The sequence below is a fragment of the Loxodonta africana genome, chromosome 11, assembly GCF_030014295.1.
Source record: "Loxodonta africana isolate mLoxAfr1 chromosome 11, mLoxAfr1.hap2, whole genome shotgun sequence".
Classification (NCBI taxonomy): domain Eukaryota; kingdom Metazoa; phylum Chordata; class Mammalia; order Proboscidea; family Elephantidae; genus Loxodonta; species Loxodonta africana.
In genome coordinates this window covers 71,612,208-71,756,386 of record NC_087352.1, presented here as the reverse complement: position 1 = coordinate 71,756,386, position 144,179 = coordinate 71,612,208, and the positions used below count along the sequence as shown (strand labels likewise).

The 144,179-nt window shown below is 41.9% G+C and overlaps 1 protein-coding gene across 1 annotated transcript; it reads left to right on the top strand.

The window, feature by feature from the left end:
• Positions 1 to 54,711: 54,711 nt before the first annotated feature.
• On the top strand, positions 54,712 to 138,643 carry LOC135232698 (FH1/FH2 domain-containing protein 3-like). The gene is made up of 7 exons (XM_064293216.1): positions 54,712 to 54,823; positions 74,069 to 74,180; positions 83,818 to 83,912; positions 90,058 to 90,201; positions 95,921 to 96,165; positions 125,376 to 125,489; positions 138,571 to 138,643. The coding sequence occupies exons 1-7, from the start codon at positions 54,743 to 54,745 to the stop codon at positions 138,641 to 138,643; spliced, it is 864 nt and encodes a 287-aa protein (XP_064149286.1). The 5' UTR covers positions 54,712 to 54,742.
• Positions 138,644 to 144,179: the final 5,536 nt, after the last annotated feature.

Genomic DNA, 144,179 nt, shown 5'->3' with positions numbered 1-144,179 from the left:
AGCTAAATGCCACTGGCTCTCCTTGTTAATTAGACTTCTCCAAGTATTAAAGAGAGAATGTGGCTGTTTTGTGGGGTTGCTCCTAGAAGGTTTGGGTGCTGGAAATGACTCCGGTGTACAGCTTCTGCCTTTTGGAAAGCTGGCCAGGTGCACATTACGTCACCTGATTCCACGCCTGCTTCCTTGCCAGCATGCTGTGCTGAATTACTCTTCCCCTCGCTTCTCGAACACTAACTACCCTGATGATGGATCAGTATTAGTTGGACAGAATGCCATGCATCACAGCTAGCCGCTCATGCTCTCGGGAGGGATTTCTGACCCCAAACAGCCACTGGCATCATTTGCTATAAAGAGAGTATCTGGAGGGCAGATGGCAGCTTGCTCCTTTGGCATTTTATAAATAGATATAACTGCCGGTGATATTCATGCTAGTTTTGCGCGCTGCTTCTCTAGATATAGCTAAGCACCAACATGTTTAGCCCTCAGTATCCTATTTGTGGGAAGTTTTGTGGTTCTGCAAATGTGGCAGCATCCAAGGACAGATGGGTTTACATACAAATTCCTTATCAGACTGATGCGATTTTTGTCTGGTGCTTTTTTGTATAGTTGGCTGCTGATATTATAAGTGAAGCCATGGCCTTGTCTTTTTTCAATATCTTCATGATTAAGATTTTGGAGTGGTCTACTTCAATCATTTTATATTTCCAGGAGGAAAGATCCTTTATTAAATAAGTGGATCTTGCTTTCTGATTTTTTTTTTTTCCAATATGAAAATCAGAGAAAGATTTTTTGGAATATTTTCATATCAAAATGCAAAAAGGCTAAGGCGCCCTAAAGCCTGAAAAACCAGTGTAATTTGGAATAGAAGCACACTGTCATACACCGGGAAGTCACTTCCCTAACAAGGTTCCCACGGGGTTCTATGCAGCAGGCTCTAGGAAGATTGCCTGGATTCTAGGAGCTTTGCTCTTGACCTTGAGAATCTCTTCTGGAGATACCAGCCTCCCTGTTTGGGAGGTTTGGGCAAGTTGGGGTGAGGGACAAGGACTGTGACCTGCAGGATCTGTTCCTACCCTCCCTTGCCTCCCCCAGAGGTGCAGATGTCCAGCAGCATCTCCCAGGGCTCAGCTCCTCGCCCTGAGGTGAGCAATAGGTTGTCTGTGCAGGGGTTGGGGGTGGAACGGGGGATGGGAGTGGGGGAAGGGAGGATACATGACTTGAGGTCATGAAAATAGGGATATGTTAAAGTATAATGTAGAAGACTACCAGTACTCTCATTTGTTAATTACTTTCCTAATTGGTCATATTTATAATTAAAAATTATTCTGGACTATTTTTTTTATATCAGATTTTTTGGAGCCCTGGTAGCGTAGTGGTTAAAGAGCTTAGCAGTAACCAAAAGGCTGGAAGTTCAAATCTACCAGCCGCGCCTTGGAAACCCTATAGGGCAGTTCTCTCTCGTATAGGGTCACTATGAGTTGAAATCGAGTTGACGGCAACAGGTTTTTTTTTTTTTAATCAGACTTAGAAAAAAATGTGAATAATAAAAGCTAACTCTGGTGCACCCACTGCTTACTTTAAGAAATGAAACGTCACAGCACATGTTCTTGATTTGGCTTTTCCTGGCCACTGTGGAAAATAGGGCCGTCTCTTTTCAGACAGGCATCAAGCTTCTCTGTAGGGCTTGTCACAGTTGGTCATATGATGTTTGTTATTTGGTGGTGGTTTCTCTTCTCTCTCCTCCCACTAGGGTTGGGGTGGGGGGTTACCCTACTGTCTGGAAGAGCACCTTGGCACAGAGCGGCCTTCAGTGTGTGCCTGTGAAAGAATGAGGAACATAATGACATAAGATTCATCCTTGCTGATAATATGGCCTCGACGATCCATTTTCACTACTGAATGGTGTTCTGTTGTATGAGTGTATAATGATTATTTATCAGCTCTCTGGTTGGTCCACATTTAGGTTGTATCCATTTTTTTGCAATTGCAAACAATGCTGATATACACATTCTCGTTGCGTCTTCTTGTGTGTATGTGTGAGATTCTCTAGGGTGTACAGCTAGAGGTGGAATTGCTGGTCAAAGGGGGCATTCATATTCATCTTTATCATAACATATTGTGTATTCTTCAACCCAAGTCAGAAATGCTACTACTGAGCACAGGACTCCTGCATTTATGGTGTGTTGCTTCTCAGTCATTGGGGCTTTTGCTCTGAGTCTTGTTTTCCCTGAGGCCCTTCTGATGAGTGGCCATGTGACAGAGATGGCTGGTGACCCTGTTACTGGAGTCTTTGGGCTGGGAAGCAACTTTTCCTTGGCCTGTGTCCGCTAGCCACCAGGAGTTTTGCCTCTGTGGCCATGACAGTCATAGACTGGGGTCCCATCCAGTACCTGGGCCAGCTGGACGCAGGGTGTTAGAGGCCTTCTGGCCAGGTCTTCTCATTTTACACATTGGGAAACTAAGATCCAGAGGGCTAAAGTGACTTGCTCATAGTCTCACTGCTGGACAGTGATAGAGCTGTGGATGGAACACAGCCAAGTTGATTTCCACATCATTAATAGAGAAAAACCCAACAAAGAAGAGTGCAAGCAGCCATTGTCTTCCTCTCTGCACCACTTGTACTTCCTGTGTCTGTGGCCCAACAGATGTATGTCTGTGGCCCAGTGCATACAACACAGCCTCTCTCCTTTCCCTTTTTCTTAATGATGTTTTTCTTGCTTTCATCTTTTGTAACCTTGCTTTCCCGCTTGTCCCTTTGTTTAGCACTCAGAATCACTGCGGCCCTGTGACACGCTGCTTGTCAGACCCATTGTCCCTCCTTGGGATCTGAGTTCTCACCAGCTAGGCCCATCCCTCCTTTCCTTCCAGAATCACTGAAAAGCATTTCTTGTATCATCATGAGGGACAGACTGACTCCAGGACTCATTTGTAGCACCTCAGAGTACATGAAGCCATTGGTTTAAAAAGAGCTGTTTGATATTAACAAAGAAATTGTGCCTTCCATGTTTTGCTAATGCAGCAGAGCTTACAGAAGAACCAGAACAAAAAGTCACCAAAATTGAAATCTCTGGGATTGGCTCCTGTCCCACGTTTTCAGTGATCTACAGCCATCACCTCAGTCAGATTCAGAATGCCTGAACCCAAGTTGTTGGCCCATGGGCTGGCCATCCCCTGCCCTACCCACCACCACTGCCTTCCATGATCCTTTCACTGAATCGTGTCATTTTTATGATGAAGAATATCTTGTTTCCATCCCCATGTTGCCTGCCTGCTTCTGTTCTCTGCTCAGCTGCCAGTGGAGAAATCTCCCTACCATGTGGCTTTTATGGCGTCATTGGAGGAAACCTTGAGTTCCTCCCATGCCCAAATCATGCCCCTTAATGTTTACTCTTCATAACTATAATTTGGAACATCAGCGAGGCTCTGTAATTTTAAGACTTACAGTACACTAAAGTATGGAGTGTCTATTTTTCAGTAGGTTTTCAGTATACATATAACGGTGATTGCCACAATTCAGAAAGAGTTGTTAGTCTTTTGTCTGCGTGTTTGAGAAACTCCAGGGCACCCACCTTCCTCTTACCCACAACTACTTTTTTCTAGTCCCTCCTTCCCTGGAAGAGAGAAGAAGGGGGAGATGCCTGCAGTCGCTACTGCAGGCTCCTGATAGAAAGGTGGATAGCTGAGGCATCTTTGGGATGTCACGGCTGGTGGAAGGAGCTGCCACAGTTACTTCTGAAACTCTCCTGCTCTACTTTTGGTGGGAGACTGAAAATCAGAATGTTTCCAAGAACCTTTGTGAGTTTTCTTCAGATCCTCTCTGACCCTCATTTGTATTAGGAGCCGATGACTTCATGTGTTAGTGTGCAAATCCTGAGTTTCTTGGAGATCTCACAGGGCCCCACCCCATGCATTCTAACCACAGAAAATCCACTTTTATCTCTTTTGTATTTTGGGCTTGCACATAAGAGGTCTTTTGAAAAAGGTTCTGTTGATAAAACAAAATATTTAAGGATCAGAAGCTGTTGGTAATGCGATAAAAATGTGATGTTTTGTCCTATCATTCAAGGCCCTGTCCCTGTAGTCCCTATCCCCAGCATAGTGCCCTGGCTTAGTGGTTGGCCCACCAGGGCTTCCCTGAGGAGGTGGCTTCATAAGGAAGCCCCTTGTGTGAGGCCAAGCTGGTTTGTCCCATGCAGTCTTGTGCCTCCTGACCAGGCGACTGTTTTGGATTCTGGAGCAGTCTCCCTGTCCTTGCCCATGTCAGTGGTCTTCACCCTTATTTCTCCAGAAATGCTTTCAGAGAGGTTGGGTCCTGAATCAAGTATAAAGCAGTCCCTGAAGCAGCCTCCCTGTGGATCTCCTGCTCTGCTACCAGCTCACCGTGACTGTCTGGAGCTACCTAGGAGCTGCATGTTTAGACTTTGTGCCCACAGGATCCCAGGGACAGAGGAAGAGGCAGGGATTTGGGAAATGATAAGGTAAAATAGTAAGAGAGAGAAGGAGAGAGAAAACGTGTATTTTAGGGCCAAATACTGGGCCCCATTGCATTGCTGGTCCTAAAGAAAGAAAGATGCTGGTCTATCGTCTGATCTCCTCATTCAGGCTGCCATTGGTGCAAGAGTCTTGCATCATCATCAACCAGACTTGGATGCCAAAAGGGAGGAGGCAGTTCTCTGGAGCAGGCGGTGGATGAAGTTTCCATGGTCAGGTGGGGTGGTGAGGCACAGTCGAAAAACTCTCTGACTTAAAGGCACTATGCAATATGGAAGCTTCTAGGCAAACTACTGTGGGGATGAAATGATTCATTCATTCACAAGCATTTACTGAGAGCCGGCTGAGTGCTGGGCTTAGAGATAAATAGAGATAGCCCCTGCCTGTGCTGTCTAGCTGGGGAAATAGACACATCAAGAGTCCCTGCCATGTCACCATGTGGTCAGTGTTATGACAGCAGAATTCCTACGGGTTGCAGGCCCTCAGCACCAACTAGCAACTAGCCCAGTAGGGGACAAGAAGGGGGAGCCAAGGAAGAGGTGCTAGTTGAATCTGGAGGATGGGTAGAAGGATGAGAGGGAGGCCTGTGTGGCCCTGGTAGACAGAGGGGACAAGGTGTGCAAAGGCACAGAGGTAAGGGACAGATAATACCTACCAGAAACTTCTAGCTGCTGAGGTTTTCAGAGCAGAAAGTGAGGCCAGAAGGGAGGAGCGATGACACTGGAGGTGGAGGAGGGCCCCATGGTAGAGGCATTGGAGGCACCTTGGAGGAACCTGGACTCTGACATAAAGCACAGGGGCAGAGACTTCAAAGGTCTCAGTGGGAGAGTGGTATGGTCAGGATTGGGTTTGGGGTAGATGACCTTAGGGTTGCTAAGTAGGGTGGAGGGAGCAAGAGTGGGGGCAGGTTAGAGATGAGAAGGCCCTGCCCTGAAGCAGCAGAGTGAGGGGAGAGGAAGGAGGCCAAAGCAGAAGTCTCTGCTGGTGCGGGGTTGAGGGAGGGAGAGGCATCAGGTTTCCAGCTTGAGTAACAAGGTACATGGTGACATCACTAACCTAGCTGCAAAGGACGGGGGCAGTGTGGGGGAGCATTTTGAGGGGTGTGTTTGTTGTGTTTGACCCAATCATGGGGCATTTGGGTAGAAATGTTGGCAGACAGTTGGATATATGAATCTAAAAGTCAAGAAGGAGGTTGAAAAGGCCCTCCAGGTTTTTGGGAGGCAGCAGTGTTACCCAGGCAGTAAGGAGGCAGGACAGTGTGAGTCTTGAGGGCTGGCTGGGCTCTAGGCCTTGGTAGGCTGGCTCCTGTGGGTGAGGACAGAGGAGATGAGGGCTGCTGCTGAGTTAGCACAGGGCTGCTGAAGTCATCACTGTGATGGGGTGAGCAGGCACTGTGTGGAGAGTGAGGAGCAGGTGCTAGGACTCCAACATGCAGGAGGCAGGAGGCAGCCAGAGAGGCAGGAGGGAGCCCTGAGAAGTGACCTGTCACAGCAATACAGGAACAGATGCTCAGGGTCCCCAGGACACAGGTTAGAATGGCCCATGCTCTAAACACCAGGGTCAAGGGTATGGTGGATCTTCCGGAGCTTCATCAATGGAAACTGAGAAATTTAATGGACCCTAGAGTACCTGCCTTATAGGATTAAATGAACAAGTGTGTGTGATGCACAAGATTCATCCCCACTCTCAGGGAGGGCTGTGGAAGTGGTCTCTCTACTACTGGCACAATTGGTAGAAGGAACAGGGCTGGGGTGGAGTAGAAGGCTCTGACTAGGTCCTAAAGGCTGGCCTGCTTGCCATGGATATTTCTGCTCTTTGCAGGGCATGCTGCTGAAACAGCCTCTGCCGTTGTCTTCAAAATGGACCATTAGTGTGACTGTGGACTGGATTCAGGGTGCAAGCTGCTATTGCATGTCCAGCAGCTCCTTGAGGGCCTGATGGCTTTTCCAGCAGCCCCTGGGCAGCCTTCTCAAGGACTGAAAATGGTGATAGTTGTGAAGATGAGTGGGACCAAGGGATCGGTGGGCAGCTCCTGGCTGGCTGTGACTGGCTGACGACGGCCTCATGAAGGTCTACTGGGAAGCTAACTTAATGTCTTAATTATTGAGGGAACATGACCCAGCCTGACCTGTTCTCTACGGCTTTCTGACAGATCATAAAAATACCTGACATTAGAGGGTCCCAGAAGGTATGTCTGCATGCTGGTGAAGGGCAGGAGTAGGAAAGGGGAAACTGAACGGTGTGATATGATATCCAAAATGGCTACCTATTGTTGAGAAATATTTTCCCCATCTATGTTTAGGACAAAGAATCCCAGGATTACAGGGCACTGAAAGGGCCATCTGCCCCAGCTTCCCATCCCTGATTTGTTTTTCCCCCAGAGTGGTCCTCCTCCTGCCAGTGATAGGAAACTTACTACTAGAAGAGGTGACTTGTTCCATTTTTGGACACTTTTGGCTAATAAAAGTTCTTCCTTTCTGAAGCCTGCCCTGTCTTAACTTCCTCCTCCTGGCCCTAGATGTAGGACAGTGGTCAAATCTAATCGCCATACCAGTGACAGTCATCTGGGTACCTGAAGACAGTGATCATAGTCTTGCTGCCTCTTCTCTTTGGTTTAGGAGAAGGTGGAAGCACAGCTAAGGCAGTGGCGTGGTATTCTTGCCTGCAGTGTTTAACCCTATGCTGCTGTTTGCAGAGAGTGAGGACAGAGGGCAGGATCTCTTGACCAGCTGTGGCTGGGACAGGGTGGGACCTATAGGATGGGGTGATGTGGAGGAAGGGACATTCCTGCAGCTGGTGCTGGGAGAGGCTGGTCCCCAACCAGGTTGACCATCAGAGGTAGAATTTTTATGAGTATGTTTCATAAGTCCAGTGTCTGCCCATATAATCGGTGTGGATTATTATTGTTGATCCGTATCTGCATAATATATGGGGAACTGAGTCTTGTCCACTTGCTTCACCTTTCCCCTGTTTTTTTCAAAGCCCTCTGGAGCCAAGTGCCTTCAGAAACATGCCCTAGTAAAAGACAGGGTTGCTTACCGATGTTAACTTGAAAACACCAGGTCTAGCTGTTACTTTATAAGTTTGCTGTTCTTAGAAGGCCATTCAAAACACTCAGGAACATCTGTGACAGTTTACCCCACCATGGGGGTGGAGGGAGGCACGGAGACCCTACTGGGCCAATCTGCGCCACTTTGAAGTCTTTATAATGTTTTTCTTCTTCTTGTGTTTGTTTTACTAACTTGTCCCATTTGCTCTTTCAAATACCTCCCATCCCCGCCCCAGGAAACCCACTTTTTAAGGTAAAATACATCAATGTTATAAACAACAACAACAAAAAAACACTACTAAAATAATGCTGCCTGTGACATTGGGTTCTGAGCTAATATGCAGGCTCAGTAGGTTGGTCAGTTGTTCAAGTTAAGTGGACAATTTTTACTTTCTAAGAGCCAATCACATACTCTAAACCAGGGACTTTATCCCAGATTAGAAGATCCAGAATAGGTCCTTACACCAGGTGTTCTCAACTCTGCGGGCCCCTGGGAAGCCTTATTTTGATCACTTCCTCTTCACCCCCTGGGTGAAGGGAAGATCCTCATCCTTGGGTTATGGGAATTGCTGAACACATGACACCCAACTCTGATAAATGAGATTGATGGCATTTGTTAGTCCACATATACTTGCAGCCAGGAGAGGAAGAAACTAGATGCCATGCGGGGCCACAAGGGGGTTGCACTCAGGAAGGAGTAAACAGCCATGGATTGTGGGAGGCAGACTTTGTAGTACCAAGAGAGTGGGGTGCCTCCTAGGTAGAATTTGATTGGCTCCTTTGAATAATTCTGCAGGCTGGCAGGGATAAGCAGGAACTATGCCTAGTCCCTGTAACAAGGATGGTTGTTTGGCTAGGGGACCTAATGAATGGCAGAGCGAGGAGGGGAACTTGTAGGTAGGCCATTCAAGGCCCTCCTGATTTCACCAGATGTCAAGGCAGCACGTAATTCTAGGCCTTCCACCACAAACCTGCAAGCCCATGCTGGCGTCAGACTGACAAACGCCCACTCTTCCTCTCTTTGGTTCATATCCCATGCTTAGCTCCTCTGCCTCCCCTCTGCTGGTCTAACAATCTCTTCCTGGTCGCTTTAGGAAGATGTTAGTTGCTGTTGATTTGGCTCTGACTCACGGCTACCCCATGTACACAAGAATATAATGTTGCCCAGTCCTGAGCCATCTTTGTGGTCACTGGTGTGCCGGAGTCCGTTGTATATGTTCAGTACCTTTCAACCTAAATGTCTCATCTTACAGAATTGTATCAAACAGTATTCGGTTGTGATCCACAGGGTTTTCACTGGCTGATGTTTTGAAATAGATCACCGGGACTTTCTTCGTAGGCTGTTGTAGTCTTGGTTCACCACCCGTCTGTTGGTTTGTCATGCTGTGACGGCTTGTATGTTTCTGTGATGCTGGAAGCTATGCCACCGTTATTTCAAATACCAGCTTTAGGGAGAAGTAAAGGATTAATTTGTGGTCTAAACTCTTGAAGGTCTTCAAATGTAAAAACCTGGGTCAATGAAGGAAACATTTAGTGGAATTCCTTTAATCAGGTCTTCCATTATTTTACTTTCCCTGAAAACAGAACGGCCCTTGGAGCGGGAGAACGATCCAACAGTGGAAAGTCTGACTTAGAGAATAGTTTAAAATAAACGTGTCTGTTACTTTTAAGCTCATAGAGTTGCCACACAGGCAAATTGAGTACTGTTTAATTGTGATTTAATTAACAGGTAATTATTTAGAATTCTCATATATTGTTTGTATAGTGACTTTAACAGTATTTCAAAGACTTGGTTTTTTTTGCCATTTTATTTTGTTATTAATTTATGCTAGAGGTTGGTAAACATCTTCTCCAAAGAGCCAAACAGTAAATATTTTAGGTTTTGTAGTCTAAGAGGCAGAATTGAGGATATTGTATAGATACTAATATATCAAGAGAAAACAAATACACACAATTCTTTTTTTATTAACTCAATTCAAAACAGAATAATGGTAATTAAGTACAGTGTTTTTCTGACTCAGGTCTACTAATAAGAATGGAATTCATTTTTTGGGGGTGGGAGATAACATTCTGCTTAATTCTGGTTCAAAGTTAGTGTTCCCTATCATCAAATTGATTGCAAATGTTTATCTAATATCTAACCATTTAACTAATCATTCTTAGTTTGCAGGCCAGACAAAACCAGGTGGCAAGCCAGATTTGGCCCATGGGCTGTGTTTGATTTATACAAATAATTTGCTTAGAAAATTCATCTCTCCTTTCCAAGTAAATGTCTGTCTGGTCCTGTACAAATACAGCTTTATCTAAACTTTATGGTCTCTTAATATTTATGAACTTTGTGACACTTTGATGATTTTAAACCATTGCTCTGTGTGTTTGTGTAATTTCACAAATAAGTCTTGGTGACTTTCTGTCATTAACAAAAATGGGTTTAAGGAAGTCGGTGCCCCACTGTGCCCATTTAGGCATTTTATAGCTGGCTGTGGACGGGGTCACCACACTGTTTTTCCCACTGTGTGCACAGTTCGCTCCCGTGTGCTTTCTCCATCGAGGCCCTGCATGTGTGCTTGTGCCCTCTGCCCTGCCTCTGTAACTGCAGCCACCTGTTGGAGAAGCTGCACCGTCCTGAGCCCAGAGACTCCCTGCTGGAGGCTGAGTGGGTCTGAGCGGCATCCTGATTACCATCAAAGGAGGAGGGAGCAGGAGGGACGGGCTCATTCCCACACTCCTGTCTGCTTTTGCTGCACAGAAGTTTCCCAAGGGGTGACGGGCAGCTGATGTATCACGCCGGCCAGGCGGGAGACGCTAATTCTGCTAGCAAGCCTGGCCACAATACAAATGCCTGGGAAGTATTCCTTTTTTCCCCTTAATTCAGCTGAAATAGTGTGATTTTTCAAATGGAACCTTTTCTAGAAATAACAATAAAAAAGGAAAGAAAAACAAAGGTAGAGAAAGATAAACTTACAGAATCAGTGTGGAACTTGATTAAACTGTTCTAACCTGGCTAAAATCTGGCCTGGTGTTGGTTTCCCCACGTACAGGCCCCCATGCCTTCCTCATTCTGTCTTGTTTTAAAGCCAAAGCTCCTGTTTGTACTGCCTTCTGCTGAATCCCTTTGAAGGTCTGGCCTTCAGGCTGCAGCTCATTTGCTCATTAGTTAGGACAGGGTGTCTTCACTACAGATAGGACACCAGCTCCTCCCTAACACAAACATACACACACCATGATTTCACTTCAGGGTAAGGGCTCTGGCCTGTGAGGTCCTTGGGGACTCCCCATCATTCACACTTGCTGTTGGCCAAGGATTCCAAGTTCTCCAGCTTTCTTGGCATCCCCATTTGTTGCTATCTTGTCACACTTGTTCTCGGCTCCTTAACTACCATATCCAGCCACCTCCTAACAGTTCTCCATGCTCTTCTCAGTGGGGATATGGGACTTTCATCCTTGCCTGGTGTTAAGAGGCCCTGCCCATCAAAGTTAGTAAAAGCCCCTTGGAGAACCTGGACTTATATCCCAACCGGTGGCAATGAAGTGTACTTCCTCCTCCTCCTCGCTGGGGTGGTGTTGGAGAAGGCCAACAGAGTCAACACTTTCACCACTGCTCAGTTGTAGCAAGGCAAATGGGTTATCTGAGCCTGAGAAAAGATGATGATGAAAAGGTCAGTCTACCAAGAAGATAGCCATCCTAAATGTGTATGCATGAAACAAAAGCTCAGCAAAATATGTGAAGCAAAAACTGACAGAATTGAATGAAGTAATAGACTAAGCCACGATTATATAGTTGGAGACTCTCCACGGTTGATAGAATAGCTAGACAGAAAATGAGCAAGGATATAGAAAAAGTCAACACCACCATCAATCTAATCAACATTTATAGAACACTGCACCGAACAACAGCAAAATATACATTCTTTTCAAGGGTCTGTGGAAAAAAATAACAAGGTGGACTATATACTGGGCCATAAAACAAACCCCAACAAATGTAAAAGCATTGAAATCATACTGACTGTACTCTCCAACTGCAATGGTGTCAAACTGGAAATCCATAACAGAAAAAATAACAGGAAAATCTCCAAACACTTGGAAACTAAACAGCACACTTCTAAACAATTCTTGGCTGAAAGAGGAAGTTTGAAGGGAAATTAAAAAAAAAATTGAGTTGAATGAGAATGAAAATACAACATGTCAAACTTGTGGGACTCAAAAAAAGGAGTGCCAAGAAGGAAATTTAGAGTACTAAATGCTTACATTAGAAAAGAAGAAAATCTCAAATGAATAATCTAAGCTCCCATCTCAAGAAACTGGAAAATAAAAGCAAAATATAACCAAAGAAGGAAATAATAAAGATTAAAATGGAAATCAAAGAAATTGAAAACAGAATAATAGTAGAAAAATTTAACAAAAAGGTTATTTGAAATGATCAATAAAATTGATAAACCTCAAGCATGAATGACAAATAAAAAGAGAATACACAAATTATTAATATCAGGAAATGGGGGATATCACTATAGACCTTGCAGACATCAAAATGATAATAAAAGGATACTACGAACAACTCTACACAAATTTGACAGCTTCAATACAATGAACCAATTCTTCAAAAAATACAAAACTACCACACTCACCCATTATGCAATAATTTTAACAAACCTTTTTTTTATGACTACTATGAAAATTGAATTTGCAATTTAAAACCTCCAGAAAAAGAAATCTCCAGGCCCTAATGGTTTCACTGTCGAATTCACCAAATGTTTAAAGAAGACAAAGCAATTCTACACAATCTCTTCTAAAAAATAGAAGAGAGAATACTTTTCAACTCATTTTATGAGGCCAGCATTACCTTGATATGAAAACCAAAAAGAAATAAGGAAAGTACAGACCAATATTCTTCATAAACATAGATGCAAAAGTCCTAAAAAAAAAAAAATTAGGTTAAACCTAGGAATATATTTAAAAAATAATACACCATGGCCAACAGGAGTTTACTCCAGAAATAGGCTGGTTGAGTATTTGATATTTAATTAATATAATCCACCATATTAACAGACTAAAAAAGAAAAATAACATGATGATACCAGAAAAAGCATTTGACAAAATTCAACACTCATTCATGATTTAAAACAAAACAAAAACTCCCAGCAAGCTAGAAACTGAAGGGAATTTGCTCAGCCTGATAAAGCGCATCTGCAGAAACCTACAGTTAACATCAAAATTAATGATGAAAGGCTAAATACTTTCCCTCTAATATTGGGAGTAAGGCAAGGATGCCCACTTTCATCACTCTATTCAATACCATCTTGACAGTATTAACCAGTGCAATAAAGCAAGAAAAGGAAATAAAAGGATACAGTTCAGATACAGTTCAAATAAAAGGATACAGTACAGCTGTCGGTCTTCTTTCCCCACTTACTGAGTTGTAGATATGACACACTTAAAGGCAGAAATAAAACTGTCCCTGTTTGCAGATGACGCAATTGTCTAATAGAAAATCCCAAGAATTAAAAAAAAAACTCATGGAACTAGCAGATAAGTTACCAAAGTCAGAAGATATGAGATCAACATACAAAAATCAATTGTATGTCTCTATACTAGCAATGTACACTGGAAACCAAAATTAGAACTACCATACTATTTACAATTGCTTGAAAAACGAAATAGTTGTAAATCTAACAAAAAACATGCAGGGCTTGCATACTAAATCTGCAAAATGTTGATGAAAAAAATCAAAGACGATCTAAATAACTGGAGAGACGTACCTTGTTCGTGAATTGGAAGACTAAACATAAACATAGTAAAGGTGTCAGTTCTACCTGAATTGATATTCAGGTTTAGTGTAATTTTTACCAAAATCTTAGCAAGTTTTTTCTTTGCAGATATAGACAAGATTATTCTAAAACACACGGAAAGGTAAAGGAACTAAATAGCCAAAACAATTTCGATGAAGAAGAATAAAGGAAGAAGTCGCTCTCCCCAATATCAAGACTTATTATGTAGATACAATAATCAAGACTGGTTTCAGTGGAGGAACAGACATATAGATCAATGGAACGGAATTGAGAACTCATGAATAGCCTGACACAAATATGGCTGATTTTCAACAAAGATGCAAAAGCAGTTCAATGGAGGAAGTATAACCTCTTCAACAGATGTTGCTAGAGCACTTGGACATCCATCCATAGCCAAAAATACTCACACTTATACAGAAATGAATTCAAAATGGATCATAGATTTAGATGTAAAATGAAACCATAAGAATTTTATAGAGAAAATCTTCAGGACCCAGGGCTTGATAAACAGTTCTTATACATGGTACCAAGAACATGGTCTACAAAGGAAAAATCAATAAATTGGACTTAATCAAAATTAAAACTTTTGCTCTGCAAAACATCCTGTTATGAGGATGAAAAAACAAGCTACAGACTATGAGAAAAATTGCAAACTACATATCATTGACAGAGGACTCACTCGTAGCTAGAATGTTTGAAGAACTCCCAAAACTCAGCATTAAAAAAAAAAATTAGAAAATAGACAAAAGTCATTACTGAAGAGGATACATTCGTGGCAAATAAGCACATGAAAAGATGTTCAATTCACTACCATTAGGGAAATTAAAACAACAAGTTCACTACATATCTACCAGATTTACTGCAAAAAAAAAAAAAAAAAAAAAATTGTGACAATACCAAATACTGAAGAGGATGCAGAAAAACTAGATCTCTCATATGTCAGTGGTGGGCATGTAAACTGGTACAGCCACTCTGGAAAATAGCGTGACAGTTTCTTTAAGAACTAAACACACAATTAACATATAACCGAGCAGTTATACTCCTGGACACTTATTCCAGAGAAAGAAAAACTTATATCCACACAAAAACCTGTGCACAACTGGTCACAGTAACTTTATTTGTCATAGCCCCAAACTGGAAACAACCCAAATGTTCAGTATGTGTGTACGAAACAGCTCAACAAACCATGGTGCATTCATACCGTGGAATTCTACTCAGGATTGTAAAGGGATGAACTACTGGTATACACAACAAATTGGATGGATCTCAAGGGCATTACGCTGACTGTAAAATGCCAATCCCAAAAGGTCACATACTGTATGATTCTATTTATATAACATTCCTGAGAGAACAATACTATAGAGGTGGAAAATGGGTTGTCAGGGGTTAAGGATGATGGGGTGTAGGATGCAATCTCCTGTGTATCTGTATTTCAAGATTAAAAGTTAAAGTCAACGGGCATCATCCATCATTAAGCTACTGTAAGAGTCCCCCAGCTTTCCTCTGCCCACAAAGCCAAGTAGCATGACTACATTAATAAATTTGTTGTGTTCTAGTAAAGGGATATTATGCTTTCTATGCTGATCAGACCCATTTTTGAGTTCATTCTGGGCTTTGTACTCTATGGACCTAGTTGGCTGGAATCCAGGACATAATGAACAGTAGAGGGTGTTGAGGAAAGATTTGCCAGGGAGATTCTGCTACAACTTTAACCAATTGAACTCACAAATCTGAAAGATGACCCAGAGTCATTCTGTGTGTAAGCTCAGAAGTCAAAACCAGAGTCAGTGGATGAAGTGAGATTGGGGCTCAGTATAAGGAAATCTCAGTCGCTATGCAGAGAGGAAAACAGGCCATGCCTCTTCCATGGCTCACACACCCTGGAGTAGTGAGCAGAAACTGAGTGAACATCTGTCAGGTCGTGCCCATGGTGGCAGAAAGTGGGGCCTCAATGGCACCTTTCAATGGCACACCAACAATATTGGCCAAGTTGTGATGAAACAAATCTGACATCAGGTGGGTGGGATCAGGTGAAATACCTCAGAGAGCAAAGCAAAACCTTAAAATGGGTCATTTATCTGTCCTCACTATTTTGAGAGAATTAAAAGCAGGGTTTTCTGGGATTATTTTCAGCCCTATTAGAACACTAGCTGCAGGGCAAGACTGGTAGGATTTGAGGATGATGTGCTCATTAGAACTGCCCAGAATGGAGAGCAGAGAGGAATCAGACCGTTGAATCTTGGGGAGAGGGCTGGTTCTGACGGGTGCTGAGGGTGCAGTTGAGGGAGTGCCCTACATATCCCTGTGAAGCCCCAGACCTGAACAGAGAGAGGCCCTGCAGAATCAAGTGGGTTCTGTACTGCCTCTGGCTTCATGTAGCCTGCATTTAAGTAATAATCCCTTTCATTATGTAGCTCCATCAAGCAAGCTTTCCACAGATCAAAGCAGATTCCTCGATGACACAGAGAACTGCAGGCATGGGGTGGAGTTGGCGGGAAATGTTGGGCAAGTTTGTAGGGCCTTAAAGAAATCAGTCAGCTTCCAATTCTGGGGCTAATACCTACCAAGTGCCAAGGCAAGGAGATCTAATTATTTATATTCAGCAGCATGCAGGGCAGCCGAGCCTAGTTTTCTTCAATTTGTCTGCATTTTGGATTGACCCTCAGGACTGTGATGGCTAGATGTGTAGGTTAGACGATAGAGTGATGCCCCACAAACAAAGGTCATGTGCCACTGTACTGGGCGCCTGCATGACCAGAACTGGGGTTACCCGAGCTATTTCTTTCATAGAGTTTGAAGGTGCACTCAGGGAGAAGGTGCTCATGGTGCCAAATGCAGCTGAGAGACATTGGGGGACTTGCTGATGAATTGAAGTCAAGTCATGTATTTGACAGTGCTGCTCTATCTCGGCCTGTTGTTTCTGGACTGGTTTCGACTTGGTGAGTGGTACCCAATGATTTAATCAGTCACAGGGGAGAGAGTGGGGTGGAGGAAAGTAGAGGGAGAAGGGAAAGTTGTATAAAGTGAGGATACAGAGGGATAGTTGGCTGGAAAGTGGGAGGAGGTAGGAATTCCTAGCTTGGTACCCTCAGCCCCAGCCCCGTAGTTTTTCATCTAACATTCCAGTTTCCAAGCCCCCATGTTAGTGGGGCAGAGTACACCTAACCCCACTCATACTGGCCTTCCCATAACCCTCTTCTCCAGGCTGGCATGTCCTCACCAACATAAAGTATGTTTGGTTCTGTTTTGTTTATATTCCTTTTTAAGGTAGGGAAGATTATTAAATATTTTTGTAAGTTAATTTTTTTTTTTTTTGCTTTCAATTTTAGCAGTCAAAATCTGAAACAACATGTAGATATATGTTTGTTTACTTTTTCCAAATAAAGTAGGGAGTTAATCTGGTAGTCAGTAAAATGTGGAACTGGCCTCCCCAGGAAATTAGGATAATAGGAAAGTTGTTACATGGTTGGGGTTCACAGTCCATAATTTCCTAAAACCTTTTTAAAATTTATCTTCTTGAAAGTTGGCATTTAATCTAACATGGCCATTTATGGGACAGAATTGGAACAGAACCTCAGAATTGAACTGAACTAAATCTCCAGGTTATGCCCCTTGAGTATTCTGAGAAGTGAATGTCCTTTCTTTTAAGTACTTATAGATCTTCAGATAACAATACTCTGTGCTTATAAAGTCCCCTTCACTAGTGTACTGGCTCAAGGGAGAGGTCAAGATACATGCCAGCCTCTAAAGGCACCCTTGCCGGTCCTCACCAGCCTCACATCAAAGCCATTTTACAAATGGGAACTTGGATTCCTGGTTTATAACACTGGAATTAAAAGACAGGCAGACTTTGGATAGAGCTATTTATGAGGATGATTTTAATGGGTTTCCCCACAGCTCTTTGTAGAGTTAGTACCATCCTTGTCGTCTTACAGGTGTCCTGTGCAAATTAGACGGATCAGAGCTAGAGCCCAAACAGGAAGTACAACCCATCATGATTTCCATGGTTAATGTGCTTTTCATCTCATGGATGTCAAGGGTGGGGGTGGGGATGCCTTTGTCTCTCTTATAGACTGAGATTGCTTCAATTTATTTTTGTTTTTAAGGATTTTAAAAATTAGCATTAGTTTTTGGTAAAAGGCTAAGAGAAACAGTAGGCAGCCTTTTAACATGAACATTTTCTAAAAATCAAAACGAGAAGGTAAAGGCAAGGCCGCTCAATCTCAGTTTTATTGAGAATTCTGTATTGGGTTTCTTGGCTTCTGCATTTAGCCTGTTACCTGCTAACTTTTTTTCCCCCCAAGGGGAAAAAAAAGGTATATAATTTCTTAAACTTGTTATTTGTATAACTCCCTTTGTAAAGGGAATGACTTGTGTCAGAGATGGTTTATAAACCTCTGAGTTACTAGAGTCACTTGTATTGCTAAGACATGTTATTATATTAAAAAGAAAAAAAATTCAGTATATGTGGAAAACAAAGCGAAGAAGGGGAAAGAGAGGTTTTTTAGTTCCCGTTCCAGAATGATCCAACAGTAGAGAAATCTGTAATTAAGAAGTTAAACTGCATGGTGTTTTCCTTGATTCTGTGGTTAGACCAGGCTCTGTCACACCTGAGACCTTCCTGCTCAGGTCCAGAGAGGAGAGTGCAGGGCAGTTAGAGGGAACAGCAACTTGTTTAGCCAAGAAGGAAACTTAATCAGGCCGTCTATCTAGGATGAGCAAAAGAGAGCATTCCTGAAGTTCCCAGAGGCTGAAGAAGATTTTGGAGCAGCGCTTCGAACCCCTGCTGAGAATTTGCATTTCCACTCCAGATGTACTGAATCAGAATCTAGAGTTTAACAAGATCCTCAGGTGATTCTTATATAGTAAATTTTGAGAACCACTGCTCTACTAGTGGTTCTCAAAATTGCTCCCTGACCAGCAGCATTAGCACCTCTTGGGAACTTGTTAGAAATGCAAATTCTTGGCAGGGGGTTCGAACCTGAACCAAGCAGTTCCAGGCTCTGCTTTGAAGCTAAGCTAGCCCAAGGTTCCGAAGTCCCAGGAGCCTTGCTGTCGTTGGGGGCTCCAGTGGAGGTAAAGGAACAGGTGTGGTGTGTTGGCATCAGGTGAGGTCCAGCTGAGGTTGTGGAGAAAGGCATCAAAATGAAAGTGTGCTTGTTCTTCCCAAGGCTTGCGGTCTCTACTGTTCAAATTAGTAGTTGGTAATATTGTCAGTGCTTAGTGTTTCAATAACAGCTCTATTTCTTAAAGTGTGTATGGAAAAAGATCCTGGCTCTAATCTCAGTTATCTTTGTGATGGAAACTGGGTGCTCTATGGCTCAAACCTCAGAACTGCAGATTAATTATCTTTGGAGGTTGAATGCTTCAAATATAACACATAAAATGTTTTTAAAGTCCTTTTATAGGCTTCTGGCACATAGTTGATGTTCACTGAATGTGTTATGTGAACAAGGAATTCTCTGTTCCCAGGAGAGGTGGCTTCGAATATTATTTCTATACTGTATCATCCTTGAGTATTGCAGCAGGTAGGGTGTACCTCTTGAAGAAAGGGCTCTGGACCAGACTTTTCTGGAAAGAGAGATGTGGTTTGCAGAGTTAGGCACCAGCAGCTGGCAGGGCTCCTTGCCTTCATCTCCACATACCCTGTATGCAGTGCTACACTTGGCCATTCATGGGTTATTAATGATGAAGACCACATGCAGCTTGCTCACCACGTGTTGACTTTCCTTTTTATTTCCGCTTGTTTGTTTCCCATCTAATTGTGTCTAGTCTGTGCGCAAATGCTACATTAGTTGGGGCTGAAGCCCAGGCATCCTCTGGGCCTGATGACTCAGGTTGTGTCTGGAGTCAGCTCTCGGTGCACCTGAGTCACTTGGCAGTTGGGTGGCTGCAGACGCTGAAGAGTCCTGTCTTGGTAGGCGGTTCACCCAATGCCTTTGGACTTGCAGATGTTTTGGTGAGCTGAAAAGTTGGCTACTGACTGACAAGTGACAAGGAGAAGCAGCCAGGGTTGTGGAGCAGTAAATGTGCTGTAGAGGAAACATAAAAACCAGGTGAGCGCCCATGGGTGAGTCGGGGCTTGACAGGCAAGCGCCGGTCACCCCCTTTCCTGGCTGAACCTCTCAAGTGCATCTGCTTTTCCTTCCTCAGCGTCTTCCCCACGCGTTTCCTCCAACAGCGTTTATGGCTGCTTTTCCCACAGTATGTAAAAGTTTAAACAGAAATTTTGCAGATTATACTAACTTTTTAAAAACTTAAGCAAAAGCAGCTTATCTTCAAAAAGTTGGAATTTCTTAAAGACTTGGGCAATTTAAACTTTCTCAATCTAGTTTTTTCATCTTTAAAACTAGGAGAATAATACTATCTACCAAGGTTGTTGGGAGGATTCAGTGAGGCAATGCTTATAGGTTATCTCATTGTTGTAGATACTATAACAGTGTCGGAATTGGTGGTACAAACTTTTATCTGAAGCTTGACAATGTAAATTTTACCTGTGTTCAGCCCGCCTCTCTCCCTCTCCCACCTCTCTCCACTTTGCCCTTTGGTCAACAAAAATTCATTGTGTGCTCAGTGAGCGGGGACCTGGGTTTACAGTAGCGGACAGGACAGACATCATAGAACTAGGCAAAAACCTAGAAATGGTATCTGTACTACTGACAGGTGGTGATACCTGCTGCGAAGAGAAATAAAGCAGGGGGAGGGGCTAGAATGGGCAGACAGTGTTTTACAAAGGGTGGGCAAGGAAGGTCTCTCTAAGAGGTGAAATTTCAGCAGAGACCCAAAAGAATAGAACAAGTGAGAGGTTAATCTGCATCTAACATTTGTGAAGGGGTCTATTTAGGTGTTTGAGGTAGTTTTCTGAATCCTCAGCAACTAGCAACACCACTGATAACATTAGTTCAGAGAAGTTATCGTGAAATTTTTTTAAGTACCAAAAGCAATTTCAGTGTCTCTGTGTGAGTGTATGTGTGTTTGAAGTGTGTTTTTGTTGGCTGCCATCGAGTCGGTTTTCGACTCATAGGGACCCAACGTGACAGGGCACAGCTGCCCCACAGGTTTTCTAGGCTGTAATGTTTACATGGTGCGGTGGTTAAGTGCTGTGGCTGCTAACCAAAAGGTTGGCAGTTTGAATCCATCCAGTGCTCCTTGGAAACCGTATGGGACAATTCTGCTCTGTCCTATAGGGTCGATATTAGAATCGGTTAGACAACAACAGGTTCTAACCACCAACATTTGATCAGCAGCTGAGCTCTTAACTGTTTCCACCACCAGGACTTCTTTTGATGAGGGAAGGGAAGTGCCTTTTCGTCTGCATAGATTATCTTTCTCCCTGTGAGGATGCTGTTGAAAGAAGAGCTTGGCAAAATCTGGCAGAACACATGCAGAAGGTAAAGGGCTTGGGGGATACTTGTGGTTGAAATGAGTTATTGAATTGCTGTTTCTCTGACGTGCGGCAATGAGTGAAAAACCTTACATATCTTGTAGTCTTTTTTTTTTTTCTTCTAATCTACCTTTATTGTAAAAAAAAAAAAAAGGGTGCTGTTTAAAAATAGTTTTAAGCCTCTACAACTTCAGGTTATAGAGCTAGCTGTTTGTAAGGAAGGAGCGTCTGAGGGTTGCCTTGGAAACCTCTTTTCCGGAGAGAACCCCTCCGCGTGTATGTAGGCCTTGCCTTTTGGGATACAACCCGTGTGAAATCTGTCCCGAGCCTGTACATGTGTTATGTCAGGAGTTTGCACAAAGAGAATGAGTGCTGGAGCTAAATGCTGGCATCCTGGTGGCGCAGTGATTAAGACCTTGGCTGCTAACCAAAAGGTCGGCAGTTCTAATCTGGGTAGTTCTACTCTGTCTTATAGGGTTGCTAAGAGTTGGAAATGACTAGATGGCAGCAGGTTTTTTTTTTTTGAGCTAAGTGTAAGAGAAGCCCTGTTTACTAAATGTACAAGAAGACATCCCTTTCAATTTGTGTTGCCTTGCCTGTCATTGCACTGCCGCTTATATTTACATGTTTCTGGTAATCCTCTGTGTTTTCAGTGTTAATACAAATAGAGATTGCTTATCACTGCTGAGGTATGCTATTACTGACAAGGTACTCAGTGGCATTTTAACCCCTTTCCATTTCACATCTGTTTATGTACTCAGCTTTTGCTCACAGAGGCTTGCTTCTCTGCAAAAGTTCCTGACACTTGTGCTTCAAGATTTTGCTATTTCATTTAAAAACTGACCTGGTAGCTAACAGATATATGAGGAACTATTCACGATCATTAGCTGTTAGCGAAATGCAGATCAAAACTACAATGAGATTCCATCTCATTCCAACAAGGCTGGCATTAATCCACAAAACCAAAATAATAAATGTTGAAGAGGCTATGGAGAGATTGGAACACTTATACACTGCTGGTGGGAATGTAAAATGGTACAACCACTTTGGAAATCGATTTGGCGCTTCCTTAAAAAGCTAGAAATAGAAGTACCATATGATCCAGAAATCTCATTCCTTGGAATATATCCTAGAGAAATAAGAGCCTTTACATGAACAGATATATGCACACCCATGTTTATTGCTGCACCGTTTACAATAGCAAAAAGATGGAAGCAACAAAGGTGCCCATCAATGGATGAATGGATAAATTATGGTATATTCACACAATGGAATACTACGCATCGATAAAGAGCAGTGAGGAATCTGTGAAACATTTTATAACATGGAGGAACCTGGAAGGCATAATGCTGAATGAAATTAGTCAGTTGCAAAAGGACAAATATCGTATAAGACCGCTATTATAAGAACTTGAGAAATAGTTTAAACTGAGAAGAAAACATTCTTTTTTGGTTATGAGAGGGCGGAGGGAGGGTGGGTGGGAGAGGGGCATTCACTAATTAGGTAGTAGATAAGAACTATTTTAGGTGAAGGGAAAGACAGCACACAATACAGGGGAGGTCAGCACAACTGGACTAAACCAAAAGCAAAGCAGTTTCCTAAATAAACTGAATGCTTCGAAGGCCAGCATAGCAGGGGCAGGGGTCTTGGATCATGGTTTCAGGGGACATCTAAGTCAATTGGCATAATAAAATCTATTAAGAAAACATTCTGCATCCCACTTTGAAGAGTGGCATCTGGGGTCTTAAACACTAACAAGTAGCCATCTAAGATGCATCAATTGGTCTCAATCCACCTGGATCAAAGCAGAATGAAGAACACCAAGGACACAAGGTAATTATGAGCCCAAGAAACAGAAAGGGCCACATGAACCAGAGACTACATCATCCTGAGACCAGAAGTACTAGATGGTGCCCAGCTTCAACCGATGACTGCCCTGGTAGGGAACACAACAGAGAATCCCTGAGGGAGCAGGAGAGCAGTGGGATGCAGACCCCAAATTCTCATAAGACCAGACTTAATGGTCTGACTGAGACTGGAAGGACCCCAGTGGTCATGGCCCCCAGACCTTCTGTTGGCCCAGGACAGGAACCATTCCCGAAGCCAACTCTTCAGACATGGATTGGACTGGACAATGGGTTGAGAGGAATGCTGGTGAGGAGTGAGCTACTTGGATCAGGTGGACACTTGAGACTATGTTGGCATCTCCTGCCTGGAGGGGAGATGAGAGGGTGGAGGGGGTCAGAAGCTGGCGAAATGGACACGAAAAGAAAGGGTGGAGGGAGAGAGCGGGCTGTCTTATCAGGGGGAGAGTAATTGGGAGTGTGTAGCAAGGTATATATGGGTTTTTGTGTCAGAGACTGACTTGATTTTAAACTTTCACTTAAAGCACAATAAAAATCATATATATATATATTAAAAAACTGACCTGGGCAAACTTAATGCAACATTAAACATGTTTATGGTGATTGGCTCTTCTAAGCTTTGGTGCAGACAACAGAGAAGGGCTATCTTAGGAGCATATTAGTTTTTCAGATGTTGGTCTGTTGTGTTCATCGCTATCAGTGGCATTAATGAGCAACTCTGGGAAGTTCCCTGTGTTGAGTAACCAGCACCAGGAAGGGAGAGGGGCCAGCCTGGAACAGCCATTAAAAATAGTTGAGGTCCTTTTGTCCCAAGATAAAGAGAGTTATTTCTGACTTGGACTTCAGGATCTCAAAGATGTTTAGATGGATGGGCGTATTTGCTTGTATACCAGTTTTCCCAGGACACACAGTGCATTTTGTTGTAACATTTATTGGGTGCTGTACAGGGACACACAGAAGTACAGCATGAGGAAGTTAGCAGTGACACAGAATACTTGCTCAGAGCTTCTCTTTGAGTCTCAAATGCTGGCTTCCTCAAAACTTCTGTCTTTTGCTCGTTTATGGGGGCCACCAGTATAGAAGCTCAATGCAAGGAATGAGATCTAAGGACTTGAAAGCCAATGCTACCCTTGAAATATGGACTCTAGAATATTGACTTAGAGCACCTCGCAGGGCTGGTCCTGGTGAGGATGAAGTCAGCTCTTCATCCCAGCCCTTTGCATCTACACCTGCAGGGGCAGGTTGCTAGGTGGGCCCTGACCCCTCACAGTGACACTGGAGGGGCATGGTGTCCTTCTGGGGCAGAGGAGACAGGAGAGTACAGTGGGGGAAGGCCCCTCAGCACGGGGCTGCTTCATGGCACAGGTTAAGTCCAAGGTTTGATGCACTGATTTAGGGGATGAAACCTCCCCTGCCCTACTCTCTGTTCAAGGTCATTGTTTCAAAACATAATGGCAGTCAAGACTTATAGGAGAACAACCAAAGGTAGAAAGGGATATTGGGATTTTTTTCTTTTTGTAGGGTAGAGTCATAGCAAGTTAAATGATCTAATTTTAAAACTAAGGGAAAGAGACTTAAACATTTATCACCGCAAAACACAGTAAGACAAAAGGAGAAAAGAACGTGGGAGGAGGTGTAGGGAGGAAAGCCTAGAAAAATTCAGAAAGGGAAGTAATATTTGTAGGAAACTCAGTGGGAGCTGGTCACCTGCTGAAAGCTTTATGTTCTTTACTCCCTAGAGTGACCTTGTCAGCCCCCAGCAGGAGCCCAGTGTGAGGGCTCCTTCCTGAAGGAGATGGTAGCTAGGTCTTGGAGGAAAACAAAGATTTAAGCGGAGGGGCGGAATGTGGGTTCGATGAGTGTTTAAAATGAAACAATTTTGTTCCAGTCACTAAGCAAACATTAATTGTAAGTCAACAATTTGCCAGTTGCTACATTGGAGCTCTGGTGGCACAGTGGTTAAGCATTTGGCTGCTAACCAAAAGGTTAACAGTTCGAATCCACCAGCTGCTCCTTGGAAAACTTAAGGGGCAGTTCTGTTCTGTTCTGTCGTATACGGTCGTTATGAGTAGGAATCAACTTGATAGCAACGGGTTTTTGATTTTATGTTGGGCTCAAGGAGCCCTGGTGGCACAGTGGTTAAGTGCTCAGCTGCTAACCTAAAGGTCAAGGGTTCAAACCCACCACCCACTCCGTAGGGAAAAGATGTGGCAGTCTGCTTCCATAAAGATTACAGCCTTGGAAATCCTATTGGGCAGTTCTACTCTGTCCTATAGGGTTGCTATGAGTTGGAATCAACTCGTTGGCAGTAGGTTTGGTTTTAGTTTTTATGTTGGGCTATGTGAGCACAAAGATTTCTGAGATTGTAAAACACTTCAAATTGATTTGCCGAGGAGAGTGTATTTGTCATGGTTCCTTTTCGTTTTGTAGAATATTTCTTCTTATGTTTTGTTAAGTACATCCTTTGATATTTTTAAACAGCTTTTGAGATATTAGTGACATACGATAATGCATACATACTTCCATTGCAAAATTTGGTAAGTTTTGACCTATGTATACACTGGTGAAACTATCACATCAGGATAGTGAATGTATTCCTCACCCCAAAAAGTTTTATTGTGCTCCTTTGTAAACCTTCTCATCTGCCAGCCTCACCCATCCCTTCCTAGGCAACCACTGGTCTGCTTTCTCTCACCATGGATTAGTTTGCATTTTCTAGAATTTTGTATAAATCAAATCATATAGCATGTTTCTTTTATTTAACATGTACTGTTTTATTGTTTGGCTTCTTTCACTCAGCATAATTATTTTGAAATTCATCTATGTTGCATGTTGTTAACAGTTCATTCCTTTTTATTGCTGAGTTAGGAGCCTATTTTATGGATATACTACAATTTATTTTTCCATTCACATACTGATGAACGTTTGGATATTTCTAATTTTAGGCTATTCCAAACAAAGTGGCGTGGACCTTTGTGTGTGAGCATTTATGGGGACATTTCTCTTTTTTTTTTTTTTCCTTTGTTGTTTATTGTTTTGTTTCTCTTTGGTAAATAATAAAGAGGAAATGGTTGAATTATAAGGTAAATGTGTGTTTAAATTTTTTAAGACCCTGTTAAACTTTTTCATTGAGTATGAGAGTCCAGTCCTTCTACATCCTTTCCAACACTTGGTACAGTTAATCTGTTTAATTTTAACCATTTAAATAGATGAGTAGTGGTACACATTGGAGTTTTAATTTGCCCTTGTCAAATGACTAATGATATTGAGTATCTCCCTATGTGCTTGTTTGTCATCCATCCATCTTCTTTGATGAAGTGTCTGTTCAAATCTTTTGCCAATTTTTAACTTGCATTGTCTTTTTCTTATTAGTGAGCTTTGAGAGTTCTTTGTATGTTCTAGATATAAGTCCTTTATCAGATATGTGATTTGAAAAAACTTTTCCCAGTCTGTGGTTTGTCTTTTCATTCGCTTCACAGTGTCTTTCAAAGAGCAGAAGTTTTTAATTTTGAAGAAATCCAACTTACCAGTGTTTTTTTTTTTTTTTTTTTTCTTTTATGGACTATGAATTTGGTGTCATTCTAAGAACTTGGTACCTAATTCAGGGTCACAAAGATTTACCCCCATGTTTTCTTCCAGATGGTTTAGTTTTAGGTTTTACATTTGTATCTATCATCTGCTTTGAGTTATTCTTTGCCTATGGTCTGGACCAAAGTTCATTTTTTTCATATGTATAAATACTTGTTACAACACCGTTTTGTTTATAAAACTATCCTTTCTCCACTGAATTGTCTCTATACTGTGGTCGAAAATCAATTGCCCATTTATATGTGGGTCTATTTCTGGGCTTTCTATTCTTTTCTATTGATCTATTTGTCTTTCTTGATGCTAATACCACATTGACTTGATTACTGAAATTTTTATAATAAGTCTTGAAGTCAGATAGTATAAGTCCTTCATTTTTTTTTTTTCTTTCCCAAAGGACCTATACATTTCTACGTGAATTTTAGAATCAGTTTGTCAATTTCTAGGAAAAAAAATTCTGCTGAGACTTTAAGAATTCATTAAATCTATAGATAAATTTGAGGAGAATTGACATCCTTAAGATACTGAGCCTTCTAACCCATGAACATGGTTTTTTTCTCTTTATTTAGGTTTTTTTTTTTTTCTCAGTACTATTTTATTTTCTAGTTTTTAGTGTATAGGTGTTGCATAGCTTTTATGTGGTTTATCCTTACGTATTTCATGTTTTCGATGCATTTTTTATTTCAATTTCTAATTGTTCATTGCTATTACATAGAAATACAATTGACTTGTATATCTATCTTGTATCCTGCAACCTTATTAAGCTCACTTAATTAGTTCTAGTACCTTCTGTATAGATTCCATATGATTCGCTATTGAGATGATCATTTTGTCTGTGAATAAAGACAGTTTTACTTTTTCCTTTCCAATGTGGATGTCTTTCTTTTTTTTTTTAATTCCTTGTTGGACTGACTAGGACCTGTAGAATAATGCTGAGAGTTTTTATCAGCAGTATAGCAATATATGTCAGATTTTGTTCTGTGATTTTTCTGAATATATTGAGATGATCTTATGGTTTTCTTTTTTTAGATGTTAATATGGTGATTTACATTGATTCATTGTAAAATATTAGACTTTGCATTCCTGTGATAAACTCCACTTGGTTATGAGGTATTATCCTTTTTATATGTTCTTGGATTTAATATGCTACAATTTTCTTTATTATTGTTGCATATCTGTTCATGAGAGGTATTGGTCCGTAGTTTCCTTTTCTTCGAATGTCTTTATTGGTTTTGTCACCACAGTGATGCTGGTCTCATAGAGTGAGCTAGGAAGTATTTGTTCATCTTCAGTTTTCTGGAAGATTTTGTATAGATTTGATATTATATCGTCCTCAGATGTTTGGCTGAATTCACCAATGTGGCCATCTCTCTTTGTTCCAGTTGCCACACAGTTTACTTTTTTGCATACGTTATGAACCACATCCTACATTGTTATTTTTTGTTTGTTTAAGCAACCAATGATCTTTTGAAGAGATTTAAATGACAAGGAAACAATTGTTCTGTATTTACTCACATAGTTACCTTTACCAGTGCTCTGTAGATTCATATTTCCATCTGGTACAATTGTCTTTCTGCCTGAAAGACTTCCTGGTAGTGCAGGTCTGCTGTTAATGAATTCTTTTTAAAAAATATTTTTCACTGTGTATAAAATTCTAGGTTGACAGCTTTTTGCTTCAGTGTTTTAAATATGCTGTTCGATTGTCCTCTCATTAGCATTGATTTGACGAGGAACGGCTGTCTCTTTGTTCCTCTGTCTTTTGCTTCCTTTAATATTTCTCTTTGTCACTGGTTTTGATCTATTTGATTATTGATGTGTCTTGATGTAGTTTTCTTTATGTTTCTTCTGCTTGTGGTTTGTTGAGCTTCTTATATCTGTGGATGCATACTTTTCATCACATTTGGAAAATATTCAGCTATTATTTATTTAAATGGTTTTTCTGTTACCCCATCCCTCTTCTTTCCTTCAGGATGCCTGAAGGCACCCTAGGGCTCACAGATCCTCTGTTTATTTTTTAAATTACATTTTCTCTGGATACCAATAGCAATGTTTTAGATAGTTTCTATTGCTGTGGTTTCAGCTTCACTTATCTTTTCCTTGCCCAGGTTCAATTTGCTATTAATTCATCAAAGTGTAATTTTCATCTTGGGAACTGTGGTTTTCATCTACAAGTTCAATTTGGGTCTCTTTAATATCTTTCACGACCTTACTTAACTTTTTGAACGTGTGGAATACTGTCATAGCAATTCTTTTAATGTCCCTATCTTCCAGTTCTCAACCTGTACCAGTTCCTATGTGAGTTTTCGATTGATTAATTTTTCTCCAAACTTAGGTTATATTCTCCTGCTTCTTTACATGCCTGGTGATTTTTATTGAATTTTAGGCATTGTATATTTTACCTTTTTGTATGCCAAACACTTTTATATTCTTGTAAATATTCATGAAGTTTCTTTTGGACACGGTTATTTGAAAACAGTATGATCCTTTTGGATCTTTTAAGATTTGTTAGGTGGGACTAGGGAACTGTCTGTTGTTGTTGTTAGGTGCCACGTTGTTGTTAGTGATGTTATGTACAACATAGCAAACACTGCCTGGTCCTGCACCATCCTGACAATCTCTGTTATGCCACAGCCCATTGTTGCAGCCACTGTGTCAGTCTGTCTTATTGAGGGTCTTCCTCTGTTTTGCTCACCCTTTACTTTACCAAGCATGATGTCCTTCTCCAGGGACTGATCCCTCCTGAGAGCATGTCCAAAGTACATGAGATGAAGTCTTGCCATCCTTGCTTCTAAGGAGCATTCTGGCTATACTTCTTCCAAATCAGATTTGTTCATTCTTCTGGCAGTCCATGGTATAGTCAATATTCTTCATCAGCACCATAAGTCAAAGGCATCAGTTCTTCTTCAGTCTTCCTTATTCATTGTCCAGCTTTTGTACACACATGAGGTGACTAAAAACACCATAGCTTGTGTCAGGTATACCTTAGTCCTTAAAGTGACATCTTTGAAGAGGTCTTTTGCAGTAGATTTGCCCAATGCAACGCATCATTTGATTTCTTGACTGTTGCTTCCATGGGCATTGATCGTGGACTCAAGTAAAGTGAAATCCTTGACAACTTCAGTATTTTCTCTGTTTATCATTATGTTCCTTATTGGTCCAGTTGTGAGGATGTATGTTTTCTTTATGTGGAGGTGCAATCCATACTGAAGGCTGTAGTCTTTGATCTTCATCAGTAAGTGCTTCCTCTTCACTTTCAGCAGGCAAGGTTTTATCATCTGCATATCACAGGTTATTAATGAGTCTTCCTCCAATCCTGATGCTGTATTCTTCTTCACATAGTTCAGCTTCTTGGATTGTTTGTTCAGCATACAGCTTGAATAAGTATGGTGAAAGACTATAACCCTGACACACACCTTTCCTGACTTTAAACCACACAGTATCCCCTTGTTTTGTTTGAATGACTGCCTCTTGGTCTATGTACAGGTTTCTCATGAGCACAATTAAGTGTTCTGGAATTCCCATTCTTCACAGTGTTATCCATAATTTGTAATGATCCACACAGTTGAGTGCCTTTGCATAGTCAATAAAATGCAGGTAAACATCTTTTGTGGTATTCTCTGCTTTCAGCCATGATCCATCTGACATTAGCAATGATATTCTGTGTTCCATGTCCTCTTCTGAACCTGGCTTGAATTTCTAGCAGTTCCCTGTTGATATACTGCTACAACTACTTTTCAATGATCTTCAGCAAAGTTTTACTTGTGTGTGATGTTAATGATAGTGTTCGATAATTTCTGCATTCATCTAGTCTATGGCTAATTATTCCCCATGACTGAGACATGATCTACGTAGTGCCCCATGCACTATGAGATTTTCTAGCCTGTCTAGTAGGAAGTAGGAATAGCCCAGTATAAGTGCTGGATACTTTTCCTTCTAATCATTTTGGTGGTTCTTTCCTTGGCCTCGTGTAGTTTCCTCACATGCATGTGCCGATTGGTACTCTGCTGAATATTTGGAGGGAACCCTTTGTATTTTTTCAAATTCTTCTTGCCGTTGTGTTCTATCCTGTGAACTCTATCCACCAAGTCTCTTTACCCTGTCTCCTTAGCTCAGGGGCGTCTGATGAACTTTGCCTGGATTCTCTTCCCTGTGTCATGGCTTGGAATTTTCTCAAGGCAGTAAGCTGGGCCAGTTGTGGGGCTTATCTCCTTTGCTTTCTGCCTCTCTGGAATGCTATCCTTTGTTGCTTGCTGTCCAGTTTTTTTGAAAACAGTTATTAGTCTAATTTTTTGTTTGTTTCAAGCAGGAGGGGAAATTTGATCCCTCTTCTTCTATGTTGGAAACGCTGGTGGCGTAGTAGTTAAGTGCTACAGCTGCTAACTAAAAAGTCAGCAGTTCGAATCCGCGAGGCGCTCCTTGGAAACTCTACGGGGCAGTCCTACTCTGTCCTAAAATGTCGCTATGAGTCGGAATCGACTCGACGGCACTGGGTTTTTTTTTTTTTTTTTTTTTTTTTTGGTTTTCTTCTATCTTGGCCAGAACCAGAAGTCTTAAAATGTATTGACAGCATACAACAATTCACAAAAATGATCAAACCCTTTAATCTAATAATCCTACCTCTTGGAAACTTCAGTAATTCTGAAAAGGAAAAAGAAGATACACACATAAAAATATTCATTATATGTAATGAGGAAATTAGGAGAAACCTATGTTTAAGAAAAGGAGAGATATAGCTGCACAGTAGGATATTAGGGGTTTAAGTGACAATTTGAAAGATTTTCAATATCAAAACATTGAACATTTAATATTAAATTCACTAAACACATATTAAAATATTCCATGGTATGTCATTATTGCAACCACATAAAAGTATACATTCGTATGAATAAAAGCTCAGAATGCACAAAAGGATACAGCATTTTAGGGAAACAGAATGGAGTATTTTTCCTTTAATTTGAAAATAATCTATTCATCATCACATTAGAATCTAACCAATTTTTAATTAATTTGTTAATTATCCTTTTAAATTTATTAGTGAATATTAAAAACATATAAAGTATAAAGAACAATATGATAAATACCTGTGGACATACTACTGGCCTAAGAAATCAAAATGAACAATGTAGTTAAAGCTCCCGTATATAGCACTCTGCAGTTGTATCTTCTCCTTTCAGAAGTACCTACTGTCCTGACTACTACATATATTAATCTCTAACAGCTATGTTTGCAAATTTTTTATGTTTGCAGGCTTTTAATAAGTATATGTCTTTTTCTGTGACTTGCTTGTTCCACTCAGTATTGTATTTGAAGTATTCTTGTGTCTGTTTTTGTACTTCTATGCCATTGGAAACATGCAGTTTTATGATCCATTCTCCTGCTGATGGGCATTGACATTGCCTCAGTTTTTCACTGTTAAAATATTCTTGTGCATGTCTCCTTTTGCATGTGTGTGAGAATTTTTCTAGAATGTATAGGTATGAGAGAAGTTGTGGGCTCATGGGGTTAATAATTATGTTTTATGGAGCTAGGTTTCATAACCTCTTGGGTCTTATCAGTTCTCTGGAAGATGAGTTGCTTTATATAGCTGGGCACAGATTTAAAACCATTTTTATGTGATTCTTAAAAAATAAAGCACCATAAATTGCATTATTCATCAACTAAAGTACAATTTGGACAATCTGGAACCTTTATGGTTTGTCCTTGTAACTGTGCATTAGTTATCTAGCATTCAGGGATTCTCTGAGAATTTCAGTATTTATTTTGGCACCATTCAGAAGTGATTCTTTATGTGTAAAGCTGCTGTGAAGGAAGCTCTAGGAATCTGCCTGATGGACCCACTTTAGGCTGAATTTACTTCAGAGACGTTACTGTTAAGCTTTTATGCACATGGAGAGCTTTCTGCTCACACTCCCAGTCATGTTCAGACTCCTGTGCTCAGCTCTGCTCTCAGTCCTGCCTCCACTGGCAACCTATTCTGTGCCCATCAGTGTCATCATATGACAGAAGGAGTCACCTGGTACAACCACCTCACCTATTGCAGCATACTGCCCTCTCTATCCTGGCCTTTTCCTTGGGACACAGTCAAGAGCACATTCTGTGTTCCTCAGCATTTCCTTGGAGTTGGATTCTTCTGGGGCTCCTTCAGATTTTCAGGCCAGAATGATACCAAAAAGCCTGGAAGTTTTCAAGACCTCCAGCCTTTGATCACTTCTCTAATGAAAGACCACCTACCAGCGGACTCCTCAAGGCCACTGTTTGTCCACTCGGAGTCCCTCCCTCTGTGTTGCTTTTCTTGGCTCAGCAGAAAGACAAACCAGAGAGAGATGAGCAGCAGCGCTGGCTGTGACATCAGCCCCTCCTCCACCAGAGGGAAATGTGTTTCTTACTTTCTGACTAACAGGCTGAAATTTGCATGTGATTATTGTTTACTACTAAATACTACTCAGCTGTAGCCCTGTCCGTACTTCCTTCTCTTCCATATTCCTCTCTGTATAGTATACACTTTAGCACCTTGCTTGTGCAGAACACAAGCACCGAGCATTAAACCCAGCTGCAGAGTGATTTTTTCCTCCTTGTGTAAGGTTTGTGCTCCCTGAGAATGTGTCTATTTGGGTTATCGTCATCCTTCTATCTTGAGCTCCCTGTCTCCAACTAGTTGCTTCCTCTACAAATCGTATCCTCCCTAGCAGTGTTGTTCCCCAGAAAAGTCAAGGAAAACTCTGTGTGGGGTGGCTAGGATGCACAGATATGGTCAATTATCAGTTCTTTTTACATTAACCAGTTCCCATTGAGTCAGTTCTGACTCGTGACAACTCCACGTCTGTCAGAGTCGACCTGTGCACTATAAGATTTTCAGGGGCTGATTTTTCAGAAGACATTGCCAGGCCTTTCTTCCAAGGCACCCCTGGGTGGACTTGAGCCTCCAACCTTTCGGTTAGCTTCTGAGCTCATGAACCATTTGCACCACCCATGGACTCCCTTTATACATTAGTAGGAGCATATCCAGCTTTTGTGTAGCCTGAAGCTTATATGACTTGAGGTAAAAGACTGATTTTTTTTTTAGAATGAGAAAATGAATCACAACAAATTGTGATTGTGAAAGGCTTACAGCATGAACATTATCAAACCCAGCAAAAAAATCTTATTATTTTATTAATACACTAGTACCCTTTCATAATACATTTTTTATACATCGTTTGGCTGCATGTTTTCTGTTCTCTTCATATTAAAGTGATTTTGTAATATTTCCTATAGAGGAAGAAGGAAAATCATTCAGTCTTCTGGTATGATTGATTAAAATGGGTTCTATATTATTGATAGTTCAGAGCAGGGATTGGAAATTTTTTTTCCAAAATGGATTAGATAATATTTTAGGCTTTGTGGGCCCCTTGATTGCTGTAGCAGCTTCTCATCTCTGCCATTATGGACAAAAGGAGCCACAGGCAATGTGTAAATGAATGGGTGTGGCAGTGTTCCAATAAAATTTTATTTATAAAAATAGCTGGTGGGCCAGATTTGGTCAATGGGCTGTAATTTATCAAACCATAATTTTCTGAACCCTGGTTTAGACTATTTCATTCTTTCACAACAGTTCCTTAATGGTTGTTGTTGTTGTTAGCCTCTGTCCAGTTGATTCTGGCTCATGGTGACCCCATGTGACCTCATGTGTACAGAGTAGAACAGTGCTCCATAGGGTGTTCAAAGCTGTGACCTGGAAGCAGATTGCTAGGTCTTCTGAGGTGCCTCTGGTTGGGTTTGAACCACCAACCTTTCAGCTAGTAGTTCAGTACTTAAGTGTTTGTGCCACCAGTAATGCCATGGAAATGTCTGGAATTTTGTCATATGGGAAAAAATCGCTATTAATTTTTTATCATACATGAGCTCTAGGAGGTTTAAGAGCACCACAGACTACCGTAACTTCTTAGCTTTTGTGAATCCTGGCTCTCCTTCTTCCCACGTACTCTGGTGCCTCACGCTTAGGTCATGTTCATGTTGCAATATGACCTGTTCCTGCTCCTTCATGTCTCAAAATCAGGTGAGCTGCCACACTGGACAGCAAGAATTTTCTGGGAGTCATCTCCTTATTGGGAAGACTAGCAAAGCTGTGCACTAAAGAGACCGTAAACCATGTAAATATATCCTCCTAAGCCCCAACTCCTTCCCTAGTTGGATCCTGCAAATGCCTGTGACTATTCTGCCACCTCTCATGGACGGAGCGTGATGGAGGGCAATCCGCACAGATAGAGCTGACGGTCTTAAGTGATCGCTATTGAAATACCTTTCTTTTGCAAACTACAGTCATGCTCTGCATAACGTTCATCTGGGCAAAGTCCGACTGCATGTACGTTCGTGGTCCCAGAAGGTTATAACAGAGTTCAGAAATCCTAATGGGAGAAGAGAATGTAGCAGATGTAACCTGACGTAGTGAAGGCAACAGCTTCCCATGCGCAACACTTGTATCTCAAGTCTCTTATATACAAAGCTATTGTGCTGCTGGCTGTGTAATGGTACAGTACATATATACCTATAATGCGTATGTCTTAATAGTCATAATAGACACTTATGTTACTGGCTTATGTATGTACCATACTGTACTTTCTACTGTTATTTGAATGTGAACTTTCCCTACTTAACAAATAACAAGTTTTACTGTCTAACAGTGTATGCTTCAATTCCTAGGCAGCAGCATGCAATCTCCTGTCTCGCGAGTCTCTTGAGTGTTGTAACATTCTCTCTCTGTTTAATTTTCTTTTGAAAGCATTACTGTGACGTGCATCATGACTCCCAAATGCAACAAAACCAGTGTTAGTGAGAGCAGCAGCAAGAGGCAAAGGAGAAGTATTAATCTGGAAGTGAAACAAGATTATTAAACAATACGAAGGTGGAAAATCAGTGAATGCTATTGCTCGCGATTTAGGCGTGTTCGTACAACATCCAAATCATATGACATCCTATTTCACAGAACGTATCGTGGAGGTTAAGCAGCACATGACCATATACAAAAATATAGGACCGTGAGAACACATCTCTACGTCTCCTCCCATAGTCTTAGAAGAAGCCTGTGGGGTGGTGATGAGCTATGAAACTTAAAGTTTGCTAGCTCCTCTTCTCCCCAAAACAAACCAGACACGAAACCTGTTTCCATGGAGTCAACTCTGACTCACTGATGACCCCATGTATTATAGAGTAGAACTCCATAGGGCTTATTTGGCTGTAATATTTATGGAAGCAGATCACCAGGTCTTTCTTCCACAGTACCACTGGGTGGGCTCCAACTGCCAGCCTTTAGGCTAGTAGTCGAGCATAAACCGTTGTGCCACCCAGCGATCCTAGTGTGAATTATATTAAGCTGCTACCCCTCCCAGGGGGTATACACTTGAACCTTATCTTTCTTTGTGGATCGAAAGCATATACCCACTGACAAAGTTTTAGCAAGCCAGGGCAAGACATGTTTTTCTAAAGCTGCTTCTAGGGCTCTTGAAATCATACCCTGAATGCAGCTGACTTCTTCACCTGCTGTAGTCCGAGTCTGCTGAAAGTGACCTATATCAGCGTATCCTTGAGCACCCAGAGTGACTGTGCCTCGTCTTGGCTAGTTGAATTAACATAAAAAGAGAGGGATACGTGTTGCTTAAATTCTTCACTTAGAAGCCCTGTGTGCTGCTGCTTCTGTCTATCGGAGGGTAATTTAGGCTGTTTTTGCCTCTAACTGGCTAGAGATCATTCTTGTATAAGCTGACCTCAGAACTCACCTCAAGAGATAGTGGCAGGGGCTGAGAGTGAGGAGCGTTGCGGGTGTTAGCACACAGTGTCTACTGAGGAAACGTGAGGAAGGTGTCTCTTCTGACAGGTCACATGTACTTTCCATATTGTCGTATTATTTAAATTAGCAAGAGTATTAGTACAAAATACCACAAGATGGGTATGTTATGAGAAAGAACAGAAACTTATTGTCTCACTGTTCTAGAGGCTAGAAATCTGAATCAGCAAGTTAACAGGGCCATGCTTTCTCTGAAGGCTCTAGGGGAAGATCCTTTCTTGTCTCTCCCAGGTTCCCGTAGCCCCAGGTCTTTCTTGGCTTATAGGTGCATCTTCACATGGCTGCCCTTTGTCCATCTCTGTGTATATTCTCCTCTTTTGTAAGGACACAACTCAGGTCGGACTAGGATGTACTTTACTTTAGTATAATCTCATGTTAACGGATAACATATTCAAAGACCTTATTTCCAAACAAGGTCATATTTGCATGTATCAGGTGTTAAGACTTACAGATAAATTTGAGGGGGCACAATTCTATCCATAACAGAAAGGCATTACCACCACTTGCTTGTGCCTGTGAGATACAAATGTATATTTGCACCTCTCTCTTGATTCTCACTACGGCTTCATAAGAACCATCGTGTGTAGGTTTTTTCAGAGGGGGAAACTGAGGTGCTCTGAGGTCGAATCACCTGCTCAAAGTTGCTTGTTTATATCCATAGCAATGCTATGTGGTGGCAACCCCATGTTTCTGTGGCTTCAGAGCCCATGCTTGCAACCACTTCCTGGCCTGCCTCCTTCTTCTTCCCCTCAAGCCTGTTATGGAGCTGGGATCTCATCATTCGCCATTGTTGACTGCTATAGACCTTGGTCCATTTGGCTGAGGCGTTTCCTGCCAAATGGGACTAGCAGTGTGCGTGGTGCTTCCCAAATGCTCACGACTACTTGCGTGAATGAGCAAATGTGTCAGTCTTAAGAAAAGCTAAGAGAATTTGAGCCAACTAGAGGGTACTACCCCTCACAATATGCTGAGAAGACTGGACGGAGAACCACAGCAGGGCCTGGCCATAGTCTGGAATTAAAACTGCTTTTCATAGTTTTTTTTTTTTTTTTTTTTTTGGTGAAGAGCAGCTTTTTTGTTGTTGTTGTTAAGGAAAATCTTTAATTGTAGGGTCTAAAGCAGGGTTTTTCAACCTTTTTTTCATGATCATGGAGTCAACTCTGACTCACTGAGGAGACTTTTAAGACATTTTCCCTAATTAGCCCCACCTTTTCCCAACCCTCTGAAATTTTAATAGCACAGACATACTGTATATCTGTGTATGTACTGTGTTCCTGTGGAGGACCATAAGCCATTGTAATATCTAGGGTTTTCTTGTTCCCAGGAACCAATTTTCTTTGTTTTTGCCCCTGTTGAAAATGCACTATCTAAGGTATTTATTCAGTTTCAGTAACCGATGACATGTGAAAACTCATAGAGTTACAGAAATGAAATCAAATACTAGTCATTGACTGATAAACCATGGACCGTCAGAAGAATGAACAAATCTGTCTTGGAAGAAGCACAGCCAGAGTACTCCTTAGAAGTAAAGATGGTGAGACTTCTTCTCACGTACTTTGGACATCAGGAAGGATCAGTCCCTGGAGAAGGACATCCTGCTTGGTAAAGTAGAGGAACAGTGAAAAAGAGGAAGACCCTCAATGAGATGGATTGACACAGTGGCTGCAACAAGTGGGCTCAAACATAGCAACAATTGTGAGGTTGGTGCAGGAACAGGCAGTGTTCTGTTATACGTAAGGTCGTTATGAGTCGGAACTGACTCGATGGCACCTAACAACAGCAGTCATTGACAGCCAGTAATGACTATTAGGATGGCAAAACAGCTCAGTTCCCATGAACACGTGATCATTACAGCTGCCAGGAGATATGTAATAGACAAATGTGAGTCTAAGGAGTCCTGGTGGTACAACAGTTAAGTGCTCAGCTGCTAACCGAGAGGTTGGCAGTTCAAACCTACGCAGCGGCTCTGCAGGAGAAATACCTAGTGATCTGCCCCTATAAAGATTACAGCCAAGTAAACCCTCTGGGGCTGTTCTACTCTGTTACATAAGTTCGCTGTGAGTTGAAAGTCTACTCAATGGCACCCAACGACGACAACAAAATGTGAGTCTAATGCAGGATGGGCGGAGGTGAAGCCTGTGGACGCACAGCCATACTGCCGGGGTTGGCTCTGTGAGGGTGGGATACTCCCTTGTCCATCTGGGCAAGAACACAAGGCCAGGTCTGGAGGCCAGACCACCTGACTCCAGAGACATGGTCTTACTTCCTTTTATGATTTTCTTCCCTGGATATGAGGCCATTAATTTTTAGCCAGTTAGTATTTCTGATATAATTTTTAAATGTATCTGTGTATTTGTTTTTTTTGGAAGGCAGATAATAGTAGACTCACAGTCAACAGAGAGATTTGATCATTATTTATTTTTCTAAAAGAAATTTCAGTTTCTTCACTTTCCTTCTTTGAACCTCATTGATTTAGAGCTGACAGAGATGAATGAGTATGGCCACAGTAGGAAAGTTCCTGAATTTTTTTTTTTTTACTATTCTGTATATTTTGGTTTTGTTCCTGGTCATGATATGCACATAAAATAATATCATGAAAATACATTTGGTAAGCTTGTAATGCTTCTAAAGAATTTAGGTTTGACCAAGTGGTAGGCAAGTGACTACTACACTGAATCATCATTTTTAAAAAGCCCTTAAAATCCCCTTGTGGAGGTCCACAGTAAGGTGATAAAGTCCTCTGGCAAGAAACTCAGAGGTGGTCTTACTTGTGAAAAAACATTACTTATTGAGTTACATGATGTAATGGTTTTGAAATAACCTTTAAAATTTAAAAATTCAAAACAGTGTCTGTCAAAACATTAGAGTCCCTGGGTGGTACAAACTGTTAATGAGTTCATCTGCTAACCAAAAGGTTGGAAGTTCTAGTTCACCCACCTTGGCGCCTTGGAAGAAAGACCTGGCGATATACTTCTGAAAAATCAGCCATTGAAAACACTATGGAGCACAGTTCTACTCTGACACACCTGGAGTTACCGTACGTCAGAATGGACTCAGTGGCAACTTACCGGTTAGTTGATCAAAGCATGCAGCAATGGAAAGCTTGGTGAACACTTCATGATCCCAGGGAACCATTTCCAGCAATCCCCCAGCTTGTGAGGGCAGCAGGCGAGGCTGAGGGCAGTAGTGCTTCCTATCTGCTCTCTACCCACAGTCCTGTGTGCCCTTGGAGAGCACAGAAGACAGTCGTCAGGATAGGGGGACTTGGTGTTTTTTGTGTTTGCCTTTGGTTAGAAGCAGATGCTGGTACTGAGCACAGCTGTGGAGAGCCTGACTAGGTCCAGCACAGCTGTTGGGGCACTGGCTAGTTTAGCATCTACCAGTGGTTCACAGCCCTGGCTGCACGGGAGAATCACCTGTGGAGCTTTGAAAAACACGGAAGTCAGGTCCACATCCTCAGCCAGTTAGGTGCTGCAGGTGGGGTTGAGGGGGTGGAGGAATGGTTGTTTAAAACTTCCAATGTAGTGATTCTTCTCCCCTGCCTGAGCTGAGAACCCTGAGGGTGGTCAGTATGTGAGACCACCAGATAATCACATAACATTAAAGGACAAATATGAGTTGTCTGTAAGTCGAATGTTCATAACCTGAGGACTTACTGGATGCCACTCAATATAAATCAGGCCTCTATAAAAATCAGAAGTACACTTCTAGGCACTACTTAAATCAATAAGATATATTGCTATATAAGATATATTTTAATGTACATACAGTCAAACCTGAGAAAGCCAGAACTTGTTTAAGGAAGAAACCTGTCAAAGAAGAAAAACTCAAATATTTTCCATTAATAGAGAGTGAAGGAGCCCTGGTGGCACAGCGGTTAAGTGTTTGGCTGCTAACCAAAAGGTCAGCAGTTTGAATCCATCAGCCGCTCCTTGGAAACCCAATGGGGCAGTTCTACTCTGTTCTGTAGGGTCACTATGGGTTGGAATCGACTCTATGGCAATGGGTTTTTTGGTACTAGAGAGCAATAGAAAAGTGGTAAGCTGCACCCTGTCAAAAGCGGAAAATTTGCGGGACCCAGAAAAACAAGTCAGACCCGTCGAGCTCCAGCTCTCACAGGTTTCACAGTATGTATATTAATAAGTATACTAATTCTGTATTCTCTTCATTTAGGATTTCAACACCTTTAGAATTTTAAGTTACTGAAAACCCCTTCCATCAACTTATATGTATCTGAATCTGCAGACATGTACCTAAGGGTGTGTGCTGCTGGCCCCCAACAGGGTGGTGGCTGTCTCCAGGGTGTCCTACCTGCAACCCCGGAAAAGGAAATTACCTGTGTTCTGTATACGTAAGAATCACCTGGGGATCTTGTTGAAATGTAGATTCTGATTCAGTATATCTAGGGTGGACATGCACATTCTCAGTAGGGGTTTGAACTGGAATGAACCAGCATGAAGCCCTGCTTGCAACAAATTCTTCATCACAACCGCCTTCACTTGCTGCACTCGCAGCTGCTAAATCACTGAAAAGGCTTCCAGCCTTACCTGAATTAGTGTGAGGCTAAGTAAGAACCTTTTTTTAAAGTAAGAACCGTATGCACCTGTCCTGACTTACCTAAAAATTCGACTTAAAGACAGAGTCAGGAACTGATCTCATTCATAACCCAGGAGCTGCCTGTATTAAAAGATAAAGGCAGATTTGGGGAATCACATCTGGGAAACCTTGGATTACATGTGCAAACGATTAGTAGAAGAGCGCCTCCTAGTGCCGGGTGCTTCACATTACATCCCTACGAGGAGCTTTGGAGCAATGAGACTGCAGAGCATTAGAGCTGGGGCCTTGCAGGCCTTCAGTTTCAACTTCTGTATCTCCCAGATGAGAGAGCTGAAATCCCAGAAATCCAGAGAGGTTAATTAACATAACAGCTGAACAGGAACTGTGTGACTCCCAGCCATATGCAGTCTCATCTCATCCTAACAACATGGAATCCAGATTGGACTTGTCTTTCCATTTTACAAGTGGGTACACTGAGGCTCTGGAGGCTGGGTAAATTGCCCAGTTTCAGAGCTAGGAAATGGTGAAGCAACTGCAAATCACCTCCTTCCTGGGCCCAAGGCCTGGGAGTTTTCCTTGATGCTGTACTGCCCTGAAAGCAGAGACTCACGTCTTCTCTTCTTGTGCCCTGGAAGCTCAGCTGTCTTCTCTCAGCTAAGTGGACCACATCCTTCACGAAGCTTCTCTAATTATTCAGCTTCACACCTACCCCACCCTTCTCTGACTTGGGTATTTATGAGCTCCATCCCATTTCATCTCACTCCTCTTGGGCTTAATTGCCCTCTGCAGCCTCACGCTTGATGCCTTTGTCACCTCAGTAACCAGGTTAGGCCATTCCAAGTTTGATGCCACATATGTGTGTCCCCTGAGTGTCCCCTCCCTGGGTCAGCAAAGGAGCCACTCCTCCCCAGGTCCCTGGTCAAGTCCTTGTCATTGACACGTGGTGCCACCCAGATCCCTTGAGGGAAGAGCCAGGGTTAGAATGAACACGTGAGGTTGAGCAGGATGGGTCCTGGTCACTGCTGGTCTGTGGTCTATTTCTGGTTCATTGCATCTCAGGCTCTGAGAGACTCCTTGGCAAGCCTGTGTGTTTGCAAAGGTATTTGGTTGGATGTAAGTCCTGGAAGATAATTATGGAGGAGACAATTAAAATGACTGTTTTTCTTTCCATAGAGAAACTAGGAGTCTGCCAGAATTTTTTAGAGGCGCAAAGCCTATTAAAACTCTTCTTCATTCCTTTGGTTTCTCCTTATCTGAAAAGCAGGGAATGTGGGGTGGGAAAGATTGAGAGAGGCCAAGGCTGGTAGGTATACTTGGGACTGCAACTCCTCAGCTGTAACAGGGCTGTGATGCTTTGGTGGTGGGTGGAGAACCAGTGACGAGTCGATTCTGACTCATGGCAACCCCATGTGTGTCAGAGTAGAACTGTGCTCCTCAGGGTTTTGAATGACTGATTTTTCAGAAGTAGATTGCCAGGCCTTTCTTCCCAGTACCTCTGGGTGGACTTGAACCTCCAACCTTTCAGTTAATAGCCAAGCACATTAACTATTTGCACCATTGCTGGAGAGGGCCACCTAGTAAACCTTTAATATCAGATTTAAACTTTGCTGCTGGTAGGAAGATGAATGAATAGGCCAGAAAGGAATCAGTTCCCTGTGTGGTGTTAGGTGGGTGAAGAGGATGAGGCGACCTTGGCTGCATGATGTCCTGGTGGGAAAGTCTATCAGAAAGGACTACGTCATGATCCTGTTTTAGGGACCTTGGGAGAAGGGCCCTCCCTCCTCTGAGAGTTGCTGATTAAGCTTGTGAATGTTAAGAGAGGCCCTTAGGCCTGATTTATTTTAAAAATTATCTTGGGGACCTTTTTTGGGAAATGGGCTTTCAGGGATGGAGAGAGGTTGGTAATTTTTCTAAGAATGCTCTTGCAAATTTGCATTGCAAATACTGCTAAATGTCAGCAGGGAACTCAAAACTCTGACACCTCGTTGGAGCTCTTTGTGCTGATTAAATTCTTGTCTCCAGCCTAGAATTGGCAGCTTATTCTCCATAATTTTCATGCAGTAATCAGTGTTGAAAGAGCACTTCTTTGGCAGTTGCCCTTGGGGAAAACTGGGCCTGGGCTTGTTATTTAAGGCAAACAATTAAGTGGAAGGGAATAATAAGAAGGTGGACTCCAAGGTCTCCATTTCGTTCCAAGAATGTCAAAATTATCCATCTCTTTTCAATATTTACTGTGGACTTTGGTGAATAAGGAGATTTGGGATTGGCAGATCCACTCCAGAGTTAAAGAAGAGTAAGCTTTAATGAGCTGATTAAAATAACTTGAAATCACTTCTTTATGATGAATTAGCCCTTCCCAGAAGGTGAAGTTTTACTGGTACTAATGATTTTTCTCCCCTTTCTGGAGATAACTTTGCTTTAAAACTCACTGCGGATTGTCAGACCCCGCTCTCTTCTAGCTGAAGAAAGCAGTGTTGATTGTGGTGGTTAGTATGGGCCTCCAGGAAGAACTATTGTATCCAACATGCCATGACGTCCCCATCTTCACTCCCAGTGGGGCAAACACAGGTCAACCCCTCCAAGAAACCAAGCCCTAGTGACCACTGATACTTGTTTGTGGCAGAAAAATGCCCATAGAGTACAATAATGTGTCTTTTCTTTTTCATACCATTAGTCTAGTTAGTTTGTTTTTTTCTTTCTGTACTTTTGGTAGAAATAAATAGGAGTTATTTGCAGTCCCATTTTTTTTAAATGGTAAAATATCTGATCTTATGGACTGGCTGTAAAATAGGTTTTCCTTTATAATGCTTTTGTGAAAAGAAAATCAAGTCGAGAGTGGGAAGGCAAGGTGTAGAAAGGCAAACTGAACCGCTCAGACATTTGCAGGCAGGATCTTTTTGCCCTGTGGAGGAACCCTAGGCTGAAATATGCAGGTGAATACTTAGCTTAGAAACCAAAGTCTTGTCTCCTACCTAAGAAGGGCTGGTTTGTAGTAAAAACTTGTGATATACCCATAGTCATAACAATGCTTTAAACAAACAAAACATTGTGTTAAAAATACTTAGGCCTAAACAAAATAACTCCCTTAAAAAGGCATGAATCTCCCGATGCCCACTTGTAGGACACATGTGACCTGTAATACACATTGAAAGAATGGAGAGGGGATTATTAAAAGATGACACAGGAGAGCAATACTTAAGGGCTCTCTGTTTTAAAAGTCAGGTAGCTGTGCCAGGAAGGAATTACCTTTCAACTTCTTCCATGATATTTTTGGCATCATTGGCTGAAGAGAAGGACATGAACGAGCAGGCAAATGACTGATTTGGGATTGTATTTTTCTATTTCTCCAATGGTGTAAGATATGAAAAAAAAAAAGTCAAGTCTGTCTCTGGTTCGTAGAATACATATACATTTTATACGTAAGGGCTTCTCTTAAATGCAAGGCACATACCTAATTGAAAAATTAGTAGGTCTAGAATGGAAGCCATTGATGGTAGCAGTAGGTTCAGGCACACAGGAGCCCAGAGGGGCTGGGCAAGAAGCTAAGAGCCCAGCAGGATGGCTGGAGGTGTGGTGTGAGGGAGTCAGAAGGTTCTCAAAGCTTCAGCTGACATGTTTGATGCTTTGGAAAATTTGGTGGTTAAAACATCTCTTAAGGATTGGAAAAGGGATGGGAATCAATATAAGGAAAGCAGCAGGACCAGCAGTTGTTATAATCCAGGGCAGACGATGGAAACAGATCTGAGGCAGTGATGGAGGGAAGAAATGGTGACTTTGAGGCCAATTTCAGAGGAAAAATTGAGGGAATTAGGTGACTCACTGGTTGTGGAGGATGAGGCAAGTAATCTGGAAGCCGGAATAGTAGATTCCAAATTATATTGGCTTGAGACTTACAGGAAAAAAAAAGAAAAAATACAAATGTAAATTTGGTATACTTTGGCATTTTCTGTTTTATTTCCTGAAAAAATACATTGCTGGTCCATACTCCCTAAGTTAATTTCATAACCCATTAATGGTGTTTGAAAATGCAGGTGTACAGTGAGCCACAGTATCTAGCCTGGGTGGTTGGTTGCTGTGTGCTGTTTAACAGAGCCCCTTAGGACCTACTGCAGTAGATGGGAGTTTTTTGTTGTCTATGTTAGGCTTCCTTTTAGGAGTTCCTTTGAGTAAAGGGCTTCCAACTTAAAACAGAGAAAGAGAGGAGAAAGAAAGAGCAGTTTAGTGTACCTCAAACAGGATGAACCCAAAGAAATGCACACCAAGATCCATCATAATCCAACTACCGAAAACTGACAAAGCCAGTGGAAAAGTTGAACAAAGTACACTAACACTTCACATGACCTGAATTTCTCATCATGAACCATGGAGGCCAGATGGAAGTGGAACATTTTTAATTTGCTGAAGGAAAGAACTATTAACCCAGAATTGTATATCCAGCAACAATGAAGACGATACAAAGGCATTCTCAGATTAAGGAAAACTAAGGGAATTCTTCACCATCATACCTGCTCTAAAAGAAACGATAAAAGAAGTTTTTCAGATGGAAGGGAAATGATGCTAGCGGGAAACTTGGAACGTCAGGAATTATGAAAAAACAAGAGAAGTGGTAAATGCCTAAATATAATAGACCATTCCTCTCCTTTCAAATTCTTTAAAATATATTTGATGGTTGAAAGCAAAAATTGTCTAATGAGGTTTTGAAAGTATAAAAACATATAAGACTACAACATAAAGGAAACCCGAAAACCTAACCAGTTCCAGAGTCGATTCTGACTCATGGCAACCCCATGTGTGTCAGAGTGTGCTCCATAGGGCTTTCAGTGGCTGTGATCTTTTGGAAGAAGATCACCAGGCCTTCCTTCCAAGGCGCCTCTGGATGAATTCGTACTGCCAGCCTTCCGGTTAGTAACCCAGCACTTAACCATTTGCACCACCCGACATAATGAGGGGAGGGTAAAGGGAACTGCATCGTGGCAAGGTTTCTACGTTCCACTTGAAGGTGTAAAATATTGAAGTAGACTTTGCAAAGTTAACGATGTATATTGTAATCCCTAGAGCAACATCTAAAAAAACTGTATAAAAATATATAGTAAGATATACCATAGAAAATTAAAACAACAGTAAAAAAATGTTGAAATAATTCAAAAGAAGGCAGGAGAGAGAAAACAGAGGACTAAAAAAAAAAAAACACAGGCAGAAAACAAATAATAAAATGATAGACCTACATTCAAAGCTATCAATAATTACAGTAAATGTAATTGGTCTAATCATAGCAATTAAAAGACAGGTTATCAGAATGGATAAACAAAGTAAGCCTGACTAAGTGCTGCTACAAGAAAACCACTTTAAGTATAACATGATAAAAAAAAAAAAAGGTGGTTTAAAAGCAAAAGGGTACAGAAATAAGGACCATGCAAACACTAATCAAAAGAAGGTTGAAGCGACTCTATTAGAGAAAGTAGACTTCAGAGCAGAGAAAATTAGAAGACATTGAATACTGATAAAGAATGACATTGTAATGATAAAGGGGGTCAATTCACCCAGAAAACCTAATACTACTAAATGTGTATGCACCTAACAACAGAACTTCAAAATACATGAAGCAAAAACTGACAAATGAAATGGGAAATAGAAAAATCCTCAGTTATCTTTGGAGACTTCAACAGCCCTGTTTTGGTAACCAATAGAACTAGTGTATCAGAATTCAGCAAGGATAGAGAAGAATGTTAGGTGTTGTCAAGTCGATTTTGACTCATTAACGACCCCATGTGACACAGTGGAACTGCCCTGTAGTGTTTTCTTGGCCGTAGTCTCTACAGAAGTCAACCAACTAGATCTAGTTGCCACTTCTAGAGCATTCCACCCAAGTATAGAAGAATAGACATTCTTTACAAATGCACAGAAAACCTTCACTAAGGTAGACCATATCCTGGGTGGGTCATAAAACAAACCTTAAGAAATTTAAAAGCATTAAAATCATATAGGAAATATTTTCTGAACATAATGAAATTAGACTACAAGTCAATAACAGAAAGGTAACAGGAATATCTACAAACACTTGGAAATTAAGCAACACTTAAAATAATCCATGATTTAAAGAGGAAGTGTTCACAGAAATGATAAAATATTTTGAACCAAACAAAAATGAAAGTACAACATATCAAAATTTGTGGGATGCAGTTGAAGCAGTGCTTGGAGGAAATAGCATTTCACATTTATGTTAGAATACTTGAATCAATAATATAAGCATCCACCTTAAGAAACAAAAAAAGAAATTCAAGTGTGTCAGGGATCTCCAGAAAAACAGAACCAATAGGCCAAATATATGTATGTATTTTAGGAAATTGGCTCAGGTCCTTGTAGGGGCTGGCAAGTCCTAAATCTGTAGGGCAGGCCGTCAGGCTGGAAACTCAAGCCAAGAGTTGATGTTGCAGTCTTGAGTTAAAAATTTATAGGGCAGACCAGTAGGCTGGAAACTCAGGCAGGATTTCTTTGTTACCGTCTTGAGGCAGAATCCCGTCTTCTCCCAGAAACCCCAGTTTTTGCCCTTAAGGCCTTCAACTGATTGGTTGAGGCCCACTCACATTAATTATCAAGGGTAATCTCCTTTACTTGGAGTCAACTGATTGTAGATGTTAATGATATTTACCAAATATTTTCCCAGCAGCATCTAGACTGTTTGACCAAACAACAGAGCACCATAGCCTAGCCAAGTTGCAACATAAATTTAACCATCACAACAGGCAGGTAAAAGGCAGGAAATTAGTAAAGAATGGAAATTAATGAAATTGAAACAGAAAAGCAATAGAGAAAAAATCAATGAAACAAAAGCTGGTTCTTAGAAAAAAAAAATTGACAAGGGAAAAAAAAAGACACTAATTGCCAACATTGGGAATGAAAGAGATCTCATAACAGACTCCACAGACATTGGGTAACAAGAGAATGAGCAACTCTAAGCACATAAAATCGACCAATTCCTTAAAAACTACAAACTACCAAAACTGACCCAAGATGAAATTGATAATCCAACTAGCCATATTACTACAATTACTATTATCTGTAACTATAAAAGAAAGTTAGTTTGTAGCTAAACACCTTCTGGAGAAGAAATCTCCAGGCCCAGACGATTTCACAGGTGAATTCTACAATCTCTACCAGAAAAAAGAAGAGAGGATGCTTCCCAATTTATTTTATGAGGCTAGCATTACCATGATATGCAAATCAGACCAAGACTGAATACTCCAGAGCAGTGTCTCTGGTGAACATGGATGCAAAAATCCTCAACAAAGTTTTAGCAAATCAAATCCCACAATATGTTAAAAGAATAATGTATCATAGCTAAGTGAGTATGCAAAGTTGTGTTCAGTATTTGAAATTCAGTTGATGTAAAATATCATATTTTTTTTATCATATTGAAATAACCTAAAGAAAAACCACATGATCGTATCAATTGATGCAGAAAAAGCATTTGACAAAATTCAACATCCATTTATGATAAAAACAAAACTAAAATCTCAGCCAACTAGAAATTGACGTGAATGTCCTCACCTTGATAAAAGGCATTTACAGAAACCTACCCTTAACATCATAATTAACAGTAAAAGCCTAAATGCTTTTCCCTAGTACTGGGAATAAGACAAGAATGTCTGCTGTCACCGCTCCTGTTCAACATTATACTGTAAGTTTTCACCAGTGCCATAAAGCAAGGGGAAAAAAAGGCATTCAGGTTGGGGAGGAAGGAAAAATATGGTTCGTATTCACAGAAAGCGTTATCATTCATGTATAAAATCTCAGGCAATCTACAAAAAAAAAAAAAATCCTAGCATTTGTAAGTAAGTTTAGCAAAGTTGCGGGATACACAGTCAACACACAAAAATACATTTTATTTCTATATACTAGTAATAATTGGGAATGGAATTTTTTTTTTTTAATACCATTTGCAAAAGCTCCAAGAAAACTGTAAAATACTTACAGATTTAATAAAATGTATACAGGCTCTGTATGCTGAAAATTACAAAACACAGATGAAAGCAGTCAGTGACCTAAATAGATATATATATGTTCATGGGTTATAGAAAATTTAACATAGTGAAATGTCAGTTCTCCCAAAATTGGTTTATAGATTTAATGAAATTTCCATAAAACTTCCAGAAAGTTTTTTTTTTAGATTTAGATAAGTTGTTTCTAAAATTTATATTCTATATTCAAAAGAACTAGAATAGCCAAAGAATTTTGAAAAAGAAGAATGAAGCTAGAGGAATCACACTACCTGATTTTAATACTTACTATAAAGCTATCTTTTTTTTTTTTTTTTAATAAAGCTATCATGGAAACCCTGGTGGTGTAGTGGTTAAGTGCTACAGCTGCTAACCAAGAGGCTGGCAGCTCAAATCCAGCAGATGCTCTTTGGAAACTCTATGGGGCAGTTCTACTCTGTCCTATAGGGTCCCTATGAGTGAGAATCGACTCGACGGCAGTGGGTTTGGTTTTGGTTTTGGTTTGGATAAAGCTATCATAGGGAAACCCTGGTGGCATAGTGGTTAAGTGCTATGGCTGCTAACCAAAAGGTTGGCAGTTTGAATCCACCAGGTGCTCCTTGGAAACTCTGTGGGGCAGTTCTACTCTGTCCTGTAGGGTCACCATGAGTCAGAATTGATGGCAACGGGGTTTTTTGTTTTGTTTTGTTTTTTGTTAAGCTATCATAAAACGGTGCAGTACTGGCAAAAGAATAGGTGGGCAGATCAATGGAACAGAGTAGAGAAGCCAGAAACAGACCCACACAAGTAAGTTGTTATTAAGTGTTGTCGAGTCAATTTTGACTTATAGTGAGCCCATATGACAGAGTAGAATCCCATAGAGTTTTCTTGGCTGTAGTCTTTATGGAACTCAATTGCCAGGTCGTTCAGCCACAGAGGCGCTGGGTGAGTTCAAACCGCCAACCTTTGTGTTAACACTCGTTCCCTCAACTGCTTGCGCCACTAGGGCTACTTCTGTAAAGATGAAAAACCAGACCGGTTGCCATTGAGTCACTACAACTCTTAGAGACCCTGTAAAAATTACAGCCTAGAAAACTCTGTGGGGCAGTGCTGCTCTGTCACAGAGTCACTATGAGTGGAAATTCAACTCGTCAGCACCGAACAATTGGTCTGACAGTCTCATCCTCCTCACCTATCATCAAAACGTGAATCACTAATTTTCATGGCACCTGTGACCCAGACACACGAGTTTTCAGGCCATCTATTTTTTTTTCCTGTGTGATTTTTTTTTTTTTTTACTCACAGACCCTCGTTTAGGCTTTTTGCGTTTAATCATAGTGCAATATCAACCCAGTTGAATCTATTTAGCGCCATCTTGTGTCTCGAGTGGGTTTTACAGGAAGGATTGCTTTGGTATTAAAACCCAAAAACCAAACCCAGCGCTGTTGAGTCGATTCTGACTCATAGCGACCCTGTATAGGACAGGGTAGAACTGCCCCATAGAGTTTCCAAGGAGCGCCTGGCGGATTCGAACTGCCGACCCTTTGATTATCAGCCATAGCACTTAACCACTATGCCACCAGGGTTTCCAGCTTTGGTATTGGGGTCATGGTATATGTTTATTTGGAAACCCTGGTAGAACAGTGGTTAAGAGCTAGGCTGCCAACCAAAAGGTCAGCAGTTTGAATCCACCAGGCGCTCCTTGGAAACTCTGTGGGGTAGTTCGACTCTGTCCTGTAGGGTCGCTATGAGTCAGAACTGACTCGATGGCAACAGTTTAGCTTTTTTTTTTGGTTATGTTTATTAGACATTGCCGTGTCAATTAGACATTAACTTTATGGTGACTAATCTCCTCCAGTGTAATCAGATCGTAGAACCAAGGAGGGGAATAGATCATGGAAAGTTTATAGAAAGTCACTTTGGTTCTTAATTTTTGATGTGCCTTCTGCTTTTATAATAGCTGCCGGGTTTTCTGTGCATTTCCACGGTACCGGAGGCCCTTAGCAGTTAAGATAGAGCCTTCATTCCTGGCTTCTCATCTAGAGGGAGATGTACCTTCCAGGAAGCTGAAACGTCTACACCATCTCGCCCCTGTGCTGTTAGGCTGATTTGGGGGAAGATGCTAAAATGTGCCTTGGGCCTGGCTTCTTCAACAGTGAAATTTAGAATTGGGAAAAGGACTGTGGTGTGAGTCCTCCTGTCTTGGAGATTTGCCAGTTTGCTTTGGGAAAGAGGAGGGGATAAAGGAGTAAAGGGAAAAATGGGGCAGAATGTGCTCAACTCCGAGTTCTTCCATGGGGGCTATGTCTTTCTGAAGGAGGCAGGGGTGTGCTGGCTCCCCTTCTTGACGTCCACTGATGAGCTCGTAAAAATTCTACAAACAAAGAAAAACACCCAATAATCTATCTACATTATACAGTCTTACTTCTGCTCCTCTTGGTATATTTGTTGACTTTTCCATTACAGATGTTGTTAATGGAAAAGAGAAAAAAAAAAAATAGGAAGAATCTATTCAAAGAACGTACACCTAATCATAACATTTAATATTTTGTGGAGTTTCCTTTCCTTCTATGCATCAACATTTATTTGTTCTATTGAATTTTGTGATATTTATCATTTTATACTTAGTTTTTAACTTAGCAGGAACATTTCATAGCTTAGGACGTTGCTTTTGCAAATTACTGTGTATTCTGAGTTATATAACTATGATAGATATTTAGTTTTCGTTAATATTTTGATATTATAAATGACACTCCTGTGGACATCTTTGCTATATTTATTTATTTTTTAATTTTAATTTAGGGTAATTTCCTCAGGTTGGATTTCCCAAATCACAATGACTGGGGCAAAGCTTAAACTTGATTTTCAGGCCCTTGTTATGGACACTTAAGAGCCTACCCATAGGGCTGTTGTGAGTACTAATAACACCTATAAAGTCCTTCTTTCAGAGCGTGGCACACAGTGGGCACTAAAGAAATGATAACAATTTTTAAAATAATTACAGCACAAAATGACTTTATCAAGGGTTTATATTAATTTGCACTGCCATCAGTAATATATTAAGTTTCTTGTTTAACCCCTGCCCCCAGCATAGGGTACTTAATCATTTCTTTTTAAAGTATCTCTCTTTGTCAGTTTAAGTGAAAATGCCACCATTATTGTTGTAATTTGCATTTCTTTTATTATTATTTTTTATTATTAGTGAGAATGAACAATTTTACACGTTGTTGTAAACCAGCTTGTCATCTCGTTTATGAAATGCTCTTAGCTCTTTTTTTGGCATTTAATATTTTCTTATCAGTTTATGTGAACTACACCCACTCCTCACTTATCAACATGGTTAGGTTCCAAAGACCAGGTCATTATTCAAAAACTGGAGTTACACAAAAATGGAGGATGATTACATTGTTACATAACTGCCAGATCACATCATTACATAGTTATCAAGGTACATCATTACCTAACTGCCAAACTACATCACATAACTGCCAAAGCACCAAGAATCATGGCCCAGTCAATATGACACATAACCTTAACCATCACAGCCAGTGCTGATCTGGCTTTGCACGTTGGTGTTTTTTACTGCCAGACATACATCATTAATGCACAAAATAGTTGGATAGTACATTTTTTTACTGTTGTCATAAGTGTGAAATGTTGGGTAATGAGATAGTCGATAAGTGAAGCATAGGAGTATTTACAGGTTAAGTAGTTTAATTCTTTATCATATTTGCTATTGTATGTCCATTTATCTAGTATTGTACTTTTATATCAAACTTTGATAGTTTTTTTTGCATAGTGCCTGTGTATTTCTCATTAAGATGAAAAATTATTTGGGTTAGAATTGTGATCTCTTTTCATTACAGTCTGTGGGTGAATTTTTTTATTGACTATAATATTACTTGTAAATGATAATATTGACTATTCATTTTCAACCATTTTCTCACTATTTTTTATGTTTTATTAAAATGGCCAAAAATTCCATAGCAGTGTTAAATAATAATGGGATTAATGGATGTCATTTTAAAGTTGTTATTCCTGATTTTAAATAGGAATATCTCCAGCATTTCACCATTAAATAGATTATGAATTTTTATTTAAAAAATGCTATTTATCATGTAAAGGGTATACCCAGTTTCTTTAAATTTGGAGATTTTACTATTTAGGAGCATAATTTTTCTCAGAATGATTTTAAGGTTTTATTATTTGATCTTTTGTTTTAAGGGATAATAATGAGTTTTCTAATATCACATATATATTTATATACTTGTAATTAGTGTATCCACCACCTGTCTGTCAGTTTGTCATACTGTGGTGGCTTGCATGTTATTGAGATGCTGGAACCTAGGCCACCAACTGGTATTTCAAATACCAGCAGGGTCACCCGTGGTGGACAGGTTTCAGCAGAGCTTCCAGACTAAGACAAACTAGGAAGAAGGACCTGGAGGTCTACTTCTAAAAAAATTGGCCAGTGAAAACCTTACGAATAGCAGCAGAACATTGTCTGAAATAGTGCTAGAAGATGAGCATTTCAGGTTGGAAGGTACTCAGAAACACAGTGGCTGCAATGTTGGGCTCACACATAGCAACGATTGTGAAGATGGTGCTGGAGCAGACGGTGTTTCATGCTGTTGTATATAGAGTCGCTATGAGTTGGAACCAACTCAGTGGCACCTAACAACAACAATTAGTCTATTCTCACTATTTTGTGTTTTGCTCTTTTCAATCAACACCATTTCATATAGACTGTTCACTACAAACTGCACACAAAACTCTGTCTGTAATGTATAAAAAGAGAAAATATATCAGTGTATTAAGAATGATTATTCTTAAACAATGAAGTTATGAATTATTTTCATTTAAAAACACTTTTCTGTATTTTCCAGTTTTCTAAATGAGATTATCTGTTATGAGAAAAAAAAATTATGTTGCCTAAAAAATGTCAGTGCCAGGCCAATTAGTTATGGGTGAAGTATGATTTAGGAGGTCAGACATGATTTAAGAAAACCTACTTATTTAGGGTACATAAAGAAACTTTGGTGGTGCAGTGGTTAAAGTCCTCTGCTGCCAACTGAAAGGTTATTGGTTTGAATCCGCAAGCCTCTCCACAGGAGAAAGATGTGGCAGTCTGCTTCCATAAAGATTATAGCCTTGTAAACCCTATGGGGCAGTTCTACTCTGTCCTACAGGGTCACTGCGAGTTGGAATGGGTTCAACGGCAATGCATTATTTAACTTTTTTTATTACCTAGACTACAATTTATCTTGATGCTTCTTGTTGTTAGGTGCCATCAAGTCGATTCTGACACATAGTGACCCAATGTAACAGAATAGAACTGCCCCATAGGGTTTTCTAGGCTATAATCTTTATGGGAGCAGATTGCCAGGTATTTTTTCCCATGGCACCTCTGGTGGATTCGAACTGCCAACCTTTCAGTTAGCAGCCAAGCGCTTAACCATTTGGCCACCAGGGCTCCTCATTTTGATAAGGGAGCTTAAAAATTGAGTTCATGTTTGTTAAAAAACAAAAACAACATGTGGCTTTTATGTTTCTTTTTGAAAAATAGTGATAACATGCTGTAACTATGTTTTCCCAAACTAAGAGTTTGGGACTTGGTGTCTGACAAATGATTTTTTTTTTTCTCATAATTTCTGATATTTTTATCTGAAAACCTTTAAAAGGTACTACAAATAATACTTCAGTTTATATTTAATCCCTTACTGAAAGGAATTGCATTAGCTCAGGATGATCCCATAGAACCTGGGGTCTGCTTGACCATTAGCTAGGGCACTAGACTGGTTGCTTTTGGAAATTTCATTTGTCTTCTTGGCCCCAGCAGAAGGCCATGACCCAGACACCATCTCACAGGTATCTTCATCCCCGTCTGGGACTACACACAGATATAGAAACATCAAAACATGCATTTGTACATCAAGACACAAAGAAACAAAAATCACTGGGTTTGGTGTCTAAATTGCACCCTGAAAATGTTAGGAATAGCTCTTGTTTTTTCTGGTGTGGTCAACACTTTTCCCTCTGAAACGACATTTAGCTAATTTCAGAGCTCAGGAACGTTCTTCAGATTTGGTTGTTAACATACTGTATACTTAAAGTATCAAAAGTTTGATGGACATTATGATTGTTGAAGATTGTATTTATCTATGAAACCATAATGTCTCCTTGTTTCTTTCTTTTTTTTTTTTTCTTTTCTGTAGCTTTGGGCCAGATTATGTTGTATGTGGATGGGATGAATGGAGTCATAAAGCACAATGAAACCATTCAGTGGCTTTACACTCTCATTGGGTCAAAGGTAAGAGAAAGTTGTGATTAAATATTTTTTTTAGTTTTCATTGAGTATTTATTTCAGTATGCATACCATATACCTTCCTGAGACAGTGTTGCAGAAAGAAATCATATTTAGTTTTACTCAAGGCTTGTCACAGTGCAAATGACAACTACTACCTTATAGATTTTAAAACACATGTAAATTACTAGTAGCTTATAGATTCTCAATGCATGTGCCTTTTTTTCTTCTTTCAAGCTCCAGTCAAATGGCTTTGGCACATTTGGTTTTTAATCTTTAATTAAAACATTATACCAACTCATAGTGACCCTAGGTACAGTATTAATCTTGCCTGCTATATTTCATCTTCATATATGTTCGGCTACTTAATTACATATTTCTGTGCTGTATGTACATGTATGTGTATTCCTATATGTAAGGAGCCGTGGTGGTGCAACAGTTAATTACTTGGCTGCTAATTGAAAGATTGGTGTTTGGAACCCACCCAGCAGATCCTTAGGATAAACCTGCTGATCTGCTCCCATAAAGATTATAGCCTAGAAAACCCTGCGGGGGCAGTTCTACTCTGTCACATGGAGCTGCTATGAGTGGAAGTGGACTCAGCGGCGTCTAACAACCTTCCTATATGTAGATAAAAGAATTTGAGAATGCTTTTTTCAGCTATACCAAGAATTATAATAGTAACCAATGTTTGTTGAAGATTTACCAGGCAACACACTAGTGTGTTTTACAAGCTATTCTCTCATTCAGTCTTTGTGAGACCACTATAAGGTAAATAATGTTATCCCCATTTTATAAATGAGGAAACTAGGGCTTCATTATGAGAATCTGTCTAATTTTCCCGATAGGCCTTGGCGAGAGCTGGCCTGACCATGCTTTGGTTTACTGTGCTTTAGCCTAGCTACACTTTGACTCTGAGGTCGCTACCCTCTCAAGAAGTGCTATTCCAGGGAAGCAGACCTGCTCTTTCACTAAAGAGGTGCCTGAAGGAGGGTGAGGCTCTGCATTGCTCTCTGGGTTCTTGGTTTGGGCCTTTAGGGACCTGGTTGGGGGAGGGGGGTGGGAATTTAGGAAACCGAGTAAGAAGTGATTCTGTCCTGAGCAGGTGCAAATACAGATGATTGGAGTGGGTTCAGCTCTGGGGAGCAGGAGCAGTGAGGGTCATGAAGGAAATCAAAGTGCCTGGAGTGGTGGCCAACAGGGTCAGACAGATGACGGTTGGCCTTGAGGGCCTAGGTTTGGAATTTGAACCAAATTTAATAGGTTACAGAATCAACATAGCTTCCCAGGGTCCCTGTAGAGCATGTGGTCAGCCCAGACTGTTTCCCATCCCTTTATTTACTGTGTCTCCACTTCGGTGAGACTGTCGCCTCCCCTTTTCTGTCACATTACCTGCTTCTCAAGTTACTGGACTCCACTGTACTTTAGGAGCACTCAGCTCTGTTTTGTTTTGTGATGAGAACAATTCTAGTTTTAGGCTATATCTTCTCAAAATTTCCCAGAGCCCTGGTGATTGCATCCTTGTGGGGTGGGAGTGCCTGTTCTCTGTGGTTTGTTGTGTGCCTTCCAGCTGATTCCAACTCACAGCAACCCTGTGGGACAGAGTAGAACTGCCCCACAGGGCAGTGGAAACCCTGTGGGGCAGTTCTGCTCTATCCTACAGGGTCACAATGAGTTAGAATCAACTCAACAGCAATGGAAGCAGACTGCCACATATTTCTCCCGTGGAACAGCTGGTGGGTTTGAACGACTGACTTTTCGGTTAGCAGCCAAGTTCCTAACCACTGCACCACCAGGGCTACTTTCTCTGTGGATGGGGACTTGTAGATAGATATCTGCTGAGTCCCAGTTCCTGGGTTGCCCATTCTATCTTCTTCTGTTTTCCTCTTCCCAGTATTATTGATGATAGAATCTTTTTCCCATTTCATGAAACAAGCAGTTACAATTTCTCTCAGGAAATTGAAAACCTTTTTTTTTTTTTTGGCTTTGTTTTCTATGAAAAATGGAAACTACACTATTTTCAAACCGATGTAGGTGACCTTAGAAGCTGAGTGGAATACTGAGCCTATTCGGTTAATTTAGCCAGGCCAAGGGAAAATTTCTGTCTCATATTCTGTTGTACTGTTTTCTGTTTTCCTTTCTTTCTACTGGAGACCAGCGTCCTGATTTGGGGAACCCGCCCCCCCAAATTCATGTTCATTTGGAAGCCACTCCCTCCCCAAGGCTCTCTAGATGGTCTTGAGGAGCCCCAGACTGGAGAGATTGAGGAGATTGTACAGATAAAAACTGACTTTTGATACATGTCATGCCTGAATTTTAAAAATCTGTATAGCTTTTTATGGTGTGTCAGTTATCTAGTGGTGCTATAACAGAAATACTGCAAGCGGATGGCTATAACAAACAAATTTATTCTTTTACAGTTTAGGAGCCTAGAAGTCTGAATTCAGGGTGCTTGCTCCAGGGGAAGGCTTTCTGTCTCAGTCGGCTCTGGGGGAAGGTCCTTGTCATCAGTCTTCCCCTGTACTAGGAGCTTTTCAGCACAGGAACTCTGGATCCAAAGGGTACACTCCACTTCTGGCTCCTCTTGCTCAGTGGTACTGAGGTCCCTCTCCTCTCTACTCACTTCTTTATATTTCCAAAGAGATTGACTCAAGATGCAGCCTAATCCTATAGATTGTATCCTGCCTCATTAACATAACTAATCCTGCTTCGTTAACATCATAGACGGTAGGATTTACAACACATAGTATAATTATATCAGGTCACAAATGGAGGACAACCACACAATACTGGGAATCATGGCCTAGCCAGGTTGACATACACATTGGGGGGACACACTTCAATCCATAACATTCCACCCTTTGGCCCCCCAAAATACATGTCCTTGCCACATATAAAACACATATACCCTATCATGTCATTCCAAAAGTCCTGAATCAACTCCAAGTCCAAATTCCATTCTGGGGTGAAATTCCTCTTCCTCTGTGAAATCTAAAATACAGGTTATCTGTTTCTAAAGTACAATGGAGAAACAGACACAAGGTAGACATTTCCATTACAAATGGGAGAAATTAGAGGGAAAGAAGGGATAATAGGCACCATGCAAGTCCAAAATCCACCAGAACACATTACATTAACTCTTAAGGCTTGAAAATAATCCTGTGTTCTCTGAGACCATTTAGGCAATTGCCCTTCCCCCTAGACTCTGGGTGTTGGTCACACTTTCTAGATTCTGGGTGGAGGCCCCTAGACCCTGGGATTCAGCTTTGCCTCCCAGGCTCACTGAGATGGCAATTCTGGCACTCATGAACAGTAGCCCCACACTCCAGAAATGAGTTGCTGAAGACCTGACTCTTTGAAACCTAGCATGCTGTGGCCCTACCCTTTGAGAACCAACAGGCCATGGTTCCACCCTTTGAGACCCTAGGGTCATGGCTCCATCCTTTGAGACTAATGCAGTTCTGCTTCCCATGCTCCTTGTCTCTTTAGCTTCTGCTTTCTGGTTCCTAGGCCTCTTGGACCCTCCGCCCTCTTGGGCTGGCCTGGCCTCTGCCCTGCTCAGGCAAGTGTTAACAAAGCTCTGTAGCTCTACCGATAAGTGCCTAGAGGCACCCCACTCTGCCAGTAAGCCACTGCCTGAAGACACTGAGCTCTCTTGCTCCATGGGTCAATAACCAAAGATCTGTTGACAAGTACCCAGAGGTACCCCACTCTGCCAGGAAGCCTCCTGCAGGAAGTCACTCAGTTCTCTCACTCTGTGGGTTGCCTCCTGTGCTGTCTCATGCAGTCTCCTGGTTCTTCTGCTGCTGCTGCTTCCTGCCATCTGCACTGTCTCCAATGTTAAACAGATCTCCTCACTTCCTTCTGTGCTCTCAGCAGAATTGTCTTTGAGATCCATTCCACCAACAATCTCTTCAAGGCGATCTACGCTTTTACTTTTACTTTTACTATTACTATTAGGCACTTTAAAACTCTTCCAGCCTCTACCCATTCACAATTTCAAAACCACTTCGACATTTTAGGTATCAGAGCAGCACCCTCTTCCTGGTACCAAATTCTGTCTTAGTTATCTCGTGCTGCTTTAACAGAAATACCGCAAGTAGATGGGTTTAACAAACAGAATTTTATTCTCTCTCAGTTTTAAGAGGCTAGAAATCTGAATTCAGGGTGCAGCTCCGGGGAAGACATTCTCTCATTGTCAGCTCTGGGGGAAGGTCCTTGTCATCAATCTTCCCCTAGTCTGGGAGCTTCTCAGCACAGGGACCCTAGATCCAAAGGATGTGCTCCACTCCTGGCTCTTCTTGCTTGGTGGTATTGAGGTCCTTTTCTTCTGTGCTCACTTTCTCTCTTTTATATCTCAAAAGCAATTGACTCAAGATACAGCCTAATCTTGTAGATTGTGTCCTGCCTCGTTAACATAACTGCCTCTAATTCTGCCTCATTAATATCATAGAGCATAGGATTTACAACCCATAGTATAATAATATCAGGTCACAAAATGGAGGACAACCACACAGTACTGGGAATCATGGCCTAGCCAGGTTGATACACATTTTGGGGGGACACAATTCAATCCATCACATATGATCATGATGAAACACCAACAACTAGCCCTATTTCTAACATACAATAAAACCTAGCATGCTTATGATAGGAAAAGCATCACTATTTTAGCTCATCTTGAGAGAGGGCATAGAGTATAGGCAAGATCAGGACTGGTGGGATGGCAGGAAGGAAGGGTATCAGCATGAGGAGGGAGAGAACATGCAGAGAGAAAAGACACAAAGAAGAGAAGAGGGGGGAAAAGTGAGAGCAGGAGGCCGGGGGAAAGAAAAAGCCATGAGAGAAAGAAAAAGGAGTTAACAAAAATGCATCTCTCTGCTCATAGGCTTAGCCTTTGGGGTGGCAGCAGCATCCTGTCGATTTTTCTTTGGAGTTATTCTGTTAGGAAAACAAACAATCAGAAAGGAACACAGGAAAATCCTTATTGTGTTTCTAATCAGCATGAAGAAACCATAAAATAAAAACTCCTCAGCAATTAGTGTGTAAGAGCTTATAATTTACGAGCTCCTTTCCTTACGTAACACACATACCGGTGAAACCAGTTGCCACTGAGTTGGTTCCGACTCAGGGTGAACCCGTGTGTGTCAGAGTAGAACCGCAATCCACAGGGTTTTCAATGGCTGATTGTTTGGCAGTAGATCACCAGGGCTTTCTTTCAAGGAATCCCTGGTTGGGCTCAAACCTCCAACCTTTTGGTTAATGGTCGAGTACACCAACCATTTGTGCCACCCAGGGACTCTATAGCACACACCTTTAACCCTTGCCGTCCAGTCAATCCCGACTTATAGCAACCCTATAGGACAGAGTAGAACTGGCCTCTAGGGTTTCCAAGGAGCAATTGGTGGATTCAAACTGCTGACCTTTTGGTTAGTAGCAAGCTCTTAACTGCTGTGCCACCAGGGCTCCAAAGCACACAGAGCGTATGCTTATTCTACACTACAGTTGTTCAGACATGTGTCCTCTCCTCAGGGCCTCTGTCTGAGGTGGTGTGTTTGCCTCCTCCCTAGCCACTCAGGGGCATCAGTGCTGGGTCAGTGCTGACTTCTTTTTCCATCTTTCATTTTTTCAAAAGACAGTCCATAATAGTCTCTGGCTTCTGTGTCCAACACAATGCTGGTCACTGTGAGAAGAACAAAATAGATCCACGAGTCAGCCCCATGCCTTGGAGCTTTTAGTCTGGTTAGGAGAGAGAGCATGGGTGATGCCAGCAGCCATGTGCCACTTACTGTGACATCAGATATGGGTCCCATGTGACCTTGTAGTGTGCTCAGTTCCAGGCCGGTGGCTAAAAGTCAACAGTAGCAGCAACCACCACTGACCGTTAGTATAGCTTTAATGAGATCAGCTCTTACTTACAGAACCGATAACAATATTCTCCTGACATAACCCCTACCACCAGGACTAGTTAGTGAGTAATCTGAGAATGAAGCTTCAATCCCCTCCTTAGACATAAAGATTGGGGGATACAGCCATGGTCGATTTTCCCAATTCAAATTAAATTATGAAACCTGGAAAGCCAGGGTTCCTGGGGCTTTCTTTTGATACAGAGTTAGACTTCTCTTAACCTAAAAGGTTTACCCTGAGATCCTGTTGTTTTTGCTTTAAACAGGCACAGAGTTGAAGAGTGAAATCCAGGACTAGAGAAATCTTGTCATTTTGTTTTCATAATTCTTCATTTTCCTTCCATGAAAGGCAACAAGATGTGATTTTGCAGCCTGCCAGAGGGTCTTTATGTGATGCATATTTGCACATATTTGAGGCTATAGCCAGAGGAGAAAATGATGCATTTGCAGCCAAATAATTACTTAAAAAAAAAAAATGTGTTTTCGGTGAAGGCTCGCACAGCGGTTTAGGTTCCCATTCAGTAATTTCTACACAAGTTGTTCAGTGACATTGGTTACATTCTTTACAATGTGTGAACATTCTCAATATTTCCATTCTGATTATTTCATTTCCATTTGTCTACTTTCCTTGCCCCCCTTACATTCTCATCTTTGTTTTAAAGTAATTATTGACCGTTTGGTCTCATATAGGTGATTTTTTTAAAAGGAGCACAGTACTTAGGGGTGATAGTCACGATTTTTTGAGCCAATTTGTTATTTAGTTACAAGGTGACCTCAGGGGCTAGTTCAGTCAAATAATTTTTAGAAGAAAGAAAAATTGTTTTCAATAAAGCATTTCATTCTATTTACATGAGTTCATCTTGTAAACTCCCCAGTCAGAGGTCAGAGGCAGAGGTACATTTATGACTTATCACAGGTTGTGGACTTTTTCTCTTATTAAAGTAGTTACACTTTTCATACGTCTGGAAGTCTAATCAACTGGAGTCAGGTGTTCCAGCTTGTATAGTATGGCCTTTTGTTGCCTTAAGACAGAAAATCTGCCTCTCTGTGTTTGTATGAATCTTCTTCTGGCCCATGGTGGAGGTCCCAGGGGCCCTGTGACTAGACCCCCACCTCCCTGCCAGTTCTTCAGGGGCTCCTCCTGATACTGTCATCAAACCTACCCTCTGTCTTGCTGTCCACACTTCCTATGTTTTTCTAGTGGCCCCTTCATATCTAATTCTTCCATTTGTACCCTTAGTTACTAATCACAGATCTCTAGACTTTTTTTGCACATATGTGAGAGTGGGCATCTGTTACTTAGTGCTGCCCTAACAGCACTACTACAAATAGGTGGCTTTAAAGGAAAGAAACCTGTTTTCTCACAGTTCCAGAGGCTAAAAGTCCTAATCAGGGTCTCAGCTGTGATATTCCTTCTGTGAGCCTCCCTCCTGGTTTCTGGTGTTTGCCATCAATCCATGGAGTTCCTTGGCCTGTCTCCCCTCCTTGTATGTCACTATGCCTTTTCTGCCTGTTCTTTTTACAAGAATTCGAGGTCTGCGTCCCACTGCTCTCCTGCCCTCTCAGGGGTTCTCTGTTGTGGATACACTGGTTTTGAGGTGAAGGAAATGTCACCCAAGGAGAGCTAAGTAGATGCTTCCAAGGGGCCTGGTGCTCCATGTGTTCTGGGAAATTCTGGTTGTTTCACAAGGAGGGGAGAGTTGGCGAGCTTGGAGACATGTTACTGATCTGTGTGATCCACTCAGATGACACACATGTAGGTGAGATGAGAAGTGATTTTTGAGATACAGTATATAAAAGAATCCTAGTCTTGAAGGGATGGCAAAAGTCATGTTAAAGATGTTCCCGATAACTGTCAGCCACGTTTCTGATACTTCTAGAAGCAGAGGGAGCACCATTTCCCCCCTTGGCCCAGCTATTGTTGGACACTGGAATTGGTGAAAAGTCTCCTTATTGGGACTCTCATTCGCCTCCCTGACATTAGCCAGTCTGTGTACTGCTTTCTGGAGCAGCACACACTGACTTCCCTGTGAAAGTTCTTTTAAGTACGTAAAGACAGTTATCGTGTAATTATGTCCAAGGGAAACTCAATGGTTTCCTCCGATTGCGCTTGGGGATGTGCTATCTAATTACTCATCATACTGTTTACCAACTGTTCTGTCCCTCTGCCTTAGGTATCTAGTGCTGCTGTAACAGAAATATCACAAGTGGATGGCTTTAACAAACAATTTATTCTCTCACATGATAGGGGGCTAGAAGTCCAAATTCAGGGCACCAGCTCTAGGGGAAGGCTGTCTGTGGGCTCTGGGGGGAAGGTGCTTGTCTCTTTTTAACATCTGTGAGCCTGACTTTCCATGGAAATCTCCATGTGTCTTGGCATCAATCTTCCCCTGGGTCTAGGAGTTTCCTAGCACAGGGACCCTGGGTCCAAAGGACACATTCCACTCCCGGCTCTTCTTTCTTGGTGGTGATGAGGTCCCTTTCCTCTGTTTGCTTCTCTCTCCTTTTATCTCTTGTAAGATAAAAGGTGATGCAGGCCACGCCCCAAGGAAACTCCCCTTACATGGGATCAGGGCTGTGACCTGAGTAACGTCTTGTATCCTACTCTAATCCTCTTTAATATAACCTAATCTTGCCTCATTAACCACAGGTGGAGATTAGGATTTACAGTTACATTGGATCAGAAATTGGAGGACAACCACACAATGCTGGGAATCATGGCCTAGCCAAGTTGATACATATTTTGGGGGGACACAGTTCAATCCATGACACCATCTGAGAACTTTGTAGACCCAGGGGAAGATTAATGCCAATACACATGCCTATCTCCAAGGAACGCAGGACCCACAGATGTTGAAAGGAGATAAAGCTGACAGAGAGAAAGCTTTCCCTTAGAGCTGGCTCCCTGAATTTGGACTTCTATCTTCCTCAACTATGAGAGAATAGATTTCTGTTTGTTAAAGCCATCCACTTGTGGTATTTCTGTTACAGTAGCACTAAATAACTAAGACATCATCTAATATAAAGAATAGTAATATGGTAGCCTCCTGGGATATGACATTATTCTTTCACAAATCCAAGGAGCCCCAACACAGTGGATAAGTGCTCAGCTGCTAACCAAAAGGTCGGTGGTTTGAACCCACCAGCTGCTCTGTGGGAGAAAGATGTGGCAGTCTGCTTTTGTAAAGATTATGGCCTTGGAAACCCTATGGGGCAGTTCTGCTCTGTCCTATAGGGTTGTATGAGTTGGAATCAACTCAGTGGCAATGGCTTTTTCACAAATCCCACCTCCGATTCACTAGGCTTTTAGTAGCACTCTGGATGCTAGCTCAAATTGAGCTGGCAGTCCATTAAATTGCCCAGGTTTTCATCACACACCTTTGTTGACCAGTTTTTTCCATTCTTTAGGTCCGTAATTCATTGTTTTAAACCTAAATACAGGGCTTTGCATTTTTTCCCATTGATTTCAAGCCAGAGTTCTAGCCTCAAGAGAATTATGGATCTTGCTTTGGCTATTTATCATATTAGTTGTTAGTCCCAATTTTACTTGGCATAAATTTAATAAACAAAGTTTCTCTGTCATTGACAAAAATGTCATGTGGGACAGAGACAAGGAATGGGTAAACCAGCCCACCCTGTAGGTTGACATTGATTAATCATATACTTCAGGGCTCTTGTGAAGGAGCCTAACTCTGTGATCATCCAGCCTGCATTTCTTTATTGAGTTCACAAGGCCTTACTGCATCTGGCAGTAAAAGCTGGAGCTTGGAGGTGAAACACAGCTGTGTGATCCTAGGTAGATTATTTGATTTCTCTGAAGAGTATTTTTTCACCTATAAAATGGAAATAATAATAATGAAGAATATGTAACATTGAGCATTATTCCATGTGCCCAGTATTATTGGTTAAGAACTCTTTTCCCATGAGTCCACCAGCCTCTTAGCTGTTAAGAAAGGAAATGTTTTCAGAATGCCATGACCTGTTTACCTTGAACCTGCAGATTGTTGTTTCTAAGTGCTCGTGAGACATTTTGTCAGGAAATCCACTGGAGGATCTTGCCCCAGAGATCAATGATGGATTTAGTAAGGTGTAGGATATAATTTTTAAACTTTGTCTTTAATTCTTTTCTGAAAATTAAAGACAAAGTTTTAAACTTTGTCTTTAATTCTTTTCTGAAAATTAGGACAGCTACCTGTTTATAGAGTTTTTGGCCACTCTTCCCTGTTGTCTTGAGGATTACTGACTTTTAACTTTGCGTTGTATGAGGCACCTGCATTGAAAATTCTCAGAATATCTATTACTATGCTCAATTGTTCTTAGCAGTATTGCTAAGGCTCATTTTAATGAATCTATCCAAATGTGAAAAATGAAATACGGTTTCCATCTTTTTAAAAAAATATATTGAGATTTTGTAAATTTTATACAGCAAATTAGGTTCCCATTTAAGTTTCCATCTTGATAAGTACAATTATTATCTTAACTCCTGTTCTTCCTCTAATTGGGCATCATCAGTCATACTGTCATTTGAGGAACATACTTTCCCAAGTTTCTTTACCTCCATATCTTTGTTTCTTCACATTAGGAAGCAGAGGTTGTACACCCTGTATTCATATGACAGAATATTATGTAGGCACTAAATATTGTGATTTTAAAATATTGCAGTAACACTGGAAAATGCTTATAATATATTTAGAGTTAACTATAGCAACAGATTTTTTTGGTATGTAAGGAAAATTCAAAGAAAAATCAGTAGGAAATATACAAAAAGTTCACGATATTATATCTATGTGAGAGCATTCCAAGTGGTTTTTATTTTACTTTTTTATATTTCTGAAGTTTTAGGCAAAACAAATATATTACTCTTGCAATCAGAAAAAAGACAGTAAAATTTTTAAAGGTTATTTACAAAAATATTTGTGGTAAAATACATATAACAAAACATTTGCCATTTCAGTCATTTTTATGTGTACAATGGGATTAGTGTCCAGTGACAGTAATTAAACTTGCCATGTTGTTCAGCTGTTACCACTATCTATTTTCAGGTTTTTTTTTTTTTTTTTTTTCCATTACCTTATAGGAAACTCTGTATCCTAAAGGGTTATTTTTTTAATATCAAGATTTCTATATTACAGCAATAAATTTTAGCTTATATTTTTCCTTCAATCTGTTATTATCTGCATTATGAAAAAGTTTTAATCCAGATTTCTATTAATAAAACATATTAGAAGTAATTAAGTAATTTGGAAGTAATAAACACAAAATCTAACATCCAGGACTGATTTAATGTATTCTAGTAGCCTCCTCTGGCTGGACCATATAGAATTTATGGGCTGAATAGATCTCATGGTGTTCCTTGGATAGAGATGTCCTGCCCTCTACTACAAAAGTTGGGCAGAAACTAGGAACGGAAGAAGCATAGGATTCTGGGAGCTAGCCCAGGAATTGCCCTGTAGGCTTAGGTTTGTTTTTGCCAATACCACTGTTGCAGCAGAGTTTTGCCTCTCTCCACCTGCCAGCACTCATCTGCCAACTCTTCTCTACTCTAGGTGCATGCTGGCTGCCAAACTCATGCTAATAGCACATTCGCCGTACCTGAGGTTTAGTTTTGTCCCCTGTCAAGTTTCCAGGGCTGGTTGTTTATTTAAGAAAGTTTCAACCTTGATTATTATTAAGAAACTAGTATTTGTTACATTTCCCCAAGGCTTAAGGTTTTCATACCAGAAGGTAAGTTGGGACTCTCCGTATATAGTAGAAAGAATAAGATTGGCCCATTATGTTTTCTTTGACTTCTTCCAGAAATTAGCAGCGTGACAAGTTGTGTATCTTAGAACATGAGTTTTTGCATCTGAGGATGCAGAGGTCATTACCTGCATTACCTGGACAAGTACCCAACCCTGCTGATTTCCCTCCTTCATTCTAAAAACACTATAAAGGTCCTCTCTCCTTTAGATAGTGTATCAGTGTAGGGTTCTTAATATTTCTTGGTTGGCAATAAAAGAGTGGGTTTTCGTTACATAAAAAAAAAAAAAAATCAACTAATTCTTTGTAATTACCTTGAGTATCCTGAGAGAAATTTGCAAAGCAGATATTTTCTGGTCTTGTCCACTTGTATTCATTGTTATTTAAAGAAACCTCCAGCTAAACCCCAGAATTTTATCTCAGTAGAAGAACATCTTGATTCATAGTAATATTATGTTGCCATTTATTTCAGTTATTTTGAATGTTCTGCAATATTTTACATTCTGCAAGATTTCCTATCCGCTAAATAGTAAAAACGAGCCCTGGTGGCACAACGGTTAGGAGCTCAACTGTTAACCAGTGTGTTGACGATTCAGACCCACCAGCAGCTCTGTTAGAGAAAAGACCTGGCAATCTGCTCCCGTAAAAATCACAAGCCTAGAAAATGATATGGGCAGTTCTGCTCTATCCTATAGCATTGCTATAAGTCAGAATCGACTCCACGGCACATGACAACAACAAACAGTAAAAACTTAAAGAGCTCCGAGCCTAACACTTGACATCAATCACAGAGTTGGTTCCCTTTCTGCAAATTGCACTGGGTCATAAGCAAGGTTGACCGATAGGCCCTGAGGCCATAGCACATGGTTTTGGTGTGGGGGACTTACTGTCCTCTCAAATGTGCCAGCCCTGGTCTTTGTGCTCCTCTCCCACTGACACTTGCGAGCTAAGGCCCAGAATTCTATTCTCAGGTAAGACGTTCGGGCCCATACTTATTTCTTGTGAGACCCACCTCATTTCGTAGACAACCTTGTAGAGGTTGGGATGGGAGAGGTTTGGGGTCTAAGATGTCAACTGGTCTGTTTGATTGCCATTTACAAAGACTGTAGGGCTCATTCTGATCTTCTCACTCAAAATTTTTAAGCTTCAGTATATGCCAGTGGAATAAATTGTTTAAATGAGGAGTCCTTAAAGGTAAGTTTAAAATCGTTTTTTTTTTTTAAAGATAGCCACTATATTCTAAAGTGCTGGTAAGCTGGTAAACAATGCAGCAAACCTTTATATATCAAATTATCTTACTAATTTCTAATTCAGTTTTAATAACCGGCATCCATTTATACAACACGTATTTATGCTTTTTTTAGTGGAAAACAAAACAAATAGAACAAAGCATGTTTTTATAACCCCCCTTTGTAATGTAAACCCGAGGTTTGGAAATTGTTTTCTTTTTATGGGTGTTGGATTTTTAGAAGAGGAGTAGGAATTTGAAGATATTTTTGGAATACTTTTCTACTTAATGAGCAGCATATTTGACCTCCTAAGTATAGTAGTTGTATTTTCCCAAGTATAATAAAACATGAAGGGACATCCAATTTGCTTTTAAGTGTAAAATTCTTGAGAAATTGGCTTTTATTCTTTTCCCCTACATCTGTTGGTTATATTTAATCCAAAGCCTAGATACTGGGGTCTTGCACAGGCTCACTCCTCACTTTCCCTGTGGGTTGTTCCGAAAACTGAAAAAAGAAAACAAGAAACAAAGCACTATGTGGGCATCATCCTGCTACCCTTCCTCCTCTGGCCATAGAGGTGACTCTGGAGCCCCGAGTTATTTATGGAATCCTGAGGCTCAGCCCCTGGATTGAGACTCAACCCCCAAAAATGTTACTTCCCTGGGTCAACAGGCATCTCTGTTCCTCTGAAGATTCCTGACCTCTATTTTATGCTGAGCAGCAACGGAGAGCTCAAAACAATAGCTGCAGCAGAAAGTAAAAGCTCAGCTAGTCCCCCTCCAGATTGGGACAATTCACAGCTGACCGCCTCTTCCTGTCCTCCGGCCTCATACAAAGGGGTTGCCTAGGATTTCTGTCGTTTACTGTGAATTAGCTCATGTGAAAGAACACCATAAAGCATACCTTTCTTCCTTTATTATAATGGACAGAGTTCAAATAGAATACTAGTATTTCCTGTCCATGGGTAGTGTAAGCGGTTAGCATCCTCAGTGGCTCATGGAGATGTTGGCCACAGGAGTCCACCCAGAGGTGCGATCTGCTTCTGGAAAATTAGCCACGGAAAGCCCTGTGGAGCACAGTTCTACACTGACAGGTATGGGGTTGCCATGAATCAGAATCGACTCGACAGAGACTTCCAGGATTGGAGGAGACCTTAAATGGGCTCAGCCAATTCACCCCTCATCCAGGTTCTGACTTCCTTCTCCAGTAACCTTAGCCGGTAGCCATTCAGAACTTCCAGAGGTGGGGATTCCTCCTTCCAAGTCAGTCCCTTCCATTTTTGGATCACTGATTCTTTCGCTGACCTCTTCATGGCCACATACTCCTGTTTAACTGCTCTGTGACTGTTCGCCTTATCTTTCCATGTGATTGATCAGATGCTCCATAAGAATGAGGATCGATTATTATCAATTTTCCCTCAGAGCTACACAGATGGGCAGGTGCCTGAGCCTGTAAGCCGTTGCAATGAAACCCTTCATTTGAACATGAGGGAGCACCAAGCAGAGCTGAAAATCACGCAGTTCACATAGGAGTGATATTGGGCAGATGTGACCCTTTGAGAAGCCGTCAGCAGCTAAGCCATGCACTGAAGCATCTCCTAGGCATCCATGCAGCTCGGTCCCACCCTTCCTCACTTGCGACCCTCTCTCTTGCTGCCACTGTGGGCCTGCTTCTCCTGCTCACTCCATCACTGCCCTCTGGTTTTCTTCTTCTTGGGATGTGAGCTGGGAATCTCGATAGTAGATAAACTGAGCTCTTAGAATGTGCCTAAAATAAGCACCCACCAGCCATCTGTCTGTTCCACTGGTGGTGGCTTGTGTGTTGCTATGATGTTGGGAGCTATGCCACCACTATTTCAAATACCAGCAGGGTCACCAGAGGTGGACAGGTTTCAGCAGAGTTTCCAGAGTAAGACAGACAAGGAAGAAAGGCTTGGTGATCTACTTTTGAAACTTAGCCAATAAAAACGCGATGGGTCAGAACAGAATGTTGTCTGATGGACTTAAACATCCCAACAATCATGGAGATGCCACAGACCAGGCAACGTTTTGTTCCGTTGTACCGTGGGGTCACTATGAGTTGGAGTGGCACCAAGCGAGGATTTTTAAGAGCTTTGAGATGAGCAGCATGTTTGGACCTGAAGAATGAGCATGAAGCTTCCATTGTGGCTGCTCCAAGGCTTTGCAGAGTTTTGACTGTATTCCAGCAACTTGAGGGCATCAAATTAAGTGATTTCTGGATAAATGAGAGTTTGATGTAGAATTCTTTTGAAGTAATATACTTTTATTACTTTCCTGTCTATGCAGTAATGCTAGTAAAGGTGTTTCTGAGGAAGAGTCCTGCGGGGTATATATGGAGGATTAATTAGGACATGTCTGAAATTAGTGCCACACATTTCCATAAAACTGATGTTCTAATGCTCTTTTTTTTTCCTAGTTTGTCTACTATGTTTATTTATTTTACATTGTGAACTTCCAAAAGCACATAAACATAAACTTAGACTCAATAGAAGCAAGATTCATAGAAATCTAAAATCATGACTTGGAAGAGTCTGGGGATTTTTTTTTCTTTTTGAATAGAATTATAGTTCCAAAGAGAACTCCAAACAGAGCTTTTACAACAAAGGGGATGGAGACATGAATAGGCGTGTTGAGGCCAAGAGAAAAAGGTGGCTTTGCTAGAAAATAGTGGTTTCTTAGTTAGAAAGCCTCTTAAGGGAGTGGCTTGGTGACTCTTGGTCCCCCGGACCCTGTTGGTCAAGGCCCTGTGGCCACAGAGATGCTCAGAAGGAACCTCTGTGAGATGGGCACAAGGAGGCCGCTAATGAAACCAGCCGATGTGGGAAGTGGGATTGGGCAGCAGCCAGGTTCTTTGTCAGGAAGCATTTCGAAGGCTTAAACCGTGTAATAATAGTCCACCCACCAAGGAGTAGCCAAGCCCGGACTTGCTAGGTTTTTAAATTTACTTGAAGAAGTTTCTTCAGCTCAAATTCACAAAGATAGCACAGTTCATTATGCTGTATCTTCCCCTTCCTCTATCCCGAATATGTGGTTATCGAGACAAATACTCTGGAGTTTATTCTATTTCTAGTCAGTGAACAGAGAAACAAATGTGGGACTTGAGTGATGAGGGTAAACCCCCCCTAAAGAATTAAATCCCCAGGGTAGTGAGGACATAACTTTGAGAAGAGAAGCCCAAGTTGCTACTTGCCCTCAGCACATTGCGGGTTGGCAAATGGAAGCTGAGGGCGAAGCGACTTCCTCCATACAACATAAGGGGATTGGATTTGAAGAACAAGCCTTGGTAAGAAGGACGCGCTAGCCTGCCCTGTGTGCACAGTACTGACTGAGCAGCTCCTTGGGATCAGGCACTGTTTTAGGTGTGACAAATAAAAGAGCATCTCTGCTGCCACGTAGCTTCCACTCTAGTAGAGGGCAACAGAGAAATAGCAGGTGAGCAGATGTGTTCATAGCAATTGCAGGTCACAAGAAAAGACGTGAAGAAAATAAACATGGGGTGATGTGACAGTGGCTGAGGGGCTCCTTTGGATGAAGTTCTCAGGGAAGACAATTCCAATGAAAGGATATTTCTCAGACCTGAAGAATGCGAAGAGGAGACTCCTGGGGAGAGCCACAGGAACCGTATTCTAAGCAAAGGAATAGCCAATGAGAAAGCCCTGCATCATGAGCAAGATTCAGTATTTTAAAAACACAGACATCGCTATCACTAAAGAAAGCTAGATGGTTGGAGCAAACTGGGCAAGAGGCAGAGTGACAGGAAAGGAGTTCAGAGAGCTTGGCTGGGTCAGGATGTAAAGTCTGCAGGAGTTGGATTTTATTCTGCGTGTGATGGGGAGCGATTGGAGGGTTGAAAGCAGGAGAGTGCTCTGCTCATTCTGGCTACAGTTTGGAGAATGGACTGCAGCAGGGGGTGCAAGGCCAGGAGTACTTGGGAGGCCATTATGCTTGTCCAGGGTGGACAGGAAAGGTGGAGAGGTAGATGGAGTTAATGGAAGTCTTGCACAAAGCTCTGACAGCACTGACGGGTAGATTTGTTGTGGGAATAGACCGAGAAAAGTACAGGATGAGTCCCACTGCTCCGCTCGGTGGTGGTGATGCCCTGTGCTGGATGGGGAGTGGTAGGTGGGATGTCATGAGCATGCGTAAAGACCGAGACATCTGCTTTGGTCACATTGACTTTTAGGTGCCTATTGGCATCTGAGTGGAGATGTAGTGGTCAGGTGGATGGATATATGACCACCTGGCTCAAGAGTTTGGTCTGGCCTGGAAGGAGCTATTTAACATTGGGTCAGAAATTGAATTTTAAACCAAGGGACTGGATAGGCTCACCTAGAGAGAGTGTGTGGAAAGAGAGAGCAGGAGTGAACTTCGAGGCCATTCCACACCTAGAGGTTGAGCACCCTAGAAGGAGCAACAAAGGAGTGACTCTGAGGTAGGAGAATACGTTCACCTGCTGTAAGAGAAAATAGTATCTGGAGGGAGCAGTTAGGTGTCTCATGCAAGGCTGAGGGGCTGAGCTAAAATTAACAGAGAAGTAACCATTGGATTTGACAGCATGGGGGTCATTGGCAACCTGGACCAGAGCAATTGAACTTGAGTGGTGTTGACAGAAGCCCCATTAGATTGGAGTGAGGTGTCAGTGGGAGGTGAGGAAGTGGAGCCAGGGAGTGTAGCAATTCCTTGAGAAGTTTCTCTATAAAAGGGTGCTGAGAACGAGGACAATGGTAGAGAGAGATTTGGAATCAAGGGAAAGACACATAATTGCTAGGTAAGTATGAGAGAGGAGAAAAGGGCCAGGGATTTTTGAGAAACGACTTGGGGTGGGTGGTGTTTTTAAGCTGTTCCCCAAATTACTGGTTAAGTATACACATGTCCCTAACACTGTGATGTGGACAGATGCCTCCAGGAGCCACTGAGTCTTCCTTGGACTTTGGAACAAATGGAGAACCCAAACATGATTCTCCCCAACTATGGCACTGGAGGCTGAGAAGGCAGTTAGCTAGTCATTGATTGATTGACCTCGTGATTAATTTATTCAGTTGTTCAGTGAGCAGCTATCTCAGAACCACCTACCCTGTTTCAAGTACAGTTCTAGGCCCTGTAGATAAAACACAAATAAGCCTCCCCCTCACCACACACACGAAGGAGGAGGCCCTGGGTGGTTTAAATGGTTAGCACACTCAGCTGCTGACTAAAAGGTTGGTGGTTCAAGTCTACCCAGAGTCACCTCGGAAGCAAGGCCTGGTGACCTACTTCCAAAATATTAGCCATTGAAAAACCCTGTGGAGCACAGTTCTACAGTGACATACATGGGGTCACCACAAGTCAGAGTGGAGTCAACGGCACCTCATTTTTCCCCTTGAAGGAGCTTACTGCACCTTCAAGCAAACTCCTGGGGGTGGGACATGCAGCCCCAGGTGGGCTTGTTTCTTAGGTACAGAATTTACCCATTTACAGGAGATAGTTGATGTGTCAGTTCCCGAAGAGGAGGGGAACTGGGATCATCAGGAGACCATCTCTGCCCACAAAGGCAGGTTCTCGGGAAGGAAGCGGGGTCAGGAGAGGAGAGACCATGGGCAAAGGGTTGCAGAGTATCTGGGGGCATGGGGAGGGAGCCGACCTGGAAATTCCCAAGGCCATGGCAGCTCCAGAACCATCTGAGCTAGAATTAGAAATCTGTGGCAGCTTCAGTTGGGAGGTTCGGCATTTTCTTTGACAGTGCTGGGTGACCTGGGGTGAATAATCTGTGACCTTCCTGGGGGTACACAGCATGGGAAGGCTCTGCAGCTGCGTGAAGGAAGCCTCTGGACTGTGTGTGGCTCCTTGTAAAATGCTGAGCCCTGGGCCCAGTGGATGTGAGTTTTAAGGTCCCAGGGAGACTTAGTTCATGTTTCTGCTTACCCTTGAGCAAGCTCTGTGACCTTGCACAAGTCGCTTAACCTTGCCGTGCTTGTTTACCAGAAAAGTGGGAATTGTGATTGTCCTTATCTCACAATGTTATGGTCGGGATAAATGGCGCAATAAACTCCACAAATGCTAATTTGTTTGTTGAGGAACTGCCAGGTATGAGCTCTGGGACCAAATGCCCTGAGTTCAAGTTCTGATTATATTTCTTACTACCTGTGTGATCTTGGACAGGTTACTTTGTGCCTCAATTTCCTGATCCGTATGATGGGCGTGATAATAGTACCTGCCTTCCCGGTTCCTGTGAGGATCTGATAAGGCAATCTGTAAGCTACCGAGAAGAGTGCCGAGGTCGAGATAAGCTTTAAGTCCCAGCTGCTGTTTGGAGGATGGTGCTTTCATATGTACAGGGCATATCTGCAGCTACGTGACAGTTTTCACTTTTCTTCCCAGTTCCGTCTGGTGGTGAAGACAGCCCTGAAGCTGCTGCTCGTCTTTGTTGAGTACTCGGAGTCAAACGCACCTCTTTTAATCCAGGCTGTCTCTGCCGTTGACACAAAAAGAGGTGAGTAGCCCCTACTGCCCTTATTTCATCAAAGTAAAAGTGTCTAATGTGTGAAGGCTTTCACATTTTATATGTTTGAGACAGAATTAAGTGGCCATTTCATTCCCTATGGAGTCCCTGGTTGGCACAAACGGTTAAGCACTCAGCTGCTGGCCAAAAGGTTTGTGGTTCAAGTCTTCCCAGAGGCACATTGGAGGAAAGTCCTGATGGTCTGCTGCCAAAGACCACGACCGTTGAAAACCCTGTGGAGCGCAGTTCTACTCCGAGACACACGGGGCTGCTATAAGTTGGAATTGAAAACCCTGTGGAGCGCAGTTCTACTCCGAGACACACGGGGCTGCTATAAGTTGGAATTGAAAACCCTGTGGAGCGCAGTTCTACTCCGAGACACACGGGGCTGCTATAAGTTGGAATTGAAAACCCTGTGGAGCGCAGTTCTACTCCGAGACACACGGGGCTGCTATAAGTTGGAATTGAAAACCCTGTGGAGCGCAGTTCTACTCCGAGACACACGGGGCTGCTATAAGTTGGAACTGAAAACCCTGTGGAGCGCAGTTCTACTCCGAGACACACGGGGCTGCTATAAGTTGGAATTGAAAACCCTGTGGAGCGCAGTTCTACTCCGAGACACACGGGGCTGCTATAAGTTGGAATCAACTAGGTGGCAAATGGTTTGGTTGGTTGGTTGGTTGGTTTTTTTTTTTTTATGTGTGGACTTCTTACTGCAGGAACCATATTTTTTAGAATAATAATTGTACAAAGATTAAGGACAGAATGTGGTTTGATAGTTAAAGAAAAGTACTCGTGAACTTACAGAGGACAGATCAGAAGCTAAACTTATCTTTGTTCCCTCACCTCAGCCCACACCGCATGGAACCAGTTCCTTCTCCTATTTTCCCCATCTTGTCTGGGGTCACCCTGCCTTCCTTCCTCTCCTCACATTATAGCACAGTTCATTGATTCTGATTCCTACGTATTGATTGAATGAACCTTCCTCCTTCCTTCCCTCCATGCCATTGGCCCTGCTTCACTTGGGGCCTATTGTCTCTCACCTGGCAACCCTCTGTCACCCCAAAGTGCTGCCCTGGCCTCTGCCGTTGGAGGCATTCTTCTAAAACCCAAATGTGGTCACATGGCTTCCCGATGCCTACCAGATAAAGTCCAAACCCCTTTTCCTGACTTGGAGGACCCTTCACCATCCAGCCCTTGTTCCCTTGCTACCCCCATCTCCCACCTGGGTCTGCATCACACCCTCCCTATCCTTGGTCAGGTGGTCACATGCTCTCAAATCCCTGTACACCCCTCTTGGTAAAGAATGGACTTTGAGTCTGGGTTAGCATACAGTAAACCGTGGCCCTTGTAATATTATGAAGCCCAGAGCTGAAGTGCTGGGCATTTTGTTTTGTTCGTTTTCTTCACCAACAGGAATTAAAGACTCAAAAAAAAGGACAAAAACTTGATAACTTTCTTTTTCTTTTTATGATGGTAACAGTAATATTAACTATAGAAAATTTAGAGGAAAATGGTGAAAGATGGTAATAAAAAATCTTCCCTAATCTCACCAGTCGAAGATAACCGCTGTTAGCATGTTGGTGTTGTGCATTGACGTTCCTTACAGTTTTGTGTATGTGTGCAGTGCACGCACACCAACCCAGATCTAACTGTCAAAAGGAAACTAAGGGCCTCAATAACACCCTTTGATTCAAACCATTGTGTCTCTGATTCAGCATTGCTCAGAGACCCACCTTCCAGCCCTGGATCCAAAGGCAAAGAAAGAAGCTTACTAGTGACTTTAAAAGTTTGGCGGTAAGTTAACAAAAGCTATCCAGGACCATAAACTGGGGCTCCCACACCTTTCCCAAAAGACACAGGCAGATATCAGCATCAGATATAGTCAATTACAGCCAAGAAGCAACTCTAGGCGTCTATGTGGGCTGTGTGAGGGAGACAAACCCTAGTGCACGGCCAGGGCCTGTGTGTCTAGAGGTAAATCCCACACTAGAGCAAGTTTCTTTCTGCCACAGGATGTTGCCATCTGGTGCCATATGGGAACCCTTATGGTGAAGAGCAGATCATGGAGCCAGCTGAGAATCCTTAACAGACTCCATGTCCATTCATGCACAAGTGGCCCAGAAACCAGAGCTGGCTTTTCCAAGGCCAGTTTAATTGAGTTTAGGGCCAAAAGTGGGTGTTTTCAAAGACGTCAAGGTAGATCCTTTCATTCCTCCTTGGAGGGTTTATCTTCCATCCCCCAACTCTGGAGGTTAATTTAGGACAATTAATGGGCTCTTTGTCTTCCTGTCCTAAGTTTCACATAACCCATGGGCTCTTGTTGTGAGGGCCATGTTAGGGGGAGCAGTCTTCTCATGACCTTTGGGTTCTCCTTTGGCTTCTTTGAGCTGGAAACTTAAGAGTTTTCCTTTCTTGGACTTCACATTTTATAAAGAGTATGGTATGGGGATAGAGGAGGAACCCTGAAATGAACCCGGGGCTTTGTACCCCACATCCAAAGCTCTTTACAGGCCCAGCCAGGGGCTCTCTGGGGCCCTGCATCACCCCTCCAGGACAAACCAATGGTCATCTTTTCCCAATTTGTTAAAAAAAAAACTAGTGGACTTTTTTCCTCAACTTTATTGTTTTTGCCTGTATAATTTTGTAAACTTTTGGCAACTGTTATCTCCTGTCTGCTCCTAAGCCTGAGCAGCTAAAAAAAAAAAAAGCAATAGTACTGATGGAAAAACTCAGAAATAGCTTATCATGTGTGGTTCAATAGCATGTTTTTTGTGGACATGTGTGGTCTTGGCTTTGAATTTGTAATGCATACGTATAACATCACCCTATTTTATTGCTAGTAAAGTCGTTCCTGAATCATATGATGGAGTTAAACATATAAATATGTCATGGTGTATGTCTGCAGAGAGCAACATGATCTCCAGGTGCATTTCCACCTAGCAGGTTTGGAAACAGCTCTCCAGCTCCCTCTCAGCTGGGTGAGAGAGCAGGCAGAGATGCCAGAGGTGGCTGAGGGCGAACCAAGCATGTCCATTCATGCACAAGTTTATAAATAAACCGTAAATTTTACTCCTCAGAGTGGCTTTAGATGCATTCCTCTGGGGTGTGGGTAGTGGAGAATGGGCATGTTAAAGTACAGGCTTATTTTTAATAGAGAGGAATTTATTTTGGATGGGGAAAACCATCTGATTTAAGAATCAGCAAGTAAAGTCAACAAACTGTGAGTCCTCAAAAATCAACACCTAAAGCAAGAGAAATTGTCCCAGAACAAATTTCTCTGGTTGCTTCATAACCATTATGCCCGCCGCACATGGGTTAACCAGAGGGTTCATTCTGTGAGCGTGGACAATTTGCTCTTCAGCCAAGAGTGAGCCAGTTAGGGAGCAGGGATAAAAACTGAAGAGATCGAAGTCCATCATAAACCAGTAAACCAGTTTCCACTGAGTCGATTCCAACTCATGGTAACCCCATGTATGTCAGGGTAGAACTGTGTTCTGTAGGGTTTTCAGTGGCTGATTTGGGGGAAATAGATCTCCAGGCCTTTCTTCTGAGGTACCTTTGGGTTAACCTTTCAGTTAACAGCCAAGCATGTTAACTGTTGGTAACACCAAGGTACTCCAAAGTCCATCATGTTGTTGTGTGGTGTTGAGTTAATTCCAACTCACAGGGACCCTGTAGAACAGTAGAGCTGCCCCATGAGGTTTTCTAGGCTGTAATCTTTACGGGAGCAGATTGTCAAGTCTTTTTTCTTGCAGAGCCTCTGGTGGGTTCGAACCACTGACCTTTAGGTTAGCAGCCAAGGACTTTAATCACTGTGCCATCATAAAGACTAATATTTGTGAATGCATGAAACTAAAAAGATGCCCCGTTTGATCCAGGCATTTGGCACTTTTGCTCAGAAGCTGGAATGAAAAAGCAGATTTGAGTTAGTCTCTGGAACATGGCATGGCATCACATTTGTCTGCGTAGACTCCTCTGTCTTCTCCTTTGCTGGCACCTTCAAGTCACTTTACCATTAAGGTTGAGGAACCTGGCAGGAAGACAGAGAGACAGTGAGTGCTCATGGAGAGAGCCTTGCTTTATCATTTTGCAATCATCAGAGACTTCCTTTCCTTGCCATCTTCTCTTGTGATGGTCCAAAGGAAACTGCTGTAGAACCCTTTCCTTTCTGGGGGAGCCCTGTTGACATAGTGGTTAAGAGCTCAGCTGCTAACCAGAAGTTTGGCAGTTCGAATCTACCAGCCGCTCCTTGGAAGCCCTGTGGTGGGGCAGTTCTGTTCTGTCCTACAGGGTTGCTATGAGTTGAAAGCAACTTGATGGCAATGGTTTCGGTTTTTTATTGTTATTGTTCTTGTTTTGCTCCTCTGGGTAAGGTGACCTTCCTTCAAGCTGTAGAGATTTGCCTCTCAGAGAGTAAGGCATATGACCAGACTGAGGAACTTATCTTGAAATTTCCATCATAAATCTTGAGTCCCACTAATTTGATTCAGCACTGCTTTTGAAGATGTTCCACTTTTCGTTTGAATGTAAGGTGATGAGATATGACATAATTCTTAAACATGTGTAACACACATGATTAACAGGAAGAAAAAAAAAAAGAACCCAGCAATCCTGTCTCCGGCTTCTGCTTGAGGATATCACAATCTGTAAGGCATCCACAAAGCATGGTGGAAGTTAGAGGTTGACAGAACTCAACTTCTATTTCTGCGATTATTTATAGCAAAAGTGTATAAAGTGTGTTTATCAACTGTGTGGAAAGATATTAAACATGCCGTGAGGAGCTTCTATTTGGGTATGTTAGATATCTTATTTTTCCTTGGGTTTAATATAGAGGTGTAAGAGGGAAGGAAAAGAGAACAGAATATTAAGGAAGCTATTCTGTGTGTCTTGTGTTAAGAGAGAGGGACCGTGGTTTGGCAGAAAGACTGGCCTGGAGCCTGTGTGGGAGGCTTGTGGGAAAGCTTGGGCATCAGTACTGCAATCAACTGTGATAATTACCATCTCTGATAGTTGAGTGATGTAACAGACATATATAACTCATTTATTTCTCAAGTATTTATTGAGTACTATGTGCTTACAAACACACCAGCTATAAAACAAAAATGGCTGTTCTGTTCTCCTGGAGCCTACACTCCAGTAGTTGGAGAGGGACAGACATAATGATTAAGTCTTCTAAAGTACTTCATTGGAGTGCCTGGGTGGCACGAACCACTAAGTGCTTGATGACTAACCAAAAGGTTGGTGGTTCAAACTCATCCAGAGGTGCTCAGAAGAAAGGCCTGTTGATCTGCTTCCAAATGGTCGCTCACGGCCTTCAAAACCCTATGGAGCACAGCTCTACTCTGCAGCACATGGGGTCGTCATGAGTGGGATCAGCTCAACAGCAACTGGTTTGTTTTTTTGGTGAATGTGCTTCATCAGTGCTAAGGAAAAAGAGGACAAAGTGCATTATCTCAGTGGAACCTCCTAGCAGTCCTGTAAGGTAGATCCTATCACCCCAATTTACAGATGAGCCTCCTGAGCTCTGTTTATTCTGCTACTTTAGGGCTCAGAGTCTTTCTCTGTTTTATGAAGGGGTAGGATTATATGGTTTATGATTCTAATGCAGGAATCTTCTCTCCTTGCACCGCCCGCCACCCAATACACCCACGAAAACACGGTATGGAGCAAGCAAAGGAGGAGGGGCACTGTGACCTGGGCCACTTAGTTGTGACAAGAGGCAGCTTTGGGGAAAGCTGAGAGTGCTGGCTGCTAGCATGGACCTAGTTTGAGCCTACCAAGGCGATTTGTGTTGAACCCAATGTTCCTTCCTCTTCCCCTTCATTCTTGTAAATACTTTCTGCTCCCAAAACAATTAAAAGAGAGTGAGCCAATTGGCAAAATAATTCTATTATGAAAACATTCTGCATCCCACTTTGAAATGTGGCGTCTGGGGTCTTAAATGCTAACAAGCGGCCATCTAAGATGCATCAGTTGGTCTCAACCCACCTGGAGCAAAGGAAAATGAAGAACACCAAGGCCACACGACAACTAAGAGCCCAAGAGACAGAAAGGGCCACATGAACCAGAGACCTACATCATCCTGAGACCAGAAGAACTAGTTGGTGCCCGGCCACAATCGATGACTGCCCTGACAGGGAGCACAACAGAGAACTCCTGAGGGAGCAGGAGATCAGTGGGATGCAGACCCCAAATTCTCATAAAAAGACCATACTTAATGGTCTGACTGAGACTAGAGGAATCCCAGCGGCCATGGTCCCCAGACCTTCTGTTGGCACAGAACAGGAACCATCCCCGAAGACAACTCATCAGACGTGAAAGGGACTGGTCAGTGGGTGGGAGAGAGATGCTGATGAAGAGTGAGCTAATTATATCATGTGGACACTTGAGATAGTGTTGGCATCTCTTGTCTGGAGGGAGATGGGAGGATAGAGGGAGAGGGAAGCTGGCAAAATGGTCACGAAAGGAGAGACTGAAAGGGCTGACTCATTAGGGGGAGAGCAAGTGGGAGTACGGAGTAAGATGTATGTAAACTTATATGTGACAGACTGATTGGATTTGTAAACGTTCACTTGAAGCTTAATAAAAGTTAATAAAAAATAAATAAATAAATAAAGAGAGTGAGCATCCATCCCAATGGTGTTAGGGATATTTTTAAGTTTCCAGACTTGGAAATCCTTAAATGATCTTTAGGGACTCAGATATCACAGCTGAAGAACACATTTTTCAATCAAATCAAGCCATTGTTTTGAGTATTTTTGTTTTAAAGGATGAAATAGTGCACATATGTGTGTAGTCTGTCTGTATGAGAGAGACAGGAATCATCTGCTGTGTCCCTTCTCTGGGCTGCCTGCCTTTGCTTCTTGGCCTGTCCTTCTCGGTCCTGTTTGGCATCTTTGGCTCTAAGTAAGCAACCAGGAAGCAGCTCTGGGCCCACTTGGGCCATTAGAAATTTTCCCCTGCAATCTTCCTTTTAACCACATATGGGAAACCCACAAGAACACATGTGAATGACAGAAGTTGGCCCTGTTATGAACACAGCAGAGGCACTTGGAGCTCTGGAGCTGCACTGGACAGTGAGGCCTAAGACCTACCGACCACATTGAGGGACTGTCTGGAGGGCAGAGGTGGTTACTTTGCTGGAGTTCTAAGAAGAGTTCCACTATGGAGTAGAGTTCAAAATAGTTTGATGATCAGTATGAGCAAGAAGATGATTAAGCACCCAGCAGGCTATGGGGGAACCCTGATGGCATAGTGGTTAAGTGCTACGACTGCTAACCAAAAGGTTGGCAGTTTGAATCTACCAGGCGCTCCTTGGAAACTCTATGGGGCAGTTCTACTATGTCCTATAGGGTTGCTATGAGTCGGACTCAATGGCCACGGGTTTGTTTTTTTGTTTTTTAGCAGGCTATTTTTTTTTTTATGGAGCATGCTTTTGTGGTCAGAGTTAGGGTTCTAGAAGCTTGCCTGGTTCTGACCAGCCGGGTAAGTTGGCCAGAGGAAAAAGCTTTCTGTTGAGTTGCTGGGAGACTATATCTGTGTCTTCCTCATTGTGTGGTAGGTGCCTGTCCTAGTTTCCAAGTGCTGCTGTAACAAAAATACCACAAGTGGATGGCTTTAGAGAGCAGATATTTGTTTTCTCACAGTCCAGGAGGCTAGAAGTCTAAACTCAGTGCGTGACTCTAGAAAGACGGCCTTCTTTGTCTATTTCAGCTTCTAACAGTCAGCAATCTTTAGAATTCCTGGGCTTGTAGATTCATATGCCTCCTTCATCATCAGATATTGTCTATTTTCCCCCTCATGTGCTTTCTTCTGTGCCTGGTCTTTGCTTTTTATAACTCAGAAGTGATTAGATTTAGAACACACCCGATGCTGATATGGCCTCAATAACATAACAAAAAAAACACTATTCTCAAACAGGATCACATCCACAGGTATAGGGTTAGGATTCTAGCGTATATTTGGGGTGGGGAAGGGGGAGGGACACAATTCAATCTGTGATAGTGCCTATTTTGATTTTGTATTTTTTTAAAAAAAATTCCTTTTAATTATCCTGTCTTGCTTCCCTTTTCTCCTTTTCTTACTGTATGTATCTGCCCTGCTGGCTCTTTTTAAAACTCTGCTCCAACTTAACCCTCTTCATGACTTCTCAGAGATCTCCAGTAACTATGCCGCAGACATCTTATTGAGCACCTGCTGTATCCCAAGCACTGTGCTAAGAGCACAGAGACAAAGAAGGCGGATGCCGTCTCTGGCCTTGGGTAACTTTTTCTCTGGAGATCGGGAAATCAGCTCTGGCATAACTAGTCCAGGCACCAGTGTTCGAAAACAAACCACTGGCCTTAGGTTACTTCAGAATTTACTTCTTTTTTTTTCAGAATTTACTTTTATCAAGCCAAAATAAGCAATGTACTTTGAGGTATTTATAGAGAAATCAGGAAAGTGCTTCATGTTCCATGCCACAAGGGCAAGGCAAGGCTAGGCTTTACTTCACGTCACTTCAAATGTTTATTTCAGTCACAGGAAAATGTGCGAGGAGGTCATGCCTCCTTGGCGGCCTTGCCCTGGCTTGGAGGTCCGGAATGGGAGTGTCTTCCTGCCCTCTTCGGGAGCCTGGGGATAACCACTCCTGAACCTTCCCCTAGTGCCCACTCCGGAGCCACCTGTTGCACCAGGCCCTCCACGGTCATCACCACCACAAGTGGCTTCCCTGGCGGACTGATGGACTTAACTAAGTGCTTTTGCCACTTCAAGCCATTTACCCTTCGGGGACCTCTGTTCTTGTGCTTCTGCCTAACTGCTCCACAAGATTATAAACCACTTGAGGGCAGCCTCCACCAGGCCCAGTGCCTTGTACCTGTTGTTATTATTAGGTGCCATCGAGGCAATTCCTATTCGAGCAAACCCATGTGTGCAGAGTAGAGCCGTGCTCCTTAGTGTTGTCAATGGCTGTGACCTTTCGGGAGCAGATTGCCAGGCTGGTCTTCTGAGAAACCTCTGGGTGGGCTCAAACCTCCAACCTTTCAGGCCAGTAGTTGAGTGCTTAACTGTTTATACATCCCAGGGACTGCCTTTCTTGTACCTACCAGGTGCATAAAGAGAATTTGTGCCTAGATTGAATAGAGGTTATAGACTGTATTTCTGTTCTGGACATGCAGGTTTCACAGTTTTTTCTGAGACTCCACTGCTGGAGTGAGTGTAAATACCTCCCACAACCCCTTACCTCGCGGGAGATGAGAGCATGGCATGATGATGGACATTGCAGAGAGTTCTTAACAAGAGTTTTCCACGTTCTGAGTGACCTAGAAGGCCCAAACGGCTGAACATGAATGGACTTTTTAAATTACATGTTTAATATAAAGGGAAATTTGCAAGCAAGTAGAGAGGCACCCTGACACTGAGGAGTATACATTTTCAAGAGGATGAATGGAACTTAGTATAGAGTTACCTATTATGAAATATTCTTAATTAAAAGGATGCTCAAGTCCACCCTAAGGATAGTATCAACTTTGGAATTTGGCGTCGGAAAGGCACTACCATCCCTGGTTGACAAGTCCTTGGATAATGTGTGATGAGAGTTGAACTGTTAAATTCCTGTTTCTGATGATTTTTGCTTTAATTTTAGGAGTCAAACCGTGGTCAAATATCATGGAAATCCTGGAAGAAAAAGATGGGGTCGACACGGAGCTGCTGGTTTATGCCATGACTTTAGTGAACAAGGTTGGTTGGTGCTAAAGCCAAAATTGGCCCTCTAAATACAAGGCGAAGCATGTAGACCCCCATCATGGGGGCTGGAACCATGGCTGCGGCATGTGCCTTCACAGAAGAAAACCCATGTCCACCCACACGTGTGTATATATGTGTGAAGGTCTACGGGTGCCTGCATGCTCTCGTCTTTTCTAATGAAACCAGAAAGGTGACAGCAAGAATTTTATGCTTCTTTTGCTATCAAGATGTCCTGTTAAAAACATTTTTCTTTACGCATATAAGTTAGCACATTTTACTGTATGGAAATAGTTCACAAGTCAGGAAGAAATGAAGGGTGCTCCTGTTCTGTTCCCCTTTGTATTGAATTCTAACTGCAGGAGAGAAGAATTCCTGGGGGCAAACCCCACTCTCCTCTTATGTGGTAGCCACACCTTTATGCCCCTGTTCCTTCCATTGCATTCCTCCATGGTCACCACCCTGCCAGACAGTAGCCCTCAGCACCTGTCCTCACAGATGCTGCTCTGTGGCTGTGGGTCCCATACTGACCTGGGATTCCCCAGACTGAAAAGCCCGGTGCCTCAGTCCCTTCTCTTTAATAATTAGGGGGAGGGACTTCTCCTGCTGAGTGCCATGCCCTGGAGCCAGGTACCACAGCAACCATGCCAGAGATCTTCTGTTTGTACTTTCCATGCTGCTGGGAGCGGGCCTGTGGGACCAACTGAAGTGATGCTGATACATCAGAGAAGACCCAGAATCTCTCCTTGAAAGATAGCTGGGCACATGTTTCCCTCTGATGAACTGGGGGACAAATTAATAGAAAGCAGCGTAATTATGAGGAGAAACTTCTCCAACTAGGTATTAAAGTGTCACACATACTCCAAGGATTAAAATACTGTGGTCTTGGCTCATTCCTGGTTGGAGCAGAGGAGCTCTGAAACAGACCCCAGGTTGGTGCACGACCAAAATCAACGGGGATGAGTTAGCTTCATTTATGATTAGGGAACGTTTTGCTGAATGGAAATAAAAACGTATTTTGATCATATACTGTATTTTTTGCAAAGAATGCACCCATGTAAAGAACTCCCCCACACATACAACACTTATGAAAATGATGGGTGGAGAGGGAGGGGGTCACGCACTTGGCAAAAATTGTATAATGCATGCATTATTTGTGTAAAAATATGGTAGGTTTAATTCCAGGTAGATTAAAGAGTTGAATGTAAAAATTCAAACCATAAAAAAAATGAAAAGAAACTAGAGGTGAAGGTTAACTGTTTTCTGGTTGGTGAAGGTTAGTTTCATAATAAAACCAGTGAAAAAGATTCCAAAGGAAAGGACTTAAAATATTTGACTGCATAAAGTTGCAGAAGATCTTATTTATAAAATAAAAATCACAAAATTTAAAGGCAAATGACATACTGGAAAATAGGGAAGAAAATGGTACTATCCGAAACAGATTAAGAATCCAGTAGAAAAATAGAAGACAATGAGGCTAAAAATAAAATAGTAAAGCAACAAGACTTTTTCCCCAAGACATGTTGGCTATGATTGCTTTTGGGGGGGGGGGCAGGGGGGTGCAGGAAGGAAGAGGGCTTCTTTCTTTTTTTATTTTTAAATAGTTATAGATTCATAGGAAGTTGCAAAGATGATATAATATCAAAACCAGGAAATTGGCATATATGTATACATATATATATAGTTAAGTGTTATTTTATCACATGTAGGTTTACGTAATCACCACCACCATCAGGATATATAACTATTCCATCATCGCAAATGCCTTCCTCATGCTACTCAAAAGTGGGTTCTTTCAATTTGAGAAAGAACAGGAAAATTGAAAGTGAATATTTGATTATCAACTAGGAATCTCTGCCATGTATTATTTATTTTTAAAAATGCTGTGTGTTGCCAGGGACACAGGAAACTCCCCTTCCGTCCTGCTAAGGAATGGGCACACCTTTTCTGAAGAATATATCTAAGAAATCTGTTTTTATTTTCAGATCTATTGGTGAATTTATTTTCCAGTGTATTTTTAAGCAATCTTCTAATTTTTTTTTTTGGACTTAAAGATTTCTGGTCAGTTGACTGCACTTTATTGTAAAAAGTGTTTCACATGTATACACAGTTGAGAAGCATCACTTCCAGGCTCCTCCCTGTTCCTGACACCCAGTGGAGAAAAACTGAAGATGATCAAGGTCATCTATTTCCGGTCATGCTCAGTCCCTGACACTGTTTTGGAAAACGTTGAACTCAGCAAAAATGGAATTTTTACACTCCTGCACAGTGTTTATCCATTGTAAGATGTCATAGGTAGAGGCCATGCCTGACTCTTAGGACTATGGCAGCACCCGGCACGGCGTGGCCACTGTACTGCCAGTCCCGAGCAAGAACCCCGTATGCTTCACCCTTTGCTTGGCATCATATGGCAATTAAGGTGTGCAAGACTTCCGTGCTTACTCTTTCTCTTCTGGCAGTTCTGTCTCATGCTGTGTTTGTTCTGGCCCAGGGGAAGCCCAGGAAGATTCATGACGACTTTACTCCAAATGGAAATCCTTTGCTCAAAAAGATCAACAGACCGCTGGCACCCATGTTGGTTTTGTTTGGTTGAATTTTAGTAGTGTTTGTTGGCCCAGTGAGTAAAATCCTCTGAGATACCAAACAAAATTGGAATGTTAATATGGGTCTGGAAAAAATTCAAACTCTTAAATCTGGGAAATTATTATATTGCAAATTGAGCTGTTTCTAATTTTGCTTTCAACAAAATGAAAGATGACTTAATAACATGGAATTTAACACAAGGTGTTAATGGATTAAACTGTGTCCCCCAAAAATATGTCTTGTAAATGCTAACTTCTATGCCTGTGGTTAGGAGCCCAGGTTGTGTAGTGATTAAGAACTCGGTGGCTAGCCAAAAAGGTTGGCAGTTTGAATCCACCAGCCACTCCATGGAAACCCTACGGGCCAGTTCTGCATTGTCCCGTAGCGTAGCTGTAAGTAGTTATCAGTGAGTTTTGATGCCTGTGGTTACAATCTCATTCGGGAATGGGTTATCTTTGTTATGTTAATTAGACAGGATTAATGTAGGGTTTATCTTTCTTTTGAGATATAAAAGAGATTGAACAGAAGCTAGCAAGCAGAGATAGGAAAGAGAGATGCCAAGCCACATAAAGATCGCCCAGGAGCAGAAGCTCAAAGTGACAAGGACCTTCCTGCAGAGCCAATACAGAGAGAAAGCCTTCCTCTAGGGCTGGCAACCTGAATTCCAGCCTTTTAAACTGTGAGAAAATAAATGTCTGTCTGTTAAAGCTACCCGTTTGTGGTATTTCTGTTATAGCAGCACTAGATAACTAAGGCACCAAAAGAAAAACCCGTTGCCATTGAGTTGATTCCGACTCATAGTGACCCTATAGGACAAAGTAGAACCGCCCCATACAGTTTCCAAGGGACCACCTGGTGGTTCGAACTGCAGAACTTTTGGTTAGCAGCCATAGCTTTTAACCACTACACCATCAAGGTTTCCACCTAAGATACAAGGGTGCTCTATTCTAGGCTGCCTAAGACTCCAAGACTGAAGCCTGCTATCCCTTTGTTAAACAGAGACAGTATCAAGGTAGTTTTCAAGGTCTAGACTTGTTCATTAGAAGATCTGAGAAGCATCAGAAATCAACCACCTTCTCACCCTGCAAATTAATGTTATATTCTACCCTGTCTTAATCCAGTTGAAGTCCCCTCAGTGGGAGTCCCCAATTTGGGGAGGCTCAGGTTTTGACCACCTTGTAGAATAGGATGAGGCAGCTGGAGGGATGCGTGACACGATGGATTACTATAGCGCTGGCTTAGAACATTCAGAAAAGGCAAGACCCCGGAGGGCCCTGGGAAAGGAGCAGCGCCACCAGGGCCAGGGGATGATTAACCTGGATGGAATTCAAGCTGAAGATTGCCTTTGTTTTTACATTTAATTTTATCATTTTTTTAGAGTTTTTTATATAATAAAATTGGTTTTTTTCCTTTGGTATATCGTTATATGCTTTTTAACACGTGTTATAGTTGTGGGTAACCCCCACAATTAGGATACAGCACAGTTACAGCTTCCCAAAAATCGCCCCTGTGTTTTCCTTTTATAGTGACATGCTGTCCCTCCACCTGTAACCCCTTACCTATTCTCTGCCATGCCCAGCGCCTATAGACATTGGTGTGAGCTTTCACACTGGACCACTTGAATGTGAGCACCTGTTTATTACAGCTTCTAACCGAGGCACAGCCTCCTGTTCTGTGTCCTTATTGGGCTCCCAATTAAGTAAGTGATCACATCCCAGTTATTTTTCATTAGTTTCTAATACCAATAACAGTGAGCTGTGTACTCTTTGCTCAGCAAAGGAAGGAAAAAGCCATTATTTGGGTAGAGACATTCTTTCCTATATTGTTGTTGTTGTGTGCCATCAATTTAGACTCACAGCAACTCTATAGGATGGAGTAGAACTGCCCCCTTGGGCTTCCTAGGCTGAAATCTTTATAGGAGCAGATCACCAGCTCTTTTCTGCCATGGAAATACTGGTGGGTTCAGGTAGCAGCTGATTGCTTAACCATTGCACCACCAAGACTGCTTTTCTACCATTAAAAACCCCAAAATAGAAGTGGTGGAGAAGTTGGTGCTGTGAAATGATTCTTAAGAAAGTGTTGGGCTTATGTCTTCCAAGGCAAGTTACCATATTTAGAATTATTTTCAAATATACATGCAGTGTTCTTAGGAATGCCAAGGCAGTGATATAAATAGGAAGTAAAGACCTGTGTCTGAGACTGCAGACCACAGTAATTTGTGTAGAATGCCCAAGTGTGTGAGGAGAGGAGACTGAAGTAGCAGCTCTGAGCCCAGGGTTTTATCCCAGGGTTTTTACTAACATCCTGTTAAACCGGTTGCCGCCATGTTGATTCCAACTCACGGTGATCCCGTGTTGCCGTGCTCCATAGGGCGTTCAGTGGTTGATTTTTTTTGGAAGACTAGATCATCAGACCTTTCTTCTGAGCTTTCAGTTAGCAGCTGAGCGTGTTATCGTTTGCGCCACCCAGGGACAACTTCCTGTTACTTCAGGTAAATCTCTTCCTTCCCCAGGCCTTCATCTCCCTCATTCATAAGTTTAGAGGCTTTGCCTAAATCACCTGAGGTTCCTCCCAGCCTGTGGTCTAGTTCTGAGTAGGGATCTGGTCTGACAGTACCATCCTTTTTTAAGAGGCAGGATTCAGAGAGAAGTCAGCTTTTTCTTTCTTGGGTTATCTTTTTGTATCTTGGTTGCTACTTTAAATTTCTCACGTATGCCTAAATTTCTTAGACCAAAAAGGAGGTGCTATTGAATTGAAATAAAAGGGAATCATCTTTAAATTGTCATAACTCCAGCTGTTGGTATATTGATCTTAGCCAGAGTCTGTAATCCCTAACCGTATTAGTTTTCTATTAAAAAAAAAAAAATTACCACATACTAAATTACGAAACAGCTGCTTCAAGCCACACGTATTTATCTCACCATTTCTGTGGGTCAGAAATCCAGGCAAAGCTGGGTTGTCTGCTCAGCTTCTCACAAGGCTGCAATCAAGGTTTTGAGTGGGGCTGTGGTCTCATCTGAGGCTTGGGGTCTTCTTCTCAGCTCACATAGTTTTGGCAGAATTCATTTCCTTATAGCTGTAGAACTCATGGCAGCTTGCTTCTGCAAGATCAGCAGGAGAATCTCTCTTACTTTGAATCTCTGAGCTCAGGGAAGGCCTGAGCCTTCTTTAAAGGGCTTGGCTGATTAGGTCAGGCCAACCTGGGATAATCTCCCCTTTGATTAACTCAAAATCAACTAATTTGGGACCTTTATTACATCTACAAAATCCTGCACCTTTGCTGTAGAATGTAATGTAGCCACAGGAATAGCATCCACCGATGACAGTGTCCTGCCCACATCCGAGGGGAGGGATTTATGCAGCCCGTGTACACCAGGGATGGGAACCTTGAGGTTTACTGTGCCTATCATACTAAGGAAGTTTTTTTCTCAAGTGAACTTGTCATCTGTTTTGCTTTGTCCCATATTGTTGTAATTGTGACCACTGGCTGCCATGTAAAAAATGCCTGGAGAGCCATGAGGCAATCCCCTAAGCCGTGTCTGTTTGGTTCTTCTTCCAGACTTTGTCCGGGCTACCAGATCAGGACACCTTCTACGATGTGGTGGACTGCCTGGAGGAGCTGGGCCTTGCGGCCGTGTCACAGAGGCACTTGAACAAGAAAGGGACTGACCTGGACTTAGTGGAGCAGTTTAACATTTATGAGGTAACAGAAAACATACCTTTTTAAAAATATATAATTTATTTTTGTTGTTACTGAAAATATACAAAGCAGAAAATATACTAATTCAACAATTCCTACATGTGCAATTCAATGACACTGATTATATTATCGAGTTGTGAAACCATTCTTACCCTCCCTTTCTGAATTGTTCCTCCCCCATTAATATAAACTCACTGCCCCCTAAACTCCCTATGTAACTTTTCGAGTTGCTGTTGTCAGTTTGATCCTGTATAGATAGTTCTTTAAAAGAGCGCAATGCTAAAGGCAGTCTTTACCATTTAAGCTAAACTATCATTTGGTTTAAAGAAGACTTCAGGGGATATTTTTCATTTAAGGATTAAGGCTTAAAGATTATCTCAGGGCAATAGTTTCAGGGGTTCATCCGGCCTCAATGGCTCCAGAAAGTCTGGATTCTGTGAGAGTTTGAAATTCTGCAGAACATGCCTTTTGTAATGCATCGTATAACTTCTGGAGAAATCAGAGGCTGAGATAAAATCCAGCCTAGGCCAGTGGTGCTGAGTGTGGGCAGCAGCATCAGCATCACCTGGGAACTCCTTAGAAGAGATACATCTCAGGTCCCACCCCAGACCCACTGAATCAGACCCTCTGGGACTGAGCCCAGCAACCTGTGGTGTAACAACCCCTCCTGGTGACGCTGATGTGCACTGAAGTTTGAGAAACCCTGGTCTAGGTGAAACTTGATAACTAGTTTAAAGAACACTCGTGCTGTTAACCACAGCTTCACTGAGGGTGAGAGAGAGAGCAAACCTACCAGCCACTCCACAGGAGAGAGATATAGCAGTCTGCCTTGGAAATCCTATGGGGCAGTTCCACTCTGTCCTGGGGGGTCACTGTGAGTTGGAGTCGGCTTGAAGGCAATGGGGTGGGGTTCTGAGTGTTTTGCCTCTGTCTTCACCTCTGGTCTAATAGGCCTCAGGGCCTTCTTCCTTGTCTTATGCCCCGTGTGCTACTCAGCGTGATGTATGTTATTTCTTTCTAGCCTCAGGGCCCAGCAGCACACCTGCCCAGAGTAGAAGTACAGTAAGTGCTTGAATGAAGGTGTCTTCCAAATACCACACGTTTTATGATGGAGTTTGCCAGATGCTAGGTTGAAGGCAGCACATGATTTAATCAGAAAGCACCTACCTTAAGGGGCAAATGCCCTGGGTAATAACTCAAGATGACAGCTGAATACTTTAGATACCAGAGTCAGGGTTTTTATTTCTTTTTTTAATTTACTGCCATAGGGCAGCCAACTTCAGTACATGCAGGGCCAGCAAGAAGGCCTTCAAGCAGAGCCAGTGTTCCTGACAAAATACTTTGAATGTTCTCAAACAATTGCAGAGAACTTGGTTGGGTTTCTAGAACTCTTCCTAATAGAAGCATACACGTGTCTGGTACCATGTGTCCTGGGCTTTCCGGGCATAGGCCCAATTCCAGGTAATTTAATTCCATTTAAGAAAGACAAATTTGGTCTATGTTTAAGTGAATTCATTTGAATTTTTTAGCTTCATATGACTTATCAAATACATATATTCATAAATCAAAATAGAAATCTTTTTCAAATCACATAGCCTAGCTTTTGGTTCTGAAAATGTAGTCCCTGTAAGTGGGAAAGGCATCTTAAGGCTGAATACTATGTGGGGGAGGGGTAACTGTTCCTTTCAGAAATAATTAGCTAATATGTCCAACTTCTTAAGATTCTTCCTTGTCAGAGGGGATAAAAACCTTGTGTTAAGAGCTGTTCTTTCCAGGTGTTTTTCAGCTTGTAGTGTTTTTGACTCTAAGCTGCAGTTCTCCCTAGAATCAGAAGAACTTGGAAATAATGCCATGGTAGCCCTGTACATGCAAGTGAAGTTTCTCTTTCTGTCATTGACAGGTACTGGTGATTCTAGAATTCTTATCATTAATGCCAACCCACGAATGAACACTATCCCTAAATTTCATGTTACATTGTCCCTGACTGCCCCGCCCAAGGCTGCCACTGGATCTGTTGGAAGTCTGTGCCCATCCTTCATGCCCGCTCTCCCACCATATACTCTTTTTTTTTTTTTCAAGGAGATAAATGTTTCATAAATGATCTGAGCTTTGGACAACCCCAACTGGATTCTACTTTATGCTGTTGTCTTGACAGTTTTCTAGATTTTTCTTTTCATTTATACTTTCTGATTGTCCCCATTTTCTTTGGTAAAAGGCAGTTAATGTGGTTTTCACTTTGTGTACACCCAGCATGCCTTTCTGAAAGGAACTTTGAGCAGAGTTTTATTCACTATTTAGATCTCTGAGGTTAGACAAGGAATTAGAAATATATGAACTCTGCTTTAGCCTCTAATCTTATCATTCCAAATGTGTGTTTAATAAGAAGCAGAATCAATACTTCAGGTCAGAATAAGTTCAAATGGTCTAGAATTTTTATACCTAAAAATGAAGAAAAATCAAACACAGTCGTGAGCCACACAGTGTTTGTTCGGGCAGTGTCCACTTGTGTCCCATAATGTTATTATAAAGTTCAGAACTCCTGATCAAGAATGGAACATAGTGGACGTAACTGGATGTAGCAAACACAACAGCTTCCTGCATGTAACACCTGTATCTCATGTCTCTTGTATACGAAGTGATTGCACTTCCAGGTGTATAATGGTATAGTACATGTATAACCTATAACACATATGTCTTGATAGTTGTAATAAATGCCTGTGTTACTGGCTTATGTATGTACTGTACTTTCTAGTGGTATTTTAATGTGAACTTTCTCTACTTACAAATAAAAAGTTTACTGAATAACAGTGTATGCTTTGACTTGTAGGCAGCAGCATCCAATCTCATGTATCGCAGGTCTCTGAAGTGTTGTAGCATTCTCTCTCTATTTAATTTTCTTTCTAAAGTATTACCACGAAGTGTGTCATGGCTTCCAAACATAGCAAAACCAGTGGTAGTGATAGGAGCAGCAAGAGGCAAAGAAGTATCGATCTGGAAGTGAAACAAAAGATATTCCATATAGCTTTGCTAAGTATATAATAGGTGTTCATACAACGTCCAAATCATATAACGTCCTATTTCACAGAACGTATCATGGATATTAAGCGACATGTGACTGTAACTGCTTAGAAACAGTAAAAAAAAAAAAAATGCTGTCCTTGATTAGGTGTATGATGATTTTCAAACTTTCTCCAGATGATGACTTTTAAAGTGTTAAAGTTGAGATGATAAATGTGATTGACCAAATGCATAATTTCTTTTTTAGTTTTTGCAGTTATCACTGGAGGGGCATTTCCTAGGAAATACACTGTCCAGTGAAATTTTGTAGATAGAGCTTTAGTGGAACTCTTATCAATTCTTACCTCAATCCTTCCAAAATTATGTCTCTGACTAGACAATTCTGGGATAATAAAATAGTCAAAAGATTATTCAACTGTGTTCATATATTTGAGAGTTTGTATAAAATGTATCCCCCAGTGCCCCAGTGCCGTCGAGTCGATTCTGACTCATAGCGACTCTATAAAATGTATATGGCATATAAAATGTATATGGCATATAAAAAGAAGCGTTCACTAAATTGATTGTATCCAAATGCTGGCGGAAACTGGGAATGGGGTAGGTAAAGGGGAGAGGCACTCCTGTTAAATAGCTCTGTGTCTCAAATGCTCATATGACCCTGTGCCCTAGGACGGGAGTGGCCAACCTGTCCTTGCCTCCGCCAAGCTCACCTTGGTAAATGAACACAGGTGCCAAAACTTTGGACGTAGAGGACGATAGATTTTGCAATAGCCAGGTCTTCTGTAGACAGGTTATGGTTATATATCTGGGCCTTTATATGACTTTTGCATGCTCTTATGTCAGGCCTGGGTTGTGAAGCATGGCTAAGAGCACTCACAACACCAGAGAACTGCCACTTTTGAGGACTTGGAACTGTGTGACTCCCTGGTTACCAAGTCAGAGGGACTGTTGGACTTGGTTGGGCCTGGTTCACCTGGGCAGCAAGGTGGCCCAACTGGTCAGTTCCACGTGATTGAGGAATTTATGGACATCCTAGGCCACTTCATCTGAGGACATGAGTGGGAGAGTGCGGTCATATATATTGAGCACCAGCCATGGGATAAAGCCCAGCCTAGATGCTTTATACAGGTTATCTTATGCCGTCCTTACCACTAACCTCCAAAGCAATACTGTTACCCTCACTGGGTGAGCTGGAGAAAGGGTAAGTAATTTGCTACAGGTCTCACCTGTTTGTTGGTGGCACAGTTGGCATTCACACGATCTTGTCAGTGCCAAAACGTGGTGTTTTTACCATCCAGCTTTAGAGAACCCTTTGCCCTCAAGCCGATTCCGATTCATAGCGACCCTACAGGGCAGAGTAGAACTGCCCCATAGGGTTTCCAAGGAGCCGCTGGTGGATTTGAACTGCCAACCTTTTGGTTAGCAGCTGTAGCTCTTAACCACTACACCACCAGGAGCTTTAGAGAAGGCGGGTATAAAAACATTAAAGAAGCCAGAAATACAGATGAGTATAGCCCACATCTGGGAAGAGTGAGCTTAGATTAGGAGCAGAGCTGGCTGCCGGAAGTGAGCTGAAGAAGAATTAGGTGAAAGAATGGACAGTTGGTTTTAATGTGGGGTGAGAAGCCTGCAGGGTAGGATCCAGGACAGCGTGAGATGTGTGAGCTGGGCCTCTGGAGGGGGTAACAACTAGAAGTGGGACTAAAATATCCTTGACAGGAGGCCAGGGTACCAATGAAGGATGGTACCAGTGGCTCAGGTTTTCACATGAAAGCTGAAGTGGTAAATGTAAGCCAATTATTATTCTGTACAGTTATATATCATTTCCAAGAGGAAAGTAAAAAAAAAAAAAAGAAAAAATCTTCTAGGGGACATGCTTCTTTCTGTTGTATATTTGCAACTTGCATGAGCAGGCTGTCTAGTGTAACTACAGGCTTCACCTGCAGCCCTGAAATCAGGCTGTGGATGGTAGCCTGGCAGCCACAGCAGCTGGTAGCCACAGCAGCTGTCGGCCAAGCTTCCGAAATCAAGCAACCCAGCTGCTGCACTGTCTTTCCTTTCAGTGTCATCAAATTTATTCCAACTCATGGCAACCCCATGTGTGTCAGTAAAACTGTGCTCCATAGGGTTTATAATGGCTGCTTTTTTGGAAGTAGATTGCCAGGCCTTTCTTCCAAGGTATCTCTGGACAGACTCATACCTCCAGCCTTTTGGTTATCAGACAAGTGTGTGAATCTTTGTACCACCCAGGGACTCCAAAAAGTTTTCTGGGTGAGTCCGGTTCCCACTCACCAGGGTCTGTGGCTCTCGCCTCTGACCAGAATCCTTGCTATACTCTTCTGAGCCCCTCTTTGAGAAAGCAAGCTCAGGAACGACCAGCAACTGGCCACCACTGGACGTCAGGTGGGACTCAGCCTCCTGGACCAGAGAGGAGCAGAGGGTGGGCAAGGGGAAGCTCAGGCCTGGGAGATGGAAATGCTGGGGTGCAGGGTAAAGGCCCTGTCTAATTACACAGTGGTCCTCAGACCTACTCATGTGGCTGGCTGTCCTTTTTGTGTCCACTTGATTGGAAGAATGCAGGATGGCCAGCGTCGCTCAGGCTGCAGAGTATGCTTTGGGACACAGGTGGTGGTAGAGACCTTGCAGTGATGCTGAGGCCTGCAGGTCAGGAAGAGACAAGGTTAAATCCTCTCTGCTTTTTCAGGTGGCACTCAGGCACGAGGATGGCGATGAGACGGCCGAGCTGCCCCCCAGCGGGCGCCGGGACCGGAGGAGGGCCAGCGTGTGTTCCAGCGGCAGTGGCAGCAGCGAGCACCAGGGCCTGGACCGCAGGAGGAGCCGCAGGCACTCGGTACAGAGCATTAAGAGTACCCTGTCGGCTCCCACCAGCCCCTGCTCCCAGTCGGCTCCCGGCTTCAAGCCCAGTCAAGTGCGAGATCCCAGTGAAAAGTAAGCATCAACCTAGCAGTGGAGAGGGGCACAGGACACGAAAGAGGGAGGGAGGCCACACCCCTCAGGTGTGCACCATAGTCACCTCCCCGCTGGCCCCATAGGGCCCTCGGCGTTGCTCCCTGCCTCTTCTCTACCATTAAACCACAATCCAAAAATCCCACAGAACTTCCCAGGGCAAGGTGGCCTGGGTGGCATGCACAGATTTGATCTCACTAACCTCATGACCTCTTTTTCAGCAACTTGTGTTTTTATATTATTGAATATCTCAGTTAATAGACGTTCAGAAAAATCTGTGCTTTAACAAATAGTGAAGAACCCAAACATAAATCTTAGGCCTAGAAATAAATGGTATGCCATGGTATTAGTGTGAGGTGTGATACTTGTGACAATTCATTGTTGAGTTAGTTTTAGTTAAATAGAATGAACCTGTATGAATTAAAAAAAAAAAAAGCTGTATTTCAGTAAATGCTAATGATTTCATCTATTCAGTTATTTAGCAAAAATTTTTATTGAGTGTCTGTTATAGGCCAGACTATCCAAGGCCTTGAAGATGTATATATGGAAAAGGTATGATCTCTGTCCTTATGAATCTCACATCTGGTGGGCTGAGAGAAAGTAAGAATGAGAAAGGTAGTAGATAGATCGGTAATCCCATGAGAAATTATATATATATTTGAAATGTAGAGTTTGACAAAACTATGGGAAAGCTGAAGTGCCTCCGTAAAAGGGAGGTGCAGCAAATGGGTGCCTTGCTGCTCTGGGTCTGGGCCCAGGTTATGGCTCCCCCAATAGTTGTTGTCCCAGGTCCACAGGGGCCTGACTGATACACTGGGGTTCCTGAGCACCACTTCCTACTGACAACAGAGTGGAAGTAGTGCTCACGTCACTTGGAGGGAGTGATTGCCTCATTATGTGGACCCAACTGGGAGCCAAATTTAGGTCAAGAGGCTAATTGGTGAAGAAGAAAATAACTCAGAATAAGCTGGACAAACTTTGAAAGAGAGCCATCAAGTTATGTCCCTTCCCCTGCATCCCTAGTGGAACACCCCTCCATCACCACCACCAAGAACTGCTCTGAGAGGTACTCATGGAATCACTTGAGCCTTAACCAGCCCACCCCTTTGGTTGCCTCTTATCCCAGAGGAGAGAGAGAAGAGTATTGGTTTTAGAGTTGCTGAAACCGTTCGTTAGCACATAGCCCAGGGACCCTCCATCTACAGGTTTTTCTGTTTCTGAGAGTTTGTGTACAGTAAATTCTGCTTTAGTGAAAAGGAGACCTAGAGACCTAAACTTTTAAACACATTGAGGAAGGAAAACTTCTACCATGAAAACTGTCCTTTGTGATCTAGGATCTTAAAAACACTTGGGCTCAACATAGGGCACCTGGAGCACCTGGAGCCTTCTTTCGGTATTGTTCCCAGCCAGTGGCTTCAGAAATTAGTATGGAGATGTTAATTGTGCAAGGGGCTGAAGAAAATGTACACAGTGGACTGAAAAATCTATATTGAAAACCACCAAAGATACCGTTGGGTAGGATCTTGGTGGACCCTGCAGATGTGGTCGCTGTTCTCTCGCTCTGTCCACTTGTCTTGTGTTTGCTCCTGGTCTATTTACTCCTGGTCTATTTCTTGCTCTTATGCTTTTCAAAGGTCCCCTATGCTGTAAGTTCAGGTGTCAAGGCTTTGTGACCTCCCAGGTTGACAAGACTAACAGCAGTGTACTGGACCATCCTGAGCACAGTTCACAGTTCCGAGGTGCTGGGCTTGGTGGATTCTGGAACTGTAGGCCCTTCTGCACTGAATGCTGCTGTTTTCTTTATTTTCAAATACCAAAAACAAAAAAAACCAAATCCAGTGCTGTCGAGTCGATTCCGACACATAGTGACCCTGTAGAACAGAGTAGGACTGCCCTGTAGAGTTTCCACGGAGCACCTGGCGGATTCAAACTGCTGACCCTTTGGTTAGCAGCTGTAGAAACCCTGCTGGCGTAGTGGTTAAGTGCTATGGCTGCCAATCAAGAGGTCGACAGTTCAAATCCGCCAGGCGCTCCTTGGAAACTCTATGGTGCAGTTCTACTCTGTCCTATAGGGTCGCTGTGAGTCAGAATCAACTCAACGGCAGTGGGTTTGGGCTATTTTCAAATAGGGCTAATTTTTTCATTTTACCTAAATTATTGCTTTAACATAAATTTAGTAGCATTTATTTGAGAACAATACACTTTCCAACTTATAAAGACAGATAGCAATTTAGAGATTGATGATCATGAGGAGACTTCAGCCATAAGGCCTGTCGGAAGGATTTTGCCCTGTGGCCCCAAAGTGACAGCACAATTTTGGCAGAGATGGGAGTGAGATAGAAGGAAAGGGTGACGAGAAGCAAAATGGGAAATGATTCCTGCGTGCATAGCTTAGTCACCTGCTCAACATCTGTGCCTCGAAACAGTACTTTAGAATCAAGTAGCTCATTGTGTTACGTTCCCTGTAGACCTGAAGCACACAGAAGCATGCCTGCCCTAGATTGCACTTACACTATGTGAGTATCCTGGCTGTACTCTCTGCTAATTTGTAGCATATGCCACATATGAGGAATTTTCGGCTGGATTTTATAACTCTATGACCCAATTAATGGCAACACTTTTTTGAAAGGAAGCTAGAAATAACATTAATGTTAGAAAGAGATTCATATTGTTCTAAAATATATGTAGCACCCTGAACTCAGTCCTTTTCATCATTTGAATTAATTCTCAAAACAATCCTCTATAGAGTTGAGGCAGACATTATTCTTAATTTACAAGTAACAGAGGGGAGGTGCTTTGTGCCCAGTTGCAGAACTGAGGGGCCGAAAAGTGGCTTAAACTCACATCTTTGGTCTTTGCCTCTCAGTGTCCAAAGATAAAAAACTATCCCCAACCACCTGTTCCTAGACATAATCATTGAGCAAAATTTGCACTTCTGATGTTTTAGAGATGGAGTTTGATTTACATGCCATGTATAGGTATGTTTTTATTGAGGTAAATATAAAACTTCAAAGAGAAGCTGAGAAGGAGAAAACTCAGTCTCCCTACAGACTTAAGCCTGCTAGGCTGTGTGCTTTCATTCTTACAAGGACTTAAGACACTGAGCTTAGGTTGGTTTGCATTTGTATTCTTAAGAAATAGACCATCACACTGAGCATTTGCCAAGTAAAGTACGAGTTTACTGGTCACCTGTCCCCTGAGAGCATCTTTGCTTGACTGGGTGTGCCATAATCAGATTAACCTTTGCACTGAAATTGTACAGATTTAATTGGAAGGAAGAAAATTTATGGTGCTTTCATTTGTTACTGAGAAAGTTGTGGTTGGCATCTAATTAGCAAGATAATGAGGTCTCTGTTTTAAATTGTAATAGTATATAATCTTAGGCCTGAAATGTTCTTAAGGGTTTTCTAGCCCAAAGCAGGAATCCTTTCTGTTATGTTTCCAAAGGATGGGGTGCACTTCCAGGCTCAGTGCTCTCCTCCCCAAGGTGTCCTGTTCCATCCTTGGGGTGCTCTGCTTGTTAGCAAAGTCTTCAGACCTAAATGTGCCTCCCTAGTTTCTTCTCTATTCATCCCAGTTCTTAATTACCCCTGTCAACACACAACAGGTCTCCTTCCTGCTCCGTATGTCAGTCTTTCTATTTGAACATTGCATGGGACTTAATATTTGAACTGTAAATTTTACCCTGTTGATTTCCACACAACATTCCAACCTGTAGCAGTAATTTTGAACTTCATTCAGTCAATAATGTTAGCAGTTGTGCCTTCCAAGTCTCAGTCGTGTGTGTATTTTAGTATGCATGGAAGAGTGACCTGGCGGCGAGTGGATGATGACAACAGGTTGGGGAGCGGATGGTGCAGACTACAGCCACGTGCTTCTATGGCAGGGACTGGCAGACTTTCTCTGTGAAGGGCCACATAGTAAATATTTCAAGCTTTGCAGGCCAGTCTCTGACAGAACCGGAGCACATACACATGCCGAAGTTCTAGATTAGAGCATTGCCCTCATGCCTTGTCCACAGGAGTTCATTGTCAGGGATTCTGGAACTCATTCACTGATTACCTGCAAGGTCCGGAGCAAAACAGCAGAGGGGACCTACGTCTCTATTATTCGGAAGTAGTTGATAATGGACAATGGATTTGCAAGCAAAAAACTTGAGCACAGTGGGTACGGTGCTGCATTATCACCCTTAACCTACAAAATCTAGGGCTCAGGAGACCTGTTCTGCCCTGGCCCCAGGAGGAAGGTTTGGTTAGCTCAGCGGCTAACCAAAAGGTCAGCAATTCGAATCCATCAGCTGCTCCTTGGACACCCTATGGGGCAGCTCTACTCTGTCCTATAGGGTCTCTAAGTCAGAATTGACTCACCAGCAGCAGGTTTTTTATGGTATAGGAGCCAAGACTGAGAGCATAGGCGTGGTCTTCAGAGCCACAGACACGGCTTCCTCCCTATGTTTGACCTCAGTCCTCTTATCTGAAAACTCAAGATCATGTTACCTCTTTAATAAGGTGGTGGGAGAGTTAAGAGAGAGCTGCTATTATTATTACCGTCACTCCATGCCCTGGAGCTTTCCCAGATATTGTTCTACTAAAGAAGGTAATTGTTAAATAAATATGGACATGAACCGGAGAGAGTGTTTTGTGCACTGGCATAAACATGCTAGAGGATTTCACAACAACCAGATTAACAGCCACTGATACGTGAGCAGCAAGTAGCTACTTGGGAAGTTTTATTTCATGGTAAATGGTTTGTTATAAATGGGTTTCACTGACAAGGGATGTGACCCCCTCATGCAGGTATGATTGGAATACAGCCAGGGATTCAGACTTAACCACTTAATGTCCAAGAGGCTGTTCCTGGCTTCCTGAGTATTGAGTAGTGGGCTGGTGCGGAGAGGATTTGGGAATGGGGGAACCTGCATTAAGTAAAACAGAGGCCTTGACGCATGCGCTTTCTGATTTCTGGGGCAAGATTTCTGGTTTCTCAAAGATTCACTTTGACCAGATTGCAAGTTTTTTGGAGGTTTTTACTTTGCTAAAATGAGTTTGGGAATCTCTAGGTTGTAAAGAAATTGGCAGAATTAAAAAATATTTTTTATTGTATATACATATTTTATATATAAATTTCATTTTACATATATATAATTTTATATACATACGTATGTATATACGTGCATATGTGTGTATATAGATAGATAGATAGATAGATGATTGATAGATGATAGATGGATAGATAGGTAGGTAGGATGGATGGGTGGGTGGGTGGGTGGATGGATGGATGATGGATGATGGATGGATGGATGGATGGATGGATGGATGGATGGATGGATGGATTGGATGGATGGATGGATGGATGGATGGACTGGATGGATTGGATGGATGGATGACACCTTCAGTGGTGAAAGCAGGCTGGAAGGAAAAACACATTTATGTCTTTCTATTGTGCAAATGAAGGAGTCCCTGGATGGTGCAAATGGTTACATGCTTGGCTACTAACCAAAAAGTTGGCAGTTCAAATCTACCTGGAGATGCCTTAGAAGAAAGGCATCTACTTCCAACGGTTACACCCATTGAAAACCCGGTGGAGTGCAGTTCTACTGAACACATGGGGTCCCCATGAGTTAGAATCGACTCGATGGCAACTGGTTTGGTTATTTTATTTTTTTGGTTGTGCAAATCAAGTTCCTCATGTGGTTGTGTATAGTGAGAACCTCAGGCTTTTAAATTAAAATCTGGGAGAACATTTAATGAACTGTTGGTTTCTGATGTCCTTCCAGCTCCATCATTATCTCCTGGACAGGTGTTGGGGGGGGGAGCGGGGTGGAAGAGTGGCATTTAGACGGAGAATGAGTCGGAATCGACTCATCGGCACTGGGATGGGTTTTAGTTGAAATGGGGAAAATGCTGCTTTGAGAGGCTTATGGACAGAGTAATGCTTTAGTCGTGTACAGCAGCATTTTATCATCCAGGATCTCTAAACAACTTGAAATGGTGGGAGTGGAAGAGGAGACCACAGCATAGGCTCTGATGACATCCTAAGATTGTTGTGTCTTGTGTTGATATGGGTGAACTTTATCCTTAAAGCCAAGGTGAACTACTGATGCATTTTAAGTAAAGAAGTGAGAGGGCTCTGTTGCAGCAAGCCTACTCCAGGACCAGCATGGAGCATGGTTGGAGGAGAGCAGACTGCAATGAGGGGCTGCACCACCAGTCCTGGGGAGAGGTGGAGAGGGCCTGGCCGGAGGCATCAGCAGGAGAATGGAGAGTAGAGGAAGCTGATGAGACGCAGGGAAGACACAGTTTGCAGAACAGTTTACATAGTGAGAAACAGAAAGGTGTCTGGGGGTGATTCCCAGGCAGCTCATAACCCAGGGTCATTAAGCTTTGGGAATTTTAAGTTTGAGTTATCTGTGGGTAGGTAGAAATTCCTACAGTCAACTGGATAGGCACTCTGGAACTCAGATGTGGAGTTTCAGGGTCATCCATGGCTTAGATGCTATGACACAGGGAACTAAAACAGAGTGAGCAGAGAAGTGAATGGGTAAATCCCTGGAAAAAACAAACAAGCGTGTGTGTATGTGTGTGTGTATGTGTACGTGTATTTATGTATATATATATATATTAACTGTATTTTCTGATTTGAGAAAGTAAATTCTATTTTCTGATCTTCATGTGATGTTTCAGGTTCCTGGCCGATAGTTTTAGGATGAGGTACAGCTAACCAATCTTCCTTTCAGAACATGTGGTCCAAATTAACATGGAATGTAGTTTTACTTCAAATGTGTCTCACAGTGCCCTCTAGCAAGGTCTCATAGATTCTCTACCTAGTGGGTGTGTGGGGGCTTAAGGATATGGGCATGGAGACAGGTGGCGGCTACGGCTGAGAGTTGGTGGACAACCTCTGCACATGGGTATAGTGAGAAGAACCATTTGCGTTCAGGAAAGAATCTGAAAGAAGGAAGAATTAATGTTTTCTTTTCCAGTCCTTAAACAGAATAGGCTTCCCCCCCTCCACCCCTGCCAGCCACAAAAGAATCATCATAGGCAAAGGCAGCATAGTATAGTGGTTAGGAACATGCACACTGGAGTTGGACTACCTTGATTCAAATCCTGGCTTACTAGCTTTGTGACCCTGAGGAAACTTCTTAACCTCTCTGTGCCTGAGTTCCTCATCAGTGAATGGGGTCATTAGAGTACCTACCACATACGTTCTTGTGAGGACTAAAGAATTGAACTTTGTAAAGTATTTACCATAGGGCGCCCAGCACGAAATTTGTTAAATAAATAGAATAAATGAGTGGATGCAGCTCTACAAGGGAGAGCTTGCTTTCCCTGGGTAGATCCCTGGAAACAAACAAAGAAGGGAGAAGTCTGCTCCTTGTCCTGGAGAGCACCCCGCAGAATCTGAAAAGGCCAGGGCACATTTGGGACTGGTGTCTACAGCCTAAATCCCTTTTGATCGTCCTGATAGAGAGTATTTCCTAAAGACACAGTAACACAGTGAGGAATTCAAAGACAATTATATTGCACTTCATGAGTACTCAATTACAGTATTCACATTGCCTCAGAGAAGTAATATTATTCCTGAGGTTTTTTTGTTTTTGTTTTTTTTTCGTCAGGCTTGTGGTTCTGGTTTTGTAAACATGAGATTAAAAACTGACCAGAGATGAGCCCCCACAAGGAAGTGGTCAGTCAGGGCCTGCTGCAGGCAGGCATTTATCTCCCAGGGGTCCTGGATGGGGGTGGCGGGAAAGCTGCTATGGCTGCATGCTAATGGCAAGCCTGGGGTAAAACAAAAAAGTAAGTCAGTACTTGCAAAGCGTGTTTTTTGAGAGGATATTCTTTTTTAAAAAATATTTTTTCATCTATAACAATTCTCGTAAAATTGCCTCCCAAATAGAAGGGTAAGTAATCTTGATCACGAAATGAGGAAGATTTCGTGAAGTAAAGATGAAGTACTTTTGATAATACTTTTGTGTTTGTTAAAATGGTGGTTGGGATTTGGGCCCACATTCCATAATAGCTTGCGTCTACAACTAAATGATCAAGCCACCACTTCTGTAAAAGAGAAACCCCCAATACTGGGCATGTATTTCAGGGTAGCCTTACATTAACAGGCTTCTTAGTCAGTATTGACATTTTATGAACTTTTGGTCTTAAAATTACTGACCTGAGTTTGATGAGGCAGGAATCCTAGCTCATGGGATTAAAGAAGCAAAATCATATCTATTCATTTACTTATTCATTCAACTCATATTTTCTTATATGCTTGATTCTGGGGATACAGTTGGTGAACATGACCCATATGAAGCTTGCAACCCAGCTGGTGAGAAAGACAATGTATCAATAAATATTACAGCAGTAAGTATATGTAGCTTTGGGAGAGGGTTTATGAAGGGAGCAAACAGGGCTGCATGATAGGGAGTAACAGGGATATAAATATATGCCCTTGAGGAGGGCTTGCAGAAGTGTACAAGGATGCGTGCAGGGATAATCATTACTTCACTTTTAATGCAAAAAATTGGGTATGGCTTAAGGCAATGGGTGTCAATGGGTTAGATAAGCAAAACATAGCATACCTGTATGATAGAATGCAGCCAGCCCAAAAAAAAACAGTGCTGTCAAGTTGATTCCGACTCATAGCGACCCTATAGGACAGAGCAGAACTGCCCCATAGAGTTTCCAAGGAGCACCTGGCAGATTCGAACTGCTGACCCTTTGGTTAGCATCCGTAGCACTTAACCACTACACCACCAGGCAGTAATGAAAAATGAGCTATACCTCAAAAAGACCAGACTTAAGGGCCTGACTGAGACTGGAGGGACCCCTGAGGATATGGCCCCTGGACTCTCTGTTAGCCCAAAACTAAAACCACTCCCAAAGCCAACTCTTCAGACTGAGATTAGACTGGACTATAAGACATAAAATCATACTGGTGAGGAGTGTGCTTCTTAGTTCAAGTAGACACATGAGACTGTGTGGGCAGCTCCTGTCCAGAGATGAGATGGGAGGGCAGAGGGGGTCAGGGGCTGGTTGAATGGAAACAGGAAATACAGGGTGGCGAGGAGGAGTGTGCTGTCACATTATAGGGAGAGCAACTAGGGTCACATAACAATGTGTGTATAAGTTTTTGTCTGAGAAACTGACTTGAATTGTAAAGCTTCACTTAAAGCACAATTTAAAGAAAAGGAAAAAAATGAATTATACCAAAAGTACAGACATTCTTGCCATATAAATGGCTATATTTAAAAAGATTGTAAAATAATACATATTTGCATATGTTTTTGAATTCTGGAAATTTATCCACCAAATTTATAACAGTGATTATCTCTGGTCAAAGAGGACTTAACTTTATCAGTAATATTATACTTTTTCAAGGGGAGTATGGATTCCTGTAATTACATGTTAATTTTTAAAAACCCTTTAATAAAGAGAATAGTGAGATGGGAGTGGTCTGAGAAGCGTTCTCTGGCATTTAGGCTGAATCCTGAAGGATGGGAAGAGTGGGCTTTGTGAGAGTGGGGGAAGAACACCCCAGACCAGGGGAATGCCATGTTCAATGGCAAAGGGAGGAACAGACTTGGTATACCTGAGTCACTGACTGGAGCCTCAACAGGCAAGAGTATAAAGTGTGAAGGGGCAGAGAGACAGCACAGTCAGCAAAGGCAGGTCCTGCAAGGGCCTTGTAAACCACTGCATGGAATCTGGTTATTATTTGGTGTGCAAGGGTCAGCTGTGCACGTTTGGAGAGGTGCCTGGCTGCCTGGCAGGCATTGAGGGAGAGCAGAAGCTGGTGCTGGTGACTATTGCTGCAGAACTACTGAGAACTACTGAGACTAGGCAGTGGTTCTCAACCCTGTGGCGCATCTAAAATTATTCATGCTTGGGACCCCACCCCTGAATTGTCGAATAAAATTTTTCAAAGATTGGGCCTGTGTATTCATATTTTTAAAAAATATACCTCAAGGGTGAAAATCAGTGGTTGCCAGTGGCTATGAAGAGACATAGAGGATTTGCGACACTCATTGAGAAAGAGTCAGTAGCTCTTGCTGCCGATCTCACAGGACCATCCTCCTGGACCAAGCTGAGCCCAGACCTGTTTGGAACCTGGTGGGAACTGTACGACCGTGCCGGACAACATGCAGACCTGAGATAGACATCTAGTTCCATTGGCAGTGGTCTTTGTAGAGAGTCCTGGCCCTTTGCTGATCTTTTTCTTTTCCTGTTACCACTTTTTAATGTAATCTGTTCCTCATTGCATCTCCACCAGCAGATGGTCAATGAAGTAGAAAGCAAATGCTACCCAAACAAGTCCGTGTGGTTACTGCTGATAATTTGGAAGCATGACTCGAGGTGGTAGAAAATAGAACTTGAGGTTGGTGAGAAGAACCCTGGCTGAAATGTAAGATTTGGGGTTTATCTCTAGATGTCAATTATCTGTATTTTATTACCATATTAAGAGTTGGTTGTGGTGTATTGAAGTCCAAAGCATATGAAAAGGCAATTAGAAGTTCCAGAATCAAACTGAGTCATGAGTTAGATATTACTGCACACTAAAACTCTGAAACATGTTTGGCCTTGTTATGGGGATTACATTTGATATCTGCTTCTGAAATACAGATAGTATCTCTTTCATTTCCAACTAGAGATTTTTCACTCTTTAGTATCCTGCTCTTCCCATTTGTGAAAAACATGGACACTATAATGTGTGTGAATAAGAAGTTCCATTATCTGAAACATTTGAAAGCAAGGTTGATCAGAAAAAAACACATTAGATTACTATGTGTACAATTTTGGAAGTGGGAGAACTTGTCTAATGTCCGTACAATTTTGTTTCTTCAGCTATAGCAGACCACCAGAGGTGGAAGCTCCCATTTTATTAGTGAGGTAAGAGAGCCCTTGGGAAGTTCCTGAATTGATCCAGGTCTCAGGACCAAGGCAAGGCAGACCCGGGGCAGGGTTGTTTTCACCTCAAGACACCATCTTTCTAAAACCTCAGCCTGGGACGGCTCTTGGCGTCCCTGCTCTTCTCAACAGTCGGTAGGAGAATTGCAGTCTACCTTCACCCTAGTTACTATTCTGCTCTCTCAGATGCCTGAGGGACATTGCTTAAACTAACGTTTTTCAGAAACGTAAGATCAAAGTGCACACACAAAAATAGTAGTGAGATACTTCATCTGTAATTATCTCTGGATCGATTTGCCTTTACACTTGAAGAAGTCTGTAGCCCAGCTATTGATTGTGTTTTTTTTCCTATTGATATTGTACTCTGCACATTTGAATTCTATTATATTAAACCACTCCATGTTTTCAGCAGAAATTATATGCTGGATTCATAGGTAGCTTATTCTAAAACAACAGCAAAATAATGGCTTCATGCATTAGGTTCTGGCCAAAAGTCTAGGTTTTGGGGCATATTCGATATCTGTGGGCTGTACTTGATACTCCTGCTAAACTTTGCGTACTAGAGGGATAATAAATACTTTCCTGTCTAAATTTGGGTTCTCACCATGGAGACATCAGAGCAACAGCTGGGCTCTGTTAGATGTCTTTTCATTCTCTTGGCTGGTAAAAATCTTTTGAGGGAAGTTTTTTATTATTATTTGGTGGATAACAAACCAATTTTTAAATGAAATCACTGCTTCAGTTCATCAGGAATTTGTCTTAACTGATTAAGATCATTCATTGGAAAATTTCAAATCTATCTTGGGTCCCTGGTAACCTAGAAACAACCTTAAAGTTAATAGAAAGTGTGAGTCACTGTGAAGCTAAGTTCAAACTACAACTTAAGCATTCACTAATGCCAAGTGATTACCCATGCAGATGGAACCCAAGGGGCACGTTATTTGCCTTAAAGTTAACAAAATATTTCTATGAAATATTTTTTCATCTAATTAAGATATAATTCAAATCCATTTTATAGAACTAAATGGGACGTTAATATTGTCTGTTTAAGTCATAAAGTGTCTGCTTAATAAGCCTTAAGACAGAACGTTCTAACTAGTTGCCACAAATGGGTCATGCCTGTGCAAAGACACTGATCCCCTCGGCCCTCATGGCCACTAGGCAGGTCTGGGATGACTGGACCCCTGAGCTGGTCTCTTAGAGGCCACAACCCGCCTTGTCTTTTTACCCTAGTATCCTGTGCAACTGACAGTATTTTGTCTGTGGCCTGTACGAGAAGAGGCCTGGGAAGCAGACTCAGGAGAACTATTGCTTAGAAGGAACGGAGCAGTGATGATGGAGTGGTGAAACCAGCTTAGACTCTGCTTTGGTTGCATCGGTAGCCAGGCATGGTGGAAACGACACTGGCCTGGACATTAGGAGACTGGAGTTCTTATAGGCAAGTTGTATGTGACCTTGACCTCTCTAGGCCTCATCTTCTTTATCTGTAACGTGGGGAGATTATACGGGTCATCTCTAAATTCTCATTCAATCTTATTCTTTGACCATCCTTAACAAGTGCCTCAGCCCTCAGCCCTGTGTGAGGTCGATTGTACCAAAGAACTGCAACAGGTACAAATCCTTACTGGATGTCCCTGCAGGCTGAGGCCCTGGACTGGGTCTTTTGGAGAATCAGAGCAGGGGGAGTAACTCCAGGCAGAGAATAGCTCCTACACGGACCCCACGGCTGAAAAGCCCTTGGTACTGGGTGGAAAAGTGATAGATTGGTAGATGGATTAAGCTGAGGCAGAGAAGATTCATTTAGGGAAAGTGGGAGGTGGAGTTGGAGAGATAAAAAAGAGTTAGAATGTTAGCCTAAGCAAATTAGACTTGAAAATTTGATCCTAAGTTTAGTAGACATGTTTGAGCAGGGGAATGTTACGTGCAAAATCCCATCTCATCTCCTTGTTAATTCCCTCTTAGCCTTCTGAGTTTTGTTCCAGTGGCACTGCGGATGCCTTCTACATTTTTGAGGCCACATCACCCCCCACTTCTGTTTTGAATACTTCCTGGTGCAATTAATTAGTTGTTTAACGTCTTTTTCCCCCACTGTCCTATAAACTCCAAGGTGGTAACAACCTCTTATTAACCACAGTACCCCAGTTGTATTGTACATAGCAGGTGCTCAATAAATACTTATTGAATAGAAGGAGATTGAGCCCCTGCCCCATAGTTCATATTTCCTTGCTTTTTAAAATATTTTGCTTTGTTACTTATTTTAAAACTCCTAACTGTATGGAACTGGATTAATCCTAATCCAGTGGTTCATGACCCATTGTCATTACTGGCCCATGTGTAGTCCTCTCTTAGTTAATTTTTATGTAGCATCTGCTTACTAGTATAAAGAATACCCATGAGACCATGGCCTAACTAAAAAAACTAAGAGTATTACCCCTAACCTACATCTATCTGTGTGCTCCATCTCTGGGTCTCTCCTCAGAGGTAACCAACACTCTTAAATGTGTGTTTATCATTACAAGTGGGTTTTTTTTTTTTTTTTTGAGCCCTGGTGGCACAGTGGGTAAGCGCTCAGCCACTAACCTAAAGATTGGTGGTTCAAACCCACCAGTGGCTCCCTGGGAGAAAGACATGGCAATCTGCTCCCATAAAGATTACAGCCAAGAAAATTATATGAGGCAGTTCTGCTCTGTCACATGGGGTCGCTATGAGTTGGAATTGATTCAGTGGCACCCAACAACAACAGTAAGTGGGGTTTTTGTTGTTTTTTAGTATAATCAAATATATGTATAACTAAACAGTATATTGTGTAATTTTGTGTGTGTGTGGTTTAACTTTATAAAAAGGGTGTCATATTGTATGTGCCTTCTTGGACTTGCTTTCCTCACTCTACATTATGCTTCTACTATTCATCCATATTGTTATGTGAAACTGTAGTTCCTCCATTTTCACTGCCTTGAGTATACTGTAGTCTGTTCATTCCTTTTTCTGTTGGTGGGCATTTGGGTGCTTTCCAGTTTTTGGCAATTACAGACAATGCTGCCAAGAACACTCTTGTATTCATGTTCTGGTACTCATGTACTTCAGTATCCCTAGGGAGGGTTTCTCAGCTTCAACACTACTGACATACTGGACCAAAAATTCTTTGTTATAGGGAGGGTCCTGCACATTGTAAGATGTTTAGCAGCATCCATGACCTCTGCCCATTAGATGACGGTAGTAATCTCTCCCTCCCAGTTGTGACAACTGTAAAAAATGTCTCCAAAAATTGCCACATGTCCTCTAAGAGGCAGAACCATCTTGGTTAAGAACAGCTGCCCTAGGCTATATACTAGGAGTGGTATTGCTGGATTATATGAATATTTAACTTAAGAACATAGAGCCAGTTATTTTGCCAAAACAGTTATATCAGTATATACTCCTATCAGCAATATTTAAGAGCCAGTTGATCTGATAATTTGATATTATCAGGTTTCTTAATTTTTGCCAAGTAGTTAAAAAAAAAATGGCATCTCACTGTGGTCTTGATTTATAATTCCCTGATATCTAGTGAGGTCAAATGATTCTTCATAATTGACCATGTTCATGTATTTATGTAGTTTTCCCACTTTTATAGTTATCTTTTTATTGATTTTTATAAAATAATATACTATTATATAGTCTTGATGCGAGCTTATGTCCATTCACTCTCTTGCAAATGCCTTCTCCCAGTTTGTTGACTTCTCCTCATCCTGATTGCTTTGGTCCTAGAACGTGCATTAACTTTGTTTTAAATGTCTTTCTTGTGCTTTTGAAGCAGCTCAGCAACATTCAGTTTCCCTTTTGTTTGTTTTATGAAGCCTAAGAAATGTGACATCAGCCTGAAACCCAAACTTGGGAAAATTAAATTGGCTTTGATGAAAACTGTGCCCTGCAAAATTGGTCAGGCTATAGGCCTCTGAGTTGCTTTCCCAATGTGAAAAAGGGTGGCCTGAAATCTGGGACTGTTTGTGGTGAAATGGAAAATACCTGATGGGTTCAGAGCAGGCCTGTGCCCTGGAGTAACTATTGCTCAATTAAAAACAAGCAAACCAAAAGTAAGTCAGGCCCTTAGATGTACTTGAAAGCCAAAGGCCAAGCACTCAGAATTCCTTAGCACAAATATAAATAAAGTTATACTTTAAGAGAAAATCTAGCTTGAGAAAAAGCAAAGTTGTCTGAATTAAACCTTCCATTTTAAATACTATCAGCATAAAAAATCACTCTATTTTACTGATTTCATCATAGGCTAAAACTGCATAAAATCAAGCATAGCTAGTCCTGTGCTGTACGAGAGGGTGCTTCTTTCTCTACCCCTTTTCATTGCAGGGCAAGTCCAAGGCTTTGATCATAGAGCCTCCTGGAGCAGTGCCTCTCAACTACTGCTTCTAAGTGATTTCACTGTGCTGCCTGCCCTTGATCTTGCCCTGCAACTCATGATGGCAAAGTTCCAACACATACAAGCCATGTGGTGATTTAATGCGGGATCTGAGATTGCTCAGCCCAAAGAGGAGACACCTCGGAATGTGAGCCAGGACAGTTTTCTTTAAACATCTATGGAACAGCTACATGGAAGAGAGGGACATAAAAAAGACAGAGCTTAGATAGGCGGACGTTATCAAAGGGAAAGTGTTGCTGTACATCACTGGTGGGGAATGCTTTGCAGACTACTGGGCCCTCTTCCTTAGGGAATCAAACAGAGTCATGAGTGTTTATGTGGAGATGTTGGAGAGAGATGTCTTCAGAGGGCCCTAAAGACAGCGATGATGAAAATAATTTTGATAGCTAATAGCTAAAGTATCCTGCTTTGCTTACTATGTGTCAAACCTTCTCTAAATGCTTTTACATATTTATCTCATATCCAGCAACTTTTCTGAATTCATGTATTAATTGTAAGACTTTGGATGGGCCTCACTTACAGATAGCCCTCCTCCACTAGAAGCCACAGGAAGCTCGAGACTTAGGATGTCCTTATAGCTAGTCACCTCTTAGCGTGCCAGGAGAAATGCCAGGAGTGGCACAGCTTGGCTCAACCTGGACCATGTACCCACCCTTGAAGTGGGGGTAGTCAGCCCCCTGAGCCACATTTACTGAGAATGAAGGAGTGGCAGGCAAAAACCCTACGTCCACCATGGAGGTTAGTCATTGTCAGATTGGCCTGACTTCAATGGTTTTTCACTAAATGGGATTCAGTAAAGACACAAGGACTCTGTGGTTGCTGCAGGAGCTGGCCGTCATCAACAACATTCACTGGATGATTCTGTATGGAGGAGGAAAGCCACACAGGAGGCCTGCCCAAGGCCAGAAGCGCGCGCGTGCGTGCGTGCGTGTGTGTGTGCGCGTGTTGGGGGGGCAGTACTGTAGCATCCAGCCATCTGTACAAAGAAATTTGGCTGGTGCTGGGCTATTGCATCTCCACATTGTAAAATTTCCCATCTGAAGACTGTTCTCTCACTCCTAGCAGACTCTGTGTGCTTTGTTCATTTCAGCCAGCTGTATTTATTTTTCTTCAGTTTCCTGTTTGTCTGTAATGCTCATATCACTTTTCCATCTTGTCTCTGTGTGCATTTCTCTTTGCCTGGCCTCATCTCAGGATTGAGGAGGAGGAGGAGGAAGATGAGCAGCCAGTTACGGAGCCCAATTCAGATGAAGAGAGAGAGGACCCTGTTCCTTGTCAGGGCGAGGACAGGTACCAAGGGCCAGGCCCTCCCAGGCTCACACTAAAGTCCCGAAGCTCCTTCTTAATCAATAGTTAGCAGCCACCTTGTAGTAAACTCCTCCCTTACTAGCTCTCCTGGCAGACCTCTACTTACCCTGTGCACAGAGCCATAGAGCACCTAGTTTTATAGAAATAAGTGAGCATGCTTTCATTATACAACTGCACTTGTATCTAAATACTACCTTCCTACACCATGATTTTTGGAAAAATCACCCAATTGGGTTTTCCCCTCACTGTTCCGCCTCTCACTGAGTGCTTTAGCTCGATCAGATTCACAGTTACTAAAAGAGTATTCATCTCTGCCCAGAAAATGTTAGCCCCTTCAGCACTGTAACACTACTAATTCCGTGTGTCCCTTTTTCTTCCTATCAGTGTTGCCAATCCAGTATAAGCTAAAATGTGTGGGTAATTACTGTGTCCATCATTCAAGTTCATTTTTTATCTAAATGCACAGGAATATTTTTTGCTCCTTGCAATGTAGAAAAATTTCAGTGTTTATTTTCATGCCCAGAAAACTAACCTAGCTCTCCAGCCCTTTGGGGAGTTTGTTGTGCTCTGCTTTTCCTCACCAAGGTGCATCCTTTCTGTCTCGGGCTACGTTAACGGACACAGGCACCTTGCAACTTTTTTATTTCACTGGTATCTTCCCGAAATGAAGTCTGTATAAAATATAAACATTGATGATGGGTAATTTTAACTTTTAATATCCAAAAGTAGTCTTAAAATTGAATTATTTTCTTTCATTTAATTGACTACCACTGCAAGTTGATGTTTTAGTTTATCCCTCCAAACAGGCAAAATCAAAAGGATCTTGGAAATCAAAAGGATCTCGGATGAATTACAGTTAGACCTTTTCCTCTTGCGAGCCTCAAAGTTAACGTGATTCTGTGTTGACGATGCCTCATCTGCCATGTTGGCAGTGCACGTGGCAGTTCTCACAAGGGTTCACTGGACAGTGAGACTCCCACAGTTGCCCGTGGTGGTAGAATAGCATGTGAACTGACAAACTAAAGGTTGTCTGCTCCCTTTGGAAATGTCTGTTAAAAAGCCAGCAGGGTGGGTGTGGAGAGAGAAAAGGAATGAGCTGGTGATAGAGAATTAGCCACACATGTCAGAATGAGAGGGACAGAAAGATCAGCATTAAATAGAGCCCCCACCCCACCCATGCTGATCTGCCCCGCTTGGGGGTGGTGATTCATTAGTTGGGGGTGCTCTGGGAGGGGAGGGGGCCTGGTTGACGGTGTCATGTTAGGTCTAAAATTAGCCCCAGGAAATTACACAGATCCTTATGTTTTTTTCAATCAATACACCGGTACCACTCTATATGTGTTGAAAAGTACATGCTCTGCCCCACTCAGATGAATCCTTAAGCTCTCAGACACCCACAGGGATCCATGTCTACAGACCATTTGGAAGACCATACCTGCCTGGAAAGGGAAGCCTTCAAAGACATGCCTTTTTAAGTTATGCTGCCTCTGCATAGGATTGTTATATACACAGGTAGATGGCTGTTTGTCTTCCTCTCAGAAGTGTCTTTTCCAGACTCTCTGACTACACTGTTGCTCCAGGGCACCCTTGGTCAGAGACTGTGGTTGGGCGACTCAGTTCTAGGCAATAAAGGTGTGCGTATTAAACACTAGGCCTTAACCCTGAAGGTACTAAGACGTTCCTTAATCTTGATTAGTCAAAAAAAAAAAAAAAACCCAAACCAAACCCAGTGCCATCGAGTTGATTCCGACTCATAGCAACCCTATAGTAGATGGTCTTTATTCTCCAGGGTAGCCTTTCAAGTGGCAGGAAAGATTCCCCCCTTAATTCTGCCTGTGCTTTGTATGCCCACCTATGTGCCAGGTACTGGGCTGGGCTCTCTGCAACGTGATGTCATCCGGCCCTCTCACCCACCCAAGCAAACAGGTATGACCTCGTCCTTATATACAGGAAAAGAAAACAGCTCCTACCTATGCCCAAATGGGTATGGCTGAGAGTAATTTCTACTTATTGAGCAAAGTTCTCTGAGAGAAGGACTGTTTTGAAAAGTGCAGAGTTTAACAAATTCTCATAACATAAAGGTGTGTGTCAGCATATCTGAGTGCTTTCAATCCAGTCCCCTGAAGATGGAAAGGTTTTCTGACGTAACTGTGGCTAAATTAGTCCCGCCTGAAGGAGTGTGGATGTTTAGGGCTTCATGGTAGAGATAGACTCTAGGGAAAGCATGAAATGGGCGAAGTTTGTCTTCTTCATCCTGGCCTCTCCTTTTCTGCTCTTTGTATTCCTTGCTGGCATTTCTTTTCCTTTCCCTTTATCCATACCTGCCTTCATGAAAGAATTTGAAAACAGTTATAAACATATATAAAAGTACATAAACCTAAAGTATAGGTCTTTATGGGATACCTCTTTCTCGAGGTTTGGCTAGATCTTCTATATGACTGAGACAAAGAAATGAGGCTCAATTTGTGGAGATTCAGGTACCAGCACAACCAGTGGAGAGAAACTTGTGGAAAAGGGGTGTGCAAAAGAGCCTTTGGGAGCCATTAAATTCTCTCGCAAAGGCCAACATGTTCCCAGAGGCCAGACCTGGTCTGGGGAGATGGTTCTTTGCACTCTGCAAGTTTTACCTCCTAGATGGGCAAACCCAGGGCACCAGGATTAGCAGACCAAAGCTTCTGGCAATGGGCTGCAATTTAAGAAATGCAGCTGGACTCTGAAGTAAGTGGCCATAACAGTAGTGGATCTTTACATGTCTTTTTCTCCTTCCTAACCTCCACACCCTCTCTCCTAATCTCTTCTTCCCATTTTTTTCTCCCTTCCCTTCCTCTCCCTCCTGGTGGACCTCTTCTTTGCAGCGAGCCTAGCCCTGCCACAGAGCAGAACCCTACTGCAAAGGATGCTGCTCCCAACAGGCCAGCCCTCCCAGCTGCCCCAAGCGCAGCCTCCCAGGGCGAGTGGCTTCCAGCCAGCACTGCAGTGGGGAACTCCTCGGACAGTGGGTCCTCAGGGCCTGAGTCCACCATCTGGACCACCCAGCCTGCCCTGCTGCTCCCGACCCCAGCCTCGGCCTCAGCCTCTCGGCCCACCTCCACCTCCACTGCAACTGGCCCCCTGAAGGCATCACCGACCATAGAAAAGCTGCCCTACGTGCCCCACAGCCCCTTCCATCTCTTCTCCTATGACTTTGAGGAGTCTCCCTTATCCACGAAAGAAAAGGAAGCAGAGCCCCAGAGGGAAAACAGGTAGATCTGGCCTGCGTGGAGGCCCTGTTTGAGGTTAACCAGGAAGACTACCACAGAGTGTTTACTGCATCCTTTGGCATGTTCTCTGCCATGTTTATGTGGATTTCAGAGCAGAGAGCAGTTGCGCCATAAATGAATTTCTTGAACTGCTGACTAAGATGCAGAAAAAAATTGCCATCTGTTTGAGTTAAGGAGCTCTCATAATACAATTAGAAATAATGGATTTTTTTAAAGTAAGATTTTAAAAAATATGTATGATCTATCAAAATCTATACATCTTGTACCCATCCCTCTGGCCTGGGGTCTTTTTTGACCTACAGAATACAGCAGGGTGCTTTGCCATGTTTCCATGCAACATTCTGAGCAGGGTTTTCCTTCCTTTAACAGTTCCTCAGATTCCGGCCATTTGAGCACATATTCTGCCTCTGAGCCTTACAACTTCCGGTCTTTCTCTTCTAATAGGTGGGTGTCTTTTCTTTATTTTCTTTCCCTTTTCTATAACTTTCTGTTTTATATTCTAATGTATGCATTTTCCTTTTCAAAGATTGCTCATTGCTTTCCATAAGATGACCAAAAAATTGCAGTCTGAATCACTTTATGGGCATTTATGTAATTGTATTTACCTATGAACACTTTTTTTTTATGAACACTAGGAGCCCTGGTGGCATAGTGCTTAAGAGCTCAGCTGCTATCCAAAAGGTCTGCAGTTCAAATCCACCAGCCACTGCTTGGAAACCCTAGGAGGCAGTTTTACCCTGTCCTATAGGATCGCCGTGAGTTAGAATCGACTCAATGGCACCCAACAACAACAACATGAAAATTTAGTAACTCTTGAACATAAAAACCAGTTCATTCCTTGCTCACTACAACCCAGGATACAGAGGCGGAGCGAGGTGTGCAAAGCAGAACTCCCCAGGGAATTTTTGCGGGCCCTGGTCCACGTGCCATCTGCCTGACCTTCACCCTGCATGAATGAGGAATTCTGCCAGAGTGGGGAACAGGGCAGAGAGGGTTTGCATATTTTTAAAACTCAATTGTTCAAAATGGGTAGTTGGTAATTCTGATAATTGGTATTATCTTAGAGTAATAACAGCTAATGCTCATTTATTGAGTGTTGATGAGCCAAATTCTGTACTTTCATGAAATGACCAGTTGTAAATATCACTTAATCATTAAAGGTAGGTTCTATTCCAAAAACGTGTGGCTGTCAAGTCAATTCCGACTCATAGTGACCCTACAGGGCATAGTAGAACTGCCCCACACGATTTCCTAGGCTGTAATCCTTAGGTTTTTTAATCTTTACGGGAACAGATCAACAGGTTTTCTCTCCCACGGGTAGCTGGCCAGTTGCAGCTGCTGACCTTTTGGTTAGCAGCTCAGCGCTTAACCATTGCACCACCTCAGATGAAGAAACTGAGGCACAGAGAAGACAAGTAACTTGCTCAGAGCCACTCAGCTAGTAAGTGGGGGAGTGGTTTCAAGCCCAGGCAGGCTGCTCTGAGGTCTGATTCTAACTAGTACGTGGTACTGCTGCCTTTCTTTTAGACAGTCTGTCACCCTGCCTCCTGGCTGGGCTCATCTACACAATGTGTTCTAACGCAAGGCCGTCACCTGGCCACCCACTACCAGAGGTCTCCAGACAAATCATCACCAGTGAAATGCCTGTTTTCTGTGTCCTCGTTAAAGGGTCATTAAACTTTTCAGTCTTTGCCCATTTGGACATGAATAACTGGGGGACCCACAACCTGGCTGCCAAGCAAGACGTGGTACCTTGTTTTGAATGAAGGTCTATAGGACCTGGACCTGGAGGGCAGCTCTCTTACACCACAAAAATGACCAGTCTCTATGGGAGTCAGACCTTCCATCTAATAAATAAAAGGATTAATCTAGGACTGTGTTTTTGCTTTTGTTTTTTGCTTATATACCACTTAAAGATATCATTGCTGATGTCAGATGGATCCTGGCTGAAAGCAGAGAATACCAGAAGGATGTTTACCTGTGTTTTATTGACTATGCAAAGGCATTTGACTGTGTGGATCATAACAAACTATGGATAACATTGTAAAGAATGGGAATTCCAGAACACTTAATCGTGCTCATGAGGAACCTTTACATAGATCAAGAGGCAGTTGTTCAGACAGAACAAGGGGATACTGATTGGTTTAAAGTCAGGAGAGGTGTGCATCAGGGTTGTATTCTTTCACCATACCTATTCAATCTGTATGCTGAGCAAATAATCCGAGAAGCTGGACTATACGAAGAAGAACGGGCCATCAGGATTGGAGGAAGACTCATTAACAACCTGCGTTATGCAGATGACACAACCTTGCTTGCTGAAAGTGAAGAGGACTTGAAGCACTTACTAATGAAGATCAAAGACCACAGCCTTCAGTATGGATTACACCTCAACATAAAACAAAAATCCTCACAACTGGACCAATGAGCAACATCATGATAAACGGAGAAAAGATTGAAGTTGTCAAGGATTTCATTTTACTTGGATCCACAATCAACAGCCATGGAAGCAGCAGTCAAGAAATCAAAAGATGCATTGCACTGGATAAATCTACCACAAAGGACCTCTTCAAAGTGTTGAAGGGCAAAGATGTCACCCTGAAGACTAAGGTGCACCTGACCCAGGCCATGGTATTTTCAGTTGTGTCATATGCATGTGAAAGCTGGACAATGAATAAGGAAGACCGAAGAAGAGTTGATGCCTTTGAATTGCTGCGTTGGCGAAGAATATTGAATATACCCATGGACTGCCAAAAGAACGAACAAATCTGTTTTGGAGGAAGTGCAGCTAGAATGCTCCTTAGAGGCAAGGATGGCTAGACTGCATCTTACATACTTCGGACATGTTGTCAGAAGGGATCAGTCCCTGGAGAAGGATATCATGCTTGGCAGAGTGCAGGGTCAGCGGAAAAGAGGAAGACCTGCAACACAGTGACTGCAACAATGAGCTTAAGCATAACAACGATCATAAGGATGGCTCAGGACCAGGCAGTGTTTCGTTCTGTTGTGCATAGGGTCACTATGAGTCGGAACCAACTCGACAGCACCTAACAACAACAACATCACTTAAAAGACTTTTTGAAATTTTCCTCAAAGTTTTAAGTAAACAGTCTTAAGTTTTTTATTTATAAATTTGAATAGTTGCAAAAGATGTAATTTGTGTATAGTATACCAAACCTAAACCCATTACCCTCAAGTTGATTCCAACTCATAGCGACCCTACAGGACAGAGTAGAACTGCCCCATAGGGTTTCCAAGGAGCAGCTGGTGGATTTGAACGGCCAACCTTTTGGCTAGCAGCCAAGCTCCTAACCACTGTGCCATGGTGTGCTTTAAATATATTTTTGTCAAAACCTTGAGACTTCAGACTTGGCAAATTAACACCTACATGTACCTACCTAATTGGCAAACCTTATCACATGAGACCTAATTTCTGTTAGAAAAAGTCTGACTTCATGTTTCAGTTCAAACGAGTGAGCTAGTATGCATCCTGGAGAGAAACATCTTACTTCGGGGGTCTGATTCACCCTGAATAAGCAAACAAATAAGGAGAGCAGCAGCCACACTAACCAGTGACAGCAAGGCAGGGTGGGCAGATAAAGGTAAAGCAGGAGGCCTTGCTCCAAGTTTGTCCCTGGATAAAAGATGATCTTCTCCCTCCTCAGAGTTTTTTTGTGGAATTCTCTTTATGATGTTTTGCCATGTTATTCCTTTGCATATCACCTTAGGTTTTTACCAGTGAAGTAAATATCCCACGCTGATTCAGCCCAGTTGAGAATGTTCCTTTTTTCCCCTAAAAATGAAAGGATGGCACTTCAGGAAGGGGAGGCAGGACAAGAGAACTGGAAGACCCCAGGAGCGGCCACAGGCAGAGCCACTTTAAGAAAGAGCAATTATGGAACTTGAGGATCTGAAAATTAGGTTCTTCTTGTTTCCAAAATGGCTTTGTGCTCATCCAAATGGCTTTGAACTTCACTTGGAATACTTAGAAACTAGGAGCTCTCCATGGGCCTCGTCCAGGACTAAAATTCTAGTACCGTTGTGACTTTCTCGCAATTCTTACAGAACACATCCAACATGACTCTTACGTCCTCCAAGAACAATATCTTTGTGCTGGGTAGAAGCTGTACACTTGACTGGAATAAAAGTATCCTGGCAACCTCACCATTCCCAGCAGTGTGTTGTTAGCCCACAGTGGTGATCCTAAGCTTCCTGGTGGTGGTCTCACAGCCTCTGATGGGTCTTTTCTGGGCCCCAGATCCAACTTGGTCTGCAAGTTTCACTACTACTTATAGTCCATAGGGGTGGAGCCATGGATATATACAAATGCCCTAAATGAACATAAACAGAAAACCATTGCATGCTTGTGAATGAGAACTGACTTAGATTTCACTAAGCAATGTTTAAAAATTTTATGTAATTTTTCTAAGAGTAATTTGAATACTGTACAAATATTATCTGTACCTATTGAATTTTCTGGTGTCTACTTGCTGTGGTTTTCGTGGATCTGTGTAGCCACAAATTTGGTTACTCAGTGGTTGACTGCAATTGAATGCATTTATAATAGAGTCCAACCAGTTAGTCATTAGAATCAAAAAAAAAAAAAAAACCTGAACAGTAAATTGCATGATCCAGTTAGTTCGACTAACACTGAGAATCAAAAACGGACAGACTGTGAGCCATTTGAACTAATTGCTTAGCCATTGGGAAAACCAAAAGAGGGAAAAACATATTATGCTTGTTTTAGTTCTGCTTAATGTCATTTAAACATAATTTTAGCAAATAATCCTGTTAAAACATTCTGCAGGATGTCCACTTTGAGTCTGAAGGGGGATTGGTTTAGATGCTTGACTAGAATAACAAGCTGGGAGATCGGGCTGTGGGGTGGAGCAGGGCTGAAGCCTGGGCAGAGGGGGTGGCATCAGGGGCTTAGTTTGTCGGAAGCCTCTGGAACCTATGGGTGGCCGCCTCCTTCCACTCCCACATCACAGCGCTTGCTACCCTGTTTCTCTCCCTCTTTGTTCATTAGTTTTTTTTCCCTTTTCTGCTCACTTTTTTGTATGTTCCTTCCATCCTTTATTTTTCTACCTCCTCTGCAGCCTGTGCTTTGGGGACCCTCTTGAAAAATCAAACCAACACTCACTTGCAGGGAAAAGTAATCAACCTATCGGACACGTGGAGTGTTGGGTTTTTAAACAGAAGAGAAAATGAGTGGCCAGAAGCCAAGTCCCACAAAGGTGGTGTGTTAACAGAGAGGGACGGTAGGGGTGAAATTGTATGGGCTGAGTCTCCATCTGCCTGGCATAGTGCCTAGTACTGAGCAGATGCCTGGCATATGATACCAAATAAATAAGGAGAGCAGCAGCCAAGCCAACCAGAGTTAGCAATGCAGAATAGATTTGGGGTACTATAAATATTCTATTTTCCATTATAATAATGTAATTTATTGCAAAGGACTGAACTCTATTTTTTAGAAAGATGGTCTATTCGTACATCCTTTCCTACACATAATTTTTGACCATTGAAAATATTTTTTGAGTTGCATTTAAACTCTATGGATAATATTTTATCCTTTTTTCGTTCAGTCTTATGTATAAACAGCTTCCATGTTATCACTTCTAAAAATCAGTACTTGTTCTAATGATTGTGGAGTATTCCACTGAGTAAATAACATATCATATTTTCTTAGCTATTCTTGCATTATTAATTCGTTGGAGAGTTTCCAGTTTTTTCACCATGATCTAAATAATGCTCCAGTGAGTACCTTTATGCATGACATTTTGAGCATTTAAATAACAATAAGGTCATTTCTTTATGTTAGATTCCCCAAAGTGGGTTTATTCTGCCAAAGGATATACCCATTTTGAAAAGAGATTGCTTTCCAAAGATTTACGGAATTTTAGCGCCCCACTGTTGATGGGTATTTGGACTGGATTCATTGTATGCAAGAAGGTCTTTGTGCACATACACCGTAGTGATCCTTGAGCTCCGCACACCCAGTACAATGTCCCTAAACAGTTCAGGGGAAGGTGTTGCCCTGCCCTGTGTCTGAGTATGTTGAAAGGCAAAGCTTTCTGAATTTCATTATTTTTAACTAAAATGTCCATCTGTCTGTCCGTCCCCCGTGCAAAGGCTTCAAATGATTTGTTTTCCAGGAGTGACTTGGATGGTGATAGCTAAATAGAAACTGCTGAATGACATCTATTCTGAAGAAGAGAAAAAAAAAAAAAACCTCTAGAATTACATAAATCCTGAAACTTGTTAGCTAGAGATGACTGGGAATGATAAAAGCTTGTTGAAACTTCCCATTGCCATCAAGTCAATTCCAACCCATAGCGACCCTATACGACAGAGTAGAACTACTTCATAGGGTTTCCAAGGCTGTAGTCTTTATAAAAGCAGGCTGCCACATCTTTTTTCTGTGCAGTGGCTGGTGGGTTTGAACCGCTGACCTTTTGGCTAGCAGCTGAGTGCTTAACCGCTGTGCCACCAGGGCTCCTTCATTGAAACTTTGTGGCTATAGTTTAGATTTAGGGGAAATACTGGATGAAAACATGAAATACATGAGCCGCTGAAAGGCCAGGCCGATCCGGAAGGCACTGGAGAAGTTTCTCATTGATCACAGAGCACACATGGGATTAACATTAACGCATATATCACCTTTTTTTTCCTCGATGTAAACATAGGACTGGTTAAAGAATCATGTTTTTCCCAAATGCAGCTTTAGGTATTTTGGAATCAATTTGATTCATTAAACATAATCCCATGTGTCAGAGCAAGGCCAGGGTCCGATTGTGGATCAGACTGTCAATTACACATATTCAAGTTCAAGTTGAAACTGAAGAAAATTAGAACAAGTCCACAAGAGCCAAAGTGTGACCTTGAGTATATCCCACCTGAATTTAGAGACCATCTCAAGAATAGATTTGACGTGTTGGACGCTAATGACTGAAGACCAGACCAGTTGTGGAATGACATCACACATGAAGGAAGCAAGAGGTCATTAAAAAGACAGAAAAGAAAGAAAAGACCAAAATGGTTGTCAGAAGAGACTCTGAAACTTGCCCTTGAATGTCAAATAGCTAAAGCAAAAGGAAAAAAATGATGAAGTAAAAGAGCTGAACAGAAGATTTCAAAGGGTGGCTTGAGAAGACAAAGTGAAATATGATGATGACATGTGCAAAAACCTAAAGATAGAAAACCAAAAGGGAAGAATATGCTCAGCATTTCTCAAGCTGAAAGAACAGAAGAAAAAATTCAAGCTTTGAGTTGCTGAGTGAAGGTTTATATGGGCAAAATACTGAAAGATGCAGGAATTATCAAAACAAGGTGGAGGGAATACGCAGAGTCACTATACCAAAAAGAATTGGCCAACATTCAACCATTTCAGGAGGTAACATATGATCAGGAACCTATGGTACCAAGGGAAGAAGTCCAGGCTGCTCTGAAGGTATTGGCAAAAAACAAGGCTCCAGGAATTGATGGAATACCAATTGGAATGTTTCAACAAACAGATTCAGTGCTGCAAGTGCTCACTCATCTATGCCAAGAAATTTGAAAGGCAGCTACCTGGCCAACCGACTGGAAGAGATCCATATTTATGCCAATTCCCAAGAGAGGTGATCCAACTGAATGTGGAAATTATCGAACAATATCATTAATATCACATGCAAGCAAAATTTTGCTGAAGATCAGTACCGGCTGCAGCAGTACATCAACAGGGAACTGTCAGAAATTCAAGCTGGATTTAGAAGAGGCTGTGGAACCAGGGATATCATATGGATCCTGGCTGAAAGCAAAGAATACTGTAAAGATGTTTACATGTGTTTTATTGACTGTGCTAAGGCATTCAACTCTGTGGATCATAACAAATTATGGGTAACATTGTGGAGAATGGGAATTCCGAAACAATTGTGCTCATGATGGATCTGTACATGGTTCAAGAGGCAGTAATTTGAACAGAACAAGGGGATACTGCATGGTATAAACTCAGGAAAGGTGTGCATCCGGGTTGTATCCTTTCAATCCTAAACCCATTCAGTATGTATGCTGAGCAAATAATCCGAGAAGGTGGATTATATGAAGAATGAAGCATCAGCATTGGGCAAAGGCTCATTAACAACTTGCATTATGTGGATGACACAACCTTGCTTGCTGAAAGTGAAGAGGACTTGAAGCACTTACTGACGACAATCAATGACCACAGCCTTCAGTATGGATTACACCTCAACATAAAGAAAACAAAAATCCTTACAACTGGACCAATAAGCAACATCACGATAAAAGGAGAAAAGATTGAGGTTGTCAAGGATTTCATTTTACTTGGATCCACAGTCAACACCCATGGATGCAGCAGTCAGGAAATCAAAAGACTCATTGCACTGGACAAAATTGGCTGCAAAAGACTTCTTTACAGTGTTGAAAAGTAAAAATGTCACCTGAGGACTAAGGCGTGTATGACCCAAACCATGGTGTTTTCAGTCACCTCATATGCATGTGAAAGCTGGACAATGAATAAGGAAGACCAAAGAATTGATGCCTTTGAATTGCGGTCTTGGAAGAATATTGAATATATCATGATCTGCCAAAAGAATAAACAAATATGTCTTGGAAGGAGTACAACCAGAACCCTCCTTAGAAGCAAGGATGGTGAGACTGCATCTCACATACTTTGGTTGTTGTCAGGAGGGATCAGTCCCTGGAAAAGGACATCATGCTTGGTAAAGTAGAGGGTCAGCGAAAATGAGGAAGACCCTCAATGAGATGGATTTACACAGTGGCTGCAGCAATGGGCTCAAGCAGAGCAACAGTTATGAGGATGGCCTGGGACCGGGCAGTATTTCGTTCTGTTGTGCATAGGGTCACTATGGGTCAGAACCGACTCGAGGGCACCTAACAACAACAACGTTTACAGACCTTCTATGGAATTAATGCTAATTGTAGCACCAGGAGAGGCAAGATAAATCTTCATGGTTCAGATGAAAATAATATGGATTCTTAATTCAAGTTAGCAAATAATTTTAACACACATTTAAAAAAATAGGAAATATGAGGTTTTGTTTAAACCCTTTGTCATATATCCTCCTGTACTGTAGTTTTAGACTTTGTGAAATTTCTCTAATAAAAAAATAATCAAAACCAAGCAGTTAATAAATCTCTTTGATAAGGATAATCTCTAACAGTGTTAGCATTTCTAGACCTGTTTTCTTCTTGCAGAAATTAAGACAGTTTGCTAAATCTTATTCGTTTATTAACTTGTATTCATGTCTTTGTCTTCTTCCTCCCAAATTAAACTCCTGCACTCTTTAGATATAGCAACTTTGCCAACAACTCCTACCACTCCTCAAGACCTTCCTCAGGAACCAGTGTGCCCACCACCCCCGCGTCATCTCTTTCATCCCCCCAGGAGTCCAAGCTGGAAAGGTAGGTTTTACAAGAAGCAGGCCGGTGTCTCCACTCTCCTCAAGTAAGGGGAATCAATTTGACTAACATTGGTGACATGGTGGTTCAGTGCGAAAGCTGCTAACCAATAGGTCAGCAGTTCAAATCCACCAGGCACTCCTTAGAAACTGTTTGTGGCAGATCTGCTCTGTCCTATAGTCGAAATCAACTCGACGTTGGTTAAAAGAAAGGTATGAATACGAGGCATAATTTGAAGTATTTTCCTTTAGAGAAAATAGTCCAAAGGCAAAAAGAATATTTTTCTTTCACCCTACTTACTAAATGGATATTTACTGGAGATGATATTTTGTTGTTGTTACCTCATCCCCCTACATACTTTCCATAGAAAGTATAAAAATTTATTCTACAATGTTTAAATGTGAATGTTTTGATTCACTCCTTACAACCAGTTCTAGATTTTACATCAGCTCTGTAATTTGTATTACGCACATACATCAGTTTTCACCTTTAAATGATTAAATCTGTGTAAATCAGGAGGTTGCAGGCCCATTAAGGCGTTGTGCAATTAGTCTTGGACTTACCAGAACAGAAAAGAATTGTATGGGTACATAGAAGGAATTTAAGTTGGCAAGAGTATTAGACCACCAGAAATGAACTAATTATTACTCCTAGAAGCAGTACGATTGCTCAAGGATGGCTTACAAGGGAACTGTAAGACCTGTAATTTGAGAACAATTAAAAACAGTTACCCTTATATGGCAAGAGTGTTGAGTTAAGAAGAGAAGGTTAGGGTTAGGGTTCCAACTCACTTAGAAGTCATTTAATCTCCGAGGGTTAAATGCCAGTTATACTAACCTTTACCTGAGATGGTTGTTTTGATGAGCAAATACTAAAGTACGCATGAAAGTGCTTTGTGAAAGTCATTGGTGGATCCTGTGGAAGGGGGCAGTGGAGAGGATGGTGAACTCCCTTATGTGGCTCCAATGGGAAGCGGGGATGGAGGACGTAGAACTCCACGGTGTAGACCTGGTGGGGAATGGCAATGTGGAGGACGATGGGCTGTAGCTTCTAGTAGCTCCTGATTCACCAGAAATCTAGACACGAGCAATTCACACAGATCATTTGCCTCAAATCCCAAATTTGAAACAAATGTGATATTTCTTATTGTGATTCTGTCCTGTGTATTCTTAAGTGTGTTTTGCTGGGAGCTGCTGGTGATTGGAGGTTTGGTGGGATGTAGAGTAAGCAAAATCTTACAGCCCAGAATGAAGGGGTGTCAAATGGGGTTTGTCTGGCCACATGTCATGGTTAGTTTCTAAGGTGGCATGTAAACCTTGCAGTATAAAAGTCAGGTTCCGCAACCCCAAGTGGCACTGGACTGGGCACCTGGGGGCTCAGTTAGGTTTTAGTGATGAGATAGCCAGTTGATGGACCCGCGGCCACTTTTACCCTCCTATAGCTCTATCCTTTACCCTAGAATACCTCCTTTTTGGAGTAGCTGAGGTTACCTGTGGAACTAAACATGTCACCAAAGAGATGGCCCTTGTCATACGGGGTGTGGGATTTGGGGCCAACATTAGAAGTGTTAGAATCTATGTGGTATTACATGCACATCTCTTGCCTGATAGGCTACCAGCCCCTCAGGGACTGGAACCATGCTCCATTATTGCTGTATCCTCCCCTGTACCTGGCCATAGTAGAATCGCAATAAACATTGGTTGAAGGATTGAATAAATTATCTACTCACTGGTGGGGGAACAGGTTGGAGGTCCATGAAGTTGAGAAGATACAATGGCAGGAGGTCCACATGTTTACCCAAACTAAGGGATTTTCAGAAAGTTCCTCCCAGGTCCTGAAGGGGAAGCCCTAGCCTCTGCTACTTCCTGAACCCTAGAAACCCAGGTCCAGATTTGAGCTCAAGGTCAAGAAGCACAGGCTCCTAAAGTCTCCTGTTTGTGTGTCTTTCCTTGCTTGGTCTGATTGAAACATCTCCGGGGGAATAAAATTAAATGAGAAATGATGTGGCTGGATCCCAGATTCCCTTAAACACTCTGTGAGGGAGGCTGGACTTTATCCTGAGACCATGGGAGTTGTTTGGGTTTTGAAGCAGGTGATGACATAATCTAAGTTATTAGCTCTGTAGGACAAGACAGCCAGGGCAAGGCTACAACAATTGGAGAAGACGATGCCAACAAGGGCAGTGTCCATGGGGCTTGAGAGGAAGCAATGGGTTTGGGTGACTTGGCTGAGATTGGAAGGGCAGGAGCAGAGGAGGATTGTGGACTTAGTGAGGGTTCAGGCTTGTGCAAGTGTGGGGACATTGGAAACAACTGAGAGAGAATATACTGGAAGAAAAGCAAATTGAGGATGGAGATGTTCAGTCTGGGGCATGCACGATGAGGAGTCTGTTTGATACCCAGGGAGATGTTCAGAGGACCCTCGGGAGGTGTGGACTTAGCAGTCCTCGGCTTGAAGAAGACACAAGGGTTACATCGCTCAGACCCTGTGTGCTGAGACCAGGTCCCTGGGGAATAGCAAGAGCAGGACCTTCTCACCTTAAAAGCTGCCCGCTTTCTTTTACATGTACTTTTGCCCTGAGAAATTGATTACCTTTGCCATCTGTTAAAGTAGCTTCACATTACTCCCTTTATATTTGCATGTTTTTTCAACTGTCATCATCTGGAGCTTTGAATAGCCATGTAAAAGTAAGTATTTCTTGTAGTTTTGGTTTGGTTTTTACAAATTCCCTAAACTTCTGTTTATCTGGAAATGTTCTGATTTCCGCTTTCATATTTGAGAGTTTTGCTGGATATATGATTTCTTGGCTGGCAATTTTTTCCCTTCAATGCTTTATATAAGTCATTTCATTGCCTTCTTGCTTGCATGATTTCTGCCTAGTGGTCCGATCTTACTCTTATTGACTCTCCTTTGTAGGTGACTTTTCATTTTTCCCTGAAAAAAAAAAAAAATCCCTAGCCACTCTTAAAATTCTCTCTTTATCTTTTGGCAAGTTTGATTATAATATGTCTTGGTGACTTCCTTTTGAGATCTACCTTATGGGATTCAATGAGCATCTTGGATAGGCATCCTCTCATCTTCCACTGTACCAGGGAAGTTCTCTGCCAACAAATCTTCAACAATTCTTTCTGTATTTTCTGTTATTCCTCCCTGTTCTGGTACTCCAATCACTCGTAGGTTATTTCTCTTCATAGAGTCCCACATGATTCTTAGGGTTTCTTAATTTTTTTTAGTTCTTTTATCTGATTTTTCTTCAAATATATTGGTGCCATGTGTTTTATCTTCAATCTCACTAATTCTCCCTTCCATTTCCTCAATTCTGCTCCTCTGACTTTCTATTGAGTTGTCTACTTCTGTAATTTTATTGTTAATTTTCTGAATTTCTGATTGCTCTATATGGATTCTTGTAGCCTATTAAATTTTTCATTATGTTCTTGAATAAACTGCTTTATCTATGTGTTCCTTGGCTTGTTCTGTGGTTTGCCTGATGGCCTTCCTGATCTCTTGAAGAGTTCTGTTTATTAATCTTTTGTTTTCTACATCTGGTAATTCCACGATACATCTTCATCCAGAAGATTCCTTGATTCTTTGTTTTGAGAGCTTGTTGAAGTGATCATGGTCTGCTTCTTTATGTGATTGGATATTGACTGTTGTCTCTGAGCCATCTATAAGTTATTGTGTTTACTTATTTTGTTTGCTTACTGTATCCTAGCTTCTTGTTTTGTTTTGTTTTGGTGTGCCCAAATAGGCTGCTTGAGTGAGCTAGCTTGCTTATTTTTGCCTTTGAAGCTCTAATGTCCTGTTACTAGATGGCTAGAGCTGTTACCAGGTATATGAGCCTAGGAGTCCGTTCACTTTTCTCATATGGATTCAGCTCAGGTGTCCAGATAGTTGGTCATCAGGAGTGTGGTACAGGCTCTGTCTTACAGTCTTAGAGGGCCAGGGATGATTGGTGTAGGCACAGGTGTCTGGTTGCACCAGGGGGTCATGCTCCGAACAAGGAAGGGGGCTAACAACTGTCCCCCAAGTGTCTGTGAATAAAGTGCGTCCCTGTTCCCTAGAGCACACAGGTGGGTGAGTTCTGCCGCCAGGCCATAGGCACCCAGTGCTTTTGGTTGTGAGGACTGGGAGGTGCCATTTATGCTTGGACCCCTGTCGCAGGTGGCTAGATGATGTGGGTAGAGCCACCAGTCCTCAGGCCCCTGACGTGGGTAGGTAAGGATCCTGTTTAATAGGCAAAGCAGTGTCAAACATTAAAAACCCACTTCTCCACTGCACAGCTGAAACGGTTGAAGCCAGATCCCAAGCACATACACTGTTTTGGTCTGCCAGCAAAGGCCTAATCTCCTGAAATGGGCCCATACAGGTCTGTGGAGGGGTGAAAAGTATTCAAAGTCCTTGGACCGCTTGTGCCCGGATAGAAGCTGCTTCCCTCCTGGGCTCCCCAGCTTAGTGGAGCTCGCAGATTATCTTTCACCCCGGTTGTTAATTTATTCCTTCTCCAAGGCTGGAAGAATGGCTCAGGGCACACAGCAGGACCTATCTCAGGCCCAGGGAAATAGACAGTCACTGAAGCTGGCTTGGGGGCTGGGGGTGTGGTAAAATAAATGCAAGTACTTAGCTTTTGCCAAGAGTGCTTTTCTCTTCGGGCTCTAGAGGTATGAGTAGGCTGTGCGGCTCGCCCTCTCCCTGAGGAAACCACGTCCCGAATGCTACCACCAGCCCTGCCACATTCACTCCAGGAGATTGTGCCTGAGGGGCGTCAGTTCCTGCTAAGTCAGGTTCTGCAACTCCTTGCTGCTTCTAAACCATCTCTCTTTCACCTTGCTGCTCAGTCCAATTTCCTTACTTTGCCTTTGATGTTCAGGGCTCCTAGCTTGTCATATATGTAGTCATTTCACTTTTTTGGGGGGGGTCTTGTTTTAAGAGGGATTGCTGGAAGTGTCTGACTACTCTGCCATCTTGGCCCCATCTCACTATGTAAAAGCAAGTGATGAATCCTTTGAAACGGCAGCTGTGTGGTTTCATTATTAATACCTGGAAGTCATCAAGGCCTGACTGCATCACAGTTTGTTATTCTCACCTTGCTAGCTTAAGTTCTGTGACTGTAAAAGAGATAAATCAGAGAGGCTCTCCACCTCAAATCATATTTGTACACTATCACTCAAGCATAATTATGCCAGTTCCATTTATGATAATATGTATCCTTATACAGTATAACTTTTCTTTTTCATTTTGACAACCAAATTGGGACTCTTTGGATCTCACCCATAATCTAATTTCAAATTTACAAATACTTTCTGCCCTGTAAGATATGTTTTTACTGAGATATGTACTTCAGTATAATTTGTAAGATTTATTGTTGAGATGTTTTATGTACCCATCTATTCCTAAGACCAAAAAGAAGAACTCTTTGCTTCAGACAGATATTGAAAATTTATGACAATAGTTGCTTTTTTGCAATGAGAACCCATACCTTCTGTCAGCACACCCCTGACTAATAAATAGCATGGCAGGGCCCCATACCATATTGGGGAGTTAGAGAGCTCAATTCCATTGATTTGGAAATGAAAGTCACTTCTCTGAAGTCCTAGGAAATCAGTCCGACTACAACACCCCTTCAAGCATATTGGCCCATCTTGGAAGTAAAACTAGGCATCATCATATCCTTGGAGTTTTCCAAATCATGTTAGTGTGTTGGATATTGATAAAACTTGGAATGATAAAATGACTTAGAAAGGAAGAACCAAAGAAACAATATACAAAATTAAGTCAAGGCAAGGGCATTAAAATGAATCCATCTCCACATCTCCTGTTACCCCTTCATTTAGAGGTCTCTTTTAGAAGCAGAGTGTAGCTTTAACTTTCATGAAGTTGGAAGTTGACTTGCGCCAAAACGAAACAAAACAAGAAAACCAGAACTATTTGTAAAAGCCCTCAGGGATACAAGATGCAACTGTTTAGGAAAAGTAGGCTTTAAAAATGCTTCAATTTTGAAAATGTACTTTTTGAGTGGAAAAATTCTAAATATTTTCTTTTTAAAAGAAAACAAAATTTACAGGAATATTTAAACCGCTTATGTTCAAATATTCAAAGAAAACAAACAAGCAAATAATCACCATATCACAAGCAAATCTGCAGCTCTGAGAAGTTGGGAATGGCAGAGCCCATTCCCTCTCCATCCCGACAGTGACGTCCCCATCTGGTGAACCTTTTCAGAAATGGCGGCTAGAGGCTTGTTTGGAGTTGTTGACTTAGCACTTACAGAGTGAATATGTGTAAATGGAAGCCCAGTGCCTGAGCCAAAAATGTCTTAAGGCATCAGCTCTCCTATTCGTTTATTAAGCAATCGGTTCTTGTGCAGGAGCTAGGCAGTGGTGGTTCATTAGTGGAATCCTCGCCTTCCGTCTGGATGACCCTGTTCATCCAGTGCACCTCATACATAGCCATCACCCATCTGTCATTGGAGGCTTGAATGTTGCTATGATGCTGAACAGGTTTCATTGGAGCTTCTGGACTAAGATAAACTAGGAGAAAAAAGCCTGGTAATCTACTTCTGGAAATCAGACAATGAAAACCCTATGGGTCACAATGATCTGATCTTCAACCAGTTGTGGGGATGACACTGAAATAAAGAGCAGAGCAATATTTTGAGAAACTGGGATCAGCTAGGACTAAGAGAATGGGAGCCTCCTTCCAGTTCAAGCTTCCCCTGTGGAATCTCACTTCCTGTGACCCCTGTGAACACCTGTCTTTAGCGTTTGTGACGTAACTTCACCCTCAGAATTAAGGTCTCTGTTTTCATGTATTTCCTGCCTATTTTCAGTTTCTGTAGCTCTTCTAGTTCTCACCTACTTAGCAGGCCTTTTGACTATGATCCCGTGTATCTCACTGATAACCTGTGTCCTCCTGCTCTTAATCTCGTCTTGCATGTTGACTGTCTGTTTTACATGGACCTGAGTACTTTGTCTTCCTGTTCTGATCTGCTTGGGCTTTGATCAGTATTTCTTGCCCTGACCTCACTCGTATCTACTTGTGCTTTGAAGTTCTGCTTGTTTGGTTTTTTAATCACTGCTTTTTTTTCCAGATACGTGATCCATGTGTTTTTCTGGACCCCAAATACTTGCTGGCTATGTTCCATCACTTGATCTACACAATACTCTTTTTAAAAAGTGTGCCATTGGAGTAAAACAGCACTATCCAATAGAACTTTCAGTGATAATGGAAATGTTCCACATGTGCTCTGTAAATATGGTAGCTCCTAGCCACATGGGGCTGCTGAGCCATTGAAATGGGGCTAGTGCAACTGAGGAACTGAATTTTAAATGTTATTTAATTCTTACTAATTACAGTTTAAATTTAAATAGCCACAAGTGACTATGGCTACCATATTGAACAGTGTAGGTGTAGAGAGTTTATGATTTATAACAACAAAGTTATATTTCCTAGAGAATTTCTAAAAATAGAAGTATTGAAAGTTTATAGCTATAAATATAAGCTTAAAAATCAGTTGCTGTAAAGTCGACTCCAACTCATGGTGACCCCAAGTCTGTTAGAGTAGAATTGTGCTCAATAGGCTTTTCAGTGGTTGATTTTGTTTGAAGTATATCACCAGGCCTTTCTTCCAAGGTGCTTCTGGGTAGACTTGAACTTCCAACCTTCTGGTTAGCAGCCGGGTATGTTAACCATTTGCACCACCCAGGAAGTCCTAAATATAAGCTTATACGAGCTAAAAAAAAAAAAAATTAAGTTGGTTAATCAAAGTAAATTAAAAAAAACAAACATCACTGAAAAAAATCTGAATAGCACATAAACCAGGATAAAAGTCTGGCCCTTTTATGTGGTCTCAGTTCATGGTACCAGTCCACACTACCGACACGACACAAAGGTACTGGTGCTGACTGTTACCTACCTTTCCCACAAAGAGGCTGTGTGCTTCTTGCGCAGCAGCATTCTTTTTACTTGCCTGCTGCTAGTTCCCGCTAGCAGTCCAATTACAAACAATAAGCATACCTGTAAGGCAAAATGTGGCCCTCATTTGTTGATTGTGTTACATCCAAAGTGCACAGGAGGAGAAGCTCCAGTCCCACTGATGGAGTAAGGATGCAGTAGGGTCTGGATCCCTGAGAGCAGCTCCACACAACGACTGTGGCATTGGAGGACCTGGGCTCTGTGTCAGTCCTCTGTCCTGCTGGGGACTCTGGGTCCTCATCCGGCACTGGAGATTTCTTCTCCCACGTGTGTTTTGGATCCATCTCCTTTTCACCACTGCTACTTACTGTAGGTTTTGTTCAACACTGATGTTATGACTAAACTGTACATTGCGATAATGTATGTCCTATATCCTTTCTGGAACACAGATCTGAGCAGGCTACTTTTCCTGCTGAGAAACCTGGGTGACTCCTCATTACCTCTCATTTAAGCCCCATCTGCTTAATATCACATGCAGGAGCTCTCACATTTGGGTACTGGGTGCTCTTCCAGCTTCATCACCCCACCATGTCCCCCATCCTCATTGTATTCTAGCCACACAGAAATTCTCACCATGAACATACCAAGCTCACGTGAAGCCTCTTCCTTCGTTTTTGCTCTGTCCTCCTTCTTTCTTCATTTGGTCAGTTCCTTTTCATCTGCGGGGACCCAAGAAGGTGGCACCTACCCCATAAAGCCCCTCTGACTTCTGCAGACAGAGTAAATGGTGACATCTTCTTTGGTTCCCCTACTTCTATTACAGCTCTCAACCCTTTGAACAATTATGTGTTTATCCATATGGTTTCAAAATCGGATTCACACACCTTCAGTGGTCTGTGGAAGTGTACCTGGGGCCCACAGAGCCAAGGTACAAAGCCAGTTCATCTTCCTGTACTAGCTATTTTATTAAAAATTTGAGTAAAATCTTTACCAAGACAAGCAATACTGTACACTGGAGAATGCAGCCTTCATATCAATCTTAAAGTTTGTGTGTTTGAAAGAGAGCATTCTGTGCTCTTCCCATGTTCCTCACTGTCTGTCTTTAGGGCTTCACTGTTGAGTAGCACTCGTTTCTGTGTCTCTCCCTGTGTGTGCCTCTCAGACCATTTGGGCAGGAACCATGTCTTTCCCATCTTTGTGTTCTCCAACATCCAGCTCACTGTAGTAGTTGTTCCCATACCTTTTTGCCAAATAGCCAGGTATACGAATGCATGAGCAGTTTTTAACCTCTCTGAATCCGGTTCCCCCGCACACACAAAAAAAGACTACACTTGCTAACCTGACAGAGACTGGAGTAACCCCTAAGACCCCCTTCTGACCTGGAACTGAAACCATTCCCGACGACCACCTTCCAGCCAGACAATAAACAAGCCCATAAAATAGACAATAACACCCAAGAGGAACGTGCTCCTTAGAATGATCAATTATATGAGATTAAAATGGTAACATTTTTCCAAAAGCAAAGATGAAAAGGCAGGAAGAGGTAGAAAATCAAAAAAAAAAAGAAAAGAAACGCGGAACACAGGGCAGAAATGGGGAGAGTGCTGACACAATTTGGGGAATGAAACCAAGGCCATAAAATGCTTTATGTACAAGCTATCAAATGGAAATCTAATTTGTTCTATAAACTTTCACCTAATGCACAATTAAGAAAAAAAAATAGTGTGGGGGCCTAGCAAAGTGCTCCATTCTCTGAGGGACACCTCTAGCAAGAGATCTGGGAAACTGAGTCACCACCGTAAGTGAAAATGAAGTTTGTCTCCGCATTTGTTCTGGGTCAGGGGAGAGGGGACTAAGGAGATCGAATGGACCCAGATCTTTCCTTAAAACATGATCCTGATGATCTGAAGTTCTATGACCTGGCTTGGAATGAATTTGGTCTTTAGAGAAGAAGCAAGCATGAGGAGGAAGGGTGAGTTGCCCTAGAGTAAAGAGGTAGAGAGAGGACTGGAACGATGGGCCTTGGTCCAAGGCCTGGAAACAGTAGAACATAGGAGGTATTGTTGGCACTCGGTGCTTTTGGAAGCTGCTAGGAGAAGGGTTGAGTTGGGAAGCCAAACAGGAGTGGATCTGGAGCTGTGACAGGAGAGGACTGGCCTCCTTTGGACTACAGGACTCACTTGGTCTTGGACAGGAGAGTGGAAAGTAAGAGGGAATGGGCAAGAACTGCCATACGCCCAGGGGTCAGGGCCTGCAGAAGGGGCCAGTGGACAGACCGAAGCGTGACAACAACCAGGGCCTGGAGCACTGGATTAATGCTTTACATGTGAGTTAGCACAGTAAAGTGAGACTCCACATGGGACCAATCTGTGCAGCATACTGCGTGGGCCCTGAAATTCCCTCCCAGGGCTGGGACGCTCAGATCTGCATCGAAGCAGTGTGTGTGAGACAGGCGGGAGAAGATAAAACAAGAGGAAACCTTAACTCCTTGGTCTCCATCTTTGACAGTGGATATCTCTATGAGTTGTAGCAATGGTGATGGAGAAAAGTTGCCTGTTTCTTGGGGCTGCCTTGAGGCTTCCTCATTCCATCAGGAGCACTGGGCTGTGGCCCTAAAGGGGTGAAAGAAGACTTACATTTCCTAGTTTCAACGCAAACAAATGTTTATTACAACTGAGTATAACCCAGAGTTACCTCTTTTCTTGGGATCATTAGATCAGGTGACCCCCAATTTCCTAGCCAGATTGTAAGGAAAATCTCACTGTTCCACAGTATTTAATTGCCATTTTATTACCTGTAAGTCTTCATATCAAATTATTTATTTAGGGATTATTTAATAATTTCAAACTTCAGATTATTTGTGAACCTCATTTGTCTTCTGATAATATTTAACCATGGATTATAACAGTTTTTAAAGAGAAAAATATTGAAGATTTGCTTCTTTTACAAATAAGATTTTACGTAGGCTTACCAAAGGAGCCTCCTCTTTAAACAGCTTCTGTGATACATAATTCACATACAATAAACTGTACAGATATATAAAGTATAAAATTTGATGTTTTGACATATGTACACCAGTACAAAGTATGAATCTAGGAAGAGTGGAAGGCATCAAAAATGAAATGCATGAAGATCAGTACCCTAGAGTTGAAATGGACTGGTATTGGCCATTTTGAATCAGACAGTCATGTGGTCTACTGTGCAAGGAAGAGCCCTGGTGGTACAGTGGTTAAGAGCTTGGCTGCTGTCACAGATTGAATTGTGTCCCCCCAAAATATTTGTCAATTTGGCTAGGTCATGATTCCCAGTATTGTATTATTGTCTACCATTTTGTCATCTGATATGATTTCCCTGTGTTGTAAATATTATCACTGTGATGTGTAATGAGATGGATTATCGATAGTTGTATTGATGAGATCTACAAGATCAGATAGTGTCTTAAGCCAATCTCTTTTGAGATATAAAATAAGTGAGCAGAGAGACAGGGGGACCTCATTGCACCAAGAAAACAACACTGGGAACAGAGCGTGTCCTTTGGACCCAAGGTTCCTGTGCGGAGAAGCTGCTAGATCACAGGAAGATTGATGACAAGGACCTTCCCCCAGAGTACACAGAGAGAAGAAAGCCTTCCCCTGGAGCTGGCGCCCTGAATCTGGACTTCTAGCCTATTGAACTGTGAGAGAATAAATGTCTGTTAAAGGCATTAACTTGTGGTATTTCTGTTATAGCAGCACGAGATAACTAAGACAGCTGCTACCACAAAGGTCAGCAGTTCCAGTCCAACAACAGCTCCTTGGAAACCCTATGGGGCAGTTCTACTCTGTCTTATAGGGTTCCTATGAGTCGAAATTGGCAGCAGGTTTTTTTTTTTTTTGGAGGGGGGGACTATGCCAAGATTGACAAATTGGAGAGGAATGTTGTTGCATTCATTATCAAAAACAACATTTCTAGATCGACCCTGAAGTACAACAGTCAGTAATAGCATAATATCCATACACCTGCAAGGAAGACCCATTAATACAACTCTCATTCAAATTTACACAACCAACCACTAAGGCCAAAGATGAAGACATTGAAAATTTTTACCAATTTCTGCAGTCTGAAATTGATCAAACATGCAATCAAGATGCATTGATAATTACTGGTATTTTGAATGTGAAAGTTGGAAACGAAGAAGGATCAGTAGTTGGAAAATATGGCCTTGGTGAAAGAAACAACTCTGGTGATTGAGTGATAGAATTTTGCAAGACCAATGGCTTATTCATTGCAAATACCTTTTTTCAACAACATGAACAACGACTATACATGTGGACCTCACCAGATGGAATATACAGGAATCAAATTGACTACATCTGTGGAAGGAGATGATGGAAAAGCATAATATCATCAGTCAGAACAAGGCCAGGGGCTAACTGCAGAATAGACCATCAGTTATTCATATGCAAGTTCAAGTTGAAACTGAACAAAGTTAAAGGAAGTCCACGAGAGCCAAAGTACAAGCTTGAGTATATCCCACCTGAATTTAGAGACCATCTCGAGAATAGTTTCAATACATTGAACACTAATGACTGAAGACCAGATGAGTTGTGGAATGGCATCAAGGACATCATATGTGAAGAAAGCAAAAGGTCATTAAAAAGACAGAAAAAAAGAAAAGACCAAAATGGCTGTCAGAAGAGACGCTGAAACTTGCTCCTGAACGTTGAGTAGCTAAAGCGAACAGAAGAAATGATCACGTGAAAGAACTGATCAGAGGATTTCAAAGGGCAGCTCTAGAAGAAAAAGTATTGTAATGAAATGTGCAAAGACCTGGAGTTAGAAAACTAAAAGGGAAGAGCACACTTGGCATTTCTAAAGCTGAAAGAACTGAAGAAAAAGTTCAAGCTTTGAGTGGCAATATTGAAGGAGTCTATGGGCAAAATACTGAATGACATAGGTCACATCAAAAGAAGATGGAAGGAATATGAAGAGTCACTGTGCCAAAAAGAGTTGATTGACATTCAGCCATTTCCAGAGGACACATATGATCAAGAACTGATGGTACTGAAGGAAGAAGTCCAAACTCCAGTAAAGGCATTGGGGAAAAACAAGGCTCTAGGAAATGACGAAATACCAATTCAGATGTTTCAACAAAAGGATGCTGCACTGGAGGTGCTCACTTGTCTGTGTCAAGAAATTTGGAAGACAGCGAGCTGGCCAACCTGCTGGAAGAGATCCATACTTGTGCCCACTCCAGCGAAAGGTGACCCAACAGAATGTGAAAATTATTGAAGAATAATACCGTTAATATTACACGCAAGTAAAATTTTGATGAAGATAATTTTTAAAAATAAATAAACACAGTTGCAGCAGTACATCAACAGGGAACTGCCATAAATTCAAGCTGGATTCAGAAGAGGACATGGAACAAGGGATATCATTGTTGATGTCAGATGAATCTTGACTGAAATCAGAGAATACCAGAAAGATGTTTACCTATGTTTATAGGCTATGCAAAGGCATTCAACTGTGTGGATCATGACAAATTATGGATACCATTGCAAAGAATGGGAATTCCGAAACACTTAATTGTGCTCATGCAGAGCCTATACATAGACCAATAAGCAGTCGTTCAGACAGAACAAGGGGATACTGCAGAGTTTAAAATCAGGAAAGGTATGTGTCAGGATTGCATCATGTCACCATACTTATTCAGTCTGTATAATGAAAAAATAATCCGAAAAGCAGGACTATATGAAGAAGAACAGGACTTCAGGATTGGAAGAAGACTCATTAACAGCCTCCATTATGTGGATGACGCAGCTTGTGTGCTGAAAGCGAAGAGGATTTGAAGTACTTACAGATGAAGATCAAAGACTATGGCCTTCAGTATGAATTATACTTCATTATAAAGAAAAATCCTTGCAACTGGACCAATAAACAACATCATGATAAATGGAGAAAAGATTGAAGCTGCCATGGAGGCAGCAGTCAGGAAATCAAATGACACATTGCACTGGGCACATCTGCTGCAAAAGATCTCTTTAAAATGGTAAAAAGCAAAGAAGTCACTTTCTGGACTAAGGTGTACCTGACCTAAGCCATGGTATTTTCAGTCACCTCATATGCATGTGGAAGCTGGACAGTGAACAAGGAAGACTGAAGAATTGATGCCTTTGAATTATGGTGTTGGTGAATATTGAATATACCATGGACTGCCAGAAGAACAAACAAATCTGCCTTGGAAGAAATATAGCCAGAATGCTCCTTAGAAGCGAAGATGGTGAGACCTCGTGTCAGTTACTTTGGATATGTTATCAGGAGGGACCAGTCCCTGGAGAAGGACATCTTGCTTGGTGAAGTAAAGGGTCAGCGACAAAGAGGAAGAGACTTGTCATGGATTGAATTGTGTCCCCCCCAAAACATGTGTCAACTTGGCAAGGCCCTGATTCCTAGTATTGTGTGATTTTCCACCATTTTGTGATCTGATGGGATTTTCCTATGCATTGTAAATCCTAACCTCTATGATGTTAATGGAGCAGGATTAGAGGCAGTTACGTTAATGAGGCCGGACTCAGTATACAGAATTAGATTGTATTTTGAGTCAATCTCTTTTGAGATATAAAAGAGAGAAGCAAGCAGAGAGGAAAGGGCCTTCCTACCACCAAGAATGAAGAACCAGGAGGAGAGTATGTCCTTTGAACGCAGGGTCCCTGTGCTGAGAAGCTGCTAGACCAGGGGAAGATTGATGACAAGGACCTTCCCTCAGAGGCAATAGACAGAGCCTTCCCCTGGAGCTGGCACCCTGAATTTAGACTTTTATCCTTCTAGATTGTGAGAGAATAAATTTCTCTTCGTCAAAGCCATCCACTTGTGGTATTTCTGTTATAGCAGCACTAGATAATTAAGACAACCCTCAACAAGATGGATTGACACAGTGTCTGCAACAATGAGCTCAAACATAGCAATGGTTGTGTGGATGATGCAGGACCAGGCAGTTCTTTTGTACGTAGGGTTGCTATGAGTTGGAACTGGCTCGATGGCACCTAACAATAATAACTAACAACGTACCAGTGAAACCATTACCATAGTCAAGTTAATGAATATATCCATCACCTCAAAGTGTTTTCTCATGTCCCTTTGTGATCCCTGATGCTCTTCCCCATCCCCAGGCAACCACTGATCTGCTGTCTGTCATTATACATTAGTTTGCGTTTTTAAAGAAATTTATAGAAATGGAATCATGCAGTATATACTTTTTTTTTTTCCATGGTGGGGTCTGGCCTCTTTTATTTAGCATAATTTTTAGATTTATGCATTTTATTGTGTTTCAATCATTTATTCCATTTTAGTGCTGAGCAGATTTCATCATATGGATATAGCACAATTTTTTTATCCATTCACCTCTTGATGGACATTTGAATTGTTTCATTTTTTTACTATTAAAAATGAAAGTGCTATGAACATTTGTGTACAATGTCTTTATATAGACAGGTACTTTGATTTCTCTTGGGTAAAGCCCTGAGCAAAATGGCTGAGTCTTAGAGGAGGGGTGCGTGTTTAGCTCCTTAAAATTGTTAATCTGTTTTGCAAAACGGTTGTACACTAGCAGTGTCTGAGTGTTCCACTTGCTCTGCTTCCTCATCAACACTTGGTATGATCAGTCTTTTTACTTTTTGCCATTCTAATAGCAGTATGGAAACCCTGGTAGCATAGTGGTTAAGTGCTATGGCTGCTAACCAAGAGGTCGGCAATTTGAATCTGCCAGGCCCTCCTTGGAAACTCTATCGGGTAGTTCTACTCTGTCCTGTAGGGTCGCTATGAGTCAGAATTGACTTGACGGCAGTGGGTTTAATAGCACTATAGTGGTATCTCATTGTGGTTTTAATTCTCGTTTCCCTAACAATTAATGATGTTGAGCATCTTTTTATGTGCTTATTAGATGTATACTTATCTCCTCGTGGCATAGTGGTTAAGAGCTATGACTGCTAACCAAAAGGCCGGCAACCTGAATCCACCAAGGCGCTCCTTGGAAACCCCAAGGGGGAGTTATACTCTGTCGTATAAGGTCGCTATGAGTTGGGATTGACTTGACTGCACTGGGTTTGGTTTGGTTGGTTTATCTCCTTTGGTGAAGTGTTTGTTCAAAGCTTTTGCCCATTTTTTAATTAGATTGTTTCTTATTGAATTTTGAGAATTCCTTATATATTGTCGATACAAGTCCTTTATCACATATGTGATTTTCAAATATTTTCTCTCATTGTGTGGCTTGTCTTTACATTCTCTTAACAGTGTCCTTCAAAGAGCAGAAGTTCTTAATTTTGATAAAGCCTAGTTTAACAAAGTTTTATAAATCATGCTTTTAATGTCATAGCTAAGGAGTCTTTACTGAATCCAAGGTCACAAACATTTTCCCTTGTGTTTCATCTAGAAGTTTTATAGGTTTAGGTTTTATATTTCTAGTTCTATTTTTAGTTAATTTTTTTTAATGTGGTATAAGGTCTGGACCGATGTTTGGTTTTTACATATGGATAGCTAATTTGTTGCAGTACCATTTGTTGAAAGATTATCTTTTTTTTTTTTGCTGCATTGCCTTTGCATCTTTGCCAAAAATTAGTTGACCTGGTGCCAGGGAAGAATGGGGAGTTATTGCTGAAGGGATGCTGAGTTTCTGTTTGGGGTGATGAAAAACTTTTGGAAATGGATAGTGGTGATGGTAGCACAATATGGTGAACGTAATTAATGTCACTGAATTGCACACTTAAAAATGGTTGAATTGACAAACTTCGTTATATATATATTTTATCACAGTAAAATGAAAAAAAAAAACTGATTTAACTAATTCGTACAAAAAATAAAACCAATTGACCATACATGTCAATTTCTGAACTCTTTTTCATAGATTTGGTTGTCTATATTGATAACAATACCACACTGTCTTGATTATTGTAGGTTTATAAGAAGTAATGCACTTCAACTTTGTTCTTTTTCAAAGATGTTTTGGCTGTTCTAAGTCCTTTGCATTTCAACAAAAATTTTAGAATCAGCTTGTCAGTCTGTAAAAACCCTATACGAAAATTTTGACTGAGATTGTGTTTAATCTGTAGATCAATTTGGGAAGAATTATTGAGTCTTCTGATCCATGAACATGTTCTATATCTCCGTTTATTAAGGTCCTCTGTAGTTTTTTTTAGGAAAGTTTTGTGGTTTTTACTAACAGGTCTTGCATATATTTTGGCAGATTTACCCCCTAAATATTTTATATTTTTGGTGCTATTGTAAATGGAATTGTTTTTATTCTCATTTCTGATTTTTTATAGATATTATATATAAATGCTACTAATTTTTATGTATTGATCTCATACTCTACAAACTTACTAAACTCACTTACGATTCTAGCATTAATTTTGTAGACTCATTAGGATTTTCTACAAATATGGTTGTCATCTGTGAATAAAGACAGTTTCACTTCTCTCCAGTCTGGGTAACTTTTATTTTGCCTTCTTATCTTTTGTGCTGGCTAGTGTCTCAGTGCAGTGTTAAATAGAAGTAATGAGAGTGTACATTCTTGCCTTGTTCCCACTCCTGGGAATTATTGAGTCTTCATTAATATGTTATGAGCTGTAGGTTGAGGAAGTTCCTTTCAATTTCTATAGATGTTAGGTGTTTGTCAAATGCTTTTTCAGTATCTATTAAGATGATCATATGGTTTTTCTTTTTAGTCTGTTAATATGGTGAATTATATTCATTGATTTTCTAATGTTAAACAAACCTTGTACTCCAGGGATACATCCCACTTAGTGAGAATGTATTATATTATTGTTTTGTACTGTGGGATCCAATTTGCTAAAATATTGTTTAGAATGTTTGCGTATATGTCCGTGAAGAATGTCATTTGTAGTTTTCTTCTTTTTTATTTTTAACCGTGTCTTTGTCTGGTTTTGGTATCAGGGTAATGCTGGCCTTAGGAAATGAGACGGAACATATTTCTTTCTCTTCAACTTGCTAAAAGAGTTTGTGTAGAATTATTATTATTTCTTAAATATTTATTAGAATTCACCAGTGAAGCCGTCTGGACCTGCAGTTTTCTTCATGGAAAAGTTTATAACTACAAATTCATTTCCTGTAATAGATTCTTATTTAATATCAGTCTCTATCAGGTTATCTGTTTTTTCTTGTTACCTGTTTTTTCTTGAGTAAGCTGTTAGTTTTTGTCTTTCGGAGAACTTTTCCATTTCATCTAAGTTGTCAAATTTCTTGACATAAACTCATTTATAATAGTCCTTTTTTATCCTTTCAGTATCTGTAAAATCTTAAGTGATGTCACCTGTTTTATTCCTGATTTGGTTAAATATGCCTTCTCTCTTTTTTTCCTGACCAGTCTGGTTAGAGGCTTACCAATTGTGTTGATATTCTCAAAGAACCAGTTTTTTAATTTCATTTACTGTATTATTTTTCTGTTTCATTGATTTCTGCTCTCAACTCTCTTCCTTTCCTCTGCTTATTTTGGATTAAATATGCTCTTCTTTTTCTAAATTGAAAGATGAGGTCATTGATTTCAGACTTTTTAACCTTCTGTCTTTTCTAATATAGGCATTTAGTGTTACAGGCTTTCCTCTAAGTATTGCTTTACCTGCATTGCACAAATTGTTCTGTTTTGTTTTTTCTGGATGCTGAATCGTGGTGGTGTAGTGGTTAAGTGCTACGGCTGCTAACCAAAGGGTCGGCAGTTCGAATCCGTCAGGCGCTCCTTGGAAACTCTATGGGGCAACTCTACTCTGCCCTATGGGGTCACTATGAGTT

What these genes read in the sequence shown, in the direction of transcription:
- LOC135232698 (XM_064293216.1), top strand. Translation starts at nt 54,743, where the DNA reads ATGTTGTATGTGGATGGGATGAATGGAGTCATAAAGCACAATGAAACC. An exon ending in AGCAGTTTAACATTTATGAG is followed by an intron (nt 90,202 to 95,920) that starts GTAACAGAAAAC and finishes CTGCTTTTTCAG; the next exon opens with GTGGCACTCAGGCACGAGGA. An exon ending in GTGCGAGATCCCAGTGAAAA is followed by an intron (nt 96,166 to 125,375) that starts GTAAGCATCAAC and finishes TGCACTCTTTAG; the next exon opens with ATATAGCAACTTTGCCAACA.